Here is a 144,179-nt window from a genome sequence, read left to right as displayed (position 1 = left end):
CTGACGGAGGAAGAGCTGCGGTGTGAGATGGAAGAACAAGAGGACCCGGACGGGTCTGAAACTAGAGCCAAAGGTAATCAAAAAGCAAGAGCAGGAGGACGCCGTCGCTAAGGACAGCGAAGCAGAAGCTGTATATAGTTGCCCGTCGGGGCACCGTAAACTGAAACCGTAAACTGAAACTGAAACTGAAACCGTGAAACTGAAACTGAAACTGTAGTTGCTAATATAGTCCCCGTTGGGACCAGCAAGTGTGAACTGTTACCCGTTTTTCCCTTAATCCCACTGACCGAGGACTGAGAGCGGTCATTCCTCCCTAATACCTGGCCGAGGACTGAGAGCGGCCATATCCTTGTATATAGTTGCGCGTCCTAAAGCGCCCCCTACCGGTTTTATAGGAAAACCAGTTTTCCAGAGAGACAGTCGCACTTTACCCGGTCACACGTTGCACAGTGACCGGAGGAGGAGCCAGAGGCGACGAGAATGTTTTATATTGATATATATATATATATATTGTTTTATATGTTTTACATGTTTATGCAAAAATTTGTATGTTTTGGTGTTGTTTATGTCTTACAGCCCGAGGACGTGCTGTGATTTACCAGGGGGGAATGTAGCACCCTGAGGATTCGGCTGCTACAGGGGTATTGCACCTCAACCCAGAGGTGTGATATTCCACTCCCGGGTAAGGATGGAGTGTGGATCTGAGCTCGGTAGGCTGCATGCACTACACACATCCCATTTCCGAGGAGCAGACCAACGGTACTCCCACTTAGAAATGTGCAGGTACGACCGAGTCTGTTCCTGGCTGGAGTGGGAGGGGGGTGGTACATCCCAAGTAGTGTAGGGGCAGATAGGGGGAGCAGCCTGGGTAAAGATAGGAGCTCATTGGGTGCTGGTCACCTGAGCTCACACATAGAGGGTGTATATAAGGTGGGCACCATCAGAGAACAGGGTCAGTCTGTCAGAGTAAGAAGCAGAGGAGCAGAGCAGCCCAAGAGAGAGAGAGAGGAGAAAGCAAGAGAGACCCAGAGGGGGAAGCAGAAGAGAGGACTCTAAGACCCCAAATCCAATCCACGGGTGAAGAGTCGGCATCAGGGTACCGGAACCCAAGCTGGTGGGGGCAAAAACACACCCCAGCCAGAGACCGGAGGCCGTGGGCAGCGTCTGCCACGGCCACCCACCACATCCACCACGAAGGCATACCACGTGGAGGGTCAGGGAACCCAAGGCCAAGGGTCTCCCAACAGAAGGCCCGAGGGAGCTGGACCTGGGTGGATCAATAGTGGGGACGGCCAGAGAAAGGACAGAAGGAGAGCTCAGGGTCACGCTCCGGACTCGCTTGGGGGTTGGCTGGATCCAGGACCTGGTGGATGCAGCACGGCTCGGGAGGTCACTTGAAGCTGGAGTGACCGGAACATCAGCAGTGAGTAAACACCCTAAACTGCACAACCCGACTCTGTCTTCATTTAACACCTATGCTGCACCACCACAACCCCCATCCTCTGCACCTGACCCCCTGAGGCTATACCCCACCCGTTGGGGGTTATACCATCACAAGCTGCACCTACACCATCAGCCTCAGCGGACCCTGCTGCAGCGGCGGCCATAGTGACCGCAATACAACGGGTGGCGTAGTCGACAATAAAGAACTTAATAACATCTGTAGGACTGCCACATACAACTGAGTTTGACACCCTGGGCACGGACCGGGTCACAGCCACTCGGAAGACTACAACCCCCATCTGATCCGGCTCCGGATATTCCCCCTAAAAGAATATGGCCCAGGGGGCGCGTCAACTTTGGCGTAGTCGGCAGGATTACGTGCCCACAACAACCGGGTACTGCGTGCCTGAAGAAAAGAACGAGTTTACCTCAAAAAGAAGTCTCCTGCCGGTTCCGGAGGGTCCCCGCCATCGGACCCCATCACAGGTCGATTCCAGCCGGTTGTCCGCCATTAACAGCGTTTTCCCGCCATCTGCAGAGTTTCCCGCCACTGGGAAGCGATTCCCGCCATTTCCAAAGGTTTCCCGCCTTGGAAGAGCGGACGCCATTATGGGCGTGCTAGAGGGTGGCGAGAGGCCACCTCCCATCGTGGGCCAGGACCGAAAATGGCGCCAAAAGTGGAAACCGCCCCCACCAACAGAGACTGTGATGCTAGAGGTGTCTGTCAGCGTGAAAGAACAGCCCCTGGAGCTGACAATCACCAAGTGGCCCCGGGACCGCCCTCGAAGGGGGAGGAGACGAAAGGAGAGAACAAAGATGGGTGCCGCCTGGAGCAGTCTAGAGCGAGCGCACCCGGAGGCAAGAAGCCTGGAGAAGAATATCGGAGGAGCTTACCCGGAGATGGCGAGAAAGCAGAGCAGCACCGGCCCGTTGGCCAGGAGCCTGCTAGAAACCGAGGAGGGAGAGCAGAGCAGCACCGGCCCGCTGGCCAGGAGCCTGCTGGAGACGACTGTAGGAGAGCAGAGCAGCACCGACCCGTTGGTCAGGAGCCTGCTGGAAACAACGACCCCACTAGGCCTAGTGGAGGTCCTAGCACAGCTCCCCCGAGACCGGGAGTGTGCACAGACCGCTCTGGAGGGCCTCGCAAGGAGGATGGCCCGGGTGCAGCGAGAGACGTTGGCGGAGTGGAGCCGTGAGATGGCCCAGCAGACCGAGACCTGTCAGCGGAGCACGCCACCCGAGACGAGGAGACAGACCGCCTCTGAGGATGGCGCGGGAGGACTGAAGGCCGGAGACGGCGCCGAGAAGGGAGCCGAACGAGTGGAGGCAGGTAAAGGGGACGTCTATACCCCAAACCGGGAAACCGCGCACCTGCCCCAGCTCCCCATCGCAGAGCCCGAAGTATCCCCTGCCGTGCCCGTCGCTGCAACGTCACCGCCACAGACTAGGCCTCAACCGGAAGCCGCAGCCGCGACCCCTGTGACGTCACACGCCTCGACCCCGAGCGTGACCAAGCAGGAAGTACCACCAGCCTGGTCGCAAGGCCTAGTACCCCCGGGCGCCGCTATACCAACAGCGCCCCCTACCTCCGCGGAGCCCCCGGCCTGGTCGCAGGGCCAAGTAGCCCAGGGCGCCGCCGTCCTTACGGTGCCCTTCACCTTCCAGATACCCCAGGCCTGGCCGCAAGGCCCGGGCAACCCGGGCGCTAACACCACCGCGCCCATAAGACCAAGAGTGCCGCATCTGGGAGAGGACCTGTACGCCCAGCACACGTGCCCGGATGGGCAGCCATTTATATGGCCACCGGAGTTCCACCATCCCCGACTCCGGAGAGAGAGACCCCTGGATGAACCCCTGATCCCGGCTCCAAAGCCCGTTAAGAGGATCTCGCCCCCGCTAGCAGAAGCGCAGTTTGAGTGGGACCCCACCGGAGAAGACCTCATGGGGTTCACTCAGGAGACTCGGGCAGCTGCAGCGGAGCGTGCTGAGTGCTGCCGCCAACAGCTCGAGGACTTCGAGAGGGAGCGGAGAGAGAGGCGGGTCCGGGAACAGCAAGCTCAAATAAGGAGCGCGGAGCAGAAGAGCCGGGCCAGGAGAGACCCCCGTGCAGCGCATAGTCCCCGCACCACCGGGACTGTGATAAAGTTTAACCTGCAGCATGGGTGGGGCTTCATCCGAGACCACCACACCGTAGGCGACGTCTTCGTAACCAGGAGAGACGTTGAGTCCCACCTACCGGAGGGACACAGAGGTCGTGACCTTTACATCGGGGACGAGGTCACCTTCACCCGGCACAAGTGTGCCAAAGGTCCCTACGCCCTCCATGTGCATCGCCTGACGGAGGAAGAGCTGCGGTGTGAGATGGAAGAACAAGAGGACCCGGACGGGTCTGAAACTAGAGCCAAAGGTAACCAAAAAGCAAGAGCAGGAGGACGCCGTCGCTAAGGACAGCGAAGCAGAAGCTGTATATAGTTGCCCGTCGGGGCACCGTAAACTGAAACCGTAAACTGAAACTGAAACTGAAACCGTGAAACTGAAACTGAAACTGTAGTTGCTAATATAGTCCCCGTTGGGACCAGCAAGTGTGAACTGTTACCCGTTTTTCCCTTAATCCCACTGACCGAGGACTGAGAGCGGTCATTCCTCCCTAATACCTGGCCGAGGACTGAGAGCGGCCATATCCTTGTATATAGTTGCGCGTCCTAAAGCGCCCCCTACCGGTTTTATAGGAAAACCAGTTTTCCAGAGAGACAGTCGCACTTTACCCGGTCACACGTTGCACAGTGACCGGAGGAGGAGCCAGAGGCGACGAGAATGTTTTATATTGATATATATATATATATATTGTTTTATATGTTTTACATGTTTATGCAAAAATTTGTATGTTTTGGTGTTGTTTATGTCTTACAGCCCGAGGACGTGCTGTGATTTACCAGGGGGGAATGTAGCACCCTGAGGATTCGGCTGCTACAGGGGTATTGCACCTCAACCCAGAGGTGTGATATTCCACTCCCGGGTAAGGATGGAGTGTGGATCTGAGCTCGGTAGGCTGCATGCACTACACACATCCCATTTCCGAGGAGCAGACCAACGGTACTCCCACTTAGAAATGTGCAGGTACGACCGAGTCTGTTCCTGGCTGGAGTGGGAGGGGGGTGGTACATCCCAAGTAGTGTAGGGGCAGATAGGGGGAGCAGCCTGGGTAAAGATAGGAGCTCATTGGGTGCTGGTCACCTGAGCTCACACATAGAGGGTGTATATAAGGTGGGCACCATCAGAGAACAGGGTCAGTCTGTCAGAGTAAGAAGCAGAGGAGCAGAGCAGCCCAAGAGAGAGAGAGAGGAGAAAGCAAGAGAGACCCAGAGGGGGAAGCAGAAGAGAGGACTCTAAGACCCCAAATCCAATCCACGGGTGAAGAGTCGGCATCAGGGTACCGGAACCCAAGCTGGTGGGGGCAAAAACACACCCCAGCCAGAGACCGGAGGCCGTGGGCAGCGTCTGCCACGGCCACCCACCACATCCACCACGAAGGCATACCACGTGGAGGGTCAGGGAACCCAAGGCCAAGGGTCTCCCAACAGAAGGCCCGAGGGAGCTGGACCTGGGTGGATCAATAGTGGGGACGGCCAGAGAAAGGACAGAAGGAGAGCTCAGGGTCACGCTCCGGACTCGCTTGGGGGTTGGCTGGATCCAGGACCTGGTGGATGCAGCACGGCTCGGGAGGTCACTTGAAGCTGGAGTGACCGGAACATCAGCAGTGAGTAAACACCCTAAACTGCACAACCCGACTCTGTCTTCATTTAACACCTATGCTGCACCACCACAACCCCCATCCTCTGCACCTGACCCCCTGAGGCTATACCCCACCCGTTGGGGGTTATACCATCACAAGCTGCACCTACACCATCAGCCTCAGCGGACCCTGCTGCAGCGGCGGCCATAGTGACCGCAATACAACGGGTGGCGTAGTCGACAATAAAGAACTTAATAACATCTGTAGGACTGCCACATACAACTGAGTTTGACACCCTGGGCACGGACCGGGTCACAGCCACTCGGAAGACTACAACCCCCATCTGATCCGGCTCCGGATATTCCCCCTAAAAGAATATGGCCCAGGGGGCGCGTCATGTACACAGTGACTGCACCAGCAGAATAGTGAGTGCAGCTCTGGAGTATAATACAGGATGTAACTCAGGATCAGTACAGGATCAGTAATGTAATGTATGTACACAGTGACTGCACCAGGAGAATAGTGAGTGCAGCTCTGGAGTATAATACAAGAGGTAACTCAGGATCAGTAATGTAATGTATGTACACAGTGACTGCACCAGCAGAATAGTGAGTGCAGCTCTGGAGTATAATATAGGATATAACTCAGGATCAGTATAGGATAAGTAATGTAATGTATGTAGACAGTGACTTCACCAGCAGAATAGTGTGCGTAGCTCTGGAGTGTAATACAACATGTAACTCAGGATCAGTACAGGATCTCATGAAATGATCACTCACTCTGAAATAATGGTAATATCTATATTAAGAAAGAAGTAGAACAGTTAGCTCTCTGAGTGAGTAAATTACAGCTGTCTATAAAAGTCTATGGAGAGTGAAGAAGAAAGTAGCTGCGGAGAGAGAAAGAGACATAAAGACACACTGCTGCTGACTACTGCTTTCTACTGTTTATCTCATCCCAGCGCTGGATTCAAAACTACACTGCTCAGTAATGCTATATAATGTCCTCAATGCTGCTTTCTAGCAAGTATTTTCTCACCCCAGTGCTGTATTCAGATATAGACAGCTCAGTATTGATGTATAATGTCCTACAGATTTCAGATACTTCTGATCATGAGCTACATAGATACAGGGGTGTAAGAATCCCTCATATCTGTTTGTGCTGTGTATGGGAGACATCATAATGTTACCAACCTGTCCTGGCCCAAGTGCTGGGCTATCTGTTCACCTATGCATGTTGGATTTTCATGGTCACTCTTCTAGGACACATTAATTAGTCAAAGATGGTGGCATGCTGCCTAAGTATTTACACTGCTACCTCACTGCTGGGCTCTGCTACTTGCTTCCCATATTCCTCTTGTCATCCCCATCTCTGCAGTTTTTCTGAACACTATTATTTTACGACAAGGTGCTCTCCAGCAAATCTAGCTGTGCCATTCCATGCTGCATCAAATCTAGCTTTGTTGTTCTATGTTGCACCAATGTGCCATCCATCAAACGAAGCTTTGTTGTTCCATGTTGCTCCAATATGCCATCCATAGTTTGCAGCTTTGTTGTTCCATGTTGCTCCAATGTGCCACCCATCTTATGAAGCTTTGTTGTTCCATGTTACTGCAATGTGCCATCCAGCATATGCAGCTTTGTTGTTCCATGTTACTCCAACGTGCCATCCAGCATATGCAGCTTTGTTGTTCCATGTTGCTCCAATGTGCCATCCATCAGAGCAAGTTTGTTGTTCCATGTTGCTCCAATGTGCCATCCTTCGTATGTAGCTTTGAGATTCCATGTTACTCCAATGTGCCATCCAGCATATGCAGCTTTGTTGTTCCATGTTGCTCCAATGTGCCATCCATAATATGCAGCTTTGTTGTTCCATGTTACTCCAATGTGCCATCCATCATATGCAGCTTTGTTGTTCCATGTTACTCCAATGTGCCATCCATCATATGCAGCTTTGTTGTTCCATGTTGCTCCAATGTGCCCTCCATCATATGCAGCTTTGTAGTTCCATGTTGCTCCAATGTGCCATCCATCATATGCAGCTTTGTTGTTCCATGTTACTCCAATGTGCCATCCATCATATGCAGCTTTGTTGTTCCATGTTGCTCCAATGTGCCATCCAGCATATGCAGCTTTGTTGTTCCATGTTGCTCCAATGTGCCATCCATCAGAGCAAGTTTGTTGTTCCATGTTGCTCCAATGTGCCATCCTTCGTATGTAGCTTTGAGGTTCCATGTTACTCCAATGTGCCATCCAGCATATGCAGCTTTGTTGTTCCATGTTGCTGACGCGCCCACTGGGCCAGTGCTGTAGTGCGGCGCACGTGTGCGCGGGGGAATACCCGGAGCCGGATCCGATGGGGGTAGTAGTCTCCGAGTGGCGGGGACCCGGTCCGTGCCCAGGGTGGTCAAACTAAGTGTGTGGCAGTCTTTGTAGATGTTGTTTAAGTGTCGACTACGCCACCCGTTGATTTGCGGCTATGAGGCCGCCGCTGCAGGGCAGACCGCTGAGGCCGGTGATAGGATTGCAGCAATGGTGGTATAACCCCCAACGGGAGAGGTATGGCCTCAGGGCAGCTGGTGCGGGTGAAGGAAGTGATAGAAAGGGCGCCACGGTACCTTTAGTGCTGGTAGTACGATGGAACACAGAGACTGATGGCAGTTTCTAATGCTTTACTCACAGATGTTATCAGTGTCAGTCCTGCAGGTGATGACGACCCGAGCCGTGCTGCGTCCACCAGGCACGGGGCTCGACCAACCCCCAGGCAGTTCCAGAGTGTGACCTTGAACTCCTTTCTCCGTTCCTTTCTCTGGCCGTCCCCACTAGGGACCCACCCATGTCCAGCTTCCTCGGGCCTTCTGGTGGCGAAACCTATCTCCGGTTTCCCTGACCCTATGTGGCGTGCCTTCGTGGTGAGTGTAGTGAGTGGTCGCGCCAAGACGTGGCCACGACCTCCGGTTCCTGGCTGAGGATAAGTGGCCTCCACCAGTTCGGGATCCAGTACCCTGATCTGCCAACCCTTCACCCGTTTTAGCTCACTCGTGGGATCTCAGGGTTCCCTCTTCCTTCATGTCTCTGGGCCTTTCTCCAGGTTCCATTCCTTCCTTGTTCCTTGTTCCTTTCCTCTTGTCTTTCTCTCTCTTGCTCCCTTCAGGAGCAGCACCCAGACAGGGCTGCTGCTCCCTGTCACTACTCTTCTCCTCTTCTTCTGTCTAACTCCACTCTAAGATGGTGCCCACCTTTTTATACTCCCTCTGACACCCGAGCCCAGGTGACTAGCCACCAATGGGCTCCTTCCTATGCCCAGAGTCCCTCCCCTCTCTGCTCCTGCACCACTGGGCTATTCCTCCCCCCCTCCCACTCCAGCCAGGGACAGACGCTGTCGTACCTGCACATCTATCTGGTGGGAGTACCGTTGATCTGTCCCCCGGAAATGGGATGTATGTGGTGCATGCAGCTGACAGAGTTCCAGTCCACACTCCATCCTTACCCGGGAGTGGAATACCACACCTCTGGTTCGAGGTGCAATACCCCTGTAGCAGCCGAGCCCTCGGGGTGCTACATTCCCCCCTGGTAAACCACAGCACGTCCTCGGGCTGAAATAGAGTAAAACAATTTTTAAAGTGTACGTACACATAAAACACATTAACTTTCATCCATCCCTTTATGGGAGGTTTTCTCAACAGCTGGCTAATGCCACCGGAACTCTTTTACAAAAACACTATGTAAAACTTTGGCATCATATCAAATTTCACATTAAGGCATTCTCAAATAAAACATTCTTGAATTCTCGGGTTCTTGGGATCTTGGGATCTGGCCGCTCTCAGTCCTCGGTCAGGTTAGGGATTAGGGCAAAAATAGGCAACAGTTCTCTTTCTGTCCCAACTGGGACCACACTCTTAGTGGAAACAGTCCCACAACAGTCCTTATACCCGGTCGGGTAACTATTCACATCTCCTCTTTTACCGTTTGCGATTAACGGTGTGCTCCTCACGCTCCTTTCTCTTCCTCAGGTTCAGACCCGTCCACTGTGCCCCTCCGGTAGGTGGGACTCTACGTCGCTCCTGTTTACAAACACCTGGCCTATGGTCTTCGGGTCTTGAATGATGCCCCAGCCACATGCCATGTGAAACTTAACAACAGTCCCGGTGACTTGGGGACCGTGAGCTGTACGGGGGGGGGGTCCTGGCGGGTCCTTGTCTTTTGCTCTACGTTTTTAATGTGGAGCCACTCCTACGGGGTGACTCTTCCTGGAGCGGGGGCTGGTGTACCCAGGCGGCCAGACGAATGGTGTCCCATCCGGGCAGGTGTGCTGCTCATACAGGTCTTTCCCCAATGGCGGCACGACTGGGGGCCCCGGCTGGGGTGCAGCGCCCGCGGGCACTCGGCCTTTTAACCAGGCCGGTGACTTTCTGATCGTGCCCGGTGTTGGGGAGCACGGTCCAGGGCGAGGCTCCGCTGCAGAGCTTGCTGCTGGAGGGCTGACTGCTGGTGATGGAGGCACGGCGGGCGGCGCGGCACCCAGAGCTTCGGGTTCCGCGGCGGGAGGTAGGGGCAGGTCCGCGGCCTCAGGGCCCGGAGTAACGGCGTTCCCCTTACTTGTCGTTGCGGCCTCCCCCTCGGCGTCGTCCTTGGCCTCCGATCCGCTTCTGCTGCCTCTCGGGATGGACGCGGTGCTGGATGGTGGCTGCACCTCCGGTTGGCAGGTCAGCGTGCGCCGGGTCAACTCCTCCTTCCACCCGGCGAGCACGTCTCGTTGCGCCCGGATCATCCTCTTGTTCAGTTCTTCCAACGCGACCTGCGCGTACTCCGGTTCTTCCTTCTGGAGCACCGCTAGCAGCTCTGCAATTTGGTATGGCGGCTCCACCTGCAGCAGGCCTCGCGCCCGCGGTCCGGTACTTCGTTCCTCCTCCATTCCCGGGTGCGGTCGGTCCGGACTCATCCAGACCGCACCCTGCCCCGCAGTTTTCTTTGCTCTCCGCCCCCATGGTGGGTGATATTGAGGTGTCTGGGTGACAATCACCCTTAGGGGCAGTCCCCCCACCTTGACGGACAGTTCCACGGTCGTCTTCATCACTCTCGAGGGTGGACCTTGCTTTTGGCGCCACTCTGGAACCTGGCCCACGATGGGAGGTGGCCTCTTGCCGTCCTCTGGCACGCCCATCATGGCGTCTGCTCTGCCAAGGCGGGAAAGGTCGATGAAGATGGCGGGAAACAGTCCAAGATGGCATCCAATGGCGGGAATCTGCTCCGAACGGCGGGAAATGGCTGGGGATGGCGGGAACCGATGGATGATGGTAGGAATCTTCTTTTTTTTTGGTTCGTTCAAAGTTCTCTTCAGGCACGCAATACCCGTTTGTAGCGGGCTGGTCTGAATCCTGCCGACTACGCCAAAGTTGACGCGCCCTCTGGGCCAGTGCTGTAGTGCGGCGCACGTGTGCGCGGGGGAATACCCGGAGCCGGATCCGATAGGGGTAGTAGTCTCCGAGTGGCGGGGACCCGGTCCGTGCCCAGGGTGGTCAAACTAAGTGTGTGGCAGTCTTTGTAGATGTTGTTTAAGTGTCGACTACGCCACCCGTTGATTTGCGGCTATGAGGCCGCCGCTGCAGGGCAGACCGCTGAGGCCGGTGATAGGATTGCAGCAATGGTGGTATAACCCCCAACGGGAGAGGTATGGCCTCAGGGCAGCTGGTGCGGGTGAAGGAAGTGATAGAAAGGGCGCCCCGGTACCTTTAGTGCTGGTAGTACGATGGAACACAGAGACTGATGGCAGTTTCTAATGCTTTACTCACAGATGTTATCAGTGTCAGTCCTGCAGGTGATGACGACCCGAGCCGTGCTGCGTCCACCAGGCACGGGGCTCGACCAACCCCCAGGCAGTTCCAGAGTGTGACCTTGAACTCCTTTCTCCGTTCCTTTCTCTGGCCGTCCCCACTAGGGACCCACCCATGTCCAGCTTCCTCGGGCCTTCTGGTGGCAAAACCTATCTCCGGTTTCCCTGACCCTATGTGGCGTGCCTTCGTGGTGAGTGTAGTGAGTGGTCGCGCCAAGACGTGGCCACGACCTCCGGTTCCTGGCTGAGGATAAGTGGCCTCCACCAGTTCGGGATCCGGTACCCTGATCTGCCAACCCTTCACCCGTTTTAGCTCACTCGTGGGATCTCAGGGTTCCCTCTTCCTTCATGTCTCTGGGCCTTTCTCCAGGTTCCATTCCTTCCTTGTTCCTTGTTCCTTTCCTCTTGTCTTTCTCTCTCTTGCTCCCTTCAGGAGCAGCACCCAGACAGGGCTGCTGCTCCCTGTCACTACTCTTCTCCTCTTCTTCTGTCTAACTCCACTCTAAGATGGTGCCCACCTTTTTATACTCCCTCTGACACCCGAGCCCAGGTGACTAGCCACCAATGGGCTCCTTCCTATGCCCAGAGTCCCTCCCCTCTCTGCTCCTGCACCACTGGGCTATTCCTCCCCCCCTCCCACTCCAGCCAGGGACAGACGCTGTCGTACCTGCACATCTATCTGGTGGGAGTACCGTTGATCTGTCCCCCGGAAATGGGATGTATGTGGTGCATGCAGCTGACAGAGTTCCAGTCCACACTCCATCCTTACCCGGGAGTGGAATACCACACCTCTGGTTCGAGGTGCAATACCCCTGTAGCAGCCGAGCCCTCGGGGTGCTACATTGCTCCAATGTGCCATCCATAATATGCAGCTTTGTTGTTCCATGTTACTCCAATGTGCCATCCATCATATGCAGCTTTGTTGTTCCATGTTACTCCAATGTGCCATCCATCATATGCAGCTTTGTTGTTCCATGTTGCTCCAATGTGCCATCCATCATATGCAGCTTTGTTGTTCCATGTTGCTCCAATGTGCCATCCATCATATGCAGCTTTGTTGTTCCATGTTACTCCAATGTGCCATCCATCATATGCAGCTTTGTTGTTCCATGTTGCTCCAATGTGCCATCCATCATATGCAGCTTTGTTGTTCCATGTTACTCCAATGTGCCATCCAGCATATGCAGCTTTGTTGTTCCATGTTGCTCCAATGTGCCATCCATCAGAGCAGGTTTGTTGTTCCATGTTGCTCCAATGTGCCATCCTTCGTATGTAGCTTTGAGGTTCCATGTTACTCCAATGTGCCATCCAGCATATGCAGCTTTGTTGTTCCATGTTGCTCCAATGTGCCATCCATAATATGCAGCTTTGTTGTGCCATGTTGCTCCAATGTGCCATCCATCATATGCAGCTTTGTTGTTCCATCTTGCTCCAATGTGCCATCCATCATATGCAGCTTTGTTGTTCCATGTTGCTCCAATGTGTCATCCATCATAAGCAGCTCTGTTGCTCCATGTTGCTACAATGTGCCATCCATCGTATGCAGCTTTATTGTTCTATGTTACTCCAATGTGCCATCCATCGTATGCAGCTTTGTGGTTCCATGTTGCTCCAATGTGCCATCCATCGTCCATCGTATGCAACTTTGTTTTTCCATGTTGCTCCTATGTGCGCCATCCACCATATGCAGCTTTGTTGTTCCGTATTGCTCCAATGTGCCATCCATCATAAGCAGCTTTGTTGTTCCGTGTTGCAGCAATGTGCCATCCATCATATGCAGCTTTGTTGCTCCATGTTGCTCCAATGTGCCATCCATTGTCCATCGTATGCAGGTTTGTTGTTCCATGTTGCTCCAATGGGCCATCCATCGTCCATCGTATGCAGCTTTGTTGTTCCATGTTGCTCCAATGTGCCATCCATCATATGCAGCTTTGTTGTTCCATGTTGCTTCAAAGTGTCATCCATTGTATGCAGCTTTTTGTTCCATCTTACTCCAAGGTGCCATCCATCATATGCAGCTATGTTTTTCCATGTTACTCCAATGTGCCATCCATCGTATGCTGCTTTGTTGTTCCATGTTACTCCAATGTGCCATCCATCATATGCAGCTTTGTTGTTCCATGTTGCTCCAATGTGCCATCCATCGTCCATCATATGCAGCTTTGTTTTTCCATGTTGCTCCAATGTGCCATCCACTATATGCAGCTTTGTTGTTCCGTGTTGCTGAAATGTGCCATCCATCGTATGCAGCTTTGTTGTTCCATGTTACTCCAATGTACCATCCATCGTATGCAGCTTTGTTGTTCCATGTTGCTCCAATGTGCCATCCATCGTCCATCGTATGCAGCTTTGTTGTTCCCTGTTGCTACAATGTGCCATCCATCATAAGCAGCTTTATTGCTCCATGCTGCTCGAATGTGCTATCCATCATATGCAGCTTTGTTGTTCCATGTTGCTCCAATGTGCCGTCCATCGTATGCAGCTTTGTTTTTCCATGTTGCTCCAGTGTGCCATCCACCATATGCAGCTTTGTTGTTCCGTGTTGCTGCAATGTGCCATCCATCGTATGCAGCTTTGTTGTTCCATGTTACTCCATTGTGCCATCCATGGTATGCAGCTTTGTTGTTCCTTGTTACTCCAATGTGCCATCCATCGTATGTAGCTTTGTTGCTCCTTGTTACTATAATGTGCCATCCATCGTATGTAGCTTTGCTGTTCCTTGTTACTCCAAAGTGCCATCCATCGTATGCAGCTTTATTGTTCTATGTTACTCCAATGTGCCATCCATCGTATGCAGCTTTGTTGTTCCATGTTGCTCCAATGTGCCATCCAATATATACAGCTTTGTTGTTCCATGTTACTCAAATGTGCCATCCAGCATATGAAGCTTTGTTGTTCGTGTTACTCCAATGTGCCATCCATCATATGCAGCTTTGTTGTTCCATGTTACTCCAATGTGCCATCCATCGTATGTAGCTCTATTGTTCCATGTTGCTCCAATGTGCCTTCCATCATATGCAGCTTTGTTGTTCCCTGTTGCTACAATGTGCCATCCATCATAAGCAGCTTTATTGCTCCATGCTACTCGAATGTGCTATCCATCATATGCAGCTTTGTTGTTCCATGTTGCTCCAATGTGCCGTCCATCGTATGCAGCTTTGTTTTTCCATGTTGCTCCAGTGTGCCATCCATCGTATGCAGCTTTGTTTTTCCATGTTGCTCCAGTGTGCCATCCATCATATGCAGCTTTGTTTTTCCATTTTACTCCAGTGTGCCATCCATCCATTTCCGAGGAGCTTTTTCCAGGGGGAGGGTTATTTATTTTTTTATATTGAACTATTAAGAAGTATCCAACTGTCAATTCAAGAAACACATTTTCCACTCCATCGTCTTCCTGGGAATAATGGAATTGGTTGTAAAAATTTCACATGAATGCTTCATTGTCAGTCTCCTAACTAATAAGGATTAATTACAAGGGTCTCAGAGCAGAGGGAGGGTGAATGATTGTACCAGACGCCTCTTGTCCCACAGGGATTAGCGGAATCTACTCTGTATTAACCTTGTAAGGAACCTTTAAAAGATCACTTGTCACCAACTTCTTATTATCCCGATACTATGAGCCAGTGGAGTCCTCTAAGCAATGGTATGGGAATGGGAAGTCACTGGATATGGAAAGAGGTCGGGTGGTTGGAATCTTTCCTGTTGACAAGGTCCCAAACTTTGTTTGCTGAAGTTCACAGTGGAGAGGAGCGCTCCCTACTGGTCATGCACAGCTTAGCAGCCAATCGGCATGGAACAAGTAGAGCGGAACTCCTTTGTCTGGGACATTACTCCGAGGCAGATGACGAGCCCCTGGGCCTGTGTCGCGCTGCGTTGCGCACGCGGGAGCTTACCCAGAGCCGGATCTGTTGAGGGTTGTAGTCTCGTGGCGGTGACCCGGTCCGTGCCCAGGGAGTCAAACTGGACGGCAGTCTATTAGCGGTAGATGTAGTACGACTACGCCACCCGTTGAATGCAGCTTATGGAGCTGCCGCTGCAGGACAGTCCGCTGAGGCCGGTGGATGGATGGTGCAGCGGGGATGGTATAACCCCCAACGGGAGGGGTATGGCCTCAGGGCAGCCGACGTGGATGATGGGGGTAGCAGGAACCACTCAGAGACGGTGCGGTGTAATTCAGGGTCTTTACTGGTAACAACGATAAACCCTCCCGGAGTACTTGCTAGCGAACGGGGCCTGGTCAGTCCTTGAGCAGATGGGATCTCCCCTGGCCAGGCGGAGTTGTAGGCCTCCCAAACTGACTGTACTCTTCTGGCTACCTTGCTAGAAGCGGATATAAGTAGCCCACGTCCCTGAGTGTACCGTGTGGTGCTCACCCGTATGGCCGGTGACTCGGGGCCTTCTAATGGCTTCTGCTCCACGATGGCGGTGCTGGTCCCACGCGTGTGACCGTGCCTTCGGGTTTCTGGGCCTGAGGGCCTGAAATCCCCTGCCGGTCGGCTTCTGCTGCTGGGTAAGAGTTAGTCCCCACAGCCTCGGACGCCGGGTCCGGTAAGAAATCTTCTCAGTCAGGGCGAGCTCTGCAGCTGCCAGCCCCTGACTTGTAGTAGTATTGCTCCCACTGAGCTTCTGCTGTTTCTTCCTATGCTGCTTCTTGACTCCTAACCCTGCTTCAGCCCCGGGTTTATATAGGGGAAGTTCTTCCCCTCCCAAGACTGGGCAGGAGGTGTGGCATGCACAGGATCCCTGACCAAAGGACCTCCCACCTGCTCTCAGACATAACATCTCTATCACTGTGGCAACCAGACCCCTGGGGTGTCACATTCCCCCCTAGTGAAATTTAGTACTCCGGGACTAAACATATTTTAGAAAAACATAACAAGATAAAAACAATAATAATACAATAAGAAAAACATATAAAGATGGTTACGGCATGTCCGTAACCGGGTGCAGTCTTTGAAGAAAAGCAAGGTGTCCATTTCACCAAAACAGGGAGACGTAACCAGGTAGGGGTTTGTCCTACCCCGAGTCCTTAACAGTCTTTAGTCCGTCCTGGGTTACGCTCCAACTATGTACAAGGATTCCCGGTAAATCCGCCAAGGACTCCTACAAATAACTAGAAACACAAAATTATACACAAGCAACAATACACAGGTAAACATAAATAAAACAATTTATACACTTCAAATCCTCCACCGTGCGGGTAACTGGCCTCTAGTGGCCCTAGTGGACCTACGGAGCTGACTGCCTAGCCCTGAACTACAGGGTGTAGGAGCTGTCAAGGGTAAACTGGGCAGCTGTCTACCGGCTCTTTGGCTCACTAGGGATATGGCAGGCTCACTGCAAGCAGAGGGTTGATCCTCCTGGTCTGCGGGTGTGGGGTCTTCTGCCTCCTGGACCGGCTGTTCTTCCAGCTCTACCTGTTGCTCCGTAGGTGCTTGGGATGCTGGTTGGAGGAAGGTGAGTACGGGTACCACAACTGCACCATTGACTTGAGTCCAAGACCGAGGGAAGTCCCCGAGCACAGTACTAACCATATCTTCCCTTTCCTCTACGGGTCGATGGTCTTCTTGTTCCTCTTCAGAGTTCCTCAGTTGTTCGGGACACTTCTTCAGGTGGTCCCGGGATACAACAGCTGTGGTTTCCCCTCCGTCTTTACTGATGGTACAAACCTTCGGATTCTCGTGGCTTGAGGGCAGTACGGTGTACGGGTCCTTTTCCCACTGGTCGTCCAACTTGTGGAGCCGTCTCTTCCTCTTCAGGACCTGCTCTCCGGGTACCAGGGGAACAGCGGGAGCATACTGGTTGTAAGTTTTCTCTTGTCTTTCCCTAGCCTGACAGAGACTTCGCTCCACGCTCTCCTGTACTCTCCGGTACTGCTGCTGCCTCTCTGTGTCCCAGTCTGTTTCTGGTGAAGTGTCCTCGGGTGTCAGGACTCCCATTTCCAGGTCAACAGGTAACTTACCAGGTCTTGCCCTCATTAGGTAAGCCGGGGTACAGTTGGTGGAACCTACCGGGATGTGGTTGTATAGGTCCACCAGATCAGGCAACTTCTCAGGCCACAGACTGCGTTCTTCCAGGGGCAACGTTTTTAAAAGATCCATTACCACCTGGTTCATTTTCTCACAAAGTCCATTAGTTTGCGGATGGTAGGGTGTCGTCCTTATCTTCCGGCAGCCATACAGATTGCAGAATTCCTGGAAGACCTCCGCTTCAAAGGCAGGTCCCTGGTCCGTCAGCACTTGGTCCGGGTACCCGTGTGCACGGCAAAAGTGCTGCTGGAAGGCTCTAGCTGCTGTTTGAGCCGTTAAGTCCTTGACGGGGACGACAACCAAGAACCGGGAGTAATGATCCACGATGGTTAACGCGTAGACGTAGCCACTTCTGCTTGGGGTCAGTTTTACATGATCCAAGGCTACCAGTTCCAACGGTTGCCGGGTGACGATGGACTGCAGGGGAGTCTTCTGGCTGGCACGGTCCTTCCTTCTCAGGTTGCACGGGCCAGTCTCTGCACCACTTCTCAATGGTTCCCCTCATGCCTACCCAGTGGAATCGCTCGCGCAGCAGGAACTCCAGCTTCTTCCACCCGAAGTGTCCAGCTCCGTCGTGGTATGCCTCCATCACCATGGCTGCGTCTCTTCGTGGCACCACTACTTGCCAGAGTAGTTCATGTGTCCGGGAGTTAACCATTCTGCGGCACAACTTCCCCTTGTAAAGGAACAGTCGACTCTTCTCTGCCCATAGTTGTTTGGCTTCCTCCGGAGCGTCTGGTTCAAGGCAAGCCTCCGGGCGAGTCAGCATCTCCTTCACCAGTCGGACGGCAGGGTCGCTGTCTTGCGTTTCCGCCCAGTTGTAGTGAGGTAAGGGGTTCAACGTAGCAGCCTGCTTACTCCTTACCCTGTGGGAATACTGGATAGTCCCATGACGGTGGAACGCAGGGAGTTCAACTTCTTCCAGTCCCTCCGGATCTTCTCCTTCGTCCGGCAGGTTGGGCATCCTGGACAGGGCATCCGCGTTGGTATTGGAGCGTCCGGCCCGGTATTTGATTGTGAACTCGTAGTTGGACAGACGGGCCATCCACCTCTGCTCCAGGGCACCGAGTCTTGCCGTGTCCAGGTGTGTCAACGGGTTGTTATCCGTGTACACGGTGAACCGGGAAGAAGCGAGGTAATGCTTAAAGCGCTCGGTGACTGCCCATACTACGGCCAGGAACTCTAGCTTAAATGAGCTGTAATTCTCGGGGTTCCTTTCGGTGGGTCGCAGTTTTCGGCTGGCGTAGGCGATTACTTGTTCCTTCCCCTGCTGGATCTGGGACAGTACGGCTCCTAGCCCGATGTTACTGGCGTCGGTGTAGAGGATAAAGGGCTGGCTATAATCCGGGTACGCCAGGATTTCGTCCCCCGTGAGGGCCATCTTCAGCTGGCGGAAGGACTCTTCTTCCAGCTCCTCCCATTTGAAGGGCGGCTTCTGGTTCTTGGCCTTCCGGGACTGGCCTATCAGGAGGTCCTGCATAGGTGCTGCCTTTTTGGTGAAACTGGGAATAAACCTTCGGTAGTAGCCTACCAACCCGAGGAACTGCCGCACTTCTTTTACGCTGGAGGGGCTTGGCCATTCCTTAATTGCGGTGATCTTATTAGGGTCGGGAGCCACTCCGTCAGCGCTCACCACGTGTCCCAGGTACTGCACCTTTGGTTTCAGGAGGCGACACTTGGAGGGTTTCACCTTTAGGCCGTAACTCGCCAGAGCCTCGAACACTTCCGCCAGGTGTTTCAGGTGGTCCTCATATGTCTTGGAATATACGATGACATCGTCCAGGTACAACAGGACCGTCTCGAAGTTTCTGTGGCCCAGACAACACTCCATTAGTCGTTGGAAGGTTCCTGGTGCGTTGCAGAGTCCGAACGGCATGCAGGTGAACTCGCTAAGTCCCATCGGGGTGGTGAATGCGGTCTTCTCCCGGTCCGCCTCTGCTACAGGAACCTGCCAGTACCCGCTAGTGAGATCCAAGGTAGAGAAGAAGTTAGCAGATCTTAAAGCAGCCAATGACTCCTCTATCCTTGGCAAGGGGTACGCATCCTTGTGTGTGATACGGTTGATTTTCCGGTAATCTACACACATCCTCATGGTGTTGTCTTTTTTTCTGACTAAGACTAGTGGAGCTGCCCAGGGGCTACAGCTATCCCTGATCACCCCAGCCTCCTTCATGTCTCTAAGCATCCCCTTGGCGTGTTGGTAGTGGGCAGGGGGTACGGGTCGATACCTCTCTTTTATAGGAGGATGGTCTCCCGTGGGGATGTGGTGTTCTACCCCCTTGACTCGCCCGAAGTCTAACGGGTGTTTACTGAACACTCTCTCGTACTCCTGAACCACCCGATAGACTCCTTGTTTCTGGTGTGAGGGAGTGGAGTCAGTACCCAGATGTAGTTGCTGACACCAGTCCTCCATGTTTTTCTTAGAGCCGTTACCTTCCTCCGGGTGAGATGGAGGCAAGGGTTCCACAGATTGTATAGAATTTTGGTTAATGGTATATAATTTGGCTAGCGTGGCATACCGGGGCAGGTACACTTCCCTCTCCCCGATATTTATTATGCGAACGGGCACCCTCCCATGGCGTACATCAACCACCCCCCGTGCTGTCAAAATGGTGGGCCTACTGTCTGAGTAAACTGGTTCTACCATTGCCTGGTAATCCCTACCTCTCAGACCAATAGCTGCCCGGCACCAAATCATCATTTCACTTTTTGGGGGCATGGCAATAGGAAAAGGGTCACACATTCTTACGCTACCAATCTCACCGCCGGAGAGTTCCACCTGTTGCCGTCGCATCAATGCCCGGATCTCTTTCTGGAGCACCCGCTGCTCGCCGGAGCTGGCGTTCTTGGCAACCTGCTGTAAAAGGAAAATCACCTCTGCAAGACAATTTTCAATTATATTAGTTCCTAGAGTTATTTTTGGGTGACTCTCATGTTTGTCAATATCTACAATGATCAGTCCCTGTGCTGCCAGTTCGACTCTACCGATTTTGATGGTCACCTCTTTAAATCCGATCTGTGGCACGGGCTGGCCATTGCTGGCGATGATACTCAAGTCGTCGTCAGGGTAGCGGGTAATATCCGAGTCATTCCAGTACTGCTTAAAGAGCACGTACGGGATGGTGGTGACCTGCGACCCGGTGTCCAGTAGGGCACTCATGGGAATGCCATCCAGTACCACAGCTAAGACTGGACGTCCTCCCACATATCTGTCGCGCCAGTTCGATGGGCCTGGTGATCTTTTTCCTGGGGGTTGGCCCTCTACCCCAGGTTGTGCCCGTTTAAAGAACAGTACCTTGCCATATGTCCGGGTTGATTGCAGCGGCGGCAGATGGGTCGTCCGTCCTCGCTGTATCGGTCACTAGGTCTTCCTCTGGCCGGTGGGGTCCTCCTTGGTCGACGCCACGGGATGTCCTCCGGTCCGGATGCCAGCTGGATCTTCCCTGGGGTGGAAACCTGTAAAGACTGCACAGTTCGGGTTAGCGCAGCAACGCTCTTAGCTAGCTCTTGGACCTGATGGTATAGGTCTGGAGCCGGGTCATTGTCCAAAGCCTGCGCATCAGCTCCCACAGGCCCTGCCGACAAGGGCGCCGCCTCCTGGTGGTAAGTAATAGCTGGGCGCCTGTGGGTCATAACGCCACCCGGTGCCGGTTCTCGGAGCACCCGGATGGCTCTGTCCTTGAACTGTGCAAAGCCCAGATGGGGATCCTGTAAGGCCATCGCCCGCAACTGGGTTCGGTGGGCATTACAATACAGTCCCTCTATAAATTGTTCAGTCAACAGCCTGTCCTCGTTTCCCACTCCATCAGGGTCGGTCTGCTTAATGGCCCTCAGGGCCTCTTGTAGGTTTAGTGCATAGTCCCTTATACTCTCCTGCGCTCGCTGCTTGCACCCGTAGAATCTAAGCTTAATCTCGGCTGAGGTGCGGGTATCAAAGGTATCCTTCAGCCGGGTTAGTATCCCTACGACAGTCTTCCTCCCAGGTGGCCAGGATTTTACTTCCCTTTTAGCTGCCCCGGTTAGTTGGGCCACCAGGATGCTCACTTTTTGCTCTTCTGTGAGGGGGTACACCTGGAAGAGGCTATCCAGCTTTTCTCTAAAGTCATGCAGGGTATGTGACTCCCCTGAGTACTGGGGTAGCCAAGCTGCTCCCGGGATATAGGGCATGGTGAAGGGCATAACTGCAGCAGCGGTGGCGCTGGCGGGGGTTGAGGCAGTGAAGCTATCCTCCGTATCCGACATCTTCCTCCCCCCTAGTGGACCGTGGCCTACCTTGCGATGATCCTGTTCCGTAGGCCGCGGCTCCGCAGTAGATCGTCAGGGTTGAGGACCTTCCGTCGCGCTCCGGTGACGTCGGCGTCTGCTGGGCTCCTTCCAGGACCTTACGCAACGTCCGGACGTGAGGCGGGGCTTCAGTTCTCGCGTGCTTTCGAAGTCCACGCCCCTCTTCTTCCCGCGCGGCGTCCTCAAGATGGCGTCCAATGGCGGGAAAACTCCACGGATGGCGGGAAGAAGGCCGAAGATGGCGCCGGATGGCGGGAAAACTTCGCGGATGGCGGGAAGAAGGCAGAAGATGGCGCCGGATGGCGGGAAACCTCACCACTGGTAAGTTTGAACAGTCTTTGCTTTTCAGGCACGCAGTACCCGGTGGTTGCGGGCACGAAATCCTGCCGACTACGCCAAAGTTGACGCGCCCCTGGGCCTGTGTCGCGCTGCGTTGCGCACGCGGGAGCTTACCCGGAGCCGGATCTGTTGAGGGTTGTAGTCTCGTGGCGGTGACCCGGTCCGTGCCCAGGGAGTCAAACTGGACGGCAGTCTATTAGCGGTAGATGTAGTACGACTACGCCACCCGTTGAATGCAGCTTATGGAGCTGCCGCTGCAGGACAGTCCGCTGAGGCCGGTGGATGGATGGTGCAGCGGGGATGGTATAACCCCCAACGGGAGGGGTATGGCCTCAGGGCAGCCGACGTGGATGATGGGGGTAGCAGGAACCACTCAGAGACGGTGCGGTGTAATTCAGGGTCTTTACTGGTAACAACGATAAACCCTCCCGGAGTACTTGCTAGCGAACGGGGCCTGGTCAGTCCTTGAGCAGATGGGATCTCCCCTGGCCAGGCGGAGTTGTAGGCCTCCCAAACTGACTGTACTCTTCTGGCTACCTTGCTAGAAGCGGATATAAGTAGCCCATGTCCCTGAGTGTACCGTGTGGTGCTCACCCGTATGGCCGGTGACTCGGGGCCTTCTAATGGCTTCTGCTCCACGATGGCGGTGCTGGTCCCACGCGTGTGACCGTGCCTTCGGGTTTCTGGGCCTGAGGACCTGAAATCCCCTGCCGGTCGGCTTCTGCTGCTGGGTAAGAGTTAGTCCCCACAGCCTCGGACGCCGGGTCCGGTAAGAAATCTTCTCAGTCAGGGCGAGCTCTGCAGCTGCCAGCCCCTGACTTGTAGTAGTATTGCTCCCACTGAGCTTCTGCTGTTTCTTCCTATGCTGCTTCTTGACTCCTAACCCTGCTTCAGCCCCGGGTTTATATAGGGGAAGTTCTTCCCCTCCCAAGACTGGGCAGGAGGTGTGGCATGCACAGGATCCCTGACCAAAGGACCTCCCACCTGCTCTCAGACATAACATCTCTATCACTGTGGCAACCAGACCCCTGGGGTGTCACACAGACACAGACAACACAGGGCTGTGTGCAAAGACAGCATGTAGACCTCTTCCATTATCATACCTGAAATGTAAATTTCATATTTAAAATAAAAATAAATGAAGGTAGAAAAATGTTTTATGCTAGAAAACATTCTCGTGAAGCAATGTCTAATATCTCAGGTGGTCTGAGGAAGGGAAAGGGGTCATGATAAAATCCCTGGTGATCTAGGGCATCGAATTGCTAATGATAACATCTCTGGTGGGCTAGGGTATTAAATTGATCATAACATCCCCTGAAGGCAAGGATATTAAAATGGTTAATGAACCCATCCATTTTGGGCTTGGAGAGTAAATGGGCAATTAAAACATTGCTAGGGTAGGGTAGGAAATGTGTTAACACCATCTCCAATGGGCTATGGTTGTTTTCTTTTTATAGCTTCCCTGGTGGGCTTGGGTAATAAATGAGTAAATAATAGCATCCCTGCTAGACTAGGGTGGTAAATGGGGTATTAATAGCATCCCTGGAGGGCTAAGCTAGTAAATGGGGTATTAATAGCATCCCTGGAGGGCTAAGCTAGTAAATGGGGTATTGCTTCCAAGGTGGGCGAAATAAATAAAGTAAAGTAAAATAGTTATTAATAAATAGATAACAAAATTGGGGTTTGGAGTAGTAAATCTGTTATTTATAACATCCCTGGTGGTATAGGATAGTAAATTTGTTATTGATAACATCTCTGGTGGGATGGTTCATTTTAACATCCCTGCTGGGCTAAGGTAGTAAATGGGTTAATGATACCATCCCTAATAGACTAGGGTAGTAAATAAAGATATTAAAAACATTCATGGTGGTCTATGGTAGTAAATTGGTTAATGACAACATATCTGGTATGCTAAGGTAGTAAATGAGTTATTTCTTGCATCCCTGGTGGGCTAGTGTAGCAAATGGGTTAATTATAACATTCCTAGTCAGCTATAGTAGTAAATTATTACATCCATGGAGTTTCTAGCATAGTAGAATGTTTAACTTTCTAGGTGACCAGGGTAATAAATTGGTTAATATTTGCTTCTCAAGTGGGTTAAGATAGTAAATGGGATTAATGATAACACCCCTGGCAAGCTAGTGTAGTAATAGGGTTAATTTTAGCATCCCTGGTGACTAGGAAAGGGTAGAGTAGGAAATTATATCCCTGGTGGGCTACTGTAGTAAAAAAAAAAACGATAGCTTTCCTGGTGGCCTAGGGTAGTAAATAATAACATACCTGGTGGGCTAGGGTAGTAAATGTGGGATTTATAGCATACCTAGAGGACTATAGTAGGAAAGGGTAGGGTAGGAAATGGGTTAATAACATCTCTGCTGTGCTAGAGTAGTTAGTGAAGGGGTTAACTGAAAGCTGCAAGACCCCTCCTACTTGCTGCTAGACCCCTCCTTCTTGCTGCAAGACCCCTCCTTCTTATTGAAAGACCCCTCCTTATTGCAAGACCCCTCCTTCATACTGTAAGACACGTCCTTCTTTCTGCACGACCCCTCCTTCTTACTGAAAGACCCCACCTTACTGCAAGACCACTCTTTACTGCAAGACCTCTCCTTACTGCAAGACCCCTCCTTCTTACTGACTTCTTAGTGAAAGACCCCTCCTTCTTACTGAAAAAACCCTCCTTCTAGCTGCAAGAACCCTCCTTCTTACCGCAAGACCCCTCCTTACTGCAAGATCCCTCCTTCTTGCTGCAAGACCCCCCCTTTCTTACTGACTTCTTACTGAAAGACTCCTCCTTCTTACTGAAAAAACCCTCCTTCTTACCGCAAGACCCCTCCTTCTTGTTGCAAGACCCCTCTTTCTTACTGACTTCTTAGTGAAAGACCCCTCCTTCTTACTGAAAAGACCCTTCTTCTAGCTGCAAGAACCCTCCTTCTTACCGCAAGACCCCTCCTTACTGCAAGACCCCCCCTTTCTTACTGACTTCTTACTGCAAGACCCCTCCTTCTTGCTGTAAGACCCCCCTCCCTTTCTTACTGACTTCTTACTGAAAGACTCCTCCTTCTTGCTGTTGCTGCATCTATCAACCAATCAGAGAGCATCTCAGACAATAAGAGTCTCTGCGATTGGTTGACTGGGATGACGCAACGTCTGGGTGAAAGGTGCTGGTGCCAGGTCGTTCCTACAGTCAGTCCACAGGATCAGAAATTGACATTGGATCTTGCGCTGAAATCTGTGTCCAATTCACAGCTGAAAATTGAAAGAAGCATTGCAAAATCAAAAGCTGCATCTTATATTTGGTCCTGCAATTTTTGCAAGAAAACCTGTAAAAACTGCCTGGGAAAACCTGTGCTGATTTGCTATAAGGTTTTTTTTAAAAATTTTTTATGGGGGGCTTGTAAAAACATTTTTGTGCCAAAAACCACAACGAAAAAAACGCAATCTAAGGCTTGGGTCACATGACCGTGTATTATCTTATCCGGGAGAATCGGTCTGGTTACACTAATCACACTCTGATCAGAATGTTTCCATAGTGTGATCCGATTCTCTCAGATGAAGAGAAATTGGGAAAAAAAATGTCTCCATCTTCTCTATTCTGTCATTCCGTGAAAATCAGACTTCACTCAGACGTCATCCGAGTGCAGTCCGATGTTTTCCACTAACTCACTGACTTGCATGGCTGAGTGCAATCCGACCATCGGATGCAAATTGTGCACACTGCAATTTTTTTTCTCTGTCAGTCTCTGTCCGAGGAATAAAATTGAACATAGGCACGGCCCCATAGACTAACATTGGTCCGGGTACAATCTGATGTGTTTGAAAATATGGCCGTCTGCAAGAGTCCTAATCCTACGTTCCAACAATTAATATTTTCTGCACCTATTATGTGAATTAGGTGACGTGTTTTTGCATTGTGCTTATGGGGCCTGTTTTTTTACATGCGTTTTTTGTCTCTTTTTGGTTTATTATGTTTTAGGCTGTGTGCCCACGTAGCGTTTTTCAAGCGTATATGCTGCGGAATTTCCGCAGCATAAACGCTTGAAAAACGCATGTAGATCCGCACCCCATGGTCCCCAATGGCATTCCGCAATGTCAATGCCCATGCTGCGGATTTTTCCGCAGCGTATATGCTGCAGTCAAAAATCCGCAGCATGTTCATTAATTTTGCGGAAGCGCCGCGGAATCAATGTGCGGATGGTACCCAAGTCTGGAGGAGAGGAGACTCTCCTCCAGACCTGGGTACCAAAGAACCTGTAAAAAAAAGAATAAAATAAAGTTTATACTTATCTTCTGATGTTTTCCCTCCGTCGCGCTGTTGTCTGAAGGACCTGCCACGTCATTGAGTCATGTGACCCACCACATGACTCAATGACGTCACCGCAGGTCCTGCACACAGCAGCGTGAGCCGCTCAAGCCTCCGGACGGGGCAGAGAATGCATCAGAAGGTGAGTATAAAGTTTATTTTTTTATTTTTTACCATTCTGAACAAGTTGTCAAGCACTTTTCCAAGTGATGCTTGGAGAAGTGCTTGATAACCCGCATGCGGAAATGCATGCAAAGACGCCTCACAAACGCTTCTACCTGGCGGGAAAACCGCATGTAATATCCGCATGCGATTTTCCCGCCAGGGAGAAGCGTAAAAAATATGCTTCAGGTCCGCAACGTGGGCACATAGCCTTAAACTAAGCTGCTTTGTATTTGATACCGTCTACTTTTTGCCATTGACAGAATTTTATTGATACAGTCATGTGCGGATTACATGCAAATTTTACCTGTGGAATTTCCACATCTAATACAAGTGTATGGCGAAGATCCGCACACAAAACTCAGCGTACTCGCAAGAGAAATTGACATGTTGCAGATATTAAACACGCAGCGCAGCTCAGTTTACGCTGCATAAAAAAGTGGGCAGCAGATTTCTATAAATCCCATCCACTTTGATGGGCTACATTCCCATAATGAGCTTTTGGTGAGTTTTTGATGTTGCAGATTTTCTGCACTATTTCTGCACCCATTAAGTAAAATAAGTTACTTGCATTTTTTGGAAAATACGCAACATAAAAAAACTCACCAGAAGCTCGAACGTAGCCTAAGACCCTGCAAAAATCTGCAGCATCAAAAACTCATTGTGGGAACCTAACCTAAGGGCGCGGTCAGACAACCGTATTACACCGCAATGCTCGGACTGGCCGGCGGCTCTCCTGACCCGAGTGTGACCGATAAAGCGAACGACAATCGCATTGCAGTGCACAGATGGCCGGCGGCTTTCCTGACTAGAGAGTGACTGAAAACACGGACGACTATCGCGTCGCGTATATTTCTATGCAGCTGTCACGTTCGGGTCACAAGAGCTACCGGCCAGTCTGTGCACTGCGAGGCGATCTTTGTCTGTGTTATCTGTCACGCTCAGGTCAGGAGAGCCGCCGACCAGTCCGATCATTGCGATGCAATCATCGTCTGTGTTATCGGTCATGCTCGGGTCAAGAGAGCCGCCGACCAGTCCGATCATTGAGATGCGATGTGATGTGATTGTCGTCTGTGTTATCGGTCATGCTCGGGTGAGAAGAGCCGCCGGCCAGTCCGTGCACTGTGATGCGATCGTCGTCCATGTTATCGGTCATGCGCAGGTCAGGAGAGCCACCGGCCAGTCCGATCATTGAGATGCGAATTGATTGTCGTCTGTGTTATCAGTCACGTTTGGGTGAGGAGAGCAGCCTGCCAGTCCGTGCACTGCGATGCGCTCGTTATCGGTCGTGCTCGGTATGAGGAGAGCCACCAGCCAGTCCGTGCACTGAGATATGATAGTCGTCCGTGTTATCGGTCATGTTCAAGTGAGGAGATCCACCAGCCAGTCCGTGCACTGCAATGTGATCATCGTCCGTGTTATCGGTCATATTCGGGTGAGGAGAGCCGCCTGCCAGTCCGTGCACTGCGATGCGATCATCGTCCGTGTTATACGGCCGACTGACTGCGCCCTGAAAAAATAAAATCTGCAACCCAAATAGAAATGCTGCTCATTTATACACTGCGCCGTAAATCATCATCCGCATGGACTCCGCCTGCAGCGTGCGCTTGAGATTTAGCAAATTAAAAGTGAAGGAACCCAGGAAAGATGACAATCTATCGCCAATATCACTGAAAACCAGGGAGGCTGGGGTTTGTAGTTCTACAATTGCCATCCTGCATGCTTTCTGTACAAAATATGCCATAGTGTCAGCAAGTCTAACCAGTATAGCAACCCCGTCATCGTGCCATGAGTATGTGCTGCATTCCTGGCTGCAGATTTCCACAAGGTGTACGGCATAAGTGGCCAGGTATGTGGCCGCCCAGGGGTAAGGGGCAGGGACAGGAGCAGGGTGGGTAAGTGGAGAGGTGCTGCTGCAGCTGCAGGGATTATCCTCTTAATATTAGTCATTGCTGGCCCTGGGGCAGCCAGTGCTTCTTATTGGTACATAGTTTTATAGGCTTCCCCTCCCATTCTCTGCTGAGCAGCTCTCAGGACACCACAGAAGCACTATCTGCACTACAAGACTCCTGGAGGGATCAGAGCCCAATTATAGGCAATTAACTAATTAACCAACATCTTAAGGGGCTTAACTCCAAGTGGAGCACAAGCTGGAGGCTGGGAGTAGGAGTACAGGAGCTGCAGTGAGTATGAGCCATACTGTGACCACTGTGGGAGAGTCAGACATCGGAGCTGCACTGTATGTGCATTGTTATGGCTCCAACTGAGGTCTCTTCCTAGTTAGCTCTTGGGACTACATGTTTTTCTCTGGATATTGCTGTGTCATGTGGGGGGGATGCAGGTTTTCTGACTTTGATATATTTGGGATCTAAAAAACAATATAAGGTTGGAAATGAAGTTTGTAACATTGTATCTATTTGTTGCAAAACTAATCCAAATGTTTGAATTTCCGGTTCCAAATACAGATGAGTGTGAAAACTACTGGTGTGCAACCTGTTCATTTTATTTTTTTATTTTTTTTTTCAGCCAAACTTCTGTTCTGAAATAGTGGTGCGGTACATGGTGTGATACAATGTTGGTTGATGTCTGATCACCTGTAAATTGCAGGAAAAAAGTTGCAAAGTTACTGCAGCCTCAATATCTTCCTATGGGGGAGGAGGCAGAATTTGTAGAATTCTAGTAAGTCTCAGACTTTTTCACTTGGAGTATCTGCTTTTATATTCTGTTGCCAGACCCCCAGTGATTGACTATTGGGGGGCTGCTAGGACTCCACATTCTCCCCCATTGTTTGATAAGTTGATCAGGTTTGGATCTCTTCTGCTTTTCCAATGTTACCCATTACACTTATTCCAGCCCCATAACCATCCTTATCTTGCCCTTTTTAGCTCCGTAAACGTTTTATTGCTGCGTATCATTTACGGGAGTGCTCAGACCCTGCACACTTCGCCCCCTGCACTTTTGAGTCCATTGTGAGAAAAGTGCAATACTAATGTTTGTTGCTGCTACTTTTTTCACGTCGCACGATATCAAGTTTTTTTTACATAGGACTGCAGATGAGTTCACGTCATTGTTTCTGCTCCATCTGTTATTTATGTGTCACTGGTCTCGGGCGCTGACTGCGTCGTCTCTTCCTGTTGGTTGATCAGATGTGAGATTGTGGACTGATACTTTCTTGAGTCTTCTCGCCTCGTATTCTGCCACTTCGTTCCTCCTTTCGGTGTATCCATACCTGGCTGACGATGGCGTATATAATATAATATAATATCTGCAGGGCTGTGTTTGCACTTAGTAATGTGAGTGAATACACCCTTAGCAAGTAATTGTCCCTCCCCAGATGGCTCCTCTTCACTACTCTGCACCGTGTCGCTGAATATCCTGTCATCTGACTACAATTTTTCTATCCCTTTCAATACATTTTTTCGTCGATCCCTAATGCAAGAGCGTGCCATTCAATAAGCTTTACCTGTATGACCTCTAATCGCATAAGAAACCCATACAAGTAAGTATTTTCCGAAAACAGCGCCACTGGAGTCCATAGGCTGTGTCTGGTATTGCAACTCGGCCCCATTCCATTGAATGCAATACCAAACCTGCCAAACTAGACATTGCACTTTGGAGAAGATTGGTGCTCTTTCCAAAAAAAATAAAGGAAACCTATTATGTAAACCTCTTAAAGATCTTTTAAAGGGATTGTCCACTTTAGACAGCCCTATTTGGAAAAATGGAAATAAGATAGTGGGACCTGTAGGAGGAAGGTGATGGGAGTCTCTAAGGTCGAGTTCAAAGCATATGCATTACCAGTGGTGTAACTGGAAGCTCCAATGGTGGCCCCCAAATGTTGCAAGTTTTTAATAGTATTGGTCTTTTCATATAGGCCAAAGAGACTTTTTGGGCCCCTTAGGCTCCAGTGCCCGGGTGCGATTGCAACCCCTACATTTATTGTAGTTGTGCCTCTGTGTGCTACGAATGTGACTAGAAATTTTCGGGGGTGGATTTCCCTTTGAAAAACCTATGACAGCGCTGCAACGTGCCCTAAATTCTACATGTATTTTATCTGCAAAATGTTCTGGATGGGGGGAAAAAAACTTCTTTCAGACTAATCTGAATGGATTACCCCTAAAACTAAGACCTCCACTAATTTCAGTTGGCGCTATGTCTGTAACCTCCTAATTAGCTGTTCTAATCCACCTATGATGTTGCAGTGACCCAAAATAAAATATGCACTAGCGTTTCGGGTGTTGCCTTGTAGCCCATAGTATTGTTGGGTATGGTACAGAACTATGATGCCACCATGAACTTACTTTGGGCATCTTCTGCTTTTACGTATGAAGTTTAGAAACTTCATATAATTGGTCATTTTTAGCACTCCCTTAATACCACTTTGTAAATGAAAACTTTCTAGACTTTTTAGGCTAGAAGTCCTATGCTTCAAAGACCAGTGGATTTACTTTCAATGGGAAAAACTTTTGGGGATGATTGACCTGTAAAATCTCCTCTTGATTGCCAAGAAATGGATTGGATCCTGTATTGAGATGAAGAAAACCCTAACACTTCTATTTAATTTATTCTGAAGACTATAATAATAATAACCCCATACCCATCAGTATAGTTGATCCTTTAGCTACTTGTCCTATACATGCAGCTCGTAGAGCCCAAGTCAGGTCGGCCCTTACACCATGGATGGCTTCAGCCAATGCTGGGTATCTGTCCTGCCCAGACACCATGGCACTGGCATGCAAAGTGCTGCCCGCCCCTTCTTGGACATGGTAGGTTTGGGGACAAGTAAATATGAGGCCGCTCCATTCTAACTATTTGGAGGAGCAGTAGTCAGGGTGCCATGCTGGTCTCCACAAGATAGTTAGTTGTAATTACTTTTCCAGGAATCAATGGGTGAGAGGATGAAAGCTTACATAAACAGCTGTGGGATCTACGTAAAGACTTGGACCCCCCACTGCTGGGACTTGCGTAAGTTGCTGGCCCCTTCTTCGGGTCATCTGCTTCCCGCAGGGTTTATGGAGAGGGTGGAGTGAATTCTTCAGAGGTTTACGTGAGCCTCGGGCTAGGACAGTTCTGGAATCCGTAGAACAATGCTCACAATGCCAGCTATCTCAAAAACAATATTTTCATAGTTTATTTTTTATGTCAAGGCTTGACACAGGTTTTTGCAAAAATCTAATTGTTTTTCTAGAGCAGGTTGAACTGCATTTTCCTGCATCTTCACTAGTGTCATGTTATGAAAGTGTGGTTGAGTTTTGTGGAGCTTCTTCCTTGTCCTACCACAACTTTGGTCCTCTGACGTTGTCACAGCCAGAAACCTCCGTAGGGGCAAAGGTGTCACGTAAAGCTCATGGGCACAAGTTGTAATGGGTCCCCTTCACCTACCATGTGCCATTTATACTATTAATGACTACCTATGTGGTTTGGGGTCCCCTAAATTACTAGAACCAGTGTGCAACAGCTACTGTACATAAGTAAACAATAAAGAGGCTTGTTCATCATAGACCACTACCCCTTAAAAATGATGGCTGGTATAGAGGTGGGAATTTACATTCAGCCAATCAGTGGTGTAACTAGAGTCCTTTGGGCCCCTAAGTAAAACTTGGACCTGGGCCCTCACCAGCTTGTTGGTCCGATGTATGGGCCCCTTAGGATAAGTAATCAATGTCTGATTGTCTGTCTGGGATCCAGCACCTTGACAGATCAGCTGTTATCCGTGTCAGTGGCCGGATGTACTCGCTTGCCGAGCTGCTCAGTCTTCTGGTAGTGGCCACCGCAGGGTACTACACATCCGCCTCCTATTGACTTGAATAGGAGGTGGATGTGCAGTACTAACCCTCGGCCACTACCAGAAGACTGAGCAGCTCTGCAAGTGAGTACATCCGGACAGCGGATAACAGCTGATAGGCGGGATAGGGATAGGCCATCAATGTAAAAGTAGTGGACAACCTCTTTAAGGATTTTTCTTGCTGGTCTCCGCTCCTGGGGCAAGCAGTGTCCTCTTCCTGCTCCATAAAAGAGGGGCAGGCGATGCATGACTGTGACATCATGCCCGCCCATGATGGGCACGCCGACATCAACTGCCAGTCCCTGATTGGCAAGCGGTGTGTGTTGCTGTTTTGGTGAAGGGAGACAACAGCTCTTTGTGCAGCAATACATGTTTAGGATGCACATTCGACTGAATACAGTGCAGCATCGGCGGACCCCCTGTGGTCGCATCCTCTATGACCAGGATTGTTTTGCCCCTGGCCACTCACTACTTCTGAAAAAGCTGGATATTGCCTGGACAGTGGTTAGAGAGTGTCCATAATGACTCCGTCCATCTGCTTCATTCAAGTGAATGCTCTGTTTGGGTTCCCATTGAAATAAGTTTTTCAGGGATTCTGATGGTAACCGCCATACATTCATTGGCTGGGAGGGGAAAAAAATATCAACCTACAACTCCTCACGAAATACCTTTGAGGCTATGTGCCCACGATGCAGAAATGCCGCATATTTTTTTTCCACTTCTCCCTGGCCACAAAAAATGCATCCGAATTTTACATGTGTTTTTCCCGCCAGGTAGAAGCGTTTGTCAAGCGTTTTTGCATGCATTTCTGCATGCGGGTTATCAAGCGCTTTTCCAAGCGATTTTAGCATCACTTGGAAAAGTGCTTGACAACTCGGTCACACTATATAAATCCATGCAACCGGCAAGGATTTATATAGTGTGACCAAGTAATAGTTTTAAAAAAAAAAAAAGAAGAAGAATAAGACTGGTAAAAAATAAAGATTATGGTTACCTTCCGATGTCCCCTGGTGTTTTCTCCGTTCCGTCTGGTCTGTTGTATGGGTCGCGGTGGTGGGAAAGGACCTGCAGAGACGTCATTGAGTCATGTGACAGGTCACACAACCGCCGACATCAGCTGTTGCGTGACCGGTCACATGACTAAATGACGTCATGGCAGGTCCCTTCACACCACCGCGACCCATACAACAGACCGGACGTATCGCTATGGAGACCGGGGGACATCAGAAGGTAAGTATAATCGTTATTCTTTTTTTTAGCAGGTTCCCTGGTACCAGAGTCTGGATGAGAGTCTCCTATTCTCCAGACCCGGGTACCATCCGCACATTGAATCGCATATTATCCGTATGTGCACATGTAGTCATGCGGATATTAAGCGATTCAATGGCTTCAATTACGCTGCTTGTCCGCAAAATTAATGGACATGCTGCGTATTTTTCCGCAATGATAATCCGCAGCGGAAATTTCGGCAGCATGTGCACAGCACATGGGGACTATCATGGAGGACCATGGGGCACGGATTACCAAGCATTTTTTAAGCGTTTTCACTGCGGAAATTCCGCGGCAAAAACGCTTGAAAAAACGCATAGTGGGTACGCAGCCTTAGTATCACAAATTTCTTTCCAGCCCTGAGGGTTTGGGACATTGTATCAGTGCAGGTACAATGTATCCGCCTGGAGTCTGGATTGGAAATGAGTAACAATCCATCAAGTCCAGGTTTTGGACTTCTATTGTTTTTTTTTTTTTTCTTGGTTAGTTTTTAGATTGTTTTTAATTTTCACCAACTTTTATTGTAAATTGCACTTTTTTTTCTCATGTGGATTTGGTTTGACTTCTCATTATTTGTTCTTTTTAAGTGGCAGAAATTTTTGCGCAAATGTTGGTTATGTTTGACATTTTTACTGATCTTGTGACTTTTTGGGCAATAAAGTGACAATTCCACAAGACAAAAGTGGCTTAAAATAAATCACAAATGTTGAACCTGGGCCAAAGTGTATTAAAAGGTGTATCCTCAAAAGGGGTTGTCACATTGATTGCACGGTCCTCTCAAGTGTCTATGGGACGTCGTAGTGGTTGTAATATGACTTTTTCGATCTTCCCTTGGAAGATGGAGAAGTCCATACATATTTCATACATTCTGATCATCCATTGAGCAGGATTTCTAGATTTTCTGGTCAGATCTAGATTTTTTTTTCTCTTCTTTCCCCTCTATGGTGTACAAAGGTAAAGAATTTAAATGACCTTTTTATGATAATTGGAAAAGAGCTAGGAAATGGGTAAGGGGTTCCCTGCCTCCTCCCATCCTGGCACCGCCAATGCGGCTCACATAGAGGTTGTCACTGAGCTTTTCTAGCCACTGCCTAGTTGTGCAAATACGTTTTACTGTCCCTATGTTTCTACGCAGATTAGCAAGACAAGTCTACAAAGTCTCAAGCCGCCTTCCCAGAGATGGATAAAGCCAGTGGTGTTTCTTGCGTGTGGCACCAATTGTGAAAGCCCTGGTCTCTTTGCCTCTTGGCACCACATTCAGTTGCATTATTATCTCCCTCCTCTGCCAGTGCCCCAAATATCCCAAGAAACCTCCTGGAAATTAAAATCGAAAATTGTTAGATTGGTTTGGGAACCACCTATGTCTCTTGTTCTCCCTTGGCCAGGAGCTGCTGGATGGACCGGGCAATGGTGCATGTACGGTGCCGCTCTATTCATTGTCTATGGGAGTGACTGATGGCCGAGCAGTGCAGTTGGTTATGTTACTGCCATAACTTTAAGGATTCAGATTACCTAGAGGGGTAAATAAACCCTAATTGAGGGATGCATTAAAACATGACTTTTTTATTTCTTTCTTTAAGAAAGTGGTACATTTTAAAAACACACCAACACTAGTGCTGACTAAGTTTCACTTCACAGGCTTCCTCAGGGGTTGAGGCTATCATTATAGCCCCAACCCCCTGAGGAAGCCTGTGAGGCGAAACTTGTTTGGGTTACTATGTGATGATTTTAGTCAGCACTAGTGAAGCCAGTGTACATCCTAGTAAATAAAGATTCTGTTTGATCTGTTTCCAGTCCATGAACTGCAGTCATGGTGGATATAGTATTGGCTTGAAAATTAATCAGATTAATCAATGAACTATATAGGTCCTAAAGATTATAATTGGTAGAGAAATAACACCGCTACACTGGTGTTTTTTAATTTATTTGACACTCTTTTAAAAGACATAAGTCATGTTTTAATGGATCCCTCAATTAGGGTTTATTTACCCCTTTGGGTAATTTGGGTGTATACAGGGGTGTATAACTGTAAGGATAGGTTAGGTTCAACTGACTACTGTATATGGAGGCCATTACACCCCTATCAGTTTTGGAAAGGGACCAGCCGTCCATCTGATGTATATGAGGGGCCTCAGAATTCTTCCCCAAATTTTAAATTGTCAAAGAGAAGGATCGGGGACTTGGAATTTCTTTGCTCAATCCATTTTTTTGTTTCCTTTTGGAGATGTTTCTCCCTGTAGAAGACAACACATGAACGCTCTGCCGAACACTGGTGCATGTATAAGGCCAGATTTAGATTGATCACTGCCCCCTTGAGACTGGGGTCCGTATACTAAAATATTTGCCATATGGTGCGCTTTCGGACATATTTGGTGCACCTGACAATACTTTATAAGAAAAAGAGATGTGAAAAGTTGTCACTGACATGCCATGTATGCGATCATTTTGCCACAATTTTTTTTTTTTTTGTAATTCTCCTTTATTGACTTTTTTTTCTAATTTTTATGGATGAATGTCTTTAAAATAAAGCTAAAAAAAAAAAACCATTGGCCCAAAAATTGCTAAGATTTTCATGATTTACGCCACTGAAGACACTGTAAATTGGACATTTTCAATCTTCTATTACTAGCATAGATTTGTACCATAATTATTGTTTTTTTTTTTTTTATAGTCTGAAGCCACTTTACAATTAGAGAATGTCTAAAAAAAAAAAAAAATTGGGGAAATTTGGCTCAGTTTAATATTGTAGAGGCAACACATGGATTCAGGCCATAATTTAATTGTAAAAAATTGATCTTCGACTCTTCTAATGGATCGATGGATGCACGGGACTTCCATGGCTGTGTGTCGACTATCAAAAAATGCAGGTTGACTAGTGAACTGGTTTCGGTTTGCACCTTAACGAAAACAATTTATTGAACTAAAGGCCCAATAATTGTAAATTACAGAATTATGTAGACTAATATATTTGAGAAAATACAAAAATTTGTCTGAACATTTTGAATAGTTAAAAAAAAAAAAAAAAAAAGACTATTTGAAAAACAATGGCCCCAATTTATCAAGCAGTTAACAGCAGTTTTCTGGTGTAAAAATTGTTTGAAATGTTACAAAACTTTTATGCAACTTTTGGCTGAACCCAAATTTTATGACTTTAGGTATCGTCACGTCAGTCCTGGACAGCTTTTGGAAAAGTGAGCAGAACTTAGAAGAAGAGGGTGAGGCGGAGCAGGCCCAACAAATTCCTAATGTATGCCAGAAAAGTGGCATAAATTATGACAGAACTGTATGCCAGTCACCTGCCACATTTCTTGAGGTTTTCTACTTCGGCTGACCAATGCATCAAGCCCATCGATGATCACGTTAGTTAATGAATTTGGAGCATCTTAGTCCAGTGTTTCCTGCGTTGGGTCGTCGTACAAAACATGACCCTTGATGAATCTGAGATAATGATTGTTGGTAGTAATGAAATGGAATCACTGTCATACACCCTAAAATACAGTAATCCCATGATGGTCGTGTGGCCGTCCTGCACGTGCTAGGAGGCCTATAAAAATTCCAGTTCACAGTCAGCTGTAGATTGTGAAGACCAAGCAATGGTTCCAAAGTTCAGGGCGGAAATTTTATTAGTGCAAAACCAACATCAGTGTGTCACATACTAAAAGTTATGAGAGAACCGGAAGACTTATTACCTGTCACGTCAAGAATCTCGCACTTGCTGCTTTGATAGTTCGTAAGACGTGCGCTGAAAGACGAGTAGAACCTGTTGGACATGGAAGAATCTTATGTCCAGAGGGATGAGATATAAGAAAGGACCAGATTATCCAATAAATAGTTGAGTTTGTCATGTTCCTGGGTCCAAGACTATCTTGGGTGGGTCGAGCTGAATATAGGTCAGAGTGAGATTCCTCTAGGGCTTGTGGACATCAGATAATTGGTGAAAGGTTCGTGGACAACCAATCATACAAATGAAAACCAGAAAGTTTCATAGTATTATAGTAGTTTTATTGTAGTATTAGAGCCGTTATATTCTTATACATGAAAGCAGTATAATAGTAGTTATATTCTTGTACATAGGAGCAGTATTATAGTAGTTATATTCTTGTACATAGGGGGCAGTATTATAGTAGTTATATTCTTGTACATAGGGGCAGAATTATAGTAGTTATATTCCTGTACATAGAGGCAGTATTATAGTAGTTATATTCTTGTACATAGAGGCAGTATTATAGTAGTTATATTCTTGTACATAGGGGGCAGTATTATAGTAGTTATATTCTTGTACATAGGGGGCAGTATTATAGTAGTTATATTCTTGTACATAGGAGCAGAATTATAGTAGTTATATTCTTGTACATAGGAGCAGAATTATAGTAGTTATATTCTTGTACATAGAGGCAGTATTATAGTAGTTATATTCTTGTACATAGGGGGCAGTATTATAGTAGTTATATTCTTGTACATAGGAGCAGAATTATAGTAGTTATATTCTTGTACATAGGAGCAGAATTATAGTAGTTATATTCTTGTACATAGGAGCAGAATTATAGTAGTTATATTCTTGTACATAGGGGCAGTATTATAGTAGTTATATTCTTGTACATAGGGGGCAGTATTATAGTAGTTATATTCTTGTACATAGGGGGCAGTATTATAGTAGTTATATTCTTGTACATAGGGGGCAGTATTATAGTAGTTATATTCTTGTACATAGGGGCAGTATTATAGTAGTTATATTCTTGTACATAGGGGGCAGTATTATAGTAGTTATATTCTTGTACATAGGGGGCAGTATTATAGACGTTTGCAGGTGTCAATATCAGGGCACATCCAAGTGCCATGCATGCTATGGGGAGTTATGTGGACTGTGTAGGTACATTCTTGTTTTGCTGGTAGCTGCAGCTGCTTTTTTTTTTTTTTTTTTTTTTTTTAGGGTTAACTTCTAAAATCCTAATCAGCAGTGTGTCACCATGTTTTCCAGTTCAGGGCTGAAAATTCAGTGACTCAGTATAACTCACCAGCAAATTACGAGCTGGTATGAATCTGCCAGGTAAGCGCAGCACGCAAAAACTTGTAAGAACAACACCCTGCCTTGTTAGAAAGTGCTGAAGTATTTTAGAAAAGTGAAAACAATTGTAGAATTACAGCAGTGCTCTGTTATGAGTATGTCAAGACTAGTACTGCTAACATGAACGGCATTTATAGAGAACAACAAAACTCCCTCAGTTATTATATATACATCTCCAATTATTTACTGTGAGAAAAATTAAAATTCTCAAATGTGCTGCATATTCTTGTACATAGGAGCAGTATTATAGTAGCTATATTCTTGTACGTAGGAGCAGTATTATAGTAGTTATATTCCTGTACATAGGGGGCAGTATTATAGTAGTTATATTCCTGTACATAGGGAGCAGTATTATAGTAGTTATATTCCTGTACATAGGGAGCAGTAATATAGTAGTTATATTCCTGTACATAGGGAGCAGTATTATAGTAGTTATATTCTTGTACATAGGGAGCAGTATTATAGTAGTTATATTCTTGTACATAGGGGCAGTATTATAGTAGTTATATTCCTGTACATAGGGAGCAGTATTATAGTAGTTATATTCTTGTACATAGGGAGCAGTATTATAGTAGTTATATTCTTGTACATAGGGAGCAGTATTATAGTAGTTATATTCTTGTACATAGGGAGCAGTATTATAGTAGTTATATTCTTGTACATAGGGAGCAGTATTATAGTAGTTATATTCTTGTACATAGGGAGCAGTATTATAGTAGTTATATTCTTGTACATAGGGGGCAGTATTATAGTAGTTATATTCTTGTACATAGGGGCAGTATTATAGTAGTTATATTCTTGTACATAGGGAGCAGTATTATAGTAGTTATATTCTTGTACATAGGGAGCAGTATTATAGTAGTTATATTCCTGTACATAGGGAGCAGTATTATAGTAGTTATATTCTTGTACATAGGGAGCAGTATTATAGTAGTTATATTCTTGTACATAGGGAGCAGTATTATAGTAGTTATATTCTTGTACATAGGGAGCAGTATTATAGTAGTTATATTCTTGTACATAGGGAGCAGTATTATAGTAGTTATATTCTTGTACATAGGGAGCAGTATTATAGTAGTTATATTCTTGTACATAGGGGGCAGTATTATAGTAGTTATATTCTTGTACATAGGGAGCAGTATTATAGTAGTTATATTCTTGTACATAGGGGCAGTATTATAGTAGTTATATTCCTGTACATAGGGAGCAGTATTATAGTAGTTATATTCTTGTACATAGGGAGCAGTATTATAGTAGTTATATTCTTGTACATAGGGAGCAGTATTATAGTTATATTCTTGTACATAGGGGCAGTATTATAGTAGTTATATTCTTGTACATAGGGAGCAGTATTATAGTAGTTATATTCTTGTACATAGGGAGCAGTATTATAGTAGTTATATTCTTGTACATAGGGAGCAGTATTATAGTAGTTATATTCTTGTACATAGGGGGCAGTATTATAGTAGTTATATTCTTGTACATAGGGGGCAGTATTATAGTAGTTATATTCTTGTACATAGGGGGCAGTATTATAGTAGTTATATTCTTGTACATAGGGGGCAGTATTATAGTAGTTATATTCTTGTACATAGGGGGCAGTATTGTAGTAGCTGTACTCTTTTAGGCTATGTGCCCACGATAAAGAAATGAAGCAGAAAATTTCTGCATCTCTCTGGCAGAAAAAAACGCATGCAGATTGTGCATGCGTTTTTCCTGCAGAATACATGCGGATCCACATGCGGGTTCACATGCGTTTCCGCATGCAGATTGACAAGCGCTTTCCAGGCGATAGCATCACTTGGAAAGTGCTTGACAACTAGGTCACACCGTATAAATCCATGCAAACAGCATGGATTTATACAGTGTGAACCGTAAAAATTAAAACAAAGCTATACTCACCCCCGAGGCCCCGGCGTGGCTGCAGCGCTGCTTCCTGGCTGGTTCCCGGCTGCCGGCATATCGCGAGACAGAGCGGTGGAGGGCCTGCGGTCACATGACTGTGACGTCACCGAAGGTCCTTCAGCGCTGCTGGCATTCAGAGAGAAGACGCCGGACAGGTGAGTATAAACTTTATTTGTTATTTTATTCTTTTTTTTACAGGTACAATGGTACCCAGGTCTGGATGAGAGTCTCCTCTCCTCCAGAACTGGGTACCATCCGCACATAGAGACGCATAGAAGCCGCTTGTAAAAATGTACAGTCGCGGTTTCTATGCGTGTCAATGGCGGGAGTTCCGCTGCGCTTCCGCAAAATTAAATGACATGCTGCGGATTTTTGTACGCAGCATAAACGCTGCGGAAAAATCCGCAGCATGTGCATAGAACATGCGGAATCCCCTTGGGGACCATGGGGTGCGGATTACCTAGCGTTTAACAAGCGTTTACGCTGCGGAAATTCCGCAGCATAAACGCTTGAAAAACGCTACGTGGGCACGCAGCCTTACATTTGTACATGGGAGGGTGACAGTAGAAAGGTTACTGGCAGTATATTGTATCCTGATGCACAAGTGCTTAAAACAATGATAATGGCTACTTTTTATTTTAATGTCTTCATTGATATTTTGATGCTATAAACATAGCGGTATGCCAGTCGCATACTATGACACGTGACTGTCGTGATGCAGCATTCTGTAGTGTCAGTGATTTGCAGAAATTTAGCAGAAGCCCCAAAAAAACCTCTGATTAAAGTCTGCAGCCAATAATAGGTTCACTGTACACACAGAGATTGAGGCTATGTGCCCACGATGCAGAAATGCTCCGGATTTTTCCTGAGCGTTTCTGCATCTCCCTGGCAGATAAAACACATGCGGATTGTACATGCGTTTTTCCAGTCAGGGACAAGCGGATGTGAAGCGACTAAATGACGTCACGGCAGGTCCTTTTAGTCTACTGCGAGCTGCTGGCAAGCGAAGACAAGGACACCAGGGGCCATCAGAAGGTAAGTATAATATTTATTTTTTATTTTTTTTACAGGTACTATGGTACCCCGGTCTGGAGGAGACTCTCCTCTCATCTACACCCGGGTACCATCCGCACATTGAAACGCATGGATTCCGCATCTACAGATGCAGGGATGCGGATTACATGTGACGCACCCCCTGGGCCATATTCTTTTAGGGGGAATATCCGGAGCCGGATCAGATGGGGGTTGTAGTCTTCCGAGTGGCTGTGACCCGGTCCGTGCCCAGGGTGTCAAACTCAGTTGTATGTGGCAGTCCTACAGATGTTATGAAGTTCTTAATGTCGACTACGCCACCCGTTGTATTGCGGTCACTAGGGCCGCCGCTGCAGCAGGGTCCGCTGAGGCTGATGGTGTTGGTGCAGCTTTTGATGGTATAACCCCCAACGGGTGGGGTATAGCCTCAGGGGGTCAGGTGCAGAGGATGGGGGTTGTGGTGGTGCAGCATAGGTGTTAAATGAAGACAGAGTCGGGTTGTGCAGTTTAGGGTGTTTACTCACTGCTGATGTTCCGGTCACTCCAGCTTCAAGTGACCTCCCGAGCCGTGCTGCATCCACCAGGTCCTGGATCCAGCCAACCCCCAAGCGAGTCCGGAGCGTGACCCTGAGCTCTCCTTCTGTCCTTTCTCTGGCCGTCCCCACTAGTGATCCACCCAGGTCCAGCTCCCTCGGGCCTTCTGTTGGGAGACCCTTGGCCCTGGGTTCCCTGACCCTCCACGTGGTATGCCTTCGGGGTGGATGTGGTGGGTGGCCGTGGCAGACGCTGCCCACGGCCTCCGGTCTCTGGCTGGGGTGTGTTTTTGCCCCCACCAGCTTGGGTTCCGGTACCCTGATGCCAACTCTTCACCCGTGGATTGGATTTGGGGTCTCAGAGTCCTCTCTTCTGTTTCCCCCTCTGGGTCTCTCTTGCTTTCTCCTCTCTCTCTCTCTCTGGGGCTGCTCTGCTCCTCTGCTTCTTACTTCTCTGCAAAGGCTGACTGACTGACCCTGTTCTTTGATGATGCCCACCTTATATACACCCTCTGTGTGAGCTCAGGTGACCAGCACCCAATGAGCTCCTATCTTTACCCAGGCTGCTCCCCCTATCTGCCCCTACACTACTTGGGATGTACCACCCCCCTCCCACTCCAGCCAGGAACAGACTCGGTCGTACCTGCACATTTCTAAGTGGGAGTACCGTCGGTCTGCTCCTCGGAAATGGGATGTGTGTAGTGCATGCAGCCTACCGAGCTCAGGTCCACACTCCATCCTTACCCGGGAGTGGAATATCACACCTCTGGGTTGAGGTGCAATACCCCTGTAGCAGCCGAATCCTCAGGGTGCTACACATGCGTTCCAATGCAAGTCGATGGCGGCGAAAACGCTGCGCTTCCGCAAAATAATTGGTAGTGCTGAGGATTTTTCCGCAGTGATGATCCGCAGCAGAAATTTCCGCAGCATGTACACAGCACATGCGGATTATCATTGGGGAACATGGCAGGCCTTCTACCATGCGTTTAAGCGTTTCTGCAGCAGAATTGCCATTGCGGAAACGCTTAAACGCATAGTGGGCACACAGCCTTACACATTCAACTCGATAATTTTTTTTGGGGGGGGGGGGGGGGGGGAGAAACACAAGAAAATGTAAGTATTAGTGAATGAATTTCAATAAAATATATATCTTATATAAAAATGTAACATGAACAATCAGAACATAATGCAATAACTGTACTATTACAGGTATACTCTGTTAACCATGCTGTTCAATAAATGAAAAAAAGTAATTTTGTTTACTAGTCTCCCCCCACAATAAAATTAATAATTTTATATGCTAAATTCTGACCACCAAAATGAACATGTAGAAACAATACATCCCATAAAAAAAGACCACATATTGCAGTATTGATTCATAAATGAGTTAGTAATTCCAGAATGGCAAGCAGAAAAATCCAAGAATTTTTTTATTTTTTTTTTTCACGAATGCCAAAATTGTCGTCTTAAGGGGATAGATCACTCCTGTAACCAATGGTTAAATATTAATCGTTTTAGATATTGATCAATAATGTAAACAAAAGTAGAGGCGACCCTGCCCCCAAGAGCTTACAATCTAAAGATAAGAGGAAGGAGCTTGCTATTGGGTATGGCTTGTGAAAACCTCATGAGCTTTGGAAAACAACTTGGAAGCCGCTTCTTACCCTGGTAGTTTAGGGGTCAGTGATAACCCCACTCCACCCTCACACATAAAGGCTTTGGTTCCCACTCTCGGTAGCTGGCAGTGGAGACTTTCCTAGTTTCCAGCTGACCCTCTGAAGAGCTGCATTTAGCGGAGAATTAGGTGGCATCACTAGCTCCGGTACAGCGGTGTAACTAGTTAGTAATATCAGGGGCCCCGGTTGCACCGGAATTCACTTATTATTGCATTGCTGCAAATCTATGGAATGGTCCCATTTTCCTGGCATGCCCTTATCTATAATGAGGAGCGATACAGCAGTGTTCTTCTCCAGTGCTAAAGCTCCTGTTAGTTCAGTGGACACGTCTGGGCGAAATATTTACAGAAGGGTTAACTCCCTATTTAATCATGTGTGACTCACTTTCATTGCCTGATAATAGTAACACAACTTTTAATGTTGGGAATAATCCTTTTAAGTAATCACCTACACAGAACAAGTGATCGATAGGAGTCCAAACAGTGTCGTAAGTAGATTCCTGTAACGGGTCTGGGAGGCGGAACCTCTGAGCTACTATACAAGGGGGCTGTCCTTGTAAGGGAGCGGGTGGCGACCAGGGAAGACGGGCAGGCAGTCACAGCAGGTGACCGGGACAGTCTGAGTGAACGGGCAGGAGGTCACGGCAAGTGACCGGGGCAGTCTCTGGATGAACGGGCAGGAGGTCACGGCAAGTGACCGGGGCAGTCTCTGGGTAAAGGGTAGGTACGACCTGTGATGGCAGAGCCTCCAGGTAGGCTAGCAGGCAGATGGTAGATGTGTGCTCCCAGGTGAGCGGGCAGGAGTCTCTGGAATGGCAGGTGGTCACAGCATGTGACGGCGGAGCCTCCAGGTAGGCTAGCAGGCAGGTAACATGTGTGCGCTCCCAGGTGAGCGGGTAGGAGTCTCTGGAATGGCAGGTGGTCACAGCACGTGACGGCGGAGCCTCCAGGTAGGCTAGCAGGCGGGTAGCAGATGTGCGCTCCCAGGTGAGCGGGCAAGCTGGTCCATAGACAGACTGACAGGAGTTGGAGGGCAGACCGTCGGACCTCAGGCTAGCAGGCAGGTAGCAGAGGAGCGCTCCCAGGTGAGCGGGCAAGCTGGTCCTTAGACAGACTGACAGGAGTCGGTAGGCAGACCGTCGGACCTCAGGCTAGCAGGCAGGTAAGCAGAATATCAGGCAGGAATCAGACAGCAAACTGGCAGGAATCTGGCAGGTAACTGGCAACGGGACCTGAGGGCTGAAGCAGAGTAGTGAACAGTGCAACAACATTGCTCGGGCACCTCCATTTTGGAGGAGGTGCCTTAAATATGGTGAAGTCCTCCGGCCATTGGCCGGGGACTCCTTAGGACGGCGCGCGCGGCCCCTTTAAGAGGGAGGGAGCGCGCGCGAGCCCTAAGCACAGTGGCCGGGAAGGAGGACGCCGGGCTCAGAGCAGAGGGGTGAGGGGAACAGCGCCCCTGCCTAGCAGAGGGCAGGGACGCCGGCGCTACAGTACCCCCCCCCCTTTAGGCCCCCCCCTTTTTTAGGCCAGAGAGAAATTTAGCTAGGATGAGAGGGGCATGGATGTTCTCCCGGGGCTCCCACGTTCTCTCTTCAGGACCAAACCCCTTCCAATCTACTGGAAAAAAGGTCTTCCCTCTTACCCTTTTGGTGGCCATAATATTCTCTACCTCAAATTCGTTTTCAGCGGAAACCGGAGCAGGAGGCGTACCTGTAGACTTGGAAAAAGAGTTAAGTACCACAGGTTTGAGGAGAGATACATGGAAGGAGTTAGGGATCCGCAAGTTGGCCGGGAGTTTCAATTTATAGGCCACCGGGTAGATCTGACTGATGACCTCCAGAGGACCGATGAACCGAGGCCCTAACTTATAGGAAGGAATCTTGAGCCGGACATACTTGGACGAGAGCCAGACCTTATCCCCTGGACGGAATTGAGGAGGATCCAGACGTTTTTTGTCAGCATGTCTTTTCATACGCTCGGATGACAGAAGGAGTGCGGATCGGGTACTCTCCCATATGGAGGAAAATTTGTTAACAAGAGATTCCGCAGCCGGATTGTCCACCGAGGTGGAGACGGGAAATGGGATCCGAGGATGCTGACAGAAGACAACAAAAAACGGGGATTTGGAGGAAGATTCGCTCTCGTGATTGTTGTAAGAAAATTCGGCCCATGGCAGGAGATCCACCCAGTCTGAATGGTGGGCATTAACGAAGTGCCGGAGGTAACTGGTCAGGTTCTGATTGATCCGCTCCACTTGACCATTAGACTGTGGGTGGTAAGCGGAGGAGAAGTCCAGGGTGACGTCTAGCAGTTTACAAGTGGCTCTCCAGAAGCGTGAGGTGAACTGTACCCCACGATCCGACACGATGTGGAGGGGCAGGCCATGAAGACGGAAGATGTGGCGGATAAAGTCTTTAGCCAGCTCGGGTGCAGACGGGAGGCCTGGCAGGGGAACGAAATGAGCCATCTTGGAAAAGCGGTCAGCGACCACCCAAATGACCGTACAACCGGCAGAGACGGGGAGACCAGTTATAAAGTCCATTGCTATATGCTGCCAGGGGGCAGCAGGTACTGGGAGCGGAAGGAGGCGACCGGCTGGCAGATGTCTCGGAACCTTGTTGCGGGCGCAGGACACACAGGCAGAAACAAAGTCTATTACTTCCTTGTGCAGGGTAGGCCACCAGTAGTGCCGGGTAATAAGCTGGAGGGTCTTTTTCTGACCGGCGTGGCCAGCTAATTTAGACGAGTGACCCCAGTGTAGGATCTTCTCCCGATCAGGTACTGATACGAACGTCTTACCGGGAGGGAGACTATTTAGACTCACGGGAGCCACCTGCATTACTCTGGCGGGATCGATGATGTGTTTCGGTTCCTCCTCGAGATCAGACACCAGAAAGGATCGGGACAAGGCGTCCGCCTTGATGTTTTTGTCAGCCGGGCGAAAATTAAGAATAAAATCAAAACGAGCAAAAAACAAGGACCACCGAGCTTGGCGCGGGTTAAGTCTCTGGGCATGCTGGAGGTAAGCCAAGTTCTTGTGGTCAGTGTAAATTATTACCAGGTGAAGAGCCCCTTCGAGCAGGTAACGCCACTCCTCCAATGCCAGCTTGATGGCCAATAACTCTCGATCTCCTATGGAATAGTTGCGCTCAGAAGAGGAGAAGAGTTTGGAGAAGAAGCCACAAGTTACCATTCTCCCGGAAGATGATTTTTGGGTAAGTACCGCTCCGGCTCCAGAGGAGGAGGCGTCAACCTCCAGGAAGAACTGCTTGTTGCCATCTGGGCGATGCAGCACCGGGGCGGAAGAGAAGGCCTGTTTTAAGGAAAGAAAGGCCTCCTCTGCTTCGGGCGGCCACTCTCTGGGATTAGTGCCCTTACGGGTGAGCGTGGAAATTGGGGCAGTCCGGGAAGAGAAGTGCGGAATGAAGAGGCGGTAGTAGTTGGCGAAGCCCAGGAACCGCTGAATGGCCTTCAACCCCTCCGGTCGGGGCCATTTCTCGATGGCAGACAGTTTCTCTGGATCCATTCGAAGGCCGGTCTGAGAAATAATGTAGCCCAAAAAACGGAAGCGAGGTCTGCTCAAAGAGGCACTTCTCATATTTAGCGAAGAGGTGATTCTGCCTGAGCAGGACCTGACAAACGTCTCTCCGGTGAGTCTGGAGATCCGGAGAGAAGACCAAGATGTTGTCCAGGTACACCACTACGCAGGAGTAGAGAAGGTCCCGGAAGATGTCATTGACCAACTCTTGAAAGACGGCAGGAGCGTTACAGAGACCAAAGGGCATTACCAGATATTCATAGTGGCCGTCCCGGGTGTTGAATGCAGTCTTCCATTCATCCCCTTGACGGATACGGACCAGGTTGTACGCCCCACGGAGGTCCAGTTTGGTGAAGATTCTAGCCCCCCTCAGACGATCAAATAATTCTGGAATGAGCGGAAGGGGGTACTTATTCTTCACCGTGATCTGGTTAAGGCCTCTATAGTCTATACAGGGACGGAGAGAGCCGTCCTTCTTTTTTACGAAAAAGAAGCCTGCTCCCGCCGGGGAGGTAGATTTCCGGATGAATCCCCTGGCCAAATTCTCCTCAATATATTCGGACATCGACCGGGTCTCAGCAGCGGACAATGGGTAAATACGCCCACGGGGAGGCGTAGTACCGGGTAACAGGTCGATAGGACAGTCGTATGGTCTATGAGGGGGTAATGTCTCTGCCTCCTTTTTATTAAAGACAACAGCAAATGACCAATAGGGAATCGGAAGTCCAGGTAGATTAGTTGGGGTGGGAGAAGGACGGGCGGGATGAACAGGAACCAAACAAGTCTTATGACAGTCCTGTCCTCAGCGAAGGACTTCTCCGGTCTGCCAGTCAAGTACGGGTGCATGTCTCTGGAGCCAAGGTAGACCTAGTAAGAGGGCGTGAGAGAGTCCAGGCAGAACATGAAAAGAGATGCTCTTAGAATGCAGCATTCCCACCTGCAGAGTTACGGATTCGGTGATGAGTTGGATGGGACGTGGTAAGAGGCCCCCATCCACAGCAGCGACAGATAATGGTATAGCCAGAGGTTTGGTGGGAATGCGGTATTTTTCTACCAGGGCCTGTGAAATAAGATTCCCGGCCGCTCCAGAGTCAAGTTGGGCTAGTTCGAAATAACGATTCTCCCCGCAGATAATTGAGACTGACAGCAGCAGAGATGGAGAGGATTTATTCTTGTCTAGGTCGACCTCTCTGAGCGAACCTAGACACAGGCGTTTCCCGACCTCTCCGGGCAGGTACGGATCCGGTGCTCCTTACTGCCACAGTAGAAGCAGCTCCCCTCGGCATGGCGTAAGTCCTGACGGGTTTTGACCATCTTGGTCTGGTCGACCTGCATAGGCTCAGGAGGGAGTGACGGATTTCTGAAAAGTAGGAGCTAGACGTGGAAACCTCCTCTCACGGGTGACTTCTTTGGCATGCTCCTGGAACCGTAGGTCAATCCAGGTGGCAAGAGTTATTAGGTCATCGAGAGTGGTAGGAATGTCTCGACCGGCAAGTTCATCTTTAATACGGCCGGACAGACCCTCCCAGAAGACAGATACCAGAGCGTCGTTATCCCAGGCCAGCTCCGAGGCAAGGGTACGGAACCGTATGGCATATTGGCCCACGGTGAGACTTCCCTGACGGAGGCGTAGCAGAGATGATGCGGATGAGGTCCTCCTTCCAGGTTCGTCGAAGACTTTCCGGAAAGCCGTGAGAAAGGCAGGCAAGTCGGACACCAGGGGGTCTCCTCTCTCCCATAGAGGATTTAGCCAGGCCAGGGCCTCCCCGGTGAGATGGGACATGATGAAGGCAATTTTGGCCCGGTCGGAGTTAAACTGGTGGGACAGGAGTTCAAAGTGCAGGGTGCACTGATTTATAAAGCCCCGAGCCTGAGCGGAGTCGCCTCCGAAGCGAGGAGGTGCAGAAAGCCGGGGTCCGGGGTAGGATACCATAGTATTGGTGGGCAGCGGAGCTGCCGGATTGCGAGTCATGGCTCTGGCGGTGGTTGCTGGTGGAGCAGTCAAAGTGTCCAGGCGAGTATTGACATTCCGCAGGTGACCCAGGATGGACTCCTGTTGGGACCTCTGACGGGACAGTTCATGACACAGGTCCGAGAGTGAGGGAGCTTGGGTGCCACCGGGTTCCATGGCCCGAGCAAACTGTAACGGGTCTGGGAGGCGGAACCTCTGAGCTACTATACAAGGGGGCGGTCCTTGTAAGGGAGCGGGTGGCGACCAGGGAAGACGGGCAGGCAGTCACAGCAGGTGACCAGGACAGTCTCTGAGTGAACGGGCTGGAGGTCACGGCAAGTGACCGGGGCAGTCTCTGGATGAACGGGCAGGAGGTCACGGCAAGTGACCGGGGCAGTCTCTGGATGAACGGGCAGGAGGTCACAGCAAGTGACCGGGGCAGTCTCTGGGTAAAGGGTAGGTACGACCTGTGATGGCAGAGCCTCCAGGTAGGCTAGCAGGCAGATGGTAGATGTGTGCTCCCAGGTGAGCGGGCAGGAGTCTCTGGAATGGCAGGTGGTCACAGCACGTGACGGCGGAGCCCCCAGGTAGGCTAGCAGGCAGGTAACAGGTGTGCGCTCCCAGGTGAGCGGGCAGGAGTCTCTGGAATGGCAGGTGGTCACAGCACGTGACGGCGGAGCCTCCAGGTAGGCTAGCAGGCAGGTAGCAGGTGTGCGCTCCCAGGTGAGCGGGCAGGAGTCTCTGGAATGGCAGGTGGTCACAGCACGTGACGGCGGAGCCTCCAGGTAGGCTAGCAGGCGGGTAGCAGATGTGCGCTCCCAGGTGAGCGGGCAAGCTGGTCCATAGACAGACTGACAGGAGTTGGAGGGCAGACCGTCGGACCTCAGGCTAGCAGGCAGGTAGCAGAGGAGCGCTCCCAGGTGAGCGGGCAAGCTGGTCCTTAGACAGACTGACAGGAGTCGGTAGGCAGACCGTCGGACCTCAGGCTAGCAGGCAGGTAAGCAGAATATCAGGCAGGAATCAGACAGCAAACTGGCAGGAATCTGGCAGGTAACTGGCAACGGGACCTGAGGGCTGAAGCAGAGTAGTGAACAGTGCAACAACATTGCTCGGGCACCTCCATTTTGGAGGAGGTGCCTTAAATATGGTGAAGTCCTCCGGCCATTGGCCGGGGACTCCTTAGGACGGCGCGCGCGGCCCCTTTAAGAGGGAGGGAGCGCGCGCGAGCCCTAAGCACAGTGGCCGGGAAGGAGCGCGCGCTGCCAGCAGAGCGGGAGGAGGACGCCGGGCTCAGAGCAGAGGGGTGAGGGGAACAGCGTCTCTGCCTAGCAGAGGGCAGGGACGCCGGCGCTACAATTCCCATGGGCACTGGTGCAAAATTTGGACCTGGGTCACCACCTCTGTGTTGGTCAGAAGCATGGAACTTTGTATTATTTTACATCCTATAAAACATACATGTTTACCCTCCATGTAATAATGGCCCCCCCGTCCTGGGTTAATGGCCCCCGTCCAGGGTTAATGTCCTTCTTGATGCTCTATTCCAAAACAAAAAATTCAGCTTTCCTTCTACTCTCTACTCCCACAACGTGTGTCCTCTTCTATAGCCGGCAGCTGACTTTGGCGTGCCATGGGTGGCGCATTGGTTACCCCACTGGTTCCAACAGCTGAGAACGCGGCTGTAACATTCTTTGTCACAATGGAGAGGTGAAGCACATGCACGTCATCGTTATACTCATTCCTGTGAGACTGTCGGTGATAGCCTGTATGTATAATGTGTATATTAGGATCAGGCCCTAATGTAAAATGCAAAGATGAGACCAACTGTGCTTAGACTTGATCCCCATTATGGCAACACTACAATTACTGAACTATATATGCAGCACATAACAGATGATATACACTTTATATGTATATAAAACAATAATTATAATTATTTTTTTATTTATATAGCGCCAACATATTCCGCAGCGCTTTACAATTCAATTTACAGACATTAAGGGCACTATCCCCATTGGGGCTCACAATCTACATTCCCTATCAGTATGTCTTTGGAGTGTGGGAGGAAACCGGAGAACCCGGAGGAAACCCACGCAAACACAGGGAGAACATACAAACTCCTTGCAGATGTTGTCCTTGGTGGGATTTGAACCCAGGACCCCAGTGCTGCAGTGCTAACCACTGAGCCACCGTGCTGCCCTGCATACACTATATACTGTGTATATATAGACACATACTGTATGTACAAACACATATATCAAGTATATACACAGAAATATAGATAGTTTGCTTACATACATATATTTACATGATATACTGCATACATGCATCAGCTGTACATGTATGTAAGCAAACTTTCTATATTTCTGTGTATATACTTGATATGGGTTTGCTCATGCTGTGTCTGTATATATACAGTATATAGTGTATATTTTATATATGTATAAAGTGTGTGTATATATAAAATGTGTATCTGTTATGTGCTGCATATATAGTTCGGTAATTGTAGTGTTGCCATAATGGGGATCAAGTCTAAGCGCAGTTTGTCTCATGTTTGCATTTTACATTAGGGCCTGTTCACACTGTTTTTCTTTACTGCGGCTCATTGGGTTCTGCCTGAATCCCCTATGGAGGCACAGACTGCAATGACAGGAATTGAGTTCAAATGAATTCCATCTGTGATGGTATTTTGGTCAGTATTTTTTCTCAGGAGTGGGAGCCAAAACCAGGTGAGGAACAATCAGAGAAAAGGTATAATAGAAACAAGTCACCAATTCTGCATTTATCACCCACTCCTGGTTTTGGCTCCCACTCCTGAGAAAAAATACTGACCGAATACTGATAGTGGGGCCGTGGCCTAAGAAAATGAATCAGACGGTCAATTTCAGAAAAAAAACAAATGACATTCATTTGAACTCCACTTCTGTCATTGCAGTCTGTGGCCCCGACGGGGATTTGTGTGAATACTATTTTAGGGGGATTCAGGCATAACCCCCGGACGCACCACAGAAGGGCATTGTGAACAGGACTTAATATACTATTGTATGGAATAGTGCAGTCTATTATACTATTCCAAACTATCCCAGCACACCAGACACAGACCAGAAGACACTTTTTTTTTTTATTATAAATCTGTTGCGTCAATTCTTTCAGCATTTTTGCAGCGTTTTTTTTTTTTCCTTATTCAAATGAATGGGAAACAAAAATACAAGTGAAAAAGGCAGCAAAAACGCTGAATTTTTCCTGCCAACACTCTGGTTTTTGATGCAGAACAATCCGCAGCAAAAAAACGGTGCGTGTGAACAGACGCTACAGGGGGTTTCTGACAACGTAAAAATAATTATCATGAAATGATAAATCCCCCTGCGGCTCCAGCACCGATGCTTCGGGGGTCTCTGCCATTCTTAGCACTTGGCTGCAGTGATCTTGTGACCGGACCTTCTGTTATAGCTGCAAAGTGAATAATGACCATCAGGGACACCGGAGCATCGGCACTGAAGCCAGAGGGGATTTAGCAGGGGAGTTTGGGGGACATATAGGACTTTTTTTTTGATGTTTTCTAGTCTTTGACTATGGCCCCCTTCACGTGACCGTGTTTCCGGTACGTGTGACTTTTTTTTCACAGATGTACCCTTTTTAACCTATGCTGCTATGCACATGTCCGTGTTTTTCTGGCAGCATGGATGACAAGGGCCAATACAAGTCTACGGGTCCGTGTAAATATGTCATCCGTGTGCCATTCGTGTTTACCATTGAAAGTATATGAGAAGCTTTTGTAATTTAATTTAAAGTATCCATATGGGAAAAACACAGACGACACACTGATTTGAAAAAAAAAATAAAATGACGCCGGTACTGCTGTAACACGTACGTGTTTTAGACAGACATGTGAAGGATGTCTAACAGTGTTGTTGGTGGAATATTTCAGGATTGGGGGCCCCACTTTGAATTTCGCCCAGGGCCCCAATTTGTCTAAAACTGGCCCTGAGTGCAGTATAGGGGATGCCGGGGCGCAGCTCCTGTATCTGCACACAGAGTGAAGTACAAATTCAATAGGGAGGCATAGACCTCTCCTATGCTTTTTCCTGAATCTGTACTCTGCTCTGTTTGTACACTCGATCAATAGTTGTTCACTGTTGTCTCTTCCGAGCTGCACACTGTTCAGGGGTCTATCGAGTGATTGGTGGCGTTGAGGGGGTCTAAGGGCCGATCCCGAGGCAATTAAAAAATGCTTGGGGAAATATGGGAGAGAAAAAAAAAAAATCCTGAAAGTTTGTTTGCTCTTGTTTAAAGAACTAATTATTTCAAAACGAATACTGTTATGGATTGGAGCGAGCCCCTGTGTAGTACTTCACCCTTTCAGGTCCTTTGTGTCAGTTTTGCCTTCTGCTCCCTGATGACTTAATGGAAACCTTTTGCAACTTTCTAATAAACATTGTGGATCCTTTCCTCATAATTATCAAGCTTTCTTCTTGCTTGTCAGTGAATGGGAACACATTCTGATCTAAACTATCAATAAGTGTTTGTAACAAGTCTTTCTAGTCTAGACAATCCTCCGTGAGCCACAGTCTGATGTCCGGACTGAACCATTTTATCGCCACTGATACAAATTCGCAAACTGTTAAGACGTAAGTGCGATTGGTTCTCTCAATGTTTTTGTTTTTTTTTCTGACCGGATTATCTCTGCAGGATACATTTGTAAGATCAGTCACACTACCGTATAACAGGGCTGAGTGTTATTCGATAAAACATCGCAAAGCACTTGGCCCAGTATTATACTATGGGGCAGCTCACATCTGCAAACTCTGCGTGAGAGAACAATCGCGGTATGATGCAATACATACAAGTCTATGGGTGTGTGGGAAATATTGGACTGCACTCGGATGTCATCCCAGTGCAGTCCGATATATGCCAAGACAGGCAATGGAGAAGATAATTACTGATGATTACTTTCTCTGTCTCCTTGGCACCTGTGCTATTATTCTCTCATGCGAGGGGATTAGAGCAGACACTCAGCTCACACTCGCAGCAGAGCAGGAGCCGAGTGGTCATTGGCATATCGCATCCGATGCCGTATGCTACTCTGTTTCCAGCCTAAGAATTGCTCATCAGGGAGAAGTGTTGGGTGGGTCCAGACAGGTTTTTGGGCTTCTGGTTATAAACAGGATGCAGAGATCTTGGGGAATTAAAATGCAATCATTATTTTATGAAATTGTGTAACTTTCTAACATATTTAGTTTTAAATTCACGACATTTTCAAGACCTCTACTTGCTGGAAACATTATTTTTTTGTTTTACATTTGGAAGCTGAATGCCCATATTAACCTAATACTTTTCACAGCCGAGGGTTAGTTACAATTGTGTGAAAACTCCTTTTGTAAGACATAGTTTGTATGTAAAGTATTCGGTTCGTAGAGGTCTTCAGCCCCTGGATCTAAACCGGAAAGGTGTTTTTTTTTTTTTTTTTTTTTTTTATTATTATTATTCACAGAGAACAAGAAGAGTTGTTAGCAGAATAATGAAACACAAAGTGTAGAAAAGGGCTGTTCAAGATGAAGCTGCAGATAGTATTGTACTGGTCACAAACTTAAGCTGCTTGTAACTGTTAGATGAACAAGTGAGAAGACGCACACAGTTAATGCCTAACAGTGTGTGCAAGTGAACTCTGCCATCTGCTGGTCAAAGACTTTGCTGAAAGCAGTGAGAATTGCATTTGTAGGAACTCAAGAGTGAAGTGCTAGTTCCCTCGGGGGAAGAAATTGGAGAAGACACCAGATCAAGTGATAGCTGTGGTGCAGTTAGTAAATATAAAAGGCCAAAGAGGGCAGTGAAGGGGAGGAGTTGTCGCTAGAACTTGTAGAAGAACGGATGGGCGCAACAGCGAGCTGGCTTATAGCTGCCATTATGAGAGATTAGATTAGGGTAAAGGAGTTGAGAGCTGAGCCGAGAGAGACACGACTAGGCCATTGCGGAGGGACGTTTGTGTGAGCCATCGCTTCCAGTGTAGACGTATGGTACAAAGTTGGGACCGGGGCTGTGCTTCAGGGAACGAAGTGTGACGAGTGGGCCGAGTAACTCATCAATCTGGAACTTGCGGCCTAGCAAGTAGTATCGATTCCCGTTAGGGCCTGCATGGCGTTTTGTGTTGTCTAGAGAGTGATGACTGTGACGGGCCCAGTAGTGATAGTAACGCCCTTTAGGTTGGGTATTAAGACTAAGCTACCACTGACGATAGCCGTTATTTAATGGTAATAATAGTACTGTATTGTGTAAATGGCATTGTCTCAGTATCCTGTTCATCTGAATTACTTTATTCTTATTGTATCATAACTTGTTTCATCTCCACCATTTGCGCTAACCTCTAATGTGCCGAAGGCGCCCCTTTAATTGTATTAATTGAATAAATAGTTGTTGGTTTAAGTACCAATGTCTCCTCATTGTCTGCGCTGTTGCATCCGCATACCTGTTAATGTAAGGCTAAAGGCGCCTCTGAAAACAGTGACTGGATTCGTCCGTGACCAAAGATCTCCCTAAACCTGCTGAGTGGCTCTGAGAGGAGGATGAGCGACTCTAGTATAGTGCTAGTCAATATGAAAAGGCACAGAGGCGGTGTAGGAAACCACTTTTTTTAGTGATTGTAGTTGCTGAAAGAAATCTGGAAAGCTTTCTTCTTTAAATATCAACTTTTTTCTTCCCCCATAGACACTTCCACTCTGGCCTCTATAAATTATAGGCTGTGTATACATTGCATACAAAGTTATTATTGTGTTCAGTGAGCTCCCCCTAGTGGTGGCTGCAGGCAAAGTAGGATTTTATAATTCAACTAAGTTGTCCACACAGGGGATTTGGAGCTTAGTATTAGTGAACAAGAACCTCAATGTGACTATGCAAAGCATGAATGGTTCCTTCTTTTTTTTTTCTGATCACAGAGGAAGTGTAGAGTAAGATGGGTGCCGTTGTGTTCTCATCTGCATTATGTGAAGTTCCACATGCTATGAATGTATGATGCGTGGTCTGATGCTATATCCCCTATAAATCAACTCGTACCCTACTCATTGTATGTGGGATAAAAATCTGATTGCTGGGTAATCGACAACCGTGACTGCCAGGGATTCAGAAATTGGGGCTTTAAGCTGTCGTCCCTTTAAACACCAGTGAACCAGTGATGTACAATTTCGTTGCTGCGAGCTATATGGACCAGAGTTTTGATTGCTGTTGTTAATTATTTAGATGTCAGCATTTTCACGGCCTGCTTGCCATAGGGGGACTAAAAAAAGGCTAAAAAAATATATCTTTGCATAATTTCTTGTAAAAAAAAATAATAATAATTTAAATAAAAAAAAAAAAAATCTAAATGCCGGAGTGGCTGTTTTTCGGTTGCCACATGTCACTTTGATTTTTTTTTTTTTTTTTTTTTTATCCATCAGAATGGTATCAATAAAAAGTACAGGTCTGCATGAAAAAAAAACAAACCCTTGTGCTTGTACCTATAAACCGACGTTGAGATTAAGATTTCGGTACTTCTGTACAATCTTCAAAACCTCTTAAAGTTCTAGACAGACAAAGTTTGCGATGTGAAGGGTTTCCAGACTAAACCTGATTACTGCAATACCAAACTTACCCAGTGTTGCATTTTCGTTTTATTTTGGAGTGTTTTTTCTTTATTTTTTTAGTGGTGGGAAAAATTGGACATTTGTAAAAAGAAAAAATACTGTTGCCATTTTCTGAGCCCGATTATAATATATAATTTTTTTTTTATTGATCCTATTTTTGGGGTGAATATAACATTTTGATAGCTATTATAAACTTTTAAATTAATTTTATATCTCAATTGGACCTTCTCAAACATGGCAATGCCAAATGTTGTTGGGGGGGGGGGGGTGCTTTTTCAATTGTGTTTTTTTTTTTTTTTTTTTTTTTGTTTTGTTTTGCTAAATTTGTTTGGAAGGGAGGAAAGTGAAATAATTTTTTTTTTAGATATTATATTTAGTTATTCTTGGGGGACTTGAACCTGCAATTTTTAGTGTTCGTTCACTATACTACATACCTCAGTATTGCAGTATAAAGTGAAAAACTGTCTCTAAGGAGCTCACTCCATGGCTGATCTTCACAGAAGGACCAAGATGACAGTTAATGGGGGCCTTCAGCAGACCCCCCCCCCCCCGACTGCAATGGTGACCAATCAGATAAGAGCCTGTGCTCACTTACTGGCAATGACATTTGAAGATGGCTGTCTGAGATTTACAGTGGCATTTAAGTGGCTAAATGGTGATCAGAGCAAGCTCTGGTCGCTGCGGGTTCCAGCTGTGTAAAACAGTCTGCATCTGCCTGTATGAAGCAGGATTGGCTGCTGAACTGGCTTCATACTTACATTAAGGAGTTAAAGGGAATATCCAACATTAGAAAAAAAACATGGCTGCTGGGTTGGGGAACCTTCTAACTAGGGATGATTCAAAGCAGAGAACCTGTAGAACGTCTTCAGAACATGATCTGCAAGGGTTCTTGGCCAGCGAAAACCTGATATAATTTTGAATGTTCTTTAAAAAAAATTAATTTTTCTTTAAAATTAAATAATGTGATATAATGCGTCGGCGTGTCTAAAGAACTTATGAGCTTTCCACGTCTCCGTGCTGACTTTCCCTATATACAAATACTTGTTAAATAAATACAAAAGTTCTTTCCGTCCTGATTGGTCGCTCGGCCATTTCTGACATCGTTTTGGCAAGGTAGGAAACTCAAAGGGTGGATTCACAGGAGGTCTAAGGACTGTTTGACTACTCCCTTACTTGTGGTGGATTTGGCCATGGATCTTAAAGGTGTATCCAGAAAACGCCCAAATGGGGTAGATTGTATAAAAGTCAAAACAAAAGGTCGAGGGCAGGTAAATCTAAGCGATCAATCAAAACAAATGTCGCTGCTCTAGCCAGTCACGGAGCTCAGCGGCTGTACCGATGTTGACGGCATAGATAAGGGGTCAATGTCTTCATAAAGAATCCCAATTATGAATCAGTTATCGTTGGAATTGCCTGAAAATGGCCCTAAAAGTCTAAACTTTTAAAATGATGTAACAGGAGCGATGAACTGATCGGTCCAACTCCTATCACCCCTCTCCCCCAGCAGGGGCACTGCTCTGTAGAATTACATGGCCTTTCTTCAGATGAGTCGACAATCATGGATGGCCTCAGTCAACCTGAAACAGAAGTGGCTCAAGCAGATAGTTCTGACTGCTCTCTAATGGATGTAGCTACCACATGGGGCCCATCCTCATTGACCTCCATGTACCCTAAAGGAGCGTATGGACAGGGATTGTCATGGGGCAATCCCTTTTAATATGTCTGTATGCAAATTTAAAGCCCAGTCCAGATGTCGTCTTAAGATTGGGTTGAATCAGAATATTTAAGTTTGTTAGCTGGCCAACTCCTTTATCACCCATCTCCTACTGGGACTCCTACCAATCGATGGACCGAGGGTCCTGTATCTTCCATTGGAATGAGGTGGTGGTACACAACCAGTTTATATCTTTTTATTTTTGGTCTATGTACCAAAAGTACTGTGCAATGAATGGCGTGATAATGCACCCTTGTGACCATCCCTCTATTTAAATGAGGGAAGAGGACCCCCCCCCCCATTCTTTTGACCTGTGGTGTCCCATTGATTGCCCAACCTGGGACTGTGTACTAACAGAACTGCAGAGCTGTATCTCTCACCTAGGATAACCTAATGTAGCACTTTCATGTCTCGGTACTGTGGCACAATTAAGGGATGACCTCTACTTAGGATATGACACCTGATGCCCCCACCAATCAACTGTTTTTGGTGCCAGTGACGACACAGAACAGCTCCGTCATCTATTTTATGACCATATCTGGGAACTGCAGAGCCGTCCCTATCCAAATGAGTAGCAGTGGTTCTGCGGCACCTGGCAGTGGCTACTACAGTTGGAGAACAGCTGATCGTTGGAGGTGTTGGGTGTTGAACCCCCACCGATCTGACGCTGATGACCCATCCTAAGGATTGGTCATCCAATATAAAAATAGTGGAGCAACTCTTTAAATACTTTTGACAGCATTGAATTATATACTATTAATCTGAAGCAATTGCCATGACTTCTTCCTATAATTTACACTGATGTCTCATACATGCCACAGACTGTGTAATACCGCTATATACACTGCTGGGGAAAAAAAAGGAACATTTAAATCGCACATTGGATCAGAAGGAATGAAATACTCAAGTTGACAAATCTTTACTGACCTAAATTGTGTGATTCGTTATAAATGGTGGCTGGAAACCTAAATAATCATCCCTGAAACTTTGACATTGAGGGTGATCAATGAGGGGAACAGGGGGCCACGAGAGGTGGGGAGTTCTCCCTCAATGGAAGTCTTGAAACAGAGGCTGGACAGACATGTCTGAGATGGTTTAGTGAATCCTACATTGAGCAGGGGGTTGGACACTATGACCCTGGAGGTCCCCTCCAACTCTAACATTCTATGAAAATCTTATCACAGCAACTCATGATGTGATTTGGTATTGTGTATGGTTCTCGCGTAACTGTCTGGGCTCTTGATGAGATGGGGGATCTCCTCCCAGACCTGGATCAGGGAATCAGTGGCTTCAGGAAGGGTTGTAGTGCATAAGGGCTGTGCCAGATGTGCCAAGAAAGGTGCCGGTCTGAGGCTGGTCTCTGGCTGCAATGCCTTCATCATCCAGGATGATGCCTACACACTCTGGCCACATGAGGCTGGGTTTTGTGCTGCACCAGGAAAAACCCAGGGACCACTGCACCAGAGTAAAGACTAGCAATGGATTTGAGGATTTCATCCCAGTACCTAACGGCAGTCCGGGTACCACTGATTATCATGTGGAGGTTTGTGCAGTCCTCCAAGGATATGTCTTCCCAGACCATCACTGACCACTGCCACATAAATGGTCATGCTGAATGATGTTACAGGCTGCATAATGTTACCCACAACATATCCAGATTCTTTCATGTCTGTAAGATGTTCTTGGTGTGAACCTGCTCTCGTCTATCGAGGGGCCAATGGTGGACCTGACAATGCGGGTGTTCTCTGGTGAATGCCAATCGAACTGCACGGTGCTGGACTGAGATCAAAGGTCACATTACAGGATGTTGGGCCCTCATGCCACAATTGTGGAGTTTGTTTCTGACCTTTTGGTGACCACTGGAGATCATGTTGTAGGTTTCTGGCTGTGCTCCTCCTCACACAAGAGAACGGATCCCAGCCCTGCTGTTGAGTTGATGCTCTTTTACTGCCCTATCCTGGTTTCATTCTTGGAGACACAGCAAAACTACTTGTGGCAATACATATTGATGTGCCATCTTGGAGGAGCGAGACTGATGGTGCGGCAGATCCTACCAGTAGTGACAAGGACACTAGGAAAGCTAGATAAGGAGAAAATTGTCTATGGCCACCACCTGCACCGTTCCCCTTTTTAGGGGTTGTCTTTTTGTTCCTTTTCACTTTCACCAAAGCTCTAAAACTAATTTATAATTGCTTTTGGTAGTTTGAAATTCTGCCTTATTTGATGTGCAAGTGTTCTCTTTATTGTTTTTAAATTACATTTATTGTGTAATATATTGAGTCGAGGGTAAAGGCCATCTGGGTGCTTCTATATCTAATTCCTTATTTGGAAAACATTTTTGATTGCTCTTTCTTAACTATTTTAAGATGCTGCTTCCAGTATTCTGAGTCTCCAATCTCCGTAACGTTCTGGTTTTAGACAGTTTAGTTGAAGGATCAGTTGTAGATGATGATCGGGTGTTTCCTGCTTCACTGCTGTGATGTTTAACTGTTTCCTATGTTAATTCTACTACAGGCCAGGAAACTGATGGTTTCCATCTGAGCTCAGATGTTTTCTCTCGTTTTCCCACCAATATAACAAATCCTCCTGTCTCTTAAGTTTAGCTGCTGTCGTGTAAGGGCCAAGAACCTTATGTTTCCTAGTATGAATATAGACCAATATGTATAAAATATAACTACTATAATACTGCCCCTATATACAAGAATATAACTACTATAATACTGCTCCCATGTACAAGAATATAACTACTATAATACTGCTCCTATGTACAAGAATATAACTACTATAATACTGCTCCTATGTACAAGAATATAACTACTATAATACTGCTCCTATGTACAAGAATATAACTACTACAATATTGCCCCCTATGTACAAGAATATAACTACTATAATACTGCCCCTATATACAAGAATATAACTACTATAATACTGCTCCCATGTACAAGAATATAACTACTATAATACTGCTCCTATGTACAAGAATATAACTACTATAATACTGCTCCTATGTACAAGAATATAACTACTATAATACTGCCCCTATGTACATGAATATAACTACTATAATATTGCCCCCTATGTACATGAATATAACTACTATAATACTGCCCCCTATGTACAAGAATATAACTACTATAATACTGCCCCCTATGTACAAGAATATAACTACTATAATACTGCCCCCTATGTACAAGAATATAACTACTATAATACTGCCCCCTATGTACAAGAATATAACTACTATAATTTCCTCCTTCTCACATGATAAACATATATTTCTTTAAGGGAATTAATGGACCACAGCCTATAAACCAGTAATATCCCAATGGGAGAATGGGGTCTGCTGGGTAACGTGGGAATCCTGTGAGTTGGCGGATGCAGTAATCCTCTTGTAAAGTGATACATACATGGAATGCCTGCGTGTTTTCTACTCGCATTCCAAATCAATAAAGCAAGACCAAGAAACTGCTTTCCTCCTAATAAGGACTTCACTGGCCTCACCGAGAGGCATTTTACTCCACTCAGAGCGAGTGTTTGTGCTTCTTGACTACTTATTTTCAGTTGTTGAAATTTTTCTCATTATGTTGAACACAAATTGCTTGGAATGAATAAACCTGTAATATGGCACTAGGTCACTTCAGACAATTCCCTTTTTTTTTTTTTTTTTTTTTGAAGAGTCCTATGATCATAGGATGACTATTCAGCAGGTGATCAGTGGTGACTTGTGGAGGGGATCCTGGAACCAAATGCTCAATATCCTTGCAGCACCACTGCAGGCGAAATGAAGCATTGCATAGTGGCGACTGAAATCAATGGGTTCTGTGTGTATTGTACTGATATTCTAGGACTGAAACAGCTTTTTCTAGTTGCGTTGTATTCTAGACCGGTCCTGAATGGTGGACCTTAGTCAGCGAACTTCAGAGTATCAGTGATCTACGAGATGAGGTGCACTGAACGGGCCTCCAAAGTATCAAACTGGGAGGCAGAAGTCCTTTCTTTTCAGCCTGTCTGGAAGAACATAATGTTTTAATGCAAAAAAAAAACAAAAAAAAACATTAATTGGCCTCCTTCACATACAATGAAAGTCAACCCAACCCGCCAATTTCTGTAGGGCATGTGATGTATATGGGGACCTCCTGTTTCTTCTGACAGATGATGTTGGTGGAGAGAATCCCCAATCTTGTTTTTGTTTTCAGGGAAGATAAATCAAAGGCATTGTCGATAAAGAAAAACGTCAAAACACTCTCATATGGTTCCCTTTTACATGAAAACCATCACAAACCAATGACATTCAAACTGTTTAACTCTACTACACACACAACTATACAAACGGTAGCAAGGAGTTATGTTGGTTTCTGTCTCTTTAAGAGACACACTACACTTAGTGATTTCTATATACACAGAGTGGCACTAATTACTGTGGCCGAACTTGCCAGACTAGAAGACTTGCCTGTTCTTATTTCATCCCCTGTACTTTAGTCCTCTTATCCCACACTGTCCTCGGGTGTCTTGCTCTGTGATGAGCTTTCCCTCCGCCCCCCCCAAGTCCTCCCTTGTGTTTTTGGGGTGATAAATCTGATCCCACGGTCACCGTCTTGTATATTAAAACATTCACCGTGAAAACAAACCATAACCAGTATATACAAGCAGGAACTAACTTCTCAGTGGTCTCTGACAATGCAGTAAGTTTATTTAAAGATGTAGGCCCCATAGCTCTATAATGACTGATTAAAACGGAGCAATAGATTTTCACTTAAGTTTTTGTAAGTTGTTTTCAGGTTTGATTGACAATGTGTCCATGGTTTTCAGCTAATAAATCATTTGCCACTTGTCAAAATGTTTCGATTTTTGCATATTTATTTTTGTTTTTTGCACGGTTGAAGGCTAATGTGCGAGACTTAAGCTTATTAAAAGGGTCATGCAACGCTTTACGCTAAGATGGTGCAAATAATAAAAAAGCATCTTTTTAATCTGTCAAATTTATGACACATTGTGCATATTGAATTTTTGTTTTTATTTGCCATATTCCCTACATGGTCAAGCTGACTAGCCGATATGACTTTTGGATAGATATGATGTTTTGATCACCTGTTATTGCAATGTTGTGGTGACCAAAAAAACATAATTCTGACAATTGATATATATATTTTTTTTCTAGTTACTTCGTTGTCTGATCAAAATATAAAAATTAATCCGATCAGTACTTTATGAATTCAGCGATTTTACTAAAATATATGTATTTATTTTATTTTGAATGGGGCAAAAGGTGGGTGACTTGAACTTTTTAATAATATAGAAAAACTTTTTGATGCCGGAGCCCGCATCAAAGGGAGGGAGGCGACCAATGACTTACTGATGCATCATAGATCGTAAAGAGGTTGTTTTATTTTTAATGGGGCAAAAGCGGAGTAATTGTGTGTTCATATTTTTAAACTTTTTACTGCATTTATTAGTCCCCTTAGGGGACTTGAAGCTGCGATCGTCTAATCGTTCGCGCTGTGTATAGCAAAAATCACAATCTCCTATGAATGCCAGCTAAACACTGGCTTCCACGGGAGTATCATAATGACTGGCACAGAGGTCTTCAGCAGACCATCAGGATCATGGGCACGTGAAATGAGGCGTTCCTGGCCAGTGCATGTTAAATACCACTGTTGGAGATTGACAGCGGCATTTAACAGGTTAACAGCTCTGATCCACCCGCAGCTGTTAATCACTCATCGTATGTCAGGGACACTACTTTTAACGTAGGATTAACCATCCTAAGCCGTCTATATGAGCATGTAGGTCGTAGGAAGCTGAATAAAATGATACCTTGATATCTGCGATCCGATGTCTTATTCCAGAGAAATCCATGTTTTTCTTAATATGTAAATGAGCTGTTAAGATCTATGGGCTGGACATGGATCTGCCTCCAGAGCGAATTATAAATGAAAGGAGGCGTTACCAGTGTGAGACATGTAGATCAGGAGCGCAGACTGTCAGTCATTACATGTCTCACACTGGTAAGTCCCACTTTGATTTAGAATGAGGTCTGTAGGCAGATTCTCAGGGAGATGTGTCCAGCCCATAGATCTTAACAGCTCATTTACATATTTAAGAAAAACGTGGATTTCTTTTGAATAAGAAATTGGATCGCAGATATCAAGGTATCATTTTATTTGTCTATCTATGACCTTATATAGGCCCATATAGACGGCTTAGGAGGGTTGATTCTACTGACAGATTCCCTTTTAAAATAATGATGATTTTGAACAGTGGTATGTTAGCCTTCACCCCTAATTTCACTTCGCTTTCAAAAAGTTGGCAAAATTGTCATGATAGCGCCAAAAGTTGCAAAACGTTAGAAAGCATTTTGCACAAGGCATACTTATTTTTTTTGGGGGGGAAGGGGGGGGCGAAAAGTGTTTGAATTCACTTCCACCCCCCTTTTGTTTATCGTCCCTTTAATTTTGCATATGAAACGAACAAGGAAAGAATCTACAAGCTATAAACGCGTCATGTATAATATCACGGTACAGAATGTATCTGGCCCTTTACAGGGAGGTGACGGCATCTTCATGGAATGGCTTAAAGCCACAGGCAGACTATTAGACTTCTCTCACCTGTTTTCTCTAGAGGAACCGCATAGCTACAAAGTGGAGTTAATGAATGTTGTAAAACCGGAACAGGCAGAGTCACTTCTTACCTGTATGGTTTTCTCTAGAAATGTCCCAAATGTTTCATTCCAGCCTCCGATCCGGACTATGAGCATCTGCCTGGGCCCGTTCAGTAAGTGTCTCTCGCGTTACACCCACCTCTGCTGCTTGGCTCTTGCCCATTGTTTTACATTCTACCTTTCTTTTGTTACGTCTTTTTATGCTCTTTGCTTCGTTTCCTGCTTTTTCTGGCAGAGATAGTTGTAGACATTAGAACAATGGTTCGTTACTATTTTTTTTTTTTTTTTTTCAATTTACTGCATTCCTTCATCAGAATGTAATGCTACGGCACTTGTCAACCGTTAAAGAAAACCTGACACTTGCCGTAAATATGTATATTTTTTTCCTTGGTGTAAATGCTGTTGTTCTCCTGAATTTTGCACCTTTTTTACTTTTCTTCTTGTACCTCTGTTCCTGAGATATAGACCCATTTTTACCTGTATATATCTAATCTTCTTGGCCAACTGGGTGTGGTACTCAAGATTACCGTAAAGAGGATCACACCCACTTGGCTAAAAAGACTAGATTGAGATAAAGGGAAGAGGAGGCCGTATCTCAGGAACGGTAAGGTGCAGAAACAAAAGAAAAAGCACGCTGGATATAGGACAACAGCAGCTTTTACACAAAGTAAAAAAACAAAATGCATATTTATTGCAAGCAACTGGTCCTCTTTAATGTGTGTTCCCCACTTGAACTGTTCTTCATGCCGTTACTTTACACTAAATGTAAACGGTTGCGGAGGATTTCTGGGTCTACGATTGTTGTGGTTTTGTGTTTTTTTTTTTTTTTTTTTTTTTTTTACACAGTGCCACTTTTATCTACAGGCTATATCTGGTATTGCAGTTCATCCTTAATTGAATTTGTTTTGTTTTTTTCCTTGGAAAGATCTTGGAATGGATCTTTTTCTCCTTTTGTTAACCAGATTGGAAGTTTCAAGAAAGACTAGGGAGTATATCTGCAGTCCAATAGGACATTGTACAGATACTAGAAGAAGTTTTTGGGTGCAATGTTGTGAGCAATCCTCCATCAGTCGCTCACAAACTGGGCCATAGAGGGGGGAGTTTTTTTTTTTTTTTTTTATTGCCAGAATTTACATTATGTTGGCATTATTGGGTTAACAGTGGCGAATATGGTCTAGAACAGGTATGTCAAACTCAAATACACAGAGGGCCAAAATTAAAAAACTTTGTCAAAGTCGCGGGCCAACCTTGATAGAGAGAGAGATCTAATCTCTAATCTCATATCTTATTCTATATTCTAATCTGATATGGAAACAAACTTAAAGAGGTTGTCCCATAAACAAAAATTACAATTTAATTAATAGATCTTGAGACAGACCGCATGACTGAAGCACTCGGTATTTCCTCGCGTGCAGGGGCATACATAGAAATCATGGGGTCCCATAGCAGAAGTTCTAATTGGGCCCCGTTGTTCCCTAGAAAAAAAAAAAAAAATGTAATATTCGGCAGGGTCATAAAAGAGCATATCTCAAACTTCACTGACCATACAAAGGAACGTTCTTCCTATGGAAGCCCCTAGATTGACCTTTCATTTCCCCCATAAAGTATGATGCCAATAAAAGTGCCACTCAAACAATGTATGATACCATATCCTTGTGTAGAGGAGGTATAAGGCACTCTTGGTTGTGAGATGAAGTGCACAAGCAAGATTACAACCCGTAAAACTGTATGATACCCCTCCACAGTGAATTTTCTAGTACTCTCCACATGCACGATAGGAGTACTGTATCCCACTTCAACTCCCCCATCACAGTATGATGCCCCAACGGTGATCCCCACGTAGTCCTCCATACAGTATAATGGGCCCTACATAGTCCTCCACAAGGCATAAAGGCTCCCACATAGTCCTCCATACAGTATAATGGGCCCTACATAGTCCTCCATACAGTATAATGGGCCCTACATAGTCCTCCATACAGTATAATGGGCCCTACATAGTCCTCCATATGGCATCCTGGGCCAAATATAATTACCCTGAGGGCCAAATTTGGCCCACGTGCCAGAGTTTGACATGTATGGTCTAGAAGGTTTATTTCCTTTTTATCCCTGCATGGAAAGCGGTGGTAGTGTAGAAGATCTTTTGACTTTTGCAAAGAGCCTTGTGGTTCAGACTTTGGTCCTTTCCGGCAACCATAAAAACACACTTTCCAACTTTCAGGGATCAAGGTGCTGGGCCACTCGCCTATTTCAGGCTATACCCTGTTACCTGCCTACAAAATGTGCTTGGATGCTCTACCAGTAGACAGAGCCAACTGCATCGGGCAAAAGAAACCTTCCAGAAGCTGTAATTTTGGAAAGGCTTTTGTGGTGCCGAAGCAATATGTCCGTTCTTCTGGAGAACACTCCTTTTACTCTACAGCCTCCTCCATTCTGGGAGAGTTTAATAGTATGCATGAGAAGCATTTGGAATAGCTCTTGATGGCTACTTCTGCAATGTTATGTGACGCTTCATGTGCGGCTATGAAGGGATGCGCCAATGCCTGGATACCACAAATGATGCAACAAACTGGTACACATATCTTTAATAGAAAGGCGGTCAGAGCTCTGTACCTTCTGCTCATATAGACAGATAAACAAACAATAAAGTGCTGTCTACCAGTAGCCTCCACTAGGGGGAGCTAACAGGCAGTGGGTTTTATGTAGCTTCCATTGACTTCAGTGGTGGCTGTATAGCGCAAAAAAAAAAAAAAAACACCAATCCACACCTAAAAAAGCTACAGTATATTGAAGAGCACTGCGTGCCCACTTTTTTTTTTTTTTTTTTTGCTCCATTGCATTCTTTCATGAAGATCTTGCGTCGAGGAGGTTTCAGCAGTGCCTAGAAGACTTTACAACCATTCCAGAAGACTCCTGGATATTTTTGGGAGGGTTGGCAGGTGTAATATTAGCATATTACGCTTGTGTAAAATGAGCCTGGGGGCTTTCATGTTCGTGTGGGTTTCTGTATTACTTTTAAAGCCTCAAGAACTGCAACTGGAGATACCAAGCAGGAGTCATGGTGCTAGCACACTTTATTACAGAAGCTGGTATTATATTGTGTGCTATTTGTTTGACTATTTATTAATTTAAAAAAAAAAAAAAAAAAAAAAAAAAAAATGCAATCACTGGGAGCCTAAATAAATGAGCGCTGTGGGTAGAGGTATTTTTTTAAAAAAAAACAAGCAAAAAAAAAAACAAACTTTTTTTTTTTTTCTGGTGCAGTCGGTGGTATGTCTGTAAACTTATACAGTACTTTTTGTGCTATTCATAAATGATCCTAAAAGGGCACTGCCATACAGTAACCACATATTACATCCGCTATAATTGCGTTTAAACAATGTGTATATTTATGTTACATTTCTCCAATGCATCTAAAATTCTCTGGGGAAAGAAACACAAGGTATGTATGTATTCTCAAAAAAATAAAGGGAACCCTTACATTGTGTTGTTTAACTCCAAGTCAATAACACTTCTGTGAAATCTACCTGTCCAGTTATGAAGCAACACTGATTGTGAATCAATTTCTCCTGCTGTTGTGCAAATGGAACAGACAACTGGTAGAAATGATCGGCAATTAGCAAGATACCCCCTATAAAGGAGCGGTTCTGCAGGTGGGGACCACAGACCTTGTCTCTGTTCTCATCATTTTTGGCTGTTGTTTTTGTCACTTTTTCATTTTGCCATAACTCTCACCCCTAAAGGTACAGTAGCATGAGGCAGTGTCTACAGTACAACCCACAGAAGTTGCTCAAGTAGTGCAGTTCTTGCCACAGCTCGCACGGATGTGCCATCCTGGATGAAGGGTAGCTGTGTCTGTCAGCACAGTGCTGGTGCGGTTGGCCCTGGGTTCCTCCTAATGCAGGACAATGTCAGACCTCATGTGGCTGGAGTGTGTCAGCAGTTCCTGCAAGATGAAGGCATTGAAGCAATGGACTGGCCCGCCCGTTCTCCAGACCTGAATCCGATTGAGCACATCTGGGACATCATGTCTCGCTCCATCCACCAACGTCACGTTGCACCACAGACTGTCCAGGAGTTGGCGGATGCTTTAGTCCAGGTCTGGGAGAAGATCCCACAGGAGACCATCCGCAACCTCATCAGGAGCATGCCCAGGCGTTGTAGGGATGTCATACAGGCACGTGGAGGCCACACACAATACTCAACCTCATCAGGAGCATGCCCAGGCGTTGTAGGGATGTCATACAGGCACGTGGAGGCCACACACAATACTCAGCCTCATCAGGAGCATGCCCAGGCATTGTAGGGAGGTCATACAGGCACGAGGAGGCCACACACAATACTGAGCCTCATTGTGACTTGTTTTAAGGACATTACATCAAAGTTGGATCAGCCTGTAGTGTGTTTTTCCACTTTAATTTTGGGGGGGGACTCCAAATCCAGGCCTCCATTGGTTAATAAATGTGATTTCCATTGATGATTTTTGTGATTTTGTTGTCAGCACATTCAACTTTGTACAGAACAAAGTATTCAATGAGAATATTTCATTCATTCAGATCTAGGATGGGTTATTTCAGTGTTCCCTTTAGTTTTTTGAGCAGTGTATATGACGCGCCCCCTGGGCCGTGTTCAGGGGATACCCGGATCCGGATAGGGGTAGTAGTCCTTGTGGCGGTGACCCGGTCCGTGCCCAGGGTGTCAAACTCAGTGGCAGTCTATGGCAGTAGATGTTAGAACGACTACGCCACCCGTTGAATGCAGCTTTGGAGCCGCCGCTGCAGGGCAGACCGCTGAGGCCGGTGGTGAGATTGTGCAGCGTGGTGGTATAACCCCCAACGGGAGGGGTATGGCCTCAGGGCAGCCGACGTGGATGATGGGGGTAGCAGGAACCACTCGGAGACGGTACGGTGCAGTTCAGGGTCTTTACTGGTAATAAAGATAGACCCTGCCGGAGTACTGGCTAGTGATTGGGGCCTGGTCAGTCCTTGAGCAGATGGGATCTCCCCTGGCCAGGCGGAGTTGTAGGCCTCCCAAACTATCTGTACTCTTCTGGCTACCTTGCTTGAGGCGGGTATAAGTAGCCCACGTCCCTGAGTGTACCGTGTGGTGCTCACCCGTATGGCCGGTGACTCGGGGCCTTCTAATAGCTTCCGCTCCACGACGGCGGTGCTGGTCCCATGCGTGTGACCGTGCCTTCGGGCTTCTTGGCCAGAGGACCTGAAATCCCCTGCCTGACGGATTCTGCTGCTGGGTAGGAGTTAGTCCCCACAGCCTCGGACTCCGGGTCCGGTAAGAAATCTTCTCAGTCAGGGCGAGCTCTGCAGCTGCCAGCCCCTGACTCTTTGTAACACTGCTCCCACAGAGCTCCTGTTGTTTCTTCCTATGCTGCTTCTCTGTCTCTACTTCTGTTCTTCTTCTACTCCAGGCTCAGGCCCCAGGACAGGGCCTGCCTGTGGAGCAGAGCCCATAGAGCAGCTCTGCTCCCTGTCTTCTCCTCTCTGAAACTCCCCAACCCTGCCTCAGCCCCAGGTTTATATAGGGGAAGTTCTTCCCCTCCCAAGACTGGGCAGGAGGTGTGGCATGCACAGGATCCCTGACCAAAGGACCTCCCACCTGCTCTCAGACATAACATTACATTACTGTGGAAACCAGACCCCTGGGGTGCCACATATATATAATCTAGATCTCCTATGCAAACTTATGAGTTTCCATGGTTATGGTATTCAAACAAATCTGTAGCCTGATTCTGCAGTATGAACAGAGCATTACCATGTAGGGTGTGTGTCTAGTTTGTAACCATGAGAACACATGAGTTTAAACAGGAGCTGTATACACAAACCAACTAAAAGGAAAAAAAAAAAATGTAACCTTCATATGCAAAAGCCCTGGGGGAGAGACTGAGTTCCTTGAACAAGGAAATGAATGAACATAAGGGGAAGAATAATAATTAGTAACTTGCTAAGCAGATCTGTGCAAGTTGGTGGATGTGACTTCTGTAAGTTAAGTTGTAATCTATAGCTCCCAGCATTACCAGCCGCCACCTCGTGTCTCCGCAATGGGATCCACAAAGTGTGTAAACATATTCATATAAAGCCTATGTACTTGACTCATGGTGCAGTGTTGGGGCTAAGTGACTAATGGTGCCGATCATTCCATGTACTATTCATTTCCTGGAGATGCTGCTCCTCTTCTAATACAGAGAGACTAAATACTATACAAGATCTGAACAAAGCATTGAGCGCTAGTCTAAAGTAGTGCAATACTTCATATAACCACGCTAATTTATATGTAAATAGTATGCTCAGAGTAGTCATCATAGTGCCCAGTATTATATCAGTAGTTACATTCTTATAGGTAGGAGGCAGTATTATAGTAGTTATATTCTTGTACATAGGAGCAGTATTATAGTATTTATATTCTTGTACATAGGGGCAGTATTATAGTATTTATATTCTTGTACATAGGAGCAGTATTATAGTAGTTATATTCTTGTACATAGGGAGCAGTATTATAGTAGTTATATTCTTGTACATAGGGACAGTATTATAGTAGTTATATTCTTGTACATAGGGGACAGTATTATAGTAGTTATATTCTTGTACATAGGAGCAGTATTATAGTAGTTATATTCTTGTACATAGGAGCAGTATTATAGTAGTTATATTCTTGTACATAGGAGCAGTATTATAGTAGTTATATTCTTGTACATAGGGAGCAGTATTATAGTAGTTATATTCTTGTACATAGGGACAGTATTATAGTAGTTATATTCTTGTACATAGGGGACAGTATTATAGTAGTTATATTCTTGTACATAGGGAGCAGTATTATAGTAGTTATATTCTTGTACATAGGAGCAGTATTATAGTAGTTATATTCTTGTACATAGGAGCAGTATTATAGTAGTTATATTCTTGTACATAGGAGCAGTATTATAGTAGTTATATTCTTGTACATAGGGAGCAGTATTATAGTAGTTATATTCTTGTACATAGGGGACAGTATTATAGTAGTTATATTCTTGTACATAGGGGACAGTATTATAGTAGTTATATTCTTGTACATAGGTACCGTATTATAGTAGTTATATTCTTGTATATAAGGAGCAGTATTATAGTAGTTATATTCTTGTATATAAGGAGCAGTATTATAGTAGTTATATTCTTGTATATAGGGGACAGTATTATAGTAGTTATATTCTTGTACATAAGGGCAGTATTATAGTAGTTATACTCTTGTACGTAGGGGGCAGTATTATAGTAGTTACAGTGCCTTGTGAAAGTATTTGACCCTTTTGAACTTTTCTACCTTTTGCCACATTTCTGGCTTCAAACATAAAGATATAAAATTCTAATTTTTTTGGGAAGAATCAACAACAAGTGGGACACAATCGTGAATCGGAACGAAATTTATTGGATATTTTAAACTTTTTTTTAAAAATTAAAAAGTGGGGCGTGCAATATTATTCGGCCCCCTTGAGTTAATACTTTGTAGCGCTACCTTTTGCTGCGATTACAGCTGCAAGTCGCTTGGGGTATGTCTCTATCAGTTTTGCACATCGAGAGGCTGAAATTCTTGCCCGTTCTTCCTTGCAAAACAGCTCGAGCTCTTTGAGGTTGGATGGAGGGCGTTTGTGAACAGCAGTTTTCAGCTCTTTCCATTGATTCTCGATTGGATTCAGGTCTGGACTTTGACTTGGCCATTCTAAGGCTGCGTGCCCACGTTGCGTATTACAAGCGTATATGCTGCGGAATTTCCGCAGCGTAAACGCTTGTAAAACGCATGTATATCCGCACCCTATGGTCCCCAATGGCATTCCGCAATGTCAATGCCCATGCTGCGGATTTTTCCGCAGCGTATATGCTGCGGTCAAAAATCCGCAGCATGTTCATTAATTTTGCGTTTCCGCATGCGGAATCAATGTGCGGATGGTACCCAAGTCTGGAGGAGAGGAGACTCTACTCCAGACCTGGGTACCAAAGAACCTGTAAAAAAAAGAAAAAATAAAGTTCATACTTATCTTCTGATGTTTTCCCGCCGTCGCGCTGCTGTGTGAAGGACCTGCCACGTCATGAGTCATGTGACCCATCACATGACTCAATGACTTCACCGCAGGTCCTGCATACAACAGCGTGAGCAGCTCAAGACTCCGGACGGGGCAGAGAATGCATCAGAAGGGGAGTATAAACTTTTATTGTTTTATTTTTTACCATTCTGATTCTTTTTTTAACTATTACTTGGTCACACTATATAAATCCATGCCGGTTGCATGGATTTATATAGTGTGAACAAGTTGTCAAGCACTTTTCCAAGTGATGCTTAAATCACTTGGAGAAGTGCTTGATAACCCGCATGCGGAAATGCATGCAAATACGCTGCAAAGACGCCTCACAAACGCTTCTACCTGGCGGGAAAACCGCATGTAAAATCCGCATGCGATTTTTTTTTTTTTTTTTTTTTTTTTTTTTTTTTTTTTTTTTTTTTTTAATATTCCCCCCCAGGGAGAAGCGTAAAAAATATGCTTCAGTTCCGCAATGTGGGCACATAGCCTTGCACCTGGATACATTTATTTTTGAACAATTCCATTGTAGATTTTGCTTTGTTTGGGATCATTGTCTTGTTGTAAGATAAATCTCCGTCGCAGTCTCAGGTCTTTTGCAGACTCCAACCGGTTTTCTTCCAGAATGGTCCTGTATTTGGCTCCGTCCATCTTCCAATCAATTTTAGCCATCTTCCCTGTCCCTGGTGAAGATAGGCAGGCCCAAACCATGATGCTGCCACCACCATGTTTGACAGTGGGGATGGTGTTTTGAGGGTGATGAGCTGTGTTGCTTTTACGACAAACATATCGTTTTGCATTGTGGCCAAAAAGCTCGGTTTTGGTTTCATCTGACCAGAGCACCTTATTCCACATGTTTGGTGTGTCTCCCAGGTGGCTTGTAGCAAACTTCAAACTAGACTTTTTATGGATATCTTTGAGAAATGGCTTTCTTATTGCCACTCTTCCATAAAGGCCAGATTTGTGCAGTGTACAACTGATTGTTGTCCTATGAACAGACTCTCCCACCTCAGCTGTAGATCTCTGCAGTTCATCCAGAGTGATCATGGCTGCATCTCTGATCAGTCTTCTTGTTTGAGATGAAAGTTTAGAGGGATGGCCGGATCTTTGTAGATTTGCATTGGTCTGATACTCTTTCCATTTCAATATGATCGCTTGCACACTGCTCCTTGAGATGTTTAAACGTGGAAAATCTTAGTATCCAAATCCGGCTTTAAACTTCGCCACAACAGTATCTCGGACCTGCCTGGTGTGTTCCTTGGTCTTCATGATGCTCTCTGCACTTGAAACAGAACCCTGAGACTATCACAGAGCAGGTGCATTTATACAGAGACTTGATTACACAAAGGTGGATCCTATTTATCATTACCAGTCATTTAGGACAACATTCAACTTCTTTGTTGCACAAAGTAAAGAGGCAGAATAATATTGCACGCTCCACTTTTCAGTTTTTAATTTTTTTAAAAAGTTTAAAATATCCAATAAATTTCGTTCCACTTCACGATTGTGTCCCACTTGTTGTTGATTCTTCCCCAAAAAATTAGAACTTTATATCTTTGTTTGAAGCCAGAAATGTGGCAAAAGGTAGAAAAGTTCAAGGGGGCCAAATACTTTCACAAGGCACTAACTACTATAATACTGCCCCTATATACAAGAATAGAACTACTATAATACTGCTCCTATGTACAAGAATATAACTACTATAATACTGCTCCTATGTACAAGAATATAACTACTATAATATTCTTGTACATAGGGGGCAGTATTATAGTAGTTATATTCTTGTACATAGGGGCAGTATTATAGTAGTTATATTCTTGTACATAGGGGGCAGTATTATAGTAGTTATACTCTACGCAGGAGGCAGTATTATAGTAGTTATATTCTGTACATAGGGGCAGTATTATAGTAGTTATATTCCTGTACATAGGAGCAGTATTATAGTAGTTACGGTATATTCCTTTGCATAAATGTTAGCCATTTGTGGAAATACTGTAGTAAATGTTTCACTATTATACATAGCTTTATATTCTATGGCAGTGATTTTTATATATGATCACATTATCCTTCTCTCCCCAGGTGATGTTGGTGCTCATCATTGCTTCCTTCTGAATCCGGCCCAGACTGACACCTGACTGCAGACACTGGGAGCATGTGAACTGTGTAACCAGGAATGTGGATCCTTCCCAAGAATCTCTTGACCAAAAGTAATGATCAGTTATTTTGCTAACAAGTCCCAAGTCTGGACTGCAAAAGAACGGTGTATGCTGCACTAAATCCTCCTCCTCTGTGCGATCCTGTCTTCTGGACGACACCACTCTGCTCTTGTTTTATAGTTTCCCTGTTATTGATTTTTGAAAGACAAAATGATTGATCTGAGCTTTCTAACGGAAGGCGAGAAGGAGGCCATCCTGAAAGTCCTGAACAGAGACTCTGAGCTCAAGAAGTCAGAGGAGCAGCGCATACGGTAAGTCACATTATAGATGTATAGCAGGGCTGCGAGCAACATTGGGCTGTTTTTTTGTAAGACAACAAGTAAATCTACCGCAATAACTCCGCTGTAAACAATCTGCTTCTGTCTCTGCTTCTGTCTCTGCTTCTGTCTCTGCTTCTGTCTCTGCTTCTGTCTCTGCTTCTGTCTCTGCTTCTGTCTCTGCTTCTGTCTCTGCTTCTGTCTCTGCTTCTGTCTCTGCTTCTGTCTCTGCTTCTGTCTCTGCTTCACGAGGCAGCACTCCCATTTAAAAAAAAAAAAGGTGAAAAAGTATTTATTCGAAGTTCTTGTTCTGCACTATATTTGATTGCTGCTTTATCTTATTGGATTTTTATCTTCCTGTCCAAAAAAAATAATAGGAGCACTAGTTATGCAAAGATGGATGCGAAGCCCCCAAACATTGTCACAAAAATCTCTTGCATTCAAAAACTCAAAAAGGAAAAAGAAAAAAAAAAAAAAGGGGCAGCACTTCAAAGTCAGATGATGAAATATCCGATTTTAATCTGACAAAAAAAATCCTCTTTTTTTTTTTTTTTTTTTTTTTCTATTACCAGAGCTTGGAGTGCTTCCCCCAACTTTTTTTTTGGGGTGTGTAGATAGATTTTTGCCTCCTATCCATCTATTGTTTTCTATGTTGGTAGGAAAAGACCTTGAAATATTTTGATGCAGTCTGGACTTGATACTTGCTGTGTGAGTTTGCTGCACTTTAGCTGTGGCTTTTGCTAGACAATCGCTTATTCTTTGGCCTTGTTCCTGATGCGGAACACTTACAATTAAATAATTTTTTTTATTACTATAATATATATTTTAACAGCTGTAAATGTTACTACTGGTGGTCCTTATACAAAGAGCTCAGCTTTCATTCACCCTGGGGTAAAGAATCCATTCTCTGTATTGAGTTTACAAGCCCTGTGTGGATTTATCAACACTGACGTTTCATATATCAATGTACAAAAAAAAAGATGGTTAAAGAAAACTGTGAGGAATGTATTAGAAGGTCACAGCTCTTAAATGGTTGTCCAGTACTATGATATTGATGACTGGTGTAGATTTCATTTTCTGGGGTTGGGTCTCCTATATTTGGTGCAGCTTATGAAAGGACAATCCTGATATCTTCCCTCTTCTTGTGTTTTTGTTACGGTTACTTATAAAATCTCTGCTTACTGTTAGTGAATGGAAACCTTCTTGTTTGCAACAAGAGGGCAAAAAACATATAAACCTTTTACGGATCTGATATTTCTCAAATCTGAGTATTTGCAATAATCCTTAAATCCATCTGCAGCACAAATGTCTCCTGTCCTTCTTTACAATGAATGAGTGCAAGTAAAATGTATCGGGCTGGAGTCCAAACTGTTTAGCTTAGAAAGGATTGTCTAGACTGGAGACAATTATAGCAAAGTCTCGGCTGTGAGAACATCCTTTCTTGTACAGACCCGATTCTTCTCAGTCGCTGACAGCAAGAAGGGTCCTGATAATGGGGAGGAAACGAACACACAAGGGAGGAGATTTGGGGTGCGTTCACACTCTCAGCACTTGTACTGTAAATGGCCGCACAGATCTGCATCAAGTGATGCCTTTTTTTACTCGCTAATATAGTGCCATGATATTCCGCAGCGCTTTACAGACATTATGGGCACTGTCTCCATCGGAACTCACAATCTACATTCCCTATCAGTATGTCTTTGGAATGTGGGAGGAAACCGGAGAACCTGGAGGAAACCCACACAAACACCGGGAGAACATACAAACTCCTTGCAGATGTTGTCCTTGGTGGGATTTGAACCCAGGGCCCCATTGCTGCAAGACTACAATGTTAACCACTTAGCCACCGTGCGCATCACGGGGCCCCGGTCCATGCTCTCTGGCCATGGACAGGGGTTGCAAGAATTTCCTTACCATCTTGGATCCCTGGCTCTGCTTATATTTAGCCTGCCTGGCGAGACATCACCTGAGTGTTGCATGCCACAAGCATCTGTGTCGGCCCGGTTAATCATAAGCCGAGCCTGGGATCCCAGAAGGTAAGGAAATTCTTGCAACTCCTGTCCACGGCCAGAGAGCATGGCCATGAAGTGATTCGCTCCTCTCTAACACTGGCACATGGTTTCATTGATTCCGTAAACGCATCTTTTTTTAAAAAACAATCTGTTTGTCGGATCCATAAGATTGGGAGCAAGTCCTATTCTTTGTTTCCATTTTGAGGATACGACTCTGCCATTTAGTCTTCAGAGATGAAAAACTGGAGAGATGTTGTACTTCAGTTCATCCAGTTAAAGCTGAGCCATTGCTAAGAGTCAATAAATGTAAACTTTCAATGGATCAGATTTTTTTTTTTTTTTATGAAGTAGCTTCTGATAATTAAACAAATTGCTACTTTTTTAAAAGAGGGGAAAAAAAAATCCAAGCCCTTTTCGCACTGTCGATCCAACCCTGTTTGTATGCTGGTAAAGCAGAGTTTCCTCTAAATGATAATGTCGGGTCCTTTTCCGAATAGGTGAAGGATAACACAAGGATGACCTCATTGGATCGTTGCATGTAATGTTTGCTTTAAGGAACTGCAGACTAATAACGGTGATTAATTGTTCGCTTAATGGCGGCGCAGTCGCTTCCGTGCTTCTCTACAGCTTTTAAGGTTTGCCCCTTCTGCCCTTGATATCTGCAGTCTTTCTGGTTCCTGTTCATCAGTCAGAAAATATATTGATCCCACTAATGTATATTTACTTGGTATAGGAATCTGTGAAATGACCGACTATTGAGTCTGTCGTGAGTATAGCAACTGCAATGGAGAGACTCCAACGTGGGGGGTGGACGTAGGTGCTGGTATAGGGGTTTTAGACCAAATATTTGCTTTTCTTCCCTACCCTCCATGCACATACTCGACTGTTGTATTTTCAGTGGGGAGAGAGAAATAATCAGCAGCCAGACCTCTCTAGAGCCTTATGTCCTGCTATCGTAGAGGGATCGGGGATATTGAAATGCAAATATTCTTCACCATCTTTTTCCCCCTGATATTTGTCATTTGGGAAGAGTTGGCACAGTAGACAATCGACCAGTCTCAAAGGAATGCATAGGTTTTCATGACATTTACTCGTTGTAACCACCTTTTTAAAGAAGTTGTCAAGTACTTTTAATTACCCCTCCAATGTATCCCATCGAGGGGCCCCTAAGGATTTTTGTAAATACCTTATGTTGCTTTTTCTGCCTGTGAGCGGCGCTATCCTTGGCCTCTCACAGGCATCACGAGTCCCCGCACTGACGTGTCGACAAGTGAGGCGTGACTCAGCGCTGGGGTCCCGCGGTGGCTGCTGGGTTATGGGAGGGGTTACACCCCCCCCCCCCCCCTTGTCACACCCTGCATCCAACGCGTGCTTTCCCAATGAATGGGGAGAGGCAGAGCGCGCGGTGGATGCCGGCTGTGACGTGGGGGGTAACCCCATCCACAGCCTGGCATCCACCATGGAACGCAGAAGACAGAGACCCCCGGCTGCTGCCAGCACTTGTTGTGACGTCAGCGGATGTCAGAGCCGGCTGCAGCCGGGGGTCACGTCATGCCTGTGAGCGGCCAGTGATAGCGCCGCTCACAGGCAGTATCTGCAACGTAAGCGAATTACAAAAATCCTTAGGAGCCCCGGGGGGATACATTGGGTGCGTAATATAAAGTACTGAACAACCCCTTTTAAAGGGTTATTCCCATTTCAACAATAGAAACAGGAGCAAAAACAGAGTGTGACTAAGCTACGCTGGTGTTATAGGTTTCATAGAAGTGAATGGGAGTTGGGCCACGGCCCCACTATCAGCATTCGGTCAGTATTCAGTCAGTATTTTTTCTCAGGAGTGGGAGCCAAAACAATCAGAGAAAAGGTATAATAGAAACAAGTCACCAATTCTGCATTTATCACCCACTCCTGGTTTTGGCTCCCACTCCTGAGAAAAAATACTGACCGAATACTGATAGTGGGGCCGTGGGCTTAGTGTGGCTCCGAGATGTATCTGCTGTTCCCGGGGGTCCCATTTGTGACCTACACTACTGATATTCCTGTCTCAGGCACGACACTGAACGGCAGTATTGTGTGACTGTTTTATATAATGAGGCCATATTCCCACATTGTAAACACTGCATTTTATTTCCATTTTTGTGCTTTATTTTTTGCAGAAAGCCTGCTGGATTTAAAGGGAATCTCAGCAGGTTTTTGCTGTGTAATCTGACAGCAGCATGATGTAGGGAGAGAGACCCGGATTCCAACAAATTATCACTTAGATTATTAGGTGCTGCAGTTGTGATAGAATCAGTTTTCTCTCCGACAAATCTACACGTGTTTCTCTGAAAATAAGACAGGGTTTTATACTTTTTGCTCTGAAAGACTGGTTGGGGCTTATTTTCAGGGGATGTCTAATTTTTTTTATTTTTTCCATGAACAACAATCTGCACTTATTCTTGATTTATATTTGAATAAATATTGATTTTTTTTTTTTTATTTTTTTATTTTTTTTTTGTTCAAGTCCTCACATTCTAGAACAGGGGTCTCAAACTCAGCTGGGCATATAGGCCGCACACAGAAAAACATTTAATTTGGGGGGCCGCATTATTTGCATGACAAAGTGACATTTTTAGTGACACCATTTTATTTTCTATACACCTTTTAAACTGGTCTTCATCTTGCAGACATGGTCTCCCATCCAGGTCCCCAATATTGCAGACATGGTCTCCCATCCAGGTCCCCCATATTGCAGACATGGTCTCCCATACTGCGGACAGGGTCCCCGTCCCCTGTGCTGTATTTCACATGACAGAGAAAAAAAAAAAAAAAAAGATTCTCACCTGTCCTCCATTCCCTCGGCGTCCTTTCTGCATCTGTGGCCCGCAGGCACAGACCCCATAATGATCGCGGCTCTCTCCAGCAGCCGCCGACATCAGTGCTGTAGTGCAGTGTATTGCCGCGCAGAGACCGGCTCTCTGCACAGCAATGCCAGTGTCAGCAGCCGGCCTATCAGAGGCCAGATGCTGACATCTGCGTCCCAGCGCAGCGGCGTATGACGTCACTGCCATGCGCAGATGTCAGCTGCTGGCCTCTGATAGGCCGGCGGCTGGCACTGGTATTGCTGTGCAGAGAGCCGGTCTCTGCGCGGCAATACACTGCACTACAGCACTGATGTCGGCGGCTGCTGGAGAGAGCCGCGATCGTTACGGGGTCTGTGTCTGCGGGCCGCAAAAAACAGCCGGAGGGGCCGCATGCGGGCCGCGTGTTTGAGACCCCTGTTCTAGAACATCAAAATAACTCTCCAAACCCTGAATTCAATTATGAATTTCTTGAGATCCAATTTCCTTTTTCCATGTACAGCAATCTCCTCTTTACACTGGCTGACGAACGATCACTAAGGCCTCTTTTACACGTCCGTGTTTCCAGTACGTGTGATGACAGTTTCCACAAGTACTGGAGACACTGACACACGTAGACTCATTCAAATCTATGGGTCTGTGCACATGTCAGTGTGTTCCAAGGACCGTGTCCCCGTGTGCTCCACACACTGACGTCCGTTTTTTTTGTGGATGCACGGTCCGCAAAATGTCCCACACGGATGACATCCATGTGACACGTACCGGCGCCTGGGAATCGGTGTACAGTTAGCGCTGTTCTCAAGCCTGGGTGCTGAACACTGCCCTCATCATGGTTCCCTACTGGTGCTGCGATCATAAACCACGATGAGGGTAGTAGTGTCTGCTCCCGATGTCCCTGTGTAAAAATAAAAGTAAAATGATCAAATCCTAAGTGTACCCCACTGTAATCTGCTGACACCGAGGAGCTGAGGAGAATGAGCCGCTCCGGAGCTGCGCTCAGTGACAGGACACTGCTCCAGGGCCCGCTTGCTGGAGCGGCTCATTCTCTCTGGCTCAACGTCGGAGGATTACAACGGGGGACACTTAGGACAGATGAGTATAAGGATTTCATTTTATTCTTATTTTTACACAGGGTCACTGTGGGAGCAGACTATTACTACCCTCATCATTGTCCCTGTTGATGCTGATCGCAGCAACGGCAGGGAACCATGATGAGGGCAGTGTTCAGCACCCGGCGCTTGGGAGCAGCGCTAACTGTACACTGTTCCCAGGCGCCAGTCCATGTGCTCCTGATACGGCAAACGGTTGCTACACGTGTGACACACACGGGACATGGATATCTCCGTTAACGTTTTTTCCTTTACCAGCCTTATAGATCTCTCTGTCCCCATACATATCTCCTGTTACACCGGCGACGTGCAAACAAGAACAAATGGCCCTGATTCATTAAAACTGGATTTGTTCAGAAGAATCTTAACCCCTTCATGACATATGACGTACATTTACATCATATGTCGTGTCCCTGACCTTGATGCGGTTTCTGGCACTGAGCTCGCATCTTTCCCCGCACATGACAGTTGATTTAATCAAGTGTCATGTGCCTTTAACTGCCGTGTGTGGATCGGAGCTCCACCTTCGGCTGTTAACAAGTTAAATCCCGCTGTCAATATCTGGCAGTGGGATTTAACACGTGGTAGACGGAAGCACCTCCCAAATCCCGCCCATCGGCACCCCTGTCATGTGATCATGGGTTGTCATGACAGCCTAGGGTCTGCAGAAGACCCCTGTGCCTGTCCTTATGAATCTCCTATGAATGCCGGCCTGTGGACGACGTTCAAAGATCATGATTTTTGCTATACATAGCAGTGCTGCAGTCCTGCTATATGTAGCACAGGCGTTCAGACAATCGCAGCTTCAAGTCTCCTAAAGAGACTGTTGAATAAAGTGAAAAAAATAAATAAAAACACAAGTTCAAGTCATCCCCCTTTTGCCCCATTAAAAATGGAAACCATGTGTATTCGGTATCACTGCGTTCATAAATGCCCAATCTATCAACATATAAAGTACACTACTCAAAAAAATAAATGGAACACTTCAACAACATAATGTAACTCCAAGTCAATAACACTTCAGTGAAATCTACCTGTCCAGTTATGAAGCAACACTGATTGTGAATCAATTTCTCCTGCTGTTGTGCAAATGGAACAGACAACTGGTAGAAATGATAGTCAATTAGCAAGATACCCCCTATAAAGGAGCGGTTCTGCAGGTGACCACAGACCATTTCTCTGTTCTCATCCTTTTTGGCTGTTGTTTTGGTCACTTTTTCATTTTGCCATTGCTCTCACTCCTAGAGGTACAGTAGCATGAGGCGGTGTCTACAGTACAACCCACAGAAGTTGCTCAGGTAGTGCAGTTCATCCAGGATGGCACATCCGTGCGATCTGCGGCAAGAAGGCTAGCTGTATCTGTCAGCAGTGTCCAGAGCATGGAGCAGATACCAGGAGATGTGGAGGGAGCCATAGAACCCAGCAGCAGGACCGTTGCCTCCTCCTTTGTGCAAGGAGGAACAGGAGGAGCACTGCCTGAGCCCTGCAAAATGACCTCCAGCAGGCCACAAATGTGCAGGTGTCTGCACAAAGTGTTAGAAACCGACTCCATGAGGGTGGTATGACGGCCTGATGTCCACAGATGGTGGTTGTGCTCACAGCCCAACACCGTGCCGGACGCTTGGCATTTGCCACAGAACACCAGGATTGGCAAAGTTGCCATTGGCGTCCTGTACTCTTCACAGATGAAAGCAGGTTCACACTGAGCACATGTGACAGACGTGACAGAGTCTGTAGACGCCGTGGAGAGCGATCTGCTGCCTGCAACATCCTTCAGCATGACCGGTTTGGCAGTGGGTCAGTAATGGTGTGGGGTGGCATTTCTTTGGAGGGCCGCACAGCCCTCCATGTGCTCGCCAGAGGTAGCCTGACTGCCATTAGGTACCGAGATGAGCTCCTCAGACCCTTTGTGAGATCATATGCTGGTGCGGTTGGCCCTGGGTTCCTCCTAATGCAGGACAATGCCAGATCTCATGTGGCTGGAGTGTGTCAGCAGTTCCTGCAAGATGAAGGCATTGAAGCTATGGACTGGCCCGCCCGTTCCCCAGCCCTGAATCCGATTGAGCACATCTGGGACATCATGTCTCGCTCCATCCACCAACGTCACGTTGCACCACAGACTGTCCAGGAGTTGGCGGATGCTTTAGTCCAGGTCTGGGAGGAGATCCCACAGGAAACCATCCGCAACCTCATCAGGAGCATGCCCAGGCGTTGTAGGGAGGTCATACAGGCACGTGGAGTCCACACACAATACTCAGCCTCATCAGGAGCATGCCCAGGCGTTGTATGGAGGTCATACAGGCACGTGGAGGCCACACACAATACTCAGCCTCATCAGGAGCATGCCCAGGCGTTGTAGGGAGGTCATACAGGCACGTGGAGGCCACACACAATACTGAGCCTCATTGTGACTTGTTTTAAGGACATTACATCAAAGTTGGATCAGCCTGTAGTGTGTTTTTCCACTTTAATTTTGGGGGTGACTCCAAATCCAGGCCTCCATTGGTTAATAAATTTGATTTCCATTGATGATTTTTGTGTGATTTTGTTGTCAGCACATTCAACTTTTGTACAGAACAAAGTATTCAATGAGAATATTTCATTCACTCAGATCTAGGATGGGTTATTTGAGTGTTCCCTTTATTTTGTTGAGCAGTCTACTAATCCAGGGTTCCCCAACTCCAGTCCTCAAGGCCCACCAACAGGTCATGTTTTCAGGATTTCCTTAGTATTACACAGGTGATAATTCCATCACCTGCACAGGCAATAATTCCATCACCTGTGCAATACTAAGGAAATCCTGAAAACATGACCTGTTGGTGGGCCTTGAGGACTGGAGTTGGGGAACCCTGTACTAATCTACTAATCTGATTAGTTTAAACGAAGTAATGCAAAAAAAAAAAAATTGAAACGTCATAATTGCGGTTTTTTTTTTGTTTTGTTTTTTTTTTTATTGCAATAAAAGGCGATCAAAACATCCGATCTACTCCAGAATGGTAAAAATATAAGCCCTCACCAGCCACAGATCTCAAAAAATTAAAATGCTGCGGGTCTTGGAAAATGGCAACAAATGTAAATACTTTTTTTCTTTTTTTTCTTTTTCATACAAATTTCAGTTGTTTTTTTTTTCACCACTTAAAAAAAAAAAAAAAAAAACAGACCAACAAAAAAAAAACAACTATACATGTTTGGTAACTGCGTACTTGTAATGAATCATATTGCCTGGTCAGTTTTACCATATAGTGAACATGTGTAAATATAAAACCCAAAAAAACAATTATGGAATCGCACTTTTTTTGCAATTTCACCGCACTTGGAATTTTTTTTTCTGTTTTCCAGTACATTATATGGTAAAATCAATGGTGTCATTGAAAAGTACAAATTGTTCCGTAAAAAAACAAGCCCTCACATGGCCATATTGATGGAAAAATAACGTTATGGCTCTTGGAAGAAAAAATGAAAAATGGCGGCGGTGTGACAGGGTTAATGAATGGGCCCACTGGAGTAAGAGGCCCATGCTATTTTGATAACATTTGGTTATTCAATATATCACCGAATCCTACCTACTATGTTTCGGGAGCGCATACCACCTGGAGAATAATTACATATGTGGTTTCCTATTGAAACACTTTGAGTGCTTTCACAAGTGCCCAGGATTGTGCTGCAAACCGTGAACAGGAGGAACCTACAACTAACCCACCCAGTGGGGACTATTGACAAGTTTTATTATGACATCAAAAAGGTGAGTGCAACCAGCACTTATTTAATATATATTTGAATCTTTATACTGCACTTAGATTCTGCGCTCTCTCCCCTCTCTCCACTTTTCTTATATTCTAGTCTTTTATCCTCGGCATAGAAATGCTGGGTAGGGTCCCTGGCTGATTGCCCAGTTTGACGTCCCCCTAATGCTGGAGCTGAATGTAAACTATCATCATAGCTGTATTATTACTGACTATTGCTGTTAAAACACAATCCTAGCCTCTATCCCCTGATGACACCAAATCTCTGGTGAAACATGTCAGGGAGGGAGTAATACAGCTATGATACAATGATAGAATCGTATAGGTAGCGGCCGCACCATAATTATCCCTCTAAATATATACACAGAACTGTTTAGATGATATATGGGAATTTCAGGAATCAATGAATCCCAAATGAATGGCTCTAAACTGATGTCCCAGGATTATTCTGGCTCTTGCTAATTTTAAACTTGTAGAGGAAATCTGGGCAGGTGCCATATGCCAACCACTTATTTGAGTGTTTAATTCTAAATAAATTTCTTATCTTATGCGCTTTTGAGCAGTCATCTGCGAGCCTATTTGCATTTTTCCATTAGTATTCACAGTGGAGTCTCATTCATCATCCACGGGAGCACCTACAATAATCTCCTCCTGAATTTTAAACTTGTATTCCTTTAGATATTCTGAATAAAAGTTTAATTTTTTGGTCTCTAGTTTGGGTTTGTGTTGCCTATGGCAAATTGTAATTTTATCATGGATTACCCCACGCTGACTGCTTGAACAGCATTATTAGTATGTTGTTGGACCAGGAAGCACGAGATGCCTAGTCCTGTAGTGATAATCTTTCTGATAAAACACTACTGAAACAAACAGACAAAAAAAAACCACACAGCCTAGTAAGTGACACATCGCTGGAATCCAGGTCTCAGCCCCTACATCATGCCGCTGTCAATTACATAGCAAAAACCTGTTGACAGATTTCCTTTTAATAGTTTAAGCAGAGTGGATGTGATTTCATGAAACTCATGCCCACTATGCATTTAAAGACGCTGTTGAGCTGTGCATTGTTTTGTTTTCTTTTGCCTATGGGCTTTTATGGGGAACCTGGAAAAAAAAAATATTTTAAAACTTAGTGGAATTTGCTTAAAAAAAAAAAAGGGAAAAATGCAACAAAATACATGATGGCAGTGATAATTGCAGACATTACTAATTAGAGCATTTTGTTATCGTGAATGTTGGTGCAAACACCTGCAGAAAAAGTTTTCGCACATTGGAACGTACACTGCCATATGATGAAAGCCACAAGTGCAACAAGTTCTGGGCTGTTTGTAGGGTGGCAGCATCATGGATGGTGTAAGTATGGACCAGCACCAGCAGGGGGCACAATCTTGCTTACTTTTTTTTTTTTTTTTAACTTATTCTTTGTTTCTTCTCTTACTTTTATACTTCTTTTTGTTTCTTTCTTGCCTTTTATACTTTTTTCTTTCTTTTTGTTTTTCTTTCTTTTAAACCTTTTTTTCTGTGTTTCACTTTTTTTTTTTTTTCAATATGGGTCCCCCTATGATTTTTGAACTTTTAGTTCTCTAAGAATAGGAAAATCCTTAATGGCACGCTAGCTGTATCACAAATGAACTAGACCTGTTCTCCCACCTCTTTATCATATCTTCTAGCTGCTGTCGTCAGGTGTCGTGCAGGTTGTGAGCGATTAGATTGTAAGCCTCACAGCATGTGTCTTTAATGGAACGAGCCATTACTGTAATCGCTTAATTCTCGCGGCTCCTTAAAGCTGCCAGCGCATTCCTCTGTATTACTTTATCATGTGAGCTAAGAAGTCACTTGACGTGCAGATTGCCTCGGCTGATCCGCTCAAATCTTCTTATTGCCGGTATTTTGCTTCTGCTCTTAAACTTCCCAGAGTGTGGGCTGCACAGGTTCAGCATTTGTGACACCGAGAAATGCTAAACCTGCGGGGGGAAAGCGCGTTGAGCCGTACGGGTCACTGCACGGTTTAGATCTAAAGCTGCAAAATGGTATGTATGTGGTGGTCTGTGGGGCGGCTGCGGGGGAGAACCTATTACATTGTGACTGTGGATGGGGTCTGGGCAGTGTGTTCATACTGACGGGGTTTGATCCTTTAGGACAACCTTGTATTATGGTAACCTTGAAGCAGAGCTGATCTGTCATCACCTGGGTCAGTGGGCTGGAATGGTTGGGGACTATATTTTTTTTCCCCTTCATCTGCCATTATTGTGCCAAAATTGTAAACCAAGCAAATCATCCTGGTGGTTTTAAAGAGATCGGGATTGCTTGATCAGCGAGAATCTTTTATTATGGCCCATAAATTTAGTGTTTGTTTGGCGGTACATCTTCATTTTCTGTCAATCAATACATTCTTTAAACAAATGTAATATCCTGTATAAAAAGACACTAATACTTGGCTATCCATTGTCGTAATGCAAGGAAACTCAAGTAGGTCATTATTTTTGTAGACTGGCCAAATGAGAATGGAAGGTGGGGCTTGGCACTGTAATGGCCTCTAGATCCCCGTTATCCACGATTGACAGCTATCTTAAGTGTATCTTAAATGTATTTTAATAGTGGGATTGTCTTGTTGGGATATCCCAATTAAGAATGGGAGTGGCACTTTTAATACATAGCTGTCCATCGCTAATAAATGACCCATTTCCGATCTCCTGTATTATACATGATGGACAGCTATGCATTACAGTCCTACTCCCCCCACACCCATTCTTCACTGGGTCCTGATCAGGACAACTCCAGTCTTTACAAAAATATGGCCCACCCAAGACTTTCTAGCTCCATAGTATGGGTTTGTCCTGGTGGGATAATTCAACTTCATTTTTTGGTTGTCCCAACAGGACAACCTTTATTCTATGCAACTAGAGTCTTGAGTGGATCACCTATCTTTTGTAGACTGGGGATGTCTTTAGTAGGGCAACCCAATTAAGAATAGGAGGGTTGCATTGTAATACCTTATACAGATGACCTACTTAAGATGCATAGTTGTCCATCATATATAATGAAGGCTGGGATTGTCCTGGTGGGACAACCCAACTATGAACAAGATGGGTGATATGAATACATGGCCCTTTTGAGTCTTATTCATAGTGCAGTTGTCTGACCAGTAGTACAACCCAACCCTAGTCTGAGAGAGTTGACCCGTTAAGTCTCTTGATAGACCATAGTTATTCTGGTGGAACAACCCAACTACGAATGAGATGGGTGACATGAATACATGATCCTCTCGAGACTCTGAGCAATGTGTAACTGTGTTATTCCTCTTATTCATAGTTGGGTTTGTCCCACCAGTACAATCCAACCCTAGTCTCTTGAGATGGATGACCCAATAACTTTCTCGATAGACTGATTGTTCTGGTGGGACAGCACAATTATATAATTGGAATGGTGCTGAAATATATTCTTGTCCAAATCTGCATGAGAAAATGACAGATCTGAGCTGTCCCATAGAATAGAATAAAACTAAGCCGAGTGCAGTCCGATAAAAACCATCAGATGGCACTCTGCCATGTTTGTCATATGCTCATGTGAGTGAGCCATTACTTTACAATCCACTCTGAGCTGGTGGAGGAGACAAGCTTTTAATCACATTGAGAAAAAGCAGCACAGCAGTAGTGATCAGTGTAGATATTAATCGAGCACTTGTTAGAAGGCTCAGCACGATCTTTTTGTGTCTCTCTGCCCTGTTTCCCCAATGTGTGTCTCACTCCTCCCCTCTCCACAGAGTATAATAAGCTGTGTCACATGATGAGCAAGACTTGGGTTGATCTGTTTTATCACACTGAATAGGGAGTTCGGTAGGCATGGGGGAGGGGGTCTCATAAGTGGGAAAGTGAGTGGATTTTTCAAATATAAAACTTTGCATAAATCAATAGTACAGTTTAAGATATATTGCAAAGTTTGTTAAAACAGTTCACATTTCAAGCAGAATCCACATCTATTAGGTGTATTCCCCCCAGTAGTGGTGGGGAAGTACTGCGCCAGCACAACACGCCCTCCTAGCGGACTTGTTAGCTTCCAGCTTCACTCTGATACAGTTGTGCCTTAGCGTGTTGCAGCCTCTTCAGCTGTTCTGTACCCCCCCCCCCTCCCAATTCCGCATCTCTGCTCTTTTGCCCAACCCTTTACTGCCAGGACTCAGTCGCACCCTTTTGGTATGCCTTAGTGAACCCTGCCCCCCAAAATAGCCTCATACTTACATGGCCAATATTACAGTATCCTCATGTGAGCTGAGCCACAGAGTTAAACAACGATGTCTCTGGGTGGGAGTAACACGGTCTACGCCAACAAGGTGCCTTCTCTTTAGCACCTCCTTAAAGTGATTATGCCCTATTTTTTTCCCACTTTTTTTTTTTTTTTAATTTTTGGTACAACTTGGGATGCCATAAAAAATTAAGGCTTAAAATGATCATGAAACCTGAAACATCTGAACGTCACATGCTATAAAAAGGGCTTTAGAGGATGCATAGATGCCACTGTTACACCCGGATCTACAGTAATTGAGGGTGACTGCTTTAATTGTTAGTGTTACCCTTGGAATGTGCGGATTCCTTTTAGCCATTTACATGGCATTATACAATGATGTCGCCATCCTTTTGTCCTTTACTTCACCTTTTTGAATCTTGCACCCAGACAAAGCCGCTCCGCCAAACCTATATACTGTATATATGTTTTACATTTGCTGATTGCTGCAAGGTAAGATTTGACTGTCTGGGGATAGTGGAGCAGGTGTTAGGATTTTAAGCTGCGTATTCAGAGATGTAATTTCTTTGAATGATTCTGTAAGTGTGGAACAACCAGAATCCATCTGAATTTGATAGTGTTGTGATTATTTTTTTTTTGCACATGTATGAACAAATGGAAAACTTGGTATTACCATTCTCTTTATCACTGGGGCATGTTTTCTACACAAACTAAAACTGGAGCCATCAATGAGGGGAATGGTAACATGATGATGTTAATATGTTCATATACTTGGAGGAGGAATAACAGGATGACAACATGCAAGTGTGCACGTATTTCCAGGAGGAGGAGTACGAGAGGAAAAAATGAAAAATTAGATCTTTTTAGGGGAACTGGTTTCTGTGTTTTTTGTATTTTATTTTGAGTTTTCAATGTTTGAACTTTTGCTGGCTTTGTATCCTCTATTAAATGTGTTATTTTTTTGGTTTACAGTCATCTACAGGATGAAGTTAATGATGAGAATGAGTTAAAGTATAAAAGTGGCCAATGGTTTTATGAGGCCAAATCTAGAAGACACCGAGATAAAATACATGGAGCTGACCTAGTCAGAGCCTCAATTAGAAAGCGGAAGAACCCAGCAACTATAGGTAAGTGATCTATGTATGTATATCTCAGTATAGTGCAATTCTGTGCTTGACAGATGCTTGTCTCTTTCAAGGTCATTCAGCTGTATAACTAATACATTCTCCCATGTACAAGAATATAACTACTATAATACTGCCCCCTATGTACAAGAATATAACTACTATAATACTGCCCCCTATGTACAAGAATACAACTACTATAATACTGCCCCCTATATACAGTACAAGAATATAACTACTATAATACTGCCCCCTATGTACAAGAATATAATTACTATAATACTGCCTCCTATGTACAAGAATATAACTACTATAATACTGCCCCCTATGTACAAGAATACAACTACTATAATACTGCCCCCTATATACAGTACAAGAATATAACTACTATAATACTGCCCCCTATGTACAAGAATATAACTACTATAATACTGCCCCCTATGTACAAGAATATAACTACTATAATGCTGCTCCTATGTACAAGAATATAACTACTATAATACTGCCCCTATGTACAAGAATATAACTACTATAATACTGCTCCTATGTACAAGAATATAACTACTATAATACTGCCACCTATGTACAAGAATATAACTATTATAATACTGCTCCTATGTACAAGAATATAACTACTATAGTACTGCCTTCTGAAGAGGCTTCTGCATCAAAATTGAGAGTAAATAGAGAGTTGACTGCAGGTGTATGACTTTCTCCATGCACTTCTATGGGAGTTATGAAAAAGCCAAGCTTGCGTAATTTAAGAAAGTTGCGAACAAGTACAGACACCTTTCCGTTCATTCTCTGCCTGGACATGACAGCTGGCAGCTACTGTTCTGAAGATGACTGTGGGTCCTAGAGGTCGGCATCTATCACACAATTATGGCCTGTAGTTAAGTCATAATTGTTTTAAGGTGGGAGTACCCATTTTAATCATGTTCAATTATGTGTAAAGCAAATAAGTACCTTTTTTTTTTTTTTTTTTTTTTTTTTTGTGGTCTTATTTATGGGAGTTTTGCAATTTATAGAAATCCAAAGGGTGAGGTGACTAATCTAGTGTAATAACTTGAATTTTTACATGTTTTCTAATAAAATACATATAAAATATGTTTATATGTGAGTCTAGTACCTAGTGTTTCCTCCATACAACTTCTAGAAATAATGGTCACTTTTTATATTTTAGCCGAGCTAAGTCAGAGCAGTAAGGACAAATCACAGAGACGCTGGGTGAACAGTGTCAACCAAGACCTTTTTATTCCTCCAGAGCTGTACGGTGTAATGGAGCCACCAGATGAAGCGGAAGAAGACCTAATGCCGACTAATGTCGAGTCCATCCAGAGGTACAGAAACTATTGATTGCATAAATATTGTCGGTGTAGGTTTTATACTGATATGTGATGTGTTTTGTGTTGCATATGTCAGAATGGGACAAAAAAATGTGCATACAAGGACTTTGGTGTAGACATTTTATGTCATGAACATAAAGCTATAAAATCGGAATTCACTAAGGAAACAAGTGTCTGTCTGTCTTAATCGACTTTACATTACTTATCCTGTACTGATCCTGAGTTACATCCTGTATTATACTCCAGAGCTGCACTCTCTATTCTGCTGGTGCAGTCACTGTGTACATACATTACATTACTGATCCTGAGTTACATCCTGTATTATACTCCAGAGCTGCACTCACTATTCTGCTGTTGCAGTCACTGTGTACATACATTACTGATCCTGAGTTACATCCTGTATTATACTCCAGAGCTGCACGCACTATTCTGCTGGTGCAGTCACTGTGTACATACATTACATTACTGATCCTGAGTTACATCCTGTATTATACTCCAGAGCTGCACGCACTATTCTGCTGGTGCAGTCACTGTGTACATACATTACATTATTGATCGTGTACTTATCCTGAGTTACATCCTGTATTATACTCCAGAGCTGCACTCACTATTCTGCTTGTGCAGTCACTGTGTACATACATTACATTACATTACTGATCCTGATTTTACATGCTGTATTATATATAGTCCAGAGCTGCACTCTATAATATATGCGAGCCTCAGAGCTGAAATTCGTCATGCGAGGCATTGTGGGAAGTGTTTTGTATTGACAAACTTGTTAACTGTTTCAAGTGACAACCAATAATGTAATGTATGTACACAGTGACACCCCACCCCCTACCCCACTCCCAGCAGAATAGTGAATGCAGCTCTGGAGTATAATACGGAATGTTACTCGAGCTGTACGGGATACTTTTTTTTTTTTTTTTTTACAGTTTATTAATCAGCACAATATTTTTATTCTATATTCTGTACATGATTATGGGGGCTTCAAGTTTTCCTGAACGTCTTCTGTTAACAATATTTAGAGCTCTGCTGTACAGTTCCACATGGACATAAAAGCCTGGAGATGAATGACTTCTTTTTGGGGAGAGTGTTGTAGACAATCTGTACAGAACAAAATTTTCTTATTTGGCTTTGTGGTCAAAGTGAAAATGGCAAGAGTTCTGATTTTTATTTTTTCAATATATATTGATGTTGACTTTAATTTAACAATGGCTCATTTCCTTGCCTCATACTCTGTTTTAAAGATCACTTTAATATAGCTGGTCATCAGGTAGAGAGCATACCAGGACAAGGGTGTTCTTTCAATGAAACCTCAGCATAGTATCTTTTTGGGTTGTTCTCTGGATCTGACTTATCCCATGTTGACACTTTTGAGTCACTGATAAATACTTTGCTCACACTGTCCTCCCAAAAATAAACTTTGCACACCTAGCAAACCAAAGATAAGTATCAAATGACTCTTAAATGTTTGTTAAAAGAACTTCACGAAACTGCTGCATCGGCCATAATCCATAGCAAGCTCTCTTTTAGGTTGTGTTGACCTTGCTGTTTTGAAATATGGATATTTGGCTCATAAATCTCGATCGGCTTCCCTTGTAATGGCTTGAGAGCAATAATGTAGCTATAAATCTGAAATGTGATGACGGGGAGCCAAATAATGTGCATAAGTTCTTCTTCTATAGAAGCAAATATATTGGTTCTTATTTAAAATACATTTTGTAATCTGGAAGTTTTTGCTTTCATCAGCGCAAGAAAAGCCAATCTCAACTCTCCAGATATAGACAAAAATATCATGAAGAATGGAACCGCTTCCCCTGCAAAGGTAACCATTGTCTACTTCAGGGTCTGTCCTCAGATATTGAATCTGAATATATCCATAGCTTTCTTCTAAGTATAGCTTCATTAGTTTTTCACTTGAACGGCAGAAAAATAGGTGTGTGTACCTAAGGAAACACAAGAGTAGGGACTGTATACTAGAACACTCTCTACATATTCACCACTAAAATCTACATTAATGCTTTGATCTTAGGTGCAAGTACTAACTGAAGGCTTATATAATTTTTTTAAAAAAAAAGTACCCAAAGTTTCCCTAAAGATACCTATGTCACACAGTGCTTCACCATTGGGGTCAATAAGATTTCCAATTAAATAAATAAAATTGTTTCATGTGCATAATATATAAGTAAATGTGAAAATCAGTGTATAATTAGTAGGGCACCCTTATTCACCAAGCTATACTCCTTGTTATCCTAGTTTTACAGATGATGAATCTAGATGAACATTTTTTTTTTTTTTCATAAATCAAATACAGTAAGGGCTCATCCATATTTACATGTAATATTTAATGACCAAAATCTAGCAGGACCTCATTATTGTTCTAGTGGTGGCGATTAAGATGAACAAAATTAAAATGTATGGGGTTTAACAAGACCCCATTACTGTCCTAAGTGGGAAAAACCAAAATTTACAGAACTGATAGGAGTAGGAATTACCATAATGACACATTAAAGTGGGAATTAAAAGGCACAATTGCTATTCTAGTGATAGAAGTAAAGGCAAATTAAATTAATGTGTGAAGTTTAACAAGATCACCGTACCTGTATTCCTATTGTAAAATTTAAATTTATGGCGTCTTGCTAGACCCCTTTATTGTTCTTGTGGCAGAAGTAGAAATGACCAAAGATGGAGTGTAAAGTGGGATGTAGTCAGACCCCATTACGGTTTTAGTGGTGGGAGGAAGACCAGATTCACCCATCCAAGTTTTGCTGTCTGTGGGTCTCCTGACCCCCCCCCCCCCCCTTCCCCCAACTCTACAGCCTCAATTATACCTATTGGGCTGTCCATTTCAGGTCAGGAGACCCGCAGCCCATATATAGTGATGCAAATACAGGCCATGTTTAAAATATGAATGTGTGAAACTGGCCTAAAAGTTTACATTCATGGAGTTTAGCAAGATTGACTATTAAGAGTGACAGACTGCACAATATTTCTACCTTGTGTTTTGCAAGAATAGATTTTTTTTGCAGTACAGATGAATCTTCACTAAAGTGAAAAAAAAAATATATATATAATATATATATTTATATTCTCAAGGTGCCCATACACATTCGATAAGCATTGCCAAAAAAAAACCGCTATTTGGGATCAAACCCCGTTTCCCAAGTCTCCTCTGACTGCAGATGCCGGTGTCTGCTGGCGGTAAGCTGCTGTAAGAGGAGTTCATTAGCAGCTCCTTTCCCTCTTCTCAGAAGATATTTGGCTGCATGTCCCCATACACATTAGAACCCATGGAATTGGCTGACATAAAATGTGTATCAGGGCCCTCCTGACTCTTCTGAGAGAAATGACCCAGAGGAGTCAGGACAGATAGTTGACAACCGAAAAATCGTGTCTATTGTGTATGGGGGGAGCTTAAAAATAAATGTATTGAGGAGATCACAAGGAATAGCTTTCCAAGGCCACCTTAAGAATACTTGTCTTAGATCCTGGTATTACCTTAGTTAAACAGACCTTTCACATGATATGTTTGCACAGCATACAGAAGTTTGATAAAGTAGGTGTAGTTGAGTCATTTCACCATAGTTAGATGATGAAGGCTTTAGGGGGCCTGAATGTGGATGTGTTATGTCTGGGAACTCATAGTGCAGCCTGAAAACTGGAGAAAAATCTTGAGAGATTTCATAAACTCGCTTTAACTGGGGATTGAGTGATGAGCAACGATGAAAAGCTGTACTTCTTTATCACATCAGTAATAATCTGTTTTTTTTTTTTCAGCAACGAAAAAATCCATTTAACTCAGAAGGTGCAGTAGATGAAACGGACCTCCAAAACGAGATGTCTAAGCGGACTCCTGAGCCTGGTCTTGTGAATGGACAAGCAGGAAAGACAAGTGGTAAGTTACCTCTTAAATCTATTCTGCCTTGTATCTGGATTAATTATGCTTTTTAGTTTTTTGGTCATCTTTTTTTAAAAAAATTAGTGAGTATAGGGGTCACATGCTTTGGACCACCCCCGTTAATTAGACCTGGGAGAATGCAATTTTGCCTATGGTAAGCAATGTATGACCTTAATTAGGCTTATTGTGGTCTTATTAGACTGACATACCTTTTTAAAGAGGTTTTTCCATAAACAAAAGTTTATTTTAATCAATAGATCTTGGAATAATAATAACTTCCACAATTGGATGTGTTTTAAATAAAATGTTCCTGTGCTGAGATAATCTTATAAATGTGCCCCTGCTGTGTACTGTGTAATGGCTGTGTCTGACTGTGCAGGAACATGGTCTGATCATACCACATCTCCTGGGCAGGGGAGGGAGCATAAGAGTATACAGACATGACAGCAGAGGATCGCAGCTGTTTTTTTTTTTTTTTTTTTTTTTCCTGTGAGATAAAACATTTCCCTTCCTGTTTTTAAACAATGTTTTACTTCAAAGAAATAATCAGCTGCAATCCCCATGCTGTCCTGTCTGTATACTCTCTTATGCTCCCTCCCCTGCCCAGGAGCTGTGGTATGATCAGACTATGTCCCTGCACGGTCAGACACAGCCATTACACAGTACACAGCAGGGGCACATTTATAAGATTATCTCAGCACAGGAACATTTTATTTACACACATCTAGTTGTGGAAGTTATTATTATTTCAATATCTATTGATTTAAAATGAACTTCTGTTTGTGGGAAAACCCCTTTAAGCATAAACACATATGTAATAAAAAAACACTCCAGGCTCTAATAACGGTGTAATTCCAAGTGCATGATCCGAGGGGGCAGAGCATGGCACAGGGATAGAACCTACAGTAGTCACAACATAGTACGTCACTTTTGCTTGGAGTGCTCATTTAACCCTTAAAGAAAATGCATTTATTTACAAATAGAATAAGTTGCTTAATTCACATCCACAAATTTTTACATTTCAATTTCTATTGAATAAGCTAAATACAGATATGAAGTCAGTGTTGGGTACAGAAATCTAAAGTGAAGTATATCTTTTTCTGTAATAGTAATGGTGGCTTTTTTTTTTTTTTTTGATTCTGGAATTTTAGCTTTTTTTTTTTTTAATTTTAACTTTTTCAAATCTCTTTAATCTGTGAAATGTTGTTTAAACTGATTTTAAAACTGGTTCCAAATCTGTAAATATAAAGTGCGAGTGTATAACATTTGTCACAGATAATCATCTGACATGAAGTACAGTCTGATCAGCTAAATTACTTCATGAACCGAATTCTTTTACAATTGTGTGTGTGATTCTAATGATTATGGAACTTTTTAATTGTATTTTGTGATTTGACATAATATTATAATGAAACTTGTCTGAAATCATTATGTAAATAATCGTCAGAAGAATCAATGTTTTCAGAAACTGCACCATTGGCTGCATCTGGTATTGCATTTAAGTCTCATTAAAATGAATTGGGCTAAGGTGCAATACTAAATAAAGCCCATGGTTATGCTGTTTTTGGAAAAGTTTAATTGTTTCAATATTCCCTACAGGCCCATTTAAATGTTTCTAGTTACATGGAGCCGCCGTGGTCACATACATGGCTTACTGGGGGGGAATCTCCTCTTGTTTTTGGAGAGCAGCAGTATTACAGATGTAGTACCGGGGCAAATTTGCTAAAAATGCCAATCCTATTTACAAAAAAAATAAAATTTGTTGCACATAGGACTTTCCTCAATTTAGACAATGAAATTTGCACATGCTATGAGCAGCTGTAAATTTTCATCAAAATTTGTTTTTTTTTTTGTTTTTTTTTCCTGGCTTTAGGCTTAACTTTTTCACCAGACAACCCCTTTATCACCTATCCTTGGGACAGGCGATAATTTTGGATGACTGTCCGGAACCGATTGGCAGATTGGGGCACTTTTATCCCCATTAGAATGGAGCAGCAGTGTACTTGCTTGAATATCCACCATTCATTCCTTCATCGGTCTGCGCTCGGCTTTTTCCGGCAGCCCCATAGAGAATGAATGGAGTGGCGGTCGACTATCTGACCTGCAGCTACATTTTGTAACCGGGTTAAAAGTGCCCCGGAAAAAATGTCCCTGTTCTGGTGATTGGCGCAGGTCCCAGAGGTCAGACTCACTCCCCCCCCCCCCCCCCCAATCAGAGTTATCCCCCATCCTGTGAATGGCTGATAACTTTTTACTGGGCAACCCCTTTAATAAATCTGTGTATAAGTTAACTGTGTCCTCCCCCATAAACTTATTTGTGAGCTATTTTTCATTTTGGTGGTAATCACAAATTCATCAACAGATAAAATTAAGAAATTAGTAAAGGCTTTCGTTGCATGTTTTGTGGCTGTCGGACAGCAAAAAAAAAAAAAAAAAGTTTTTTTTACTGTCTAACAGTCATAAAACATGAGGGGCGGGGACTCGAGCATGTCACTTGAGCACCTGCTATACTCTGTGCATACCGGAGCACCCGATGCAAACTCCAGTAGCGAGCACTTGCTCTCAACACTACTAACAGTGTGTTGCACACACTTCTTTGACAAGGGGATTGGTAATACCAAGGTATCAATTTATTCAAAAAAACTTCCATTAGGAACAACAAAGGAATGTCAGAATGCAAGATTGTGAGAGAACAAGCTACCAAATTTCATTTAGTGTTTACTAAAAAAAAATTAAAAAAAATTCCTTTTTGAAAATCCTAAGAGTCAGTGGCTGGTTGACACCATATTCTTCTGGCATCTCCCTGAACATACAGTACAGACCATAAGTTTGGACACACCTTCTCATTTAAAGATTTTTCTGTATTTTCATGACTATGAAAATTGTACATTCACACTGAAGGCATCAAAACTATGAATTAACACATGTGGAATTATATACTTAACAAAAAAGTGTGAAACAACTGAAAATGTCTTATATTCTAGGTTCTTCAAAGTAGCCACCTTTTGCTTTGATGACTGCTTTGCACACTCTTGGCATTCTCTTGATGAGCTTCAAGAGCTAGTCACCGGAAATAGTTTTCACTTCACAGGTGTGCCCTGTCAGGTTTAATAAGTGGGATTTCTTGCCTTATAAATGGGGTTGGGACCATCAGATGTGTTGTGCAGAAGTCTGGTGGATACACGGCTGATAGTCCTACTGAATAGACTGTTAGCTGCTTTTTTCTTGCCAGAATACAAATTCTAAGTAAAGAAAAATGAGTGGCCATCATTACTTTAAGAAATGAAGGTCAGTCAGTGCGAAAAATTGGGAAAACTTTGAAAGTGTCCCCAAGTGCAGTTGCAAAAAAACATCAAGCGCTACAAAGAAAGTGGCTCACATGAGGACCGCGAAAGGAAGACCAAGAGTCACCTCTGCTTCTGAGGAGAAGTTTATCCGAGTCACCAGCCTCAGAAATCACAGGTTAGCAGCAGCTCAGATTAGAGACCAGGTCAATGCCACACAGAGTTCTAGCAGCAGACACATCTCTTCAACAACTGTTAAGAGGAGACTTTGTGCAGCAGGCCTTCATGGTAAAATAGCTGTTAGGAAACCACTGCTAAGGACAGGCAACAAGCAGAAGAGACTTGTTTGGGCTAAAGAACACAAGGAATGGACATTAGACCAGTGGAAATCTGTGCTTTGGTCTGATGAGTCCAAATGTGAGATCTTTGGTTCCAACCACCTTGTCTTTGTGCGACGCAGAAAAGGTGAACGGATGGACTCTACATGCCTGGTTCCCACCGTGAAGCATGGAGGAAGAGGTGTGATGGTGTGGGGGTGCTTTGCTGGTGACACTGTTGGGGATTTATTCAAAATTGAAAGCATACTGAACCAGCATGGCTACCACAGCATCTTGCAGCGGCATGCTATTCCATCCGGTTTGCATTTAGTTGGACCATCACTTATTTTTCAACAGAACCTTGAATATAAGACATATTTTCAGTTGTTTCACACTTTTTTGTTAAGTATATAATTCCACATGTGTTAATTCATAGTTTTGATGCCTTCAGTGTGAATGTACAATTTTCATAGTCATAAAAATACAGAAATCTTTAAATGAGAAGGTGTGTCCAAACTTTTGGTCTGTACTGTATTACCCATTGGCCTCCCCATCTATGGCCCGAGTATAGCTAGATAGTAATTTTATTTGTAGTAGATTATTCTGGTTTACGTTGTATTTGTTTTGTAAATATTATCCCTCCAAATTTTTTAAGCTTTTTTTTTTTTTTTTTTTTTTTTTTAACTGCTGCCTTCCATACAACAATTAAATAATCATTTTATATTTGATTGTCCTATGAAAAAAAAATCAAATTATACCTCGAATGAACATGCGTAATTGCTTTGCTACTATGTGTACAGTCTGTATTTTCCGCCTGTATTTTGTCAGTTTCAGCTCTCCGTCAGTTTGCGTGCGCTTCTATGTGTGTAATCAATTATCAAAAGAAAAAAACATATAAAATACAAAACAATAAAAAATGAAAACAATCCTGTCCGTCTGAAATTATTGGTGATTTTAATTTCCCTTTCCTCTTTTTATTGCTTCATCAATGCATTGCTTTTAAGTTATGCATGCAGTCTATTGTTTCATTCTTGCCCTTATTTACATGTTTTTTGCAGACATCATGTCCTCCATAATTAAATACGGTGTGAAATTACCTTATCCATCGCCTATTGGTGGCAGAAAAACTTCACAGGAGACTGAAGAAAACATTTCACCGAAACTACCTCCAGTGCCAAAACCCAGGAAACTGCTGGTAAATGGGAAGCCTCCGGAACGCTCAAACTCGTCGCTCCAGCGAGAGGACTCTCTTAACAAACGTAAAGGAATTTTGAAACGTAGGTCAAGTTCCAGCTCAACGGACTCTGAAAGCATAAGGATTCCTCCGAATGTCGAAGCACTCAAATTGGTTTTGCCGGCGTCGCCTATTCTGGAAGCTGAGCAGACTCACTTATTCGATGACCAAATGACCTCATCAGAAAACTCACCAGATAGACAAAAACAAGTGAGGTTTTCTGAGTACGTTCTCCAGAAGCCTCCTACTCCAAATCCTGAATCTTATAACGCTCGGGAAATTGGTGAATTTGGAATCCTTGACCCTAGCTCTTACCAACATGATTTAGATAATGAATTGCTGGATCACCATCCTTACGAAGAGCCCAGACCAGCATACTTTGATGTAGATAACACAACGGAGGATTTAGACCTCGAAGAGAATCCAACTGTTTCACAAACGCTTCAAGCTCCTTCAAACTCCTCTCCGATCTTGGACGTTGAGAAGAAACCAGAAGACCAAAGCCAAGAACTAAATTATAGCAGATTATACGAAATTCCAGATCAAACCTATCCCGAGATAAACATTGATTCTGCTGGTAAGGGGCTTCTTCGTAAGGAATGATATGCATCACAAATCGGCTATGTAACACTTGTGCATGCGTACATTTTACTGAATGTATTCCAACAAGCATTTCACTGCCGCTCTGTCTAAACCGAGCAACAACTGCACTGTATTCTTTAAAACTACACGATTAGTAATGATAACATTACTATTACTCTTGATCATAAAGAAATTGTGTGCAATAATATACTTAATAGTCAAATTTTTATTATTTTTGGGCTGGATGAGGGTCAATCATGTCTGTTTTTTTCTGGACTCTATGACTTTGCTCATCATTTTCTAAAGTTTTTCGGGGCGACAAACTTCAGAATAAATTTTTAAAGGAGTCTGTTGGCACAAAACCAAGTGCAGCCTGTCACTGCATGCTTGGTGTGGCCGAGTAGTTCAGTGCACCTTCCCACCTACTTGTTTTCCATCCATATCTGCTCTCCAGATATGAAGCCAGAGCTGTCAATCTGGGAAGAGAAGGGGTGGAAAAGGAAGGATGGGAAAAAGAGGGTGGAAAGATGCACCAAGTGTTTGTGCTTGGTTTGAACAAGACTCCCTTTTTAATATATAATTTGTTCTGAAGTCTGTTTGTTTTGCCAAACTGTAGAAAATGAGCTAGTTTCTAATTTAATATATTCATTTGTGTCGCTTGGAGAATCTGTTTGCCGGGTGTTATATTGCTTTAAAACTTTTACACCATCAATGAGTAATCTGTGGGCTCAGCTGACCAGGACTATGAAAGGGGGTTTTTACATTCTCTCAAAATAGAAAGTGCTGCATGGTGGGATGGGGTCAGCAGAAACAAATGTACAGCCAAGAGTGTGGTTGTGTAAAGGACAGCTTGTATGCACATAACCATGGCTCTAGCAGAGAAATCGAAGGAACCATGCAAGAAAGTAATTCTGACGAGCGCTGCCACAATCCAGCTAAAGGGAATCTTTTTCAGGCTTTTGCTATTTAATCTGAGAGCAGCATAATATAGCACAAAATAGCCTGATTACAGGGATGTCACTTACTAGGCTGTGTTGTATTTTCAATACAATCAGTGTTTTATCAGCAGGAGATTATCACTGCAGGACTAGGTCTCGCATGCACAAGTCCTTCCTATTTGTGTAACCCCCGTCCCCACCACTGATTGGCAGCTTGCTGAGAATGTACGTAGGAAGCTGCCAATCAGGGGTATGGGCGGGGTTATACACGGCTTATGACCATTGCTACATCTACAACAGGGAAAAACAGGAATTCTATCAAAACTGCACCAAGCAATCCAGTAAGTGACACGTCGCTGGAATCGGGCTCCCTGCCGTATAATATGCTGCTCTTACCAGATTTTTTTCTATGTATTCTGAGATTTCCATTAAAAATAGAATTTCAAATAATTTCGATTGATCCAGCTTTCATTCAAAATTGACTGCTCTTTTCAAGCTTGGTTTGACCTTTGCTTGCGGAACATCCTGAGATGTATTGCTCTACTTGACAATTGGCGACCAATGGAACAGTTTATTTTTGGAGGTCATTGAGGAATGAACTTTTCATGACTAAATATTGTACAATGTGCACTTCTACACTACTTGTCTATATATTTTTTGGACATTATTGTTCTGAGCTCTATTATAAAATATTATCACAGCTTTAAAGGGTGGTTTGGTTTCCAAAACCCATTTTCAAATATTAAGATACCTCATTTATATATCACAGTTGATGCTGTGTAGCTGATTGGAGGGGACGGTCCACGGAGGCGTCCACCGACCGGTCACGGAGGCGTCCACCGACCGGTCACGGAGGCGTCCACCGACCGGTCACGGAGGCGTCCACCGACCGGTCAAAACTAGTGATGAACGCAGTTGCTTGTTACTTGAGTTTGCCAAGGGTGCTCGGGTATGCACCGAGTATCCCTGATGCATGAGTGACACGTTTGAGTCCCCACGGCCACATGTTTTGCGGCTGTTAGCCACAAAACATGTGGGGATTGCTTGACAAATACGGGCAATTCCTGCATATTTTGTGGCTGTCTAACAGCCGTGAAACATGCGGCCGCGGGGACTCGAACTTGTCACTCAAGCACCCGTGATGCTCTGTGCATACCTGAGCACCATTTGGAAACTTGAGTAACGAGCACTTGCGCTCATCACTAGTGAAAACCCTTTTCTGAAGTGAGCAGCTCCTATGCAAGCTGCGTGCATGCCCAGCCAGGTGTATGGGCTCAATAATACATGTAGCCTTACTATTGAGCTCAGACCCCAATCTTTGTGCAGCTTATGCAGGAGCTGTGCACTTCAGAGCGATGTTTTGACCAATCAGTGGGGGGCGCCCATCAGTCGGCTGCTCATAACATAACCCATGATGTAGAAATGCGTTTTAAATGATAGGTACACGTTAATTTCATAGAGTAGAAAGGGGTTACATGTGCAGCTAGAACAAGCAAATCACACTCTGGAAGACCCTCCATGTCCATGTGTTTATATAGAAATTTCACTGATTTTCAATGAGAAATGTGTAATGCCTCAATCTCCCTGTGATGGCGCTACAAGAAAATTAGACATCAGCAGATGTGGATCCCTATGATCACAGGGGGACAAAGTGATTTGTTTAATAAGCCATAATTATTGTAAAAGTAAATTATGGTTTATTTTAGAGTAATGGAGGGGGAAAAAAGCATTACAGCAGCCAATCTAATTTAAAAATGAAAGATCTTATTGGTATGGTTAAAAGGGGGAAAAAAACAAATTTACTTACTAAGGATTTAATCTGAAAGTGGATTTTCCATCAGATTTTGTAATATAAAAATTTAAATTATTATTTTTTTTTTTTAAGTCAGTAATGTATTATACAGCAATTCTGAGATGGATTTTCAAAGTTTCCCTGTCCAATTTTATAAATAGCTGGAGTCATAAAAATGCTCCTAGTATGCACTCTATTCAATATGTAATTTTATTTCAGGAATATATAGCCATTGACTTTTCAAAGTAAGTACTCCAGTTCTATCAGGTTCGAGATTTTTTTTTTTTTTTTTAAGAACATCTGAAGTTTTGTATTGTGAAATCTGGTGAAGGATCCACTTTAATCCACGTAGTAGCTCCCTCCATTCATAAACCACTGGTTCTGTCTTGCAGGTACAGAACCTTTGTATGCCGTTGTGAAGAAACCTTCAAAATCTACTTCTCCGGATCAAGAAAAAGGTATACCAATCTATTCTATCAAAACGTTTTGACGAAGCATGGTGATCCTGGTTTATGTAGACCAGCCCTTTAAGGGTACGTGTAGGGTGACCTTTCCAAAGGGCTGAGGTTGACCCTTAATATAGGATTCCATATAACTGCCTCCCTATGGCATTCAATCCTATACATTACTCTGCATGTGACCTTCGTAGTAGCTGCCTCCTGCTTATTTGGCATAAGGAGTCTCTAATTCTAGAATAATTTTGGGGTTTTGCAAGGGACTGAGAAAAGTGGGTCGTGTTTAGAGCACCATATTGACATATGTGCACCATGGTTTCCAAGCTTTGGAAGAATACACGAGTCTTGGTGATGATCGGCAGGAGTGGACACAGACAGAAAAGGGCCCCAGTGCAAGAACAATATATGGGCCCTTTTGCACTTCAATATATCCTCATAATGCATAATTACACCTGCTTAGGGGATGGTATTGGACACTCTTACCTCTTGGGCCCCTGTGCAGTTGCACCAATGATATGTCTGCTCTTAATAGGACCAGATGCACATAGTCCAATAATCATCCAAGGTTCCTGGATGCTTTCAATGGCTGTCGATTTTCAGCTGAAAGCGATCTTTTTCAATGCACTAGCCACTTTCGGACACAACTGGCGGTGGCCTATATCTCCGCCCTGAGAGCAAAAGGATCAGAAGTGGAAACTGAACCTGTCTGTTCTTTCCTTCACCGACTTCTGCCCAGGAAGAGTAAGGAGACTTTGCTCTGTGTATGGGTACCTTTAACTGCTTTCCAAAGTGTACATGTACGTCACATTGGGTGCGGGTATACGGAGCAGGATCAGATTGTAGTTGGGTTTCATTATTGCAGTATATAGTAGAAAAGATTATTGGCTCGAATAGCCAATTTTTTTTTTTTAAACTTATTGTATTTTTGAAAGTTTTAAATGACTAAAAATAGTTTAAATCCTTCCCCTCTTTCACATTTAAAACAATAAACCTAGTTAGCTAGTTAGTGGTGGTGTCCATAAGTTTGTTCTATCAAAACATAAAATGACTTCACCTGTATGATAAACATAGTAAAGAAGAGAAAAATTCAAATCCCCAAATTGCCATTTTTCTGGCTTTGCACTTCCCTCAAAATATGCAATAAGTGATCAAAACAACATGCGTACCCCAAAATGGTATCCATGAAAACTAATGCACCCCATATAAAAAAAAAAACAAGCTTTTACTAATCTTCACTGTTGAAAATAAGAAAAAGTCTGAATTTTTTCATATTGTCACGTCATTTTTACTCCACGGGGGTGGGGTAAAAACAAATCCCAAGCAATGACAGAGTTGCTACCCTACTAAGCCCACTTTTTTCCCCACAGTTTTGCAGTATAGTATATGGTAAACATTCATAACTACAACTAGTCCCACAAACAAACACTAGTATGACTATGTTAGCGCAAAAGAAATTTATGGGTCCTGGAAGAACAGGTGGTTTAAAAAGAAGGCACAAAAAGTCTTTGGTGGGAGGTGTTTAGAGCATCACTCGAAGTAACTTTTAACCTTGTCTTAATGATTTGACTAATAACTTGATCAAAATAATTGATGTGTAGATAAGATTTTACAGTTTTAATTGTATTAAGGCTTCTGGCTTCAGGAAGTCCTATATTCTGCGACATTTAATATTTTTATAGTCTGTTGATCTGGTGTCTCGAACACTTTGCTTGCAAACATACTGGACCAATGGTATTTTGGAATTATCTGAATTTTGCTGTATATCGGTCTTAATCGGGTGTATGTCTGTTTTGGGTTGTCGTCATGGTTCAAAAATCTAATTTACTTTTAATCTAGACTGTTTGTAATTCTGTGTCTTGCTGTTTTTTAATAGCCTCTGGAAAAAAACAGTTAATGTTGGTTTTCCCACAGACTTCGAGATGGAGCCTAGATTCCTTGGCCAAAGAGGGAAGATTGAAAATGCTTACCAAATTGAAAAAACACTGGAATTTGGAAAAAGTTTTGGCGGAGACGGTAAAATAAACTTTGGAGCCCGTTATACCAGTATCCAACCTGGTAAAGTCTACGGTTCCACCAATGAAGACTTCTTGGCTCCTGAAAGGTCTAAACAAGTGCAGTCCTCTTATGAGGAGCCAAAACCTAGTGACTATGTCCCAAAGTGGAGACGTCCACTTAGTCTAGATAATGAAGATTCATTGGCACAGCCAACCGTGCAAGAGTTTCTTGACTTTGGAGATGAGGACACATATGTTAAACCATATTCAGAAAATAGGACCGATTATAAGTATTCTCCTGTAGAATCCAATAAGGATACTCAATATAGGTCCATTTTTCTTAGAAATACACCTGACGTTGAAATAATACAATCATCCAATTTTCCAGTATCCCAAAATTTGCCTTCGTACTCTAGACCAGTAAGGGAAGGTTTCCAAACACATGAACATTTTTTAGATGATAACCGAGAAAGAGACTTGCCCAAATCTGCCAACTTTAAAGTAATGTCCATGAAAGACAGAATTCATGATACATCAAGAGAACAGATGTCCAACCCATCCCAGTTTCAGAACTTAAAGCATTTCTGGAATGTAGAAGACAAAATTCAGTCTAAGGGAGACGTAGATACAACACCCAACAGAATCCTAACAGATGTCTTGAAAAGAAACAAGCCCACCCGAGCCGACCTTAAACAAAGAAATTCTAAAGAGATTCCCACAGATGACCTCAGTCTCCCCAACTCATTTGATAGCAGCCTATCTGAGGAGGAACAGACTTCTCATAAAGTGGCTTCCTGGTTAGCACATACTCCTACTGTTTATGGGGCCGAGCAAGTGGATGCTAATGAAGATCTAGTTCATCCTCAGGAAGAAGTTATGGAAAACATCAATAAGACACTTGTAGATAGGAACTACCAAACTAAAGATTTTTCATCTGCACTTCAGAAATTAACAGAAGAAGCGTTAGAAGCTCCCAAGATTTCAGAGACTGAACATCTAAGGAGTGAGGACATTTTGAATTCTCCTTTTAAGAAGCCTTACTTGCTGGATGAGAGAAAAAAGATGACTACGATTTTGGTGAATCCTACAGAAAAGACGCGTCCCACTTCAGGGTTTTATGATCGAGTGGTACAAGTTAGCAGCAAACAATTCCCTGAGCAAGAAACTAAAATTGCTGCCGATATTCCAGCAGTAACCTTAAAGCAATATCCTAAAGAAATTGAAGAAAGTGTAGAAAGGAGTGTTGCACCGGCAAAAACAGAAAATGAATTAAAAATAGCTTTTCAGAAGCTTAGGGATGAATATGAATCCAACGAATCTGATGATGAACCTCAAGTAGAAGAATCAAACCTTCCAAATGAGGAGCAACAATTGGTTGAAACTACAGAGGTTATAGAGAGGTCCTCTTTTCCCAAAGGGAATGACCATCAAGAATTTATATCTGCACTGAATAGACTGGAAATTGAAGCTTCAACACCACCTGTCCTTGAAGATGAGGATGAGCAACCAGAAAGTGTGTCGACTTTGAATACAGCGAGTCCTATCAAATCTTCATTTAAAATTGGCTTTGAACATCTGATGCCGACCGAACATGATACTCTTGAGACTCCTCAGAAAAACAATGTAGCTTACACAGTCCAGTCATATCCACCCTATTTTGAAGACCGAAATCAGTTTGAAGAAGTGGTGGAGAAAACCACAACTCCAAGTAGAAAAGATGAAGATGATCTCAGAGCTTCACTGAAGAAACTAGAGCAAGAAGCAGCTCTCATTGATCCTAGTGGGGAGCTAGAAGACTCTTATGAAAATACTCAACCGTTACAAAGCACAGGGAACATTACGACTGTAGATAGCTTCACAATTCCAAGTTTTGATGCGCAAAACATGCCTTCCCCATCTCACTCTGTGGAAAATAAGTCTAACTTAGATGATCTCTATGCAAACAGAACCAAAAAGTCTACAAAAAACATTGTAGACACTTATATGATCAAAGCAAAAGAGAAGCCAAAATATACTTTCCAAGAAAAGCTTCCAGTGGAAGAAGAACCCTTACAAAAAACCATTGTTACAACTGAGGAGAGCAGCGCTGACTACAGGAACCGAATCATGCGTTTAGAGGAGGAAGCGGCAGCTTCTGTCCCAGAAGAACCAGAAGATCAGTCAGAGGGTGAGACGTTCCAGTTTTCACCGGCTCCAATGAAAGACGTATTTATTTCAAAGAAAGTGTTTTCTAGCAATGAATCAATGCCAACTGAGCTGCCTCAACCTCAACCATATGCCTACGATGAAATGGCAAACTCTCCTCAGTCTCCATCTGATCAAATTGGCTCTTTCACAGGAAGCGCAGAAAATGTGCTATGTGAGATTTTTTACTATTATTTATTATCGTTACTTAGTATTAGTTTTAAGAGGTTCTCCACCAAAAACTTTTTTTTTTTTTTTTAAATGTGTTGACGTGTGCCTCTTCCAAAAACTTTGTATCCATATTCCCTAATGGGGCATATGGATCTCATTAAGGGAGACTTTCAATGAGCCAAAGCAGTGCGCTGATGAGATTAGACAGGGGGTCTAATGTAGGTAGACTCCTCATGCATTACATTTGAATGACACATGTTATACCATATGTCAAACATAGTGGTTGAGTCAAGGGAAATATATAGTCAAATGCAATCTACTCCAGCAAAATCAGATTTTGCCAGGGCTGTGAGAAATTGGCGCATAGAGGCGGCCATTGATGGATAGGGCGTAGGGCACCAGGGCGGCAGCATGGAGTTGGTGTTCTGAGGTCCTGCAGGTGTGGGATTGCTCCTACATCTCGTGTATCTGTCTGTAAACACATTTATCATAGAGACAAAAGTTTTTGGTGTAGAACCTTTTTATGTATAAAACATTTTTAAAGTTGTTTTTATTTTATCTTTTTTCCTACAAAAACTAGATAAGTGAAACTTTCGCTCAGGTCATGTTTCCATGTGCAAAAAATACAAAAACATGTTTTGATGCAGATTCGAAGCAGTGTCTTAGGGTGCTTTCACATTGCGTTCTGTGTCCCCCGTCGGGGCATACGTCCGAAATCCCCCCCGCATCACCCCTCCTGTAGGCGTACACTCCCGAAAAAAGTGCACGGCAGAGGTCACGTTTGTCCTGCTGTCACCATTAGTCTATGGCCCCCGTCGGCGCATGCTTCCGAACCCCATTTTGCGGGGGAATTCGAACGTATGCCCCGACGAGGACATAGAACACAATGTGAAAGCGCCCTTAGTGAGTAACCCTGGGATTCTACACTTAAAGGGAGTGTGTTAGCCTGACTTCACCTCCACCTCTCCAAACTGTTTATATTCACATGTATCTTTCAGACAAGTCCAGCAATACCTTTACATGGCCAGTCCATTAATCCATTACTGAGAAATCAGCTTTTGAATTGATATGCAAATGAGGATGAAGGACAAGGACAGATCGCAAGCCTCTGTCACTCCTCTCTATTCCCCACCCAGTGCCCCTGCCTCCTGCTTGACTGACTTCCTTTGCCTGAAGTCAGACAACATAGAGGCTGTAAGTCAAGCAGGAGGCGGCAGTATTGGGAAAGGGATAGAGCGGAAATGAAGCTTCAGATCTATCATATTTCTTCAGCTTCATTCTCATGTCCATTCTAATGCTGATTTCTCACTAATGGAGACATGCTGGTGAAATGTATGGTTTCCTACAAATCAGGTTTTAATAGAATTATAGGAACGCTCCAGTGATATGCTGAGTTTGGTGATGCCTTATGGGTGGGTTATGACAGGCATTCTTTACATCTTGTTTTGAGTCCCTGAACTGCATCCTAAAGCCAAGCGCAAAGTATAATGGTATTCTAGATCATGCTCTAAGGTTTAAGAATAGGTATATCATGCTCTGACGCTTAGGCTGCATCTGCATCAGGACATATCAGCGGTAGATTAGGGAGTTTGCCTACAACCTGGTGGGTGATTGTGACAAAAGTGAACACAATATTTTGGTTTGACTGTGACTTGAGCATTGTTTTTCCCCTTTTAAAACACTTTGTATGTTAGACATTTGTCAAGTGTTAGTGCCCCCTGGTGTACAGTATAAGTCTGTGTATATAAAAAGTGAAAAATGGAAACCTCATTTCAGCCTATGGTAGACATTAGGTGTAAAATAGTTATCTAGGTGCTATTAGTTAAGTTTGTGTTTTTTGTTTTTATATTTATATAATTTTTTTCAATTTTGCTGCTTTATGTTTACGATCTAACATTTTAAATTGTAAAAGTTATACAAAAGTGTAATTTCATTCTTTGTTGTCAAAGTTACTGAAAGGCTAAAAATGGATGACACAGTATTGTAGTTTATAACGGTACAGTGTATAATACCAATTTTTTTTAAGAAAGGTGTGAGATCCATAGATGTATTTATGACCTAACCATTTGTTTCTCCTAAGCCCAAAGCTTTTAAAGAAAGGGAACCTGAGAGCTGATGCGTGCTGCTCGATTCACGGGCAGCATGTATCAGACGCTGGTTGCTAGATTTGAGCTAGGTATGTTTGACTCTGAAACGTTGCAGCGTTTCCGAAGAAAATATAGTATGAAAGCTGTCAGGAACGGAGCGTGCTCGAGAGACTACTTGTACATGCGGGTCCCGGTGGCTCATCCACACCCGCTGCCCTGCGAGCTTGTATAGGGAGAGGCTTGTCATTCAAAAGGAGTGGGCGGGAAGAAATCGCCTGTCCGACTATTCTTCTTTGCGGCTCAGTCCCCTGAGGCTTTTAAACAGTTTTTCTCTGACATGTCACAGCCAGTTCCTGAAACATGCTGTCCGAGGATCAGGCAGCATGTATCAGCTGTCAAGTTCGACAGAATCCTCACATTTGTGCAATAATACAGTTATTTGCATACCAACAAATCTAGATTTATGTCTTTTTTTTTTTAGTTTTTAATTGATTTAACAGGGCTGTCCTGTATTGTTTAAAGAAACTTTAAAAGAACACACCAGGAAAAACTATTAGATTTTCATGTGCCAAAGCTCGAAGGGACTGTGTAGATCTTGTGCACTTACAACCCCTTCTCAATCTGTATGTTTCATAAGATAATACTTTATACTCGCCTCCGGTGTCAACACTGTTTCTCCTGGTTATGTCGTCTCAGTATGACATCACGCGAACCCTGCAGCCAATCAGGTGGCTGCTTCACTCTCCCCACCTTCGGACAAATCCCTTACATCTGGAGCTAGTGAAAAGGCGGGGAGAGCGAAGCAGCTGCTGACTGGTCGAAGGGTTCGCATGACGTCACACTGTTACGCGATCCCTAGGAAAGACAGAGCCGACACTGCTGGGTCAATGCCGGCACTGGAAGTGAGTAGAAGTGTTATCTTAATGGGGAAATGTGGATTCAGAAGTGGTTGTTAGAGCATTGGACAACCCCCTTTTTTAAAGGAGTTTTCTCAAATTGAAGCTTCAGGAGTGCACCGCTCTCCTGCTTGCGCTCCTGAATATTGACCGGTTCAGCTTCATAGTTGTGGCACTGGTTCGCACGATTTTCTACTAGCACAAGGAGCTTTGCCTGTGCAGTACAGGAGAAGCACGGAGGCAGAGACGCTGACTGGACCCAGCAATCCGGCCAGCTTCAGAGTGGCACGAGCATACTGCAAAACATAGAGCTTGCTTGCACCATGCGCTACTGGCCACGCTCAGGGTGGCTGGTAACAGACAACGAGCTGTAAACTATAAAATGTAAAATATACCTTCGTTCTTGAGAATGGAGAGGATTTTTAATAAATTGCCTTTTTTTTATTTTATTAAGCACTTAATAATTTAACAGGTATGAACTTGAGACAAGCCCTTCAGAATTTCTATAATGAAAAGTTCTGCAAGTTTCTAAGGGAACTCATCAATTCTATGCCTTAGCTCAGCTGCAGTGCATCTTACTATTTTGTGTCCACAGTTTGTAAACATACCGCTGTCTCCATAGCAACAGACTACAAACGAACCCTGTAGTCTGATTCTATGCTCACTCCTTTCAAGTTTGCTCCTATCTGATATATTTCTGCAAGAATTATGGGACTGACAAGCGAGTAGGGGATACAGGATCAAACTACAGGGTTTGTTTGCAGCTTATAACAGTGGAGACACACAGGGCTGTAAAGGAACTGCATACATAAAACAGAAGATTTTTTTAATGGAGACCATTTAGGAAGCTGCTTCATTTTTCATTTTAAATGCACTGAAGAAAAAAAGCAAATGGTTGTGGACATAACTCTTTTATCAAAAACCATCATTTTAATATAAAATCTATTTTCTTTTACAAGATGCTATTTTATATAATTTAAAAAGACTTCAGATGGCAAAATAAAATCTTCATTTTTTTGGAAAACCTTAGGCAGGCTAGTGCACAGATTTTTACTGCATTCATTTAGTACTGAATTTTGAGTGACTCAGTTCCCATTTAAAAAAACTACAATTCAGGTAGAATAGAAAAAGCCATTTATGTCCAAATTATAGAAAGGCATTTGCTTTTTTTTCTATATTGCAGATAAGAAGCCAGACACTCCTTCTGAAAAATCAAACTCAAAGAAAGGTAAGCCAGCTCTTCCAGGCAGCCCAAGTGACTCCTCCAATTCATCTAAACATGATAAATATACACTTGAGGGTATGAAGGCACAGGATGAGTCCATAAGTAAAGTTTTAGATTGGTTTAGTAGACGTTCTGATTCGTTTGACCAATTGCCATCTATAGGCTTGCTGGAGAGATCAAAAACTAGTCCACAACAGATTACCTATGGTGGCAAACTCGAAGATGATGCCTTTGAACCAGAAGTTAATGAAAACTATGACCCACAGAAGATTAAATCCATTCCCGAAATAACTGGAATTTCTGAATCAAAAGAAGACCAGAAGACCATTGATCCTGACCATCATAGTCCCCAAAAGATTATTACTTATACTAACAAAATGGAAGATGATTGCTCTGAACCTGGAGCCAATGAAAACGAAGCTTCACAGAAACTTGAATCCATTCCCAAAATGACTCACATTTCTGACTCAGAGGATCTGAAGGCCATTGATCCTGACCAACCTAGTTCTCAACAGATTATCACTTATACTCACAAAATGGAAGATGTCTCTGAACCTGAAGACAATTACAATGAAGACTTGCAGAAGATTAAAGCCATTCCTCAAATGGTTGGTACTTCTGATTCAAAAGACCTGACCACTATTGACCCTAACCAGTCAGGAATTCAGGATATGTTCAATTCTTCCCCTATAGAAAATGAAGCCATTATACCTCAAAAGTTGCCGTTAACAGAATTCTTGGAGTTTGGAAACAGTGGAAGTGGATGTGGCAAAATGCAGAGTAGCCTAGTCAGTGATGATTTCTCTCAAAATTATCCAGAACTTCCTGAAGGTGAAGTATTAGAAAAAGACAGGAATCTTGACGAAAATATGACCTCTTTTGTACCTATAGGAGATGAAGCTGCTCCAACTCGACAATCACCGTTAACAGAAGTCTTGGAGTTTGGAAAGAGTGGAAGTGGATGTGGAAAAATTCAGAGTAGCTCAATCAATGATTCCTCTCAAAAATATCCACAGCTTCCAGTGGATGGAGAAATCGAAAAGGACAATGAAAGTTTGGAAAATGAAAAAGACCATAGAGTATTGAAAGAAAAAATTGCTTCATTGGATGTGGAAGATACAGGAGAAACGCTGGTTGATGAGAAAAAAGATCAAAGTGAGGCTTTGATTTCTACTTTAGAAAAAAGTGACGATCCAAGTTCTAAAAGGTTAGAGAAAGATAAATCAATAATGCAACAAAAGAGAGTTAGTGATATTAAACTCTTGTGGGAAGGGGTTAGGCCTTCTCAAGATGCAGCCAAACACCCAGTCTTGAGCAGTGCCAAATGTACTTTTAGCCCAGTTGATTTATCGGTTACTCCAAAAAGCAGTTCTTTAGATAGTGACGATCAGAACACCACAAGCCTTGTGACTTTTAAAAAAGTGATAGTGGAGGATGAGGAGGATCCCATGTACCCTGTTGATCAACTGAAATATTTTTGGGAAAATGAGAAGAACAAAGACACCACAAAAGATAAGCCGGATAGAGAGTCTTCGATCAATGAAAGCTGGAGTGATGACAAAGGGGCAACTACGGAGGATCCTAGATCAAAGTTCAAAAAGTGGCACACAATTCATAATTTTTTTAATGAAGAGAAATCTACTGATCTGATTAAGAAAATTCCTGGAAGAAGTATTTCACTTGGTGAAAGTGCAAATGAAAGTCTAAAAGACCATATAAAATCTGCATCCTTCCAAAATTTAAAAAATTTCTGGACTACATCAAGTAAATTAGACCATAAAGGAACTAATCAAGCCCTCCCAGAAAATACAAAGAACCAGTTTGGTTCGAATCCTGACATAAGAAGTAAAGAATCCTTTGTATCGAGAGCTAAAGGTAGACTAGCAGCAAAGAGTTTGCAGGACATTCGAGAGGATCAATCGTCTGTTTCTCAATATCAAGTGTGTAATGCAGAACCTCCCACCAGAAAATTTATCAAAGGAAATGGTCAAAATAAATACACCCAGAATGCAGTTAATGGAATTAAAATTGAAAAAAATTCTAGTAGTGGTGGAAACTATAAACTTGGGAAACCAATAAGTTCAGTTAATGTAATGGCTCAAGAAAGTTCATTACCCTCCAACCATTCAAAAACTACCGATACAATTCCTGATTGTGAAACCAAACAAGGTCCTGGGATAGTTGATGAAAAACAAAAGGTGTTAACAGATACTGAAAAATCAGTTGCTCCAAAAAAGATTGCAAGAAGTGAAATTAGCTTAAAGTTAAAAACCTTACAGGACGAGCTACCAGAAACAAATTTTAATATGCCAGATGAAGGGCCACAATCCACAACTTTTGAAAATAATCCGGAAGATCAAAATTTTTACAGAGATGAAGAAAATGGGGAAATAAACGAAAAAGGCCGAAAAATGCTGCTGGTCAAACAAAATGGATTTGATTCTAGCTCGCCTGCATTTTCTAATGTATCGGAGTCTCTGCAACAAAATGAGGAAAACCTTTCAGAAAAAGAGCCTATTGTAAATAATCAAATATCTGAATCAGTGGAGGTGGTTAATGAGCATATTGAAAAAACAGCCAATCCACTCAACAAGGACCTATGTGACTTTGATAAAAAATTACAACATCTGTACAATGAATCTTTGAATTTGGATGACTCGCAAACTGGTGCTTTGACTGAGCCAGAATATATGGACATAAATGAGCCTGATGAGAATTTTAGCAAAGTCCTGGCAATTTCTTCAGGCAAAAATATCCAAAGTTCTGGAGGAGAAAAAAGCCATCAGCCTATTATAGTCAATATTTCATCAAAAAAGACAGAGATTGGTAATGAGGACTTATCCAAAGCAGAGCCAGATAATCAAACTAGTTTCCGTGGGACTAAGAGCACACATGCTGCTGATATCCCCACAGTACTTGGTCATTTAGACCAAAAAGTTGATACAAGTCCCAGTGAAACCAAAATTATAACTTCTTCTGAAGAACCTGCATCTGAACTAAAGGGTTATTTAGCCAGAGACCCTGAGGTAGACAAGTTCTCATCAGAATCAAATTATTCCAAGGTTACTGCTTCTCAACCAGAAAAGCTAATTAAAAAAGAAATAATTGAAAGAATTGAAATGCCAGTTATTCTACCCAGAACTCGTTTGAATTATTTTGATGAGAAACTAAAACAATTGTATGAAGAATCTCAAAATTCTGAGTGTAATCTCAAGGAGACCACAGACTGTGATGTTGCCGAGAATGATGAGAACATCGGAGAACCAAATAAAGCCAATGTTTATTTGGATTCCACTGAACCAAAGAAAACATTCCTCGAATCTAGTGTAAATCTTGAGTCTTCTCAGACCGTATTATCTGATCGAGAGACACTGACTGATGAAAGTGCTCCTTCTAAGTCTCAAGTTCCGGATATTTTGATGCAGGAAGTAAATGAAACCATTGAGAAAACCGTAGCTCCAACAAGAATATCAGTTGCTAAAGGTTTAGAAGAACTTCAAAAAGAGGCCCTGAATGAGGAAGAAGGAGGACTCTTAGGAAATGTCACTTCTTGTCAAGTGTCACTTAATGAGTCCCATTCCAAGCTGAGTGGTCGAGTACTGGGGACCTATAGTGTTTCTGAAAGCTTTCCGAGAGAAAAAGACACCCTGCAAGAGGGGACTGAAGCTGCCAGATATGAAGAACATCAAGGAGTACCTTCAGAAACGAGCTTAACCTTTATGTCTGATAGACAGAGCACACCTGTGAAAGACCAAAACGGCTCCTTACGGAGAAGTACATTGGAACTCTATCTTGAGACACCATATCGAAGAGAAATATCGCAAAGTATAGATTTTGACTTTTCTGGATATACTTCAGAGGTCAACAAATGTAGGTTTGATGTAGCATAATTATTTGATTTGGTAATGTTCTGTTTGTCTTGTTGTAAATTTGCAATTTTTTTTTTCTTTTTGCACATGTTCTGTAGGGTTGATGTTTTCATGCCCTTTATCAACTTTTTGTTTATAACAAAGATGTAGTTTTCTGTAATAATGACCATTGATATGTGTGCATTTTCAGACCTCAATTTGATATGACAGATTTGAAACCATTTAAAAAAACTTTGCCAGTTGTTAATTATAAATCTTCTTACGATTCACTGAGCTTTAGGGAAGAGGCAGACGGCCATTTAACTGACTGGGAATCTCAACGCAATGCTCTGACCGGAGAGTGACAGCATGTATTTCTATGCTGCTGTCATGCTCTCATCGGGAGAGCTGTCGCCCAGTACGAGCATTGCATTGCAATCCCTGTTCGAGTTATATGGCCGCCTGACTCCTTTCATTAATGATGTGTTCCATTTTTTGCCGACAAGGTATACAAACAATAGGGAAACTGTGCCATAACATGTAGCAAAGAATCTACTCTACTCATTGGATAATCTACTGTAAAAGGCTTTGTTCTTTAAAAAAAAAAGCAACAAAAATATTTACTTAAAGTTGCTAAAGGGCGTAAACTAACTAATGAGAAAACATTTTCTGTGACTGCCTTTTTTTTTCAGAATTCTCTCCTGTTAAGAGTAAATTGGATATTTTCTGGGTTTATTTTTTGTACAGTGCTCACGTACTTTGTTTTATAACAGGTATGGATGAATCGCACCCCATTTTGAACGCATTGAAAAGGAGCGCAGCTAAAACGCTTAACTCCAAAGCTGTACAGGAAGTTTCCCCCACAAGTACAAGTGAGGATGTAGCATGTCCGCTGCCTCTTAAGGCCATATTAAACCAGCTAACATGCTCTATATCCGTTACACTAACCGCTTTGTAGAAGTCCAGGATTCTCATGAGGTCATACCTTATTGAGCCTCCTGGCTCTACGCTTTGATGTCACCAGAGATTTTGGCAATGAAAATTCCTCATACAAGTATAATAAAATATATATTGCCTAGTATTGCCTTATAGCCATTACCTCTGGTTACATTTTGTGAAAACTTTTTAAATTTTGCATGTCGAAAGTCAAAATTTTCCGGAAAAAAACATTTGACATTTTCTCAATGAGTTGCAACACTGAAAATGGTCTATTATGAAGGGGTGAATTAAATATTTTGCATATGGGTGCAAAGAGATATGGCAAGTCCTCTAGGTAAAATTTAAAAATGGGGCATCTCTGTTTATGATGGTCCATGTCCCTAATCAACTCTTAAACCGCCCTTCTCACACTCTTGTTGGAGTGAGGGGTTCTTTGACCCGAAGGCTTTCTCCCTTCCCTTTCTTGTCACTGAATACAGATTTGTTAGGTTACCTTTTATTTGTTTTCTTTCACACTTTTTTTTTTTTGTTAGCAAATTCACAAATAACACTCATATTTTCCGATTTATATTTTTTTATTTGCTCAATTGCTAAGCCACGGCTGTGATTATCCCACAATTTTCTCAAAATTATCCCACAATTTTTAAACTTGTTTATTTGTTCATTCTTTGTTTAAAAAGTTTACCAAGAGTGCTATTTTTTGAGAAAATGTCTGACTTCTTTTGAAACTGCATGACTACTACTTTTTGAAAACACTAACCTTTTGTTCCCCTTTCATTTGTGTTTTTTTTTTTTACTTGTAAGACTTAATAAGGTATAATTTATAAGAATAGGAGCTGCATATTTATTAGAATGAAATGTTTGTCCCAAATGTTATTTTGACAGAAATCTGCCATTTTATAATAGACCTCTTCAAACCAGGGCATTGGTGTAATAGACTAAGATCAGTAAGAGTGTAAGGTTCTTTTAAAAGGTTAACTAAACTTTTGATTTGTTATAGCTACGGTTTAGATTAATCTGTGTGGGCCCGAGGTACTGAGACCCCCAACTGATCGCTGAAACAAAGGGTCATAAACGCTCAGGAGTATGAGTAGAGTGTGTACTGATCCTTTTGAAAGTCACATGCTATAGCCGATCATATATTTTCTTTTAAGTTTAGCTGCTCTTTCAGGAGCTTTTCACCCTTGTAAATATATTCATCTGTGTCCCCGAAGGCTAGGTTGACTTATCAGCACTCCCTTTGATTTGCTTACTGCAATGTGTTTTGCCCCCAAAACATTGGCATAACTTGAAGCTTGTGGCCTTGCTGCAAAATCTCAAACTGGACCCCCAACCGTCATGGCTCTTATAATAGTATTGGTTTTCTCTTATGAGCTAAAGTAAACTTTTGGGCTCCTCTAGGCTTCAGGACCTTGTGCACCCCCAACTTGCAACACTGTCCCAGTCATATACAGTCCTGTCCTCACTAACTGGACTTGTCAAGTCACTGTCGTGCACAAGTTCAACATACTCTTCTCCTGCTGCTGTCATTCCCATGATCTGATTGGATACAGGATATTCTTCCTTACCTCACCCTTATGTGCTCATCTGTCCTCCCTAACAAAAGGTTGGTTTGTCAGGTCACTGCCTTATGACTGCAGCAGAAGAGTAGTATGCTGACTTTATATAGTTCCCATGATCTGATTGCATACAGGATGTTCATCCATACCGAGTTGTTAATGAAAACCCTTATGTGCAGTTCTATCCTCCCTAACGAAATGGCTGATCAAGGAAATTTTATCTCGTACAAGATCAGCACACTCTCCCTTTCTGCTATAGTCAATCTCATCTGCTGCCCCTAGTAGGTTGGATATGGGCAAAACCAGTATGAATAATGGAAAACTAAACAACCATGCAAAGTAAGGACTAACTTATAGCACCACCAATGGAGTAAGTATATGGCTACTATCATTGAACTGCTTAAATAGTATCTCATGCTATAGAGATGTTACCTTGAGGGGAGGGAGTGCTACAAAAAAATACTTTGACTTTTTTCCAGTTTTGCCCCACCACGTCATGCGTTTTAGTGCTAATCTAGAAGAAAGAGTGATAGTCTGAGCACTGAGGCAGTTGAAGTTGGGAGACTATCTTGGTACATCCATTAGAGTAGAGACTAGGTAGCAAGGCGGCTATATATACAGTATATAGGAGATGGAGAAAAAGAAAACAGACTGGCATTTCTGAATAAAGAGCAAGCTAGACCAGCTGAGGGTATAGAGGGCAGAGGATGTACGTTGTAGATGGTTGTCAGCATAGCTTATAGGGTAGAGAAGGTATGGAGGTGATCAACTGGTACAACAATGCAGAACAGTTGGGGCTTCAGATTAGGCAGAGGCAGCTGCAGTGTTGGTGGATATACTGGTCTGTTGGAAGGGGGCAAGCTGGAAGCTGCCCAGGGGTATCATATAGGCAGGCAGTGCGTTGCTGAACAGAGGGATATGGCATGTTGGTGTGCATCTTGGACATGGAGTATGCAGGACAAAGGTAGCCATTTGGTTACACGGCAGAGATGGTTTACTCTTCAGAGGCAAGTTTACCAGTTGACTGAGACTCTGAAAATTGATCAATGGTCCAGACTAGCTGGATTGCTAAACTGGGTAGAGGCAGATTACATGTTGATGAATATATAGGACATGGGGATACAGGTTTGTGGTGGGAGTACGACTGGCTAAGTACTCTAGGCAGAAGCAACTGATGGGTTGAATGGGTTTAACCAGGCAATAGGCAGGTTGGGCAGATACGGGTCAAGGTCGGGAAGTGGACTTGTTTGGAATATCAGTGAGGACTGAAGCAAAACTGATTGGGTATCATTGGAGGGTGGGGGGGAACATCAGTGTGATCAGCTTGGTTTGGTATTGAGATAGAGGTCACACAGTGCACTGTGCTTCATCCACATCACGTTCTCATGCCTGAAGGTAATGAACCATGAGTATTCTTGACTTCTCCCAGTCTGTATTTCTATTTCAGCTGGTCAAGGTACGGTAAGTATTCGATCCTCATTTCTCACTAATATTGTGATTGAACCCTTCAGTAAGATTAGACTACAGTAGACTTTCTGGTCTTGCTGTTGGGAAACCTATGATATATCAGCCTTGGGTACTGCAACGTTAATAGTGATACTAACATTGAGGTTTTTGTTTGTTCTGTATGATCTTATTCTAACATTGTCCCTTTTGGTAACGGATCAGATTTTATTATAGTTGCTCGTACATTTCTTATTCTTTTGCTCTTTCCTGGACAGATGAAGGCAAACTAGAAAACCAAAAAGAAGACATGCTAGGTAAAGTAATACGAAGTGTATGAATGTTCTGCGCCCTTACCTCTTCCTTTAGAAAACCACTTTTTCACTTGTTGGCCACTGCAGGGAGCATTTACAAAAAGCTGCTCTCGCTCAGGAGGACCCATCGTGTCCTACATTACATAGACAACTCATTGACCTGAATGAGCATGGTGTAATGCATCATTTCTCCTGAGGGGGCACAGCAGGAAAATTAAACGCCTACTAATGGGATTTCCCACAGATTACAGCGGATTACTCAGGGCTCCAGTAGGGAGAGACTTTGATCAACTTTTTTCAATGGACTTAACTAGTGATTTCTCCAAAAGGATATTCCCAGAATGAAACTTCCCCACTTACTGATTGCTTGGGGTTTGAGTACATAACTTGGCTGTTTTCTGCAGTCCCATATACAATGAATTGAGTAGTGGTCGAGCACATGCACCTCTGCTTCATTCAAGATGGGATCCTGGTTTTGGAGTTTGCCTATTGATGTGGCTTATAAGCTAGAAACTTGCAGGATTTACTAAAGATAACCAACATCTTTAACATGACTGTGTATTATGGTTATTTAATAATATATTGTGACTTTTTCAGCTCCCTTAGAGAACTCGTTTCCAGAAAATGCTGAGAAATTCAAGCGGATGAGTCAGTCTGTGCCCACTTTTCTTCAAGACGATGTAAGTGCTGGGGGGTCTTAGTACACTATCTTTATACCATTTCTGCAGCTAGTCTGGGCATTACAATATATTTAATAGGGTATCCCATCGATAAGTTATCGCCTATCCAAAGAAAGATGGAACTCCAAATAATTGGTATCCTAAAGTCCCGTAGAGAGTAAATGACTACCGCTTCATTTACTCTCTACAGGAGGGTTAGGCACACATGCTCACTCCCATAGGTGGAGGGGTAGTCATGTGTGCGCACCAGCCTTACATTCACGCAGGAAATTTTGGACCCATATTCCCTAGATCAATGGAGGTCTCGTTCAGAAACCCCCACCAATCCTGCATTTATCACCTATCCACAGAAAGCTGGGGCTCCCGAAAATGGGGGACCCCCAAAGGCAGTTGTGCGTATACATGACTACTTTTTGTTTTTACTCTCTGCAGGAGTGTAGGTCACACATGCGCACGCATCCACACTTTCAAGTAAATGGAGGGGTGGTCATGCATGTGCACTACTCTTCCATTCCCGCAGGACTCTGTATCTCCACCCCCCCCCCTTACTCAGGATCAATGGAGGTCTCATCAGTCAGACATCCACCAATTATTCATTTATCTCCTCCCCTGCGGTTAGCTAATGTTACTCATGGGATAACCCCCTTATAGTAAAGCCTGTAGAAATATTTTGTTTATGGCTTACCGAGGAGTAGAAGGGTAAAAAGCAATTATTACAGGTCCACTGCCAGAATCCCACTGCAACGAGTGTTATACCATATTGTCCTAGCAAAAAAACAAAACAACCACCACTCAATAGAAGGAAAGCTGATTATTTCCTATATGACCGGTTTAATGATTGACTTGCTGATCACATGATTCTGCGTCGACAATCGGATTGTCTATACTCGTATATCCGTATTATCCTCCCCTTTTATGTTTCGTAATCCAGTTTGTGTTGTCACATTACTAAATGAAGGGCTAACACCTCTCGAGGAATCCTCCATTGTTTCCACATCTGTCTGCGCATGTAATGCATGTCTTGCAAAAACATATTTTACCGAAACATAATGGCAAGATACTAACTGTTAAACCTGAGCCTAACAGTTTTATGCTTTGATATCCAGGGCTTCATGTAGGGCTATTAAGCTTACATTTAGTTCCCTTTGTCTAGGAATTGTCTCCCGGAGCCATATTTTAATATCCATATTCCGGCAGTGAGATCTAGGTAAACCCCTCACGCTACTGTAGAGGACCTGGTCTTCCTGCCATAAAATAAATGCTAAAATGTGGTCCTATAGCAACAAATAAAACGAGCCTTAGGCTGGGGCTACCGGGCAACTTTGGCCGTGAGGCACGTCATGTGGTCAAAGATCGCTCTATACTTCTGCATTGTTGACTAGTGCAAGACAATAGGTCTCATTGCAACAAGCAATGTACCACGACAAGCAAATCGCTAAAATCCAACTGGTTTTGACTTTTTTGAGTCTTGCTTGCTGCAGTAGCTTACGGGTCTCAATGTGATCTCCCCACTCCTATCACTTGCACTATGCTGTAATGTGGAAGACCCACAAAAATCTCCTAGATCGATGCTGGGAAAGGAAGTTGTTTCTGCGCTCTCTGGAGTCACGACAAACCATTAGTATGGATAAAAATGTAGGTTTATGGTCTACGCGTTTCAGAGTCAACCGACTCCTTCCTCGGGACAACCATACATAATGTATGGTTGTCCTGAGGAAGGAGTTGGTGGACTCTGAAACGCGTAGACCATAAACCTACATTTTTATCCATACTAATGGTTTGTCGTGACTCCAGAGAGCGCAGAAACAACTTCCTTTCCCAGCATCTATCTCTGACATATCCATAGGAAGCTGCAGCATTTGGAGTCCAGGCTTTATAGGTGTTGTGTCCCACACAACCCTACTAGGTGAGCAGTTTTTAATACTTTTATGTAACATTTATTAATTGGATAAGACCCTATTGCGCTCTTGCATTTTTCCATAGCACAAAAATCTCCTGTTATACTTTAACAAGCCCTGCACCTGTGGCTTTTCAGATATTTAAGGTGAAATAAAGAGACCCATCTGCATGGGACTGAAAAGAGAAAATACTTCACATGTCTAGTCCTCCTCCTGCTGCTTCCGATGCTCAGATTGGCGATTCTTTTCTTCCGGTGTCCAAGATGGCCACCTCAGTTGGTTGTGGGGAGTGCAGTGATATTTCCTGTGCTGTGGGATAAGAACAATAGGAAGAGTAGTATTTTAGACTTTCCACTACACTCCTTATGCCATTGGGGCAGCCAACTTGGAAGCAGGAAGAAAGGAACGCCGGTGTGCGCAAAGGAGGCTGCGGGAAGCGAACAGAGGGCACCAGATAGTTTGGTTTATACATGAGAAATGTAGAGTCTCTTTTCAATTTCAGGTCGGGAGGGTCGCTTTATTGTTTCCATTCACAGAAGTCAAGTAGAGGCCCAAACTTGAGTACAAGATGAACTGTGTAATGCTTCTTTCCTGCTGCAGAGGAATTGAATGTTTGCTCCCAGGTTCTCTCCTTGCTTGAGCACTTGGGGTCTGAACAGTGAGGCTCCCTGCGATCAGCTGATTCATGGGGGACCGTGCCAACAAAAATAGATGTACAAAGTGGACAACCCCTTTAAAGGGAGAATTGCAGAATCATCACCTATCCTCTGCATAGGTTATAAGTGTCTGATCGATGGGATCCCGATTCCCGACCAATCACAAGAATGGTGGCTCAGGTTCTGCTACTTGAATGAAGGGGACAGTCTGGTATGGGCACGGCCACTTCATTCAAAATCTAGGGAACTGACTAAGCCAAGAGCTGTTTGGTTATCTATCTCGATCAGTCCCATACATTTTGACTGGAGCGGCATCGTACATGTTCGATCCCCACTGTACGCGGTAAGTCCATCCTTGTGATCTGTGAAGGTCCCAACTTTTTTGTAAATAGGTGACACCGATCTGACTCATACACAGAATACAGGCTGCAATAAAATGATGCCTGTATTCGAAAAAAGGCAATGCCGAGGAATAACAGAATATTATTACTGAAAACTAGTAAATCTATTTAGAGATTAAAGATATAGTGGTACATTTTTGTTTATGCTTTAGTGAATAGCCCTTTATGCTATTGTGTCCGCATGACTCCCACCATGTCACCTTTTATAACCTGTTGTCTTGTTTTTTTGAATATGTCCAGTGACTGTCTCTAATGTGATGTCTTTTAGACTGATGGCAGAGAGACAGACTCCGCATCAGAAAGCAGCTTTCAGATTGGCAGACACAAGAAGAGCCCAAGCTCTCTAACCAATCTTAGTGGCTCGTCTGGCATGGCGTCAATGTCTTCTGTATGTAAAACGTAACTCTGTGCTTCCACTAATCTATGTCTGTGCTTCTGGAATGAATCGTTACCAATAATAATAATTAATAATCCATTAATGATATTGCAGCCAAGGGGTACCATTTAGTGGGTGCAATCCTCTTTAAATGCAAAATTCTGTCTGCTTGCAGCCCACCACCAGGGGGAACTGACTGCATACTAAGTAATGTGAAATGGGGCCCCATCTCTCACTGTCAGTGGAGAAGTGGTCAAAAGTTCCATACAAATTAATGAGAATTCCGACCACCTTTCCACTGACAGCAACTCCCGTAAGGGCCCCATTCGTAAGAAAGTTGTGGGATCCGCATTTAATCTTAAAGCATGTCCTATGTATATACCATAATTGAATGCGTTGAGTAACCCATTAGGCTCCTAAGCTCTCCTGGTGGCTGCAGGATGTCAGACTGTTCTAATTTAAAGAGTTTTCTCATCCTGAATAAGGGAAAAAATTGCAAACTGCATGTAAAAATAAAACACTTTAGAGTATTTTCAATAAGTAATAAATTGTAAAGTTAAAAATTCCTCCATTCTTGAGAGTTCATAGTTTACAGCTTATTGCCTAGATTACCAGCCACTGCCTGCAGTTTCAATGGTTGAAGGTCCTCTTAGGCAAGGAGAGCAGCACTTGCAAGCCCTTTCAAATGGACCTTGCAAGTGCTGCTCTGAAGTTTGCTTGATTTGGCCAGCTTCCGTTTCCCTGCACTCCTTCGATGCTGCAGTCCCAAAACTGCCTTTGTTTGCAGCATGGGAAAGTGCACAGTTCATGCTAGCATGGTGATGATGTCGCTTGCCCGAATTGTCAATCATCAGGACCGCACCGCCACCTGGCAAGCAGCAAGCCATGAGGTGGTGGAGCTTCTGAAAATCGTTTCCACCCTTTGTACAGTAGATGTGAAGCAGTGTTATCTTCTATGGTCTGTGTCCATCTATATTGTACAAAATTTGTATCCTGAGAAATTGTACTCCTTAAGGCGGTCATCCAGCGATGTCTGGATCTGCTCACATCTGCATCAGAAATGAACAGTGCTGATGACATTACAACCACCACACCTGCTGAGACCTGTGCACCATCACCAGGTATCCGTCAAGTGTCCTGTCATAATAAACATTTGGCACAATGGATGCTGATCACGCAGGTCGGTATGTCATCGACGCTGCTCACTTCTGATGTGGGCAGCTCTGGATAACCCCTTTTGATGGAATTTATGTGAAGGTGACGGTGGACACATCTGTATAGGGGAAGGAGGGTGGGCTTTGTGACCATTCTACAGTATATAATTGCAACAAATGTTCATGTTTCCAGGTTAGTGGAAGTGTCATGAGTGTCTACAGTGGTGATTTTGGCAATGTGGACATTAAAGGCAACATTGAATATTCCATTGAATATGTGGAGCAGTTGAAGGAGTTCCTCATCTATATCTACCAATGCAAAGACCTGGCAGCAGCAGATGTTAAGAAGCAGCGTTCTGACCCGTGAGTGTGACTAATGGGACTTACTGACGGGGGGATATCTCCGACTAACAAGATATTTCTGCAATTGTCCCTCCGTTGCCCACTAAACTCTATCTGAAGACATGAGACAAGCTGGCTGCTATGGAAGCGCTGAAAACACCCTGGTAGAAGGGCAATATATCCCTAAAGGTTAGGGCATGTGCACACAACGTCATTTACGCTCAGGTGAACCAGAGTTTTTCAAGAAGACGACTCTTCAGGAATATGTTGACTTTATTTTTCCTGAAGCATCACTTTTGTTTTTTTTTGCATCTTTTAAGACATTTCTACACTGCAATGCATATGTCCCTCCTTTTGAGACTTGCTTTAGCGCTTTTTTCAGGTGGGTTATGGGGCATACCACCATGAAAAAGACGTCGCGTGCACATGCCCTTAGTCTGTAAGGAAGAATGGTATATGCCTATATTCTCACAATATAATTTGCCAAAGAATAGAACGGGACAACCAAGGGTTCAAAGAAAAGATGTTTTGGAATTATTTTATATTCAATTGACACTTAAAGGGAGCAGACCACACACGGAGCCTTAAAGAGGTTCTCAGGGGAGTATAAGTTATTACCAATCCTCTGAATAGTGGATAACTTATTGATCTGTGGGGATCCTACGGCTGGGACCTGCACCCATCAGAATAGGGAACTTTTACTCCTAGTTAGTGGAGCATCAGTGCGCATGCTTGACCGCCGCTCCAGTAATTCTCTATGGCCTGCTGACATTTGACAGCCCTATAGGGAAGGCATGGAGTGGAGTATGCACGCTGCTATTGCAGGGATAGAAGTGCCCCGCTCTGCCAATCGGAGGGGGACCCAGCCGTCGGATCCCCACTGATAAGTTATCACCTATCCTCTGGACACAGTGACATCTGCAATTTGTGGGAGTCTCCTACCTGAGAATTGACTGACAGGTTTGTGTGAATTGAGAATTAGGCTGTGGATCAGTTAATGGGAGAAAAAAAATATTTTCTTAATCTTTAGTCATTGAGAAGAGCTATTTTTCTAATTGAAAAATCTCCATCAATTTCAATAGTCGGCCAAAAACTGCTATAAGGCCTCATCCCTTCTCTTGGTATATGGCGTAATATAGAAAAATATATAGTGCTTGCGGTCTGTTGCAGGTATGTGAAGGCTTATTTGCTTCCAGAGAAGGCAAAGATGGGAAAAAGGAAAACTGCCGTGAAGAAAAAGACCTTAAATCCTGTGTATAATGAAATACTGAGGGTAAGACACCATTATGATGGCGGGTCTTTTGTTAAAACTTTTTTTTCCACACACTGGTGGATATCCATATTGATTTGGTTTCATTAATCTCTATTATCGCTGGTTTACTGACATTTGTAGCCAGGCTTTCCTTCACCAGAGGTAAAGATTAAATTCTGTGGCATTTACTCTCAATCCAGATGATACTCCAGCCAATGCAGAGTAGTTTGTTGGCCTCCACTTGGTGCCCACCAGTCCCAGAAAGCCATGAATTTGGATCTACAAGACGCATAAAAAGTGATGACGCTGTAGTGCTGTGTCTTGAGATCTCTTCTCTCTTTGGTTCAGTATAAGATCCCGAAACAATCCCTTCAAGCTCAAACGTTGAACTTATCTGTGTGGCACCGTGATGTTCTTGGCCGAAACAGTTTCCTGGGTGAAGTCAACCAGAATTTGGCAAATTGGGAATGGGAAAATAAACAGAAGAATTGGTACCCACTTGAACCACGGGTAAGTCACAGACTCTACTCATCTCATGCAGAATAGTTTATATATAACCATGTTTCCTGTGTAAGCTGATGCAAAACTGTAGGAATAAAGAGTTGACTGCAAAGAGGACCTTACTTGGGGCCCGTGCACACAGATTTTCCCGTACGATTGCTATCCGTGGGTTTTACACATGGCACTTGTACCTATGATATTCTTTGGGGCTCCACACATGTCCGATTCACTTCTGGTCACCATCGGACCGATTGCACAACTGGAAAGAAATCTGAGATATGTCTGTTTCTGATCCTAGTGTTGGATCAAAATAGGCAATGGAAGTCTATGGGTCCGTGAAAAAAAAAAATCAGACAGCTCGGAGTGTGATCCAATTTTGAACAGACTTACAGAATGGAGAAGGTGGAGAAAAGAAAATGCAGATCTGGTCCAAGGTTTTTCTCAGATGGTCATGGGACAAAACCCTTAGAAGGATGTTGCCTGCCGATGCAATATGCAGACGGCACGTTGACTTGTGTGATTACCGCATAAAGGTATGTGCACATGTTGAGTATTTACAATAGATTTTTTCTGCAGAAAAAAACAGAGTATTAGCAGGAAAAGGTCTGAGTTGTTTTTTCATTTTGGAGCATTTTTTTCCCATTCAGTTGAATGGGTGACGAATGCTGCTAATAAGCTGAAAGAAATGACGCGCTGAAGATTTGAAGAAAAAAACTATTTGGTTCAAATCCACAAAGAAAAAAATAAGCAGCTTATGCATGAGATTTCATAAATCTCACTCGCTTGGCTGGTACTGTTTTTTTTTTTCTCCTTCTGTGGCAAAAACGCATCAGGTGAACAAGCCCTAATACTCCTTTTCACCTATTGGGGCACTGTAGAGAATCGCTCAAAGATTACAGCTGATCAATGACGATTCGAGCAGCGGAGCACCCTGTGATCAGCCTACTACTTAGCTCCTCTTCTAACAAAAGATTGTCCAAGGCGCAGAATGCAATCCAACAGGTTTTCCACTGGGTGGAAAGTACTAAATTAACGTGGATCGATTTGTATCATATGCTAAAATGGGAGACTTGTGTTCTCTGTACTCTCTCTTGACCACAAGACTGAGATAAGGAGTTGAAAGGGCTCAAAGGTTGTGCATGGGCCCCGAGAAAGGTACACATCCAGTAACTACACTGCTCAAAAAAATAAAGGGAACCCTGAAATAACACATCCTAGATCTGAATGAATGAAATATTCTCATTGAATACTTTGTTCTGTACAAAGTTGAATGTGCTGACAACAAAATCACACAAATATAATCAATGGAAATCCAATTTATTAACAAATGGAGGCCTGGATTTGGAGTCACCCCCAAAATTAAAGTGGAAAAACACACTACAGGCTGATCCAACTTTGATGTAATGTCCTTAAAACAAGTCAAAATGAGGCTCAGTATTGTGTGTGGCCTCCACGTGCCTGTATGACCTCCCTACAACGCCTGGGCATGCTCCTGATGAGGCTGAGTATTGTGTGTGGCCTCCACGTGCCTGTATGACCTCCCTACAACGCCTGGGCATGCTCCTGATGAGGCTGAGTATTGTGTGTGGCCTCCACGTGCCTGTATGACCTCCCTACAACGCCTGGGCATGCTCCTGATGAGGCTCAGTATTGTGTGTGGCCTCCACGTGCCTGTATGACCTCCCTACAACGCCTGGGCATGCTCCTGATGAGGCTGACTATTGTGTGTGGCCTCCACGTGCCTGTATGACCTCCCTACAACGCCTGGGCATGCTCCTGATGAGGCTCAGTATTGTGTGTGGCCTCCACGTGCCTGTATGACCTCCCTACAATGCCTGGGCATGCTCCTGATGAGGCTGAGTATTGTGTGTGGCCTCCTCGTGCCTGTATGACCTCCCTACAACGCCTGGGCATGCTCCTGATGAGGCTGAGTATTGTGTGTGGCCTCCACGTGCCTGTATGACCTCCCTACAACGCCTGGGCATGCTCCTGATGAGGTTGCGGATGGTCTCCTGTGGGATCTCCTCCAGGATGGCACATCAATGCGAGCTGTGGCAAGAAGGTTTGGGGTCACGTTGTACCACAGACTGTCCAGGAGTTGGCGGATGCTTTAGTCCAGGTCTGGATCAGCCTGTAGTGTGTTTTTCCACTTTAATTTTGGGGGTGACTCCAAATCCAGGCCTCCATTGGTTAATAAATTTGATTTCCATTGATGATTTTTGTGTGATTTTGTTGTCAGCACATTCAACTTTGTACAGAACAAAGTATTCAATGAGAATATTTCATTCATTCAGGTCTAGGATGTGTTATTTGAGTGTTCCCTTTTATTTTTTTGAGCAGTGTACATGTAGGTGCCCAAGTGATGGGAAAGGCTACACAATCTACAGACAGAACCATGCAAGTCTGCATAAGAATTCAGAAAAAATATATCTGCTCTAGCCTTCTTTTAATAGTGATGTATATCGCTGCTTTTCTGTGCATTACTGTGGTATCTTATCTTTTCTAGACCCCGGCATCCAGTATTGGATTGGTGAACAGAGGCGAGATGAAGCTGTCTCTTCAGTACGTTCCTGTGTCTCCGTCTGGTAGGTGCTGTTACTGCTAATACCATTTCCCATCTACTCGCGCTTCAAAGATAATACTAATCAAAATAATAATCATGTTGTCCCCAATTCCAGAGGTTGGTAAAAAGCCGAATACAACTGGAGAGGTGCACATCTGGATCCGGGAGTGTATCCAGCTGCCGATGCTTCGCGAAAACAAGATCAACTCCTTTGTAAAATGGTAACTACCTGACGCCTCTATTCCATGTTTGATGTCTGCTCAAATAGTATTTTGGACTTGACCTGAAAATGAAATAAGCCCAAAATATGTTAATTCCCTAGAACAGTGCATAATTGCCAGGACTATCACGATATCTGATGCATTAATTTCTAATTTAATTATTTGGCTCTCCTTTTCCAAAATGTAGCAATGTACTTAAAATATAAAGACAATGTTGGGGGAATTTTTTTTTTTTTTAATTTAAATATTTTTTTTGCAATTTGTTTTTTTATTAACATTTTAACACCATTTGGCTTTTACAGGCACTTTGCTTCCCTGCGTATCGTTGGCTGCAGAATGGATTAACTGAGAAAAGTTACATTATCTGATGCTTATGGGTCCTCTTGTGAGCTTCTTTCAGCAGATTTATGAACACATCAAAGTTCAGCTCAACTTTGATGTGGTCTGAAGTAATAAATCGGCACCGAGGAGATGAGAAAAAAAAATCAGATGCAAACGGTAACCAACTCCCCGTCAGAACAAGTTCACTGGATTATTGGTTGGTTAATTCTGCAGCAAGCAATGTGCAAAGGAACAAGATCTGTAAAAACGATGGAAAATTCCCTATTGCAAACATTTTTATCACTTTTTTTTTTGTCTTTTATCCTTTTAACCATTTCTCTTCTGCCAATAGCGGTGCTATGATAGTGGTCTCAAACTAATGAAAAACTACAACTCTCAGCATCACCATACAATTTCCCTTAACTATTAGGGCACATTCAGACGTCTGAGATCGGACCTCAGTGCACAGACTGGCAGCCTGACCTGGGAGTGACAGTCACGCTCGGGTTAGGAAATCCACGGACAGTCTGTGCATTGCGGTCTGATTTTGGACGGCGACATCTGAATGCACCCTTACAGGAATGCTTTTTTAAGGCTTAATTAATTAGTTTTATGGCTTTTGTTGCCTGATGCTATTTCCATAGTATAGTACAGTCCTACTTGGTGCAATGTCAGTTTGATCACTGACCTATTTCCTTTACCTTGTGTATACAGCACGATCCTGCCAGATACAAGTAGGAAGAGTCGTCAGAAAACGCGAACAGTGGACAAGACGCCAAATCCCATTTTTAACCACACGATGGTTTATGATGGGTTCAAGGAAGACGATTTGAGAGAAGCCTGCGTGGAGCTGACAGTGTGGGACCACAATAAACTGACTAATCACTTCTTGGGAGGTATAAGAATAGGACAGGGAACAGGTAAGATCAGGAGCACCAGTTAAACATTGATGCCATAAGTCTTAGAAATTCTGCTATTTTTTTGTTTATGGCCTTCATTCTTTGGTAAAAATGACTTGGCAACATGATTCTCCAGGTCAGTACGATTCACAGAAATACCTAACTTTGTTTCACCATTTTCTGAGACCTGTCACTTTTTTTTTATATTTTTTCGTTGACTGAGCTGCGTGAGGGCTTGTGGTTTTTGTTTTTTCTTCTCGTGGTGAGTTTTCGTATTTAATGGTATAATTTTGGGATACATAAGATGTTTTTATAATCTCTTATTGTCTTCTCTTGCGGAGGTGCACGGAACGAAGAAATGCAATTCTGGCACGTCAATTCTTTAATGTATGATATTTACTGTAAGGGTTTAAAAGAAAAAAAAAAAAATCTATATTGGATTATTTTTTGAGAACCTGTCCATAACAAATGTTTTATCTTTGTATTGGAAAAATAAGATGAATCTAATTTTTTACTTTTTTTTTTTTTTTTTTAACTAATAGTATTTTTACTTTTTTAAAGTCTTCTAGGGGACTTAAATATGTAATGATTTGATCACTTATACTACATACACCAATATTCCAGTATTGCAGTGTTTAGTAGAAGTAACGATCTCCTATGAAGCCCAGGCACCGTTTTCTACCCGAGATGGTACACTTGTACAACAATTAATGGGATGTAGGTGTTTACAGCCAGCAACTGCTTACTAATCACATTCACATTGAACCATGGATCCCGGTGCAAATATTAAGAAATACTCCTACAGACTGTCATGAATGTCTGATAAATGTGGGATGATCTTGAGAGAAATGCCCCATAGTGAAATGCAGAGGTGTTCGTGCATGTGCAGAGCTCTACAATGATTTGTCCAGCACTCCTGTGTTTTTAATACCTCCAAAAATCTAGAAGGCAAGACACCCCCATAAAAGGAAGCCATCTGAAAATAACCCATTGTTTTAAATAAGGTTTTTGTTACCTGTATGTTTTTGTTTGTTTTTTTTTTAATCTTGCAATATGCACATTGGCCTCTAGGGCTTTTTTAGACTCTAACTTCCTGTTAACAGGAAATTGACATGTACATTAGTAGCAATGAAAAGACTTTGACCCCATCTTCTGTATTGAAGCATCTAATGAGCGTGTGCAAAGGTCATTGTAAAGGGATTGGGAGCAGGTGAGCTGTGACATCACCTATTGTGAATGGTGGATCCTGTGTTATCTACTGTATATAGAGGATTTATCAGTCATTGTAATCCTGCCTGTGATGAGCCTGCTGAAAACCCTTCTAAATGGACCGGAAATATTAAGGTTTTTTTTTAAAAAGCCCCAGTGTGAAGAAAAAATTGATCTAAAAAAAAAAATAAAAAAATTGCAAGCAATTCTTACAGAAAAAAAACATGTAGCACAAAAACCTTAATTAAACAATAGGTTATTGTGATGGCTTCCCTTTAAGATTAGGAGCACTACTAAAACAGCACAAATAACAGTATTATATAGTGTATAAATAATACCACCATTCTGGGAGCAGAATATTGCCCCTACCCAAGAAAGTTATAAAATGCCTAAATATTGTGTTTTTAGTGCCCTAATAAATATTGCAATTCACTACATAACATCACTATACAATAAATAAAAACCTTTGTTCTACACATTGTTCTTCTAAAGGGACATTTCCAGACAGGCAATGCCTTTATAAACTGAATCTGGCTGGGAATCGCCAGGAGAAGCTGCAGTTTGTCGCACAGTGATCCATTAGGATCTCCTGGTTTGACTCCTATATTCCCCAATATGGCAACATTTCATGGGGCAACATCTTTAAACCAGACGTCAGAGACTTGTAGTTGGTTCCTTCCTTTGCCTATCCTATGATTCTGCCCTAAACATTTACATTAGTGGAGAAATGTGGTCTGTCTTTAAGACATCTGACCCCACTCCTGGTGATAAACCCAAATAATAGGTTTAACACTTGAAACTGACTGTTTTACTTCCATCCGACAGGAAAGAGCTATGGGACACCAGTAGACTGGATGGATTCAAGTCCTGAAGAATCAACCGTTTGGCAAAAAATGATCGCCTCACCCAACACCTGGATTGATGGGATGCTTCCACTGCGCATGTTCAAGATGGCCAAGCTGGCTAAATAAACGAAAAAAAAATAAAATGTATAAACCTCTTGTGCCATCAGGGCACTGCAATCGCTTTCCATAATGTTAATCCTCATTTACCTTCTCGGATGGTTTTAGAAGCCAAAAATGACGTCCTGTCCCAAATTGTCCATGTTTTTAACGTCGTGATCTTAGAAGCGCAGACTATACTAAGACAATTGTACAGTGTCCTGTGTAGTAGTGCCCGTCCATAGCTTACTGTACAGCAATGCATTGACAACTTACACCATTATTAACAAACTATGGTACAGATCTACGGGAACCTGACTTTAGAGAATAGTCAACTATAAGTGATATTCCACTTCAAGTCGTCTTCTGATGCAAATTTTGAGGTTGGATCCACGCAAAAAAAAAAAAAAACGCTCTGAAAATTATTTGGGGTTGTTGAAATCTCAAAGATAGTGCAGCTCCATAGATTTTTTCTTTTTTTTTCTTCAGAACCTGTATTAGATATCCAAGTCCATGATTCAGAACCATATCTGACGACTTGGAAGTATCTAGAATTCGAGATGAAGGATCTCCACTAAATGTTGCCTTCTGTCAAGTCCTTGGTCAATATTTTGTTTTTGTATCTCCCTACATTTATACTGCTATCATAAAATGGCGCAGACTTAATTTCTGTCGTAAACGGGTCTTGACGTGAAACCAAAGCTTTTTTTTTTTTTTATGATATGGTTCTGTAAGTTTCTTCTACGGTTTTGTTTGGGAGCGTTTTATAAAGAACAATGTGGGCAAACTGTGTAATATATGGATCTCTATAAATATATTTAAGTCTTACTGTCTTGTGGGTAAGTTGGTGTAACCGGGTAGGAACAGTTGAACTATTCCAACTTTTACCATGGTATAAGATTTTGTTTGTCTGTACCTTTTTTAAATGTAAAACCTAAACCTCAACGTATGTACGTGTGCTTGTCGGTTTTGTACAAAATAAAGTGTAAAAAAAAAAAATAAATAAATAAAAAAAAAAAATAATGTAGAATGTAAGTGTATATATGTAATTATCTCAATAAAATGATTGAATTCCACATCAAAATATTTCTTTATTTTTGTTGTTGTGGAAAAATTTATAGATGCCACTAAAGAGAGATTCTCAAGAGCGCAAGATATCTGCTATCTCTCCAGTCCCACAGACAATGAATGAAGCCATGGCGTGCATGTGTGACCACCACTTCATTATATGTTTTTTTTTTTAGAGTCCTGCTCTGTGAATTAGTAAGGGTCCTAGCAGTCGAGAGCCTATCGAGGGCCATGTTATCACTTTTGCGGCAGGTATATTATCACTTATTTGTGTTTTCAAATGGGCAAGATGTGCATTATGAAACTCATAAAATTTACTTTTAAGGTCCAAGTTCTGTAAATTACCAAGATTTCACTTTGCGAGATTCTTTAAATTTACCACACCAGGTTAAGGTTCCTGCAATTTAGCAGGAGCAGGTTGAGTGCCCAGCTATCAGACACAGTCGAGGACTCTGGGGAGAAGACAGAAGTGGTTTATTACAGTTTGTTTTCTATTTTGCCAGCTATATAGTGCTCAATGAGTGCCAAGTATAGTACAGAAGCATTGGCACTGGCGATCACTTGATTGCCAGGTGTATGCAGGAGTAGCTGAGCTCTAGCAGACACCCAGTTCAGCTCTACCAGTGACTTGTGGTACTGTAGTGGGTTGTTTTCCCTGTAAGGGTATGAGCGCACGACATTTTTTTAGACTTTTTTTTTATTTTCTGAAGTCTTTTTAGTCATTTTTTGTGGGGTCATGTGGAAGACTCCACAAGAATGGACCGCTGACTTCTGGGTTTTCAAAGACTTGAAAAATAAAAAAAAGAAGAGGTTAAAACAAGCCTAAAATCACTGACCGTTTGCACAGCAAGTCATTTATACATTGCAGTGCATTTGTTCATTCCTTTTTTTGCATGCCTTTCAGCACTTTTTCAGACCTGTTCCAGGCGGAATATACCTGAAAAAGACGTCATGGGGAATTACCCTCACTGCGGCTCCCATGGATGTCCCAGTTACATTGGGAAAAAATATGGTAACAAATTATGTGAAAAAATAAAATTCATGTCCTGGATAAAGAAAAGTACCATATTTGTACCCTGCACAGTAACAGTAACTGTTTTTTGTTCACCCCTCATTAACAGTATCCCTAAACTTAAAATATATATTACATTTTAAACCCTCAAAATAGAAATGTCTCCTCTGTGGCCTTATACAGTACTAATAAATGTCTTCCTTTATGGCCACCGTACACTTGTAAAAGTTCCCATACAGTGGCAGTGTCTAGGCCCTAAAACCGCAATGTCATTTTTCCCCTCACCCATGACGGCACACCTTGAGAGAGGGATCCGCCCCACCAAGGACAGGAAACCGTCTGAAATAAAAGGGCGGTACCTCTCCCTCGCTTCAGTTGGTTTCCTGTCCTTGATGGGAACCTGTCTGAAAAGAAGATGTCCTTGCTTACCTGGGCCTGTTCCGGTGTGGAAGAGCGGGCACCAGCCTGTGCACCAGGTTCCAGAAGCGCCGTCCGCGGTTCCCTGGAGCCGTGTCCGAGCGTGCGCAGGCGGTGAGGAGGGCTCCGGCTCCCCGCAGACTGCTGCGCTGTCCTCTCCCTGCCACAGGCTCCTGGCTGGCCGCACGCCGGGAGCGGCATCTTCCGGGTGTGACGCGCCGTACGTCATGGCGCGGTGCACGCTGGGAGAGGCGTGCCCGATGACGTCAGGGGGCGGCACCCGGATCTATTATGTCGGCGCCCTGTAAGCGCTGGCTGGCGGGCGTCAGGAGGGTGGAGGACACCTGATCCGGAGGAGGTTCCGGATGTGTCCTATTTAAGGTGGGGGGGGTTGCCCTGGTCAAACGCTGCCTATACTCATGCTTGTGGTATAGCAGCTATGGCAGACCAGGACAGCCAGAAGCAGCAGCAGCTGACCCCTCCATCTCAACGCCAGCGGAAGAGGCAGTCAGATGCCTCTCACACGGACAGCCGCTCCAGCAACCGTAGCGGCAGCAGAAGTAGTAAGGTGTCGGACGCTTCAGGGCCATCCAGAAGAGATTCATCTTATGTCCCGCCACAGCCTCCAAATCCGGTACCCTTTTGTGACTTCAGGGGCGAGTGATCTTCGTGAATGTCACTTAATAGTAATGGAAAGTTATGTGCTTCATTCCTTAGGAACCTAAGAAGAGTAGCGCCAAACAGAAGCACAGGGTTTGCGCCTTATGTCAAGTCCCCCTTTCCATAGATTGGCAGAAACAGCTTTGTGCTAGCTGTATTAACCAAACCATAGCGGAGAGCACCCTGGATTTTGCTTCTAATTTGAGGTCCATAATCCGTACAGAGGTTCAAAATTCCCTAAAAGGCTTACTTAAGGGGAAAAAGAGATCCCATAAGGATATCTCCTCCGACTATGATTCATCCTCCCAGTCAGAGGATCCATGCCTCAGGGATTCATCATCCTCCTCTTCATCAGACAGTGGTAGGCCCTGTTTTCCTATTGAGGATACGGACAAGTTGGTCAGAGAGGTCAGATCTACCATGGGGTTGAGGGAGGAGAAGGCAGCCAGGTCCCTGGAAGACATTATGTTCGCAGGCCTGGAGGAAAAAAGACTCTCCTTTCCAGTGAATCCTAAAATTCAGACCCTTATAGACTGGGAATGGAGGAAGCCTGAGAAATCGGGAGTGTCGCCCTCATCCTCTAAAAGAAGGTACCCCTTCGAGGATAGTGTCTCTGGGTCCTGGGATAAAATTCGTAAAGTTGACGGGTCTGTCGCCCGATCATTCAAAAAATCGTCCCTACCCCTGGAAGACTTGGGCAGTCTAAAGGATGCTCTAGATAAGAAGGCAGATTCCTTCCTGTGTCACACCTGGGAAGCGGCGGTAGGGGGCCTGAAACCAGCGGCAGCAGGCACTTGTGTCGCTAGGTCACTCATGGTGTGGCTTCAACAATTAGAAGACCAGCTCAAGGATAAAAAGATATCCAGAGATATAAAATCCTCTCCAATCTACCTTTACTACAGGCAGTGTCCGCTTTCCTTGCTGGCTCCTCAGCGGATTTGGTTAAACTCGCGGCCAGGTCTGCTAACTTCTCTAACGCTGCCAGACGAGCCCTGTGGCTCAAGGGTTGCCCAGGAGACCTGCAGTCTAAACATCAACTTTGTTCCCTTCCTTGTGATGGTAAACCCTTGTTTGGCCAAAAATTGGATGAGCTTTTGGAGAAGGCTGGCGACAGGAAGAGAGGTTTCCCAGGGTTCACGGGGGACACAAAAAGGTCCTACTTTCGGAGGAAAAGATTTAACTGGGGTCGCCCTCTGGGAGAAAGGAAAAGATGGGAGCCCAGATCTAAAAAAAAGACTGGTTACATGTTTGGGGGGCCATCCTCCAGTACCAAAAAATCTCCCCAATGATGCAGGGCTAGAGGTCAGGGTAAGGCTTTCCCATTTTATCCCAGCTTGGGAAGCCATTACTTCAAATCCCTGGGTGTTGAGTATCATAAAGAATGGCCTAAAGATACGCTTCAGTCAAGTCCCCCACCGAACCTTCATGATCACCTCCAGGAGGAAGTCCATGGAGGAGCAGATAGCACTAGAGTCGGAGGTGCTAGATTTAGTCAACAAGCAGGTCCTTCACGAAGTTCCATGTTCTAAACAATAGGGAAAGTGATTTTATTCCTCCCTATTTGTGATTAAAAAAAAACAAATGGGTCCTTAAGGACCATTATCAACCTCAAAAGTCTAAATCAGCTGGTAGAGAACCAAACTTTCAAAATGGAATCAGTGAAGTCGACAGTAAAACTCCTACACCACAATTGTTTCATGGCAGTTATCGACTTAAAAGATGCCTATTATCACGTCCCAATCCATCCAGACTACTAGAAGTACCGAAGGGTAGCCCTATTCATCCAAGGGGAATTGAGACTTTTCCAGTTTACTGCCCTCTCAATAGCACCGAGAGTGTTTACAAAGGTTATAGTGGAGGTGACAGCTTTTCTCCGAATCAAAAACGTGGTGATCGCTCCCTACCTGGACGACTTTCTGGTAATAGGGAAATCAGAGGACCACTGTTCCTCTCAACTTTTAGAGGTCAGGACAGCCTTACACCAACTAGGATGGTTGCTAAATATTCAAAAATCCAAACTATCCCCCTCAAGGATCTTTCTGGCTTGACCCTAAATTCCCAACTCCAAGCCTGCTTCCTCCCGGAAGACAAGGTTTGCAAAATAATCAGCCTGGTCTCAAGGGCCATAAAGTCTCCAGTCATGTCCCTGAGAGGAGCAATGTCCCTACTGGGCTCCTTGACATCCTGTCTCCTGGCAGTCAAATGGGCCCAAGGTCATATGAGGCTTCTTCAGTGGTAGGTCCTGTCAGCGCAAAAATCCTTCAACAGACATTTAGAAAAAAGACTATCTCTTTCCTTGGAGACGGTAGACTCCCTCTCATGGTGCACAAACAGGGAAAATCTGACCTCAGGCTTGCAGTGGTCCAGACCAGTCGACCATACAATTACAACAGATGCAAGTGGCTCCGGCTGGGGGCATCATCTAGATCTCTCGGTTCAGGGGCTCTGGCTACGTCACGAGATAGGGACATCATCGAACCTAAGGGCTTTTGGCAGTGGAGAAATCCCTGATAGGCTTCCTTCCCCACATACAGGGTCGCCATGTCCAGATCAGACCCGACAATCTGACAGTAGCTTATATAAATCACCATGGAGGAACAAGATCACGCTCCCTAATGGTAGTGGCAGACAGAATCCTGAAACTAGCAGAACAGCATCTTCCATCCCTCAGTGCTCTTTACATCCGGGGGGTAGAAAATTCAAAAGCAGATTTCCTCAGTCGCCACACTTTAAGACAGGGAGAGTGGGCTCTAAACCCGATAGTCTTCCAACAGATTATCCAGCTATGGGGATCACCGGATATAGATTTGTTCGCCACCAGGGCAAACAGGAAGGTGGAGAGATTCTGTTCACTAGATCCAACAGACAATCCCTATGCTGTAGACGCTCTCCACATACCCTGAAAGTTCAGGAAGGCCTACGCTTTTCCACCAATAATAAAGATCCCGGCAGTTGTGACGAAAATTCTGGAGGAGGTGGCAAGGATAATTCTAATAGCCCCCTTTTGGTCAAAAAGACCCTGGTTCTCCCTGCTTCGCCTAATGTCTCTCGGATCCCTGGGTTCTTCCAGACCTTCTCATCCAGGGGCCGATGTTCCATGCACAAGTCAAAGGTTTACATCTGGCGGCTTGGAATTTGAGACGTTGTTACTGAACAATAGGGGTTTTTCACCAGGCCTAGTTTCCACCCTATTGGGTAGTAGGAAGCCCATAACAAATAAGATTTATAGCAGAATCTGGGGAAAATTCCTGGATTTTATAGACACTATGTTGTCGGATAAACCTCCAATTAAAGATGTCCTAGAGTTTTTACAGAAGGGACGCGACCTGGGGTTAGCTACGGGAACACTTAAAGTTCAAGTGTCCGCCCTAGGGGCGCTCTATAATTGCAACCTGGCAGGGAACATGTGGGTCTCTAGATTCCAAAGCTAAGCCAGTTCAGGCTCTGAGTCCCTCCCTGGGACCAGAATTTGGTTTTAAATGCACTCTCTGGCGACCCATTTGAACCCATGCCGGTTATCTCTCCAAAGTTCCTCACCCTCAAAACCATTCTCCTGGTAGCCCTAACATCGGCCCATAGGGTGAATAACCTGCAGGCCCTTTCTGTTGATCCCCCATACACCCAAATTCATGATGACCGGGTCGTCCTACGTACAGATCCAGCATACCTTCCGAAAGTAGTTTCCAGATTCCACTGTAATCAAGAGATTGTGCTTCCCTCATTCTGCAGTAACCCAAAAAATCCTGGGGAGGTTAGGTTCCACAATCTAGATGTTAGAAGGACTTTACTACAGTACATAGACATGACTAGTCAGTGGAGGAAGGACCGCTCCTTGTTTCTGACCTTTCAGGGGAGTAGGAAAGGTCACAGGGTGTCAAAGGGAACTATTTCTAGGTGGCTTAGGGAGGCCATTTGTCTAGCTTACATATGTACAGGTGTTCCGGCACCGGACGGTATTAAGGCTCATCCCACCAGAGCTGTCGCAACCTCCTGGGCAGAGAGCAGACGTCTCAATTGACCAGATATGTAAAGCTGCTACTTGGTCTGCACCATCCACCTTCTACAAGCACTATAGGTTGGATATATCCTCCTCTGACCTCACCTTTGGGAGAAGGGTACTTCAGGCGGTGGTCCCCCGCTAGGGTGCTCATATTCTCCAAAATTCTCTCAAGGTGTGCTGTCATGGGTGAGGGGAAAACATATATAATCGTCTTATCCCGTCTGTCTGTCTGTCCAGGAAATCCCGCGTTGCTGATTGGTCCGGCCGCGGCAAATCAGTGACGCGGGATTTCAGAAAAAAGATGGCGGCTGTTAGCGGCTCATCTGCTATGCAGAGGTCAGCGGCGATGCAGCCGGGAGATGAGCGGCGCTAGCCGCTCATCTCCCGGCTGCTGGCAGCACAAGTACCCCGACCGGCGGCGCCGCTGACCTCCATGCGGCTACCGTCGGGAGATCAGCGGCTTGGCTCGCTGATCTCCCGACGGCAAGTGTGAAAAGAGGACCGGGGAGCGCCGCCGCCGGTCGGGATACTTCGGCTGCTAGCAGCCGCCCATCTCCCGGCTGCTTGCAGCGGAAGTACCCGCACAGCCAGCGCCGCTGCCCGGTCCTCACTAACACGGTTCGCTGATTGGGCACGGCCAATCGGCGATATTGGTGCCAAATTTAAACACCGCTCTGCTGATTGGCCGTGGCCGGCGGCACACATGTTCTAGAATACCCGATGCGTTAGAATCGGGCCACCATCTAGTGTGTGTATGTGTGTGTGTATGTATGTATGTATGTATGTATGTATGTATGTATGTATGTATATATATATATATATATATATATATATATATATATATATATATATATATATATAATTTGTCCTCTCAATGCTCTGTAATCCAACTGAAGCGAGGGAGAGGTACCGCCCTCTTATTTCAGACTGTTTCCTGTCCTTGGTGGGGCGGATCCCTCTCTCTCAAGGTGTGCTGTCATGGGTTCAGGAAAAACCGGCTACGTTAGGCGTTCAAGGCCCGGCAGTATAGGGGCTAAAGGGCACCTCTTGTGCGCCAGAGGACAAGGGGAAAAGGGACGCAAAACTGGATAGAAAATCCCTGGAGTTCACAGAGTCAGTGGGCATGGGGATAGTCCAGGAGGAAAGGATGGTTGGGCTGAAGATGTTCCTTGTGTGCTAAGGAAATAGGGCACAACACTTATCTCACATGTTACAATCTGATGAACTAAGACTGTCCAGTAATGTTTTGCTTGTTAAAATGAACTTGGTGAACCCGGAGTTGGGTGCGGTGGTTCCTGAAGATGGAGGCATGTGGCCTACAAGTGAGTATGATGCACCCCCCACATGACGGAAGACTGGTACACTGCTTTCCTGTAAAGTGCCAGGGCGTTATAGAGCAGCAGCTCTGCCAAGGCTACCGCTCTCGGCTACTTTAAAGTAACATCACCCATTTTGGCCCTCTCAAGGTATGAGGCTACAATTTGTGACATTAAAAACAAAAACTATGGGTCACAATGAGACATTAATAATGTATAAGTCCACAATGGAAGATATTAATACCCTGCTCTGTCGTCCCATACATTAATAATGTCCTCCATTGTGGCTCTTTACATTAATAGTGTCTCCCACTATGAACCCATACAGTAATAATTTTTCCCACTGTGCCACATACACTAATAATGTCCCTCATATATTTATTTATTTTACTCACTTATATAGCGTCATTAATTCTACAGTGCTTTACAGACTTTATAGGCACTGTCCCCATTGGGGCTCACAATCTAGATTCCCTATCAGTATGTCTTTGGAGTGTGGGAGGAAACCGGAGAACCTGGAGGAAACCCACTCAAACACGGGGATAACATACAAACTCCTTGCAGATGTTGTCCTTGGTGGGATTTGAACCCAGGACCCCAGCGCTGCCAGGCTGCAGTGCTATCCACTGAGCCACTGTGCTGCCCATATATACTTAAAATGTCCCCCAATTCTGGTCCTCATGCACTTATAATGTCCTCATAATGTCCTCTTTAGTAGCCCTTTTCATAAAGTAAAAGTAAAAAAAATAAACAAAACCGCCATGTCTATCGCCTGTCTCCACTTCCACGACTATCATCGCCTTCTTCCTCCATTGCCCTGTGCAATGCAGTGACTGCTACTACTCGAACAACCCCTTCATAATTACAGAATTCTTACACGTAGAATAAAAACATCTCAGGGTATGTGCACACGTTCATTATTTGCAGCAGATTTTCTGGAGTGTTGAGAAGAAAAAAAAATTTCTCACTTTTTGGGTGAGAAATTCTGAAAAAATGACATCATGTAGATATGAAGCTGCTTCAAATCTGTAACGAAAACAGCTGCATGAGATTTGAGAAATTTCATTCACTTTTCTGGTAGAGCAAAATGCTGCATTTTTGGTGTGGGAAAAAAATGCAGCAAAAAAACCTCAACATGCAAACATAGCCTTATACTCATCTCCTAGGAAGCAATCATGGGCCACTTAACTATCGCTTCCTTTGGACGTACGAGGGGCGTTCATTAAAGATTTCCCCTGACCCACTTCCTGTGGACAGTTCTCTACGTAGGTGCCACCTAGGGACACACAATTCTCCCATCTCTTTAAGAAACTGTAAACAC

The 144,179-nt window shown here is 44.3% G+C and overlaps 1 protein-coding gene across 21 annotated transcripts; it reads left to right on the top strand.

Annotated features, from left to right (window-relative positions):
- The first annotated feature begins 28,046 nt into the window (after positions 1-28,046).
- On the top strand, positions 28,047-134,826 carry SYTL2 (synaptotagmin like 2). Of its 21 annotated transcripts, none has more exons than XM_073661807.1 (22): positions 28,049-28,305; positions 74,999-75,386; positions 90,311-90,465; positions 91,646-91,802; positions 93,561-93,636; positions 95,589-95,706; positions 100,369-101,121; positions 104,249-104,314; positions 106,223-108,664; positions 112,827-112,871; positions 113,031-116,738; positions 117,490-117,588; positions 120,936-120,974; positions 121,569-121,651; positions 124,875-124,994; positions 126,330-126,499; positions 127,649-127,751; positions 128,079-128,240; positions 130,738-130,816; positions 130,910-131,015; positions 132,051-132,256; positions 134,270-134,826. In XM_073661807.1, the coding sequence occupies exons 2-22, from the start codon at positions 75,286-75,288 to the stop codon at positions 134,413-134,415; spliced, it is 8,934 nt and encodes a 2,977-aa protein (XP_073517908.1). In that variant the 5' UTR covers positions 28,049-28,305; positions 74,999-75,285; the 3' UTR covers positions 134,416-134,826. The 21 variants fall into 21 exon arrangements, with proteins under 21 accessions (XP_073517923.1, XP_073517897.1, XP_073517908.1 ...); XM_073661785.1 differs by adding an exon at positions 36,332-36,391 and having other exon boundaries at positions 112,827-116,738; XM_073661796.1 differs by having other exon boundaries at positions 28,048-28,305; positions 91,727-91,802; positions 112,827-116,738.
- Positions 134,827-144,179: the final 9,353 nt, after the last annotated feature.

The sequence above is a fragment of the Phyllobates terribilis genome, unplaced genomic scaffold (genome assembly GCF_046119375.1).
Source record: "Phyllobates terribilis strain yellow unplaced genomic scaffold, ASM4611937v1 Scaffold_2__4_contigs__length_985480577, whole genome shotgun sequence".
Lineage (NCBI taxonomy): Eukaryota > Metazoa > Chordata > Amphibia > Anura > Dendrobatidae > Phyllobates > Phyllobates terribilis.
This window is presented reverse-complemented; position numbering and strand designations above follow the sequence as displayed.

Bases quoted from the DNA above. Each gene is read 5' to 3' on its own strand.
- SYTL2 (XM_073661777.1), top strand. From the start codon at position 75,286: ATGATTGATCTGAGCTTTCTAACGGAAGGCGAGAAGGAGGCCATCCTG. The intron at 90,466-91,645 runs GTAAGTGATCTA...TTTATATTTTAG, and splicing joins GAAGAACCCAGCAACTATAG to CCGAGCTAAGTCAGAGCAGT. The intron at 132,257-134,269 runs GTAAGATCAGGA...TCCATCCGACAG, and splicing joins AAGAATAGGACAGGGAACAG to GAAAGAGCTATGGGACACCA.